This window comes from Pinus tabuliformis, chromosome Q, assembly GCF_031772625.1.
Source record: "Pinus tabuliformis cultivar Carrire ecotype Pingquan chromosome Q, CPIR1, whole genome shotgun sequence".
Lineage (NCBI taxonomy): Eukaryota > Viridiplantae > Streptophyta > Pinopsida > Pinales > Pinaceae > Pinus > Pinus tabuliformis.
In genome coordinates, this window is record NC_142296.1 from 43,682,693 (window position 1) to 43,826,871 (window position 144,179).

The 144,179-nt window shown below is 39.0% G+C and overlaps 2 pseudogenes; both read left to right on the forward strand.

Annotated features, from left to right (window-relative positions):
* The first annotated feature begins 9,803 nt into the window (after positions 1–9,803).
* On the forward strand, positions 9,804–119,071 carry LOC149218200 (pectate lyase 1 pseudogene; annotated as a pseudogene).
* A 3,835-nt stretch (positions 119,072–122,906) lies between these two features.
* LOC149218201 (pectate lyase 1 pseudogene) lies at positions 122,907–124,826 on the forward strand (annotated as a pseudogene).
* The last annotated feature ends 19,353 nt before the right edge of the window (positions 124,827–144,179 follow it).

Genomic DNA, 144,179 nt, shown 5'->3' on the forward strand with positions numbered 1-144,179 from the left:
ATGACCAAAGCCCAGTAGCTAGAACATAACTCCAATGGATTTAGGGTTTTGCAGAGCGATATTCATGGTTTTCAATATGAAAACTGATGCAGGAGCATCCAGCTCCGAGGAGACGAATGACTATTGACGGACTCACGGGAGAACAGAAACAAGTCAGAGGCTACAGGATTGGGTGGACAGATCACCAAGTTGGTTATTGTTTTCTTAATTATTGTTTTATTTCCTTTTATCTCATAGCATTTTAAATTACAAAGTTGTTTAAGCCCAGGAAGGGAAAACTGTTTAGTTAAGTTTTGTTAAAGAATAACTAAATGACAGTTAGGATTCAGGTAGGGTAGTTTGTCAATTAGTTATGTTTCCATGTAGATTAAAAAGCAAAATAGGCAAATGTAGAGGGACTTCTTCCCTTCGTGAACAAGAGAGAAATAGAAACTTGATCAAGAAACCCTCTGTAACAGAACTAGTGTAAATTTGTTTAATCTATTGCTGACATTTTCCCATATTGTGCACACAAGTGTTTACTGTGTATCTACTGTATTTTTAAAAGTGAATTGAAATGGAAAGAGTTTAACTGTAACTAGAATTTCAAGAATGTTACAGGCATCAAATCAAGACCATGAGTCCATATTGCACAGAACCAGTATGCCAAGCACGAGGAGTAACGCGGCCACATAAAATCAATATACAAGCTTACAAGAAAGAGGTATCAAACCAAACCACTCTATTTCCATTAACTTAATTAAAGTATTTCATAGTCATTGCACACAGAAAGGTCGATAAACCTTACAGTATCATGTGATAAACCCCGGCATCGCCGTAAAGCACAAATTACCAAACCCTTGTTACACTAAGATTGTAGTTTGATGCAAAAGAACAAAGCACAGAGACTGCAAACGCCGGCAAAGGGCACGGCCGAACCTTAGACAACCTAACAAGCTGATATCTACATCTTCAACCATATTGAACAATCTACAGACATACTGGAGCAGGAGTAAACCCTACCCATTTGCAAAGGGTACCAGGGTCGAAAGGATTCGAAGATTGCACAACTCGAAACCCTCGTGAGCGAGCCTTCTGTTCAAGCCTGCACATAGAAACAGCGAGAGGTTAGAATCATCATCAGTATAAGAGAATGAAGGAGCAAACAAATGCGAGCATGAAGGAGATGTAAACTCACCCACAGGTCGACGGAGAGCTGTTGAGACAGAACCCCATTCCACAAACTAAAAAAGGCGCAGAACCTGTAAGTGTCGATAAAAGATAACCGTGCAGGGTGAATCATAGCACGCTAGCTTACCTTCGAGGGCGGAAAGAGATTGGAAGAGCGGCAGCTTCAAGGTCGCAGTTACCTGTACAAAAATTATAGCTCAGTAACAGAGAATGCAAAGACTCTTACAGTGAACCCACGAAAATATAAAGCAGCTTACCATAACCTCAGAACAGAACCACTGAGCCTTACAGGTCCACGCACCTCGATAGACAGCATCGAAGACAGAGGAATAGCTCCTCAACAGAAACTGTAACCATTGACCGAGTACAGGGTTCGTCTGTTGGACAGAACAGTGACCAGGGTTCAAAACCGGGAGCATCACCACAGGAACGCAGAGAGAGCAGCGGCGAAGTGATAAGTGAAAATGAGCCAAAGGTAAGTCCTGAGGGTTTAACATAGGCGGGAGGTAACGGAACAAACCGGTGGCTAAACCTTTCAACCGGCAGATGCGTGATTTAATGAGCCTCGGATTGAGGGCCAGGTAAAACCGCGGGAGTTTTGTCAGCACGCAAAGTGACCACCGGGGCCTGAGGTGAGACCACGTGACTGTGTGTCCACGTCACCGAAGGGCTGGGCCATCAAAAGTGGTATCAGAGCTAGTTTCTTGAGTTAGAACCAATGGAACAGGTAGAAGGTGAAGGTGAAGGAAGAGGAAGAGGAAGAGGAAGAGGACGAGTAGTCCGTAGGGTAGTAGATGATGGACTTCGAGAGGAGATTCGAGTTTTGCGTGAAAGATTGGCAGTGGTGGAGGCTGGGGGAAGAAGAAACCCAGCAGATGACAGTGATGAAGAAGAAGTTGAACCGGAGGATGAGTTCGAAGGGGTAACACCGGAACTCAAATTGTTGAAGTCAGTTTTGCTGTCCAGTCATAAGCCAAGGCATGAGTTACCTACTTATGACGGAAGTCTGTCCGCAGACGTGTTGTTGGATTGGCTGAGTGAAGTCAACAACTATTTTGAATTCGAGGAAACCAGTGAGGATAAACAGGTGAAGTTCGCCGCCACCAAACTAAAGGGACATGCGTCCTTGTGGTGGGACAGCATTCAGGCGGAGCGGAGGAGGCTTAACAAACAGCCTATAAAGAAATGGTCTAGGATAGAGGCCAAGCTGAAAGAGAAATTCCTGCCGAAGGATTACCAGATTATGCTGTACAGGCAGGTACAGAACCTGAAGCAAAGGGGAATGACTGTAAGAGAATTTACAGAGGAGTTCTACAAGTTAAATTTACGGGCAGGATATGTAGAAGACACCCCGGAGAAAACAACCAGATTTGTGAATGGCTTAAGGGGGGAAATCTTGGATGAAATTGGTATCCTTTCACCCCGGACATTGGATGAAGCCTATCAGTTTGCGCTGAAGGCAGAGGAGAAAATTAACCGGAAGCAAAATGCCAGAAGAGGAGGTGGAACTGGCAGGGGGAAAGGTAAGATGTTTGGAAGAGGCCGAGGTGCAGGTTCAGGTGAAGAAAGCAGCAGCTCTAAATCTGCTGGAGCAGCAGAAAAAGACAATAGCACTAGAGGAGGACGACCACCTCAGCGGGGGCGAGGATATGGTCGGGGCAGGGGAGCTGTCCAGTGCTATCGCTGTCACAAATGGGGACACAAGTCGTATGAATGTCCTGAAGGTGAACCAGCAGGTGGGAGAGGAGCTTATGTTGCTCAGCCAGAGGATGCTGAGGCAACACCTCAAGAAGCGGAAAATGCACCTGAGACAGGTGAAGCCTTAGTGTTGAATAAAGTGCTGTTGAAACCAGCAAAGGAGGTTGCAGAACCAGATCAACGAAAAGCGTTGTTTCGCACTGTCTGCAAGTCGCGAGGCAAATGCTGTAAACTGATCATAGACAGTGGGAGTACTGACAATTTAGTAGCTGTGGAGATGGTAGAAAAGCTGGGATTGAAGAAATTGAAACATCCCAATCCCTACAAAGTGTCATGGCTGCAAAAAGGGCATCAACTGTTAGTTGACGAACAATGTGAGGTAGAATTTCAGATTGGTAAGTACAAGGATAAGATCCTTTGTGATGTCATGCCAATGGATGTCTGTCACCTACTATTGGGACGACCTTGGCAGTTCGATAGAAGTGCAGTTCATGATGGGAAAACCAAGTGCTATAAGTTTGTGAAAGATGGGATCAAGCATATGCTTGTACCCATCAAGGAGGAAAACACAGCAGAAGCTAGTGAAGTGAAAGCACTGCTGTTAGGCCGAAAAGAGTTTATAAGACAGATTGAGGACAGCGAGATAAATTTTGCTGTCATAAGGAGACCAAAGGCAGTGGTACTTCATACACAGGTTTCGGATTTGCCTGAAGAAGTTCAGAAATTACTGCAGGATTTTGGAGACATTGTGGTAGATGATCTTCCAGATGAATTGCCACCAAGGAGAGGTATTAGTCACTGCATTGACTTTATACCAGGAGCAAGCCTGCCAAACAAAGCAACTTACCTCATGAGTCCTAAAGATCATGAAGAAATTAGGAAACAGGTCCAGGAGTTGTTGGACAAAGGTTTGATTCGGGAGAGCATGAGCCCATGTGCAGTACCAACTGTTTTGGCTCCAAAGAAAGGAGGAGAGTGGAGAATGTGTACAGATTCCAGGGCTATTAACAAAATTACTGTTAGGTACAGGTTTCCCTTACCTAGGATGGACGATATGATGGATTGTTTGAGTGGGGCGGCTTATTTTTCGAAGATTGACTTGAAGAGTGGATATCACCAGATCCGGATTCGGGAAGGAGATGAATGGAAGACCGCTTTCAAGACGAACGAAGGCTTATATGAGTGGCTGGTGATGCCTTTCGGTTTGAGCAACGCTCCTAGCACGTTCATGCGTCTGATGAATGAAGTGCTGAAGGAATTTAATGGTAAGTTTGTAATAGTTTACTTGGATGATATTCTGATTTTTAGTAAGACTAAGGAGGAACATTTCAGACATTTGCAGAGTGTGTTGAGGAAGTTACAGCAAAACAAGCTGCTGATTAACATGAAAAAGTGTACTTTTTTTCAGCGAGAATTAGTATATCTGGGATTTGTCATTGCAGAAAATGAATTAAAAATGGATCCAGAAAAGGTGGCAGCTATAGTTAGCTGGCCTTCTCCAAAAAGTTTATTTGAAGTCCGAAGTTTCCATGGACTAGCCAGCTTTTACAGAAAGTTTATCAGAAATTTCAGCGAGATTTGCGCACCTATGTTGGACACAATTAAGAAGGTAAATCAGCCTTTTCACTGGACTGAAGCAGCAAAAAGTAGTTTTCAAACTCTGAAAAAGAAGATTACGGAGAGACCGATATTGAGGCTACCTGATTTCAACAGACTTTTCCAAGTTCGTTGTGATGCCAGTGGGACAGCCATTGGGGCAGTCCTTAGCCAAGAGGACAGACCGGTCACCTATTTCAGTGAAAAGCTAAATGAGAGCAGACAGAAATACTCAACCTACGACAAGGAGTTTTATGCCATTGTGCAGGCTTTGAAACATTGGAGACATTACCTGTTAGGTAACGAGTTTGTCTTATACTCTGACAATTCTGCGTTACAGTACATTATGCAGCAGCATAAATTGAATCATAAACATGCAGCTTGGGTTGAGTACTTGCAAAGTTTCACGTTTGTACTAAAACACATTAGCGGACAATCAAATAAGGTAGCAGATGCACTTAGTAGGAGAACGTTGCTTCTCCAGGAAAGCACGATGCAGTTTTTGGGATTTGAACACCTAAAAGAGCTGTATCCGACCGACACTGAGTTTATGGAAGCCTATGAGGCTTGCCAAAACCCGCTGTTACGAAATGACAGCAAGTGGCTAGACTATAATCTACAGGAAGGATTGTTGTTTAAAGGAGGGCAGTTGTGTATACCCAACTGTTCTATGCGGGAAAATATTGTACAGGAAAAGCACAGTGGAGGACTGGCTGGACACTTTGGTATAGACAAAACGATTGCTCAGGTACGACATTTCTATTTCTGGCCGAAATTGCAGCGGGATGTGCAGAGGTACGTGAGCAGATGTAAAGTGTGTCAACTAGCAAAGGGTCACAGTCAAAATACTGGTCTTTATTTGCCATTGCCGATTCCAAGCCGACCATGGGATTCAGTGAGTATGGACTTCGTTCTGGGTTTGCCGAAGACACAACAAGGTTTCGATTCAGTAATGGTTGTAGTTGACCGATTTTCAAAAATGGCACATTTTGTACCTTGTAAGAAAACCAGCAATGCTACTTATATAGCACATCTTTTCTTTAATGAAATCGTTCGGTTGCATGGACTCCCGAAATCCATTGTCTCTGACAGGGATGTAAAGTTTACTGGTCACTTTTGGAGAACTCTGTGGAAAAAGTTAGATACTCAATTGCAGTTCAGCTCTGCTTACCACCCGCAGACTGATGGTCAAATGGAGGTAGTAAACAGAAGCCTAGGAAACTTACTTCGAAGTTTAACAGGAGAAAATTCCCGGACGTGGGACCGTGTACTTGCACAAGCAGAGTTCGCATACAACGATTCACCGAACCGCAGCACCGGGTACAGTCCGTTCCAGATTTTGTACGGCATGCATCCGCGAGGAGTGCATGAATTACGAGATTTGGGGAAACTTGAGAAACGGAGCGTTGATGGGGAAGAATTCGCTCAAGCTATGAGCAACTTGCACGAACAAGTCAAGCTGAAATTGCAGGACAGCAGCCAAAAATATAAACAACGAGCTGACACAAAGCGTCGGGAAGTTCAATTTAATGTTGGGGATGAAGTACTTGCGTACTTACGTAAGGAGAGGTTTCCAAAACGGGAGTACAATAAATTGAAATTCAAGAAGATCGGTCCCTGCAAGATTGTCCGAAAATTTTCTGCGAACGCTTACGAGATACAGTTGCCACCTGGGATTGGGATTTCTCCCATTTTTAACGTGGCAGATCTGTTTCCCTATGTCGCTGGTTCGGAGAATGATGCAACAACAACAATGCCACAGAACACCAACCATGGAGAAGATACTTGGACAAGACAGTTGCCAACGGCACCACCCCTTGAGATCGAAAGAGTTCTGGATACACAGGTAGCTAGACGCACACGCAGGAAAGAGTATCTGCGATATTTAGTCAAGTGGAAGAACCGTCCAATAGAGGACAGTTCGTGGCTCAACTCAACGCAGATACAAAAGGCGGGCTATTCTGTTGACGACCTCATGGAACGGAGCCATGACTTTTTGCCACCCCGGGAGCCTGATGCAGGAGCATCCAGCTCCGAGGAGACGAATGACTATTGACGAACTCACGGGAGAACAGAAACAAGTCAGAGGCTACAGGATTGGGTGGACAGACCACCAAGTTGGTTATTGTTTTCTTAATTATTGTTTTATTTCCTTTTATCTCATAGCATTTTAAATTACAAAGTTGTTTAAGCCCAGGAAGGGAAAACTGTTTAGTTAAGTTTTGTTAAAGAATAACTAAATGACAGTTAGGATTCAGGTAGGGTAGTTTGTCAATTAGTTATGTTTCCATGTAGATTAAAAAGCTAAATAGGCAAATGTAGAGGGACTTCTTCCCTTCGTGAACAAGAGAGAAATAGAAACTTGATCAAGAAACCCTCTGTAACAGAACTAGTGTAAATTTGTTTAATCTATTGCTGACATTTTCCCATATTGTGCACACAAGTGTTTACTGTGTATCTACTGTATTTTTAAAAGTGAATTGAAATGGAAAGAGTTTAACTGTAACTAGAATTTCAAGAACGTTACAGGCATCAAATCAAGACCACGAGTCCATATTGCACAGAACCAGTATGCCAAGCATGAGGAGTAACGCGGGCACATAAAATCAATATACAAGCTTACAAGAAAGAGGTATCAAACCAAACCACTCTGTTTCCATTAACTTAATTAAAGTATTTCATAGTCATTGCACACAGAAAGGTCGATAAACCTTACAGTATCATGTGATAAACCCCGGCATCGCCGTAAAGCACAAATTACCAAACCCTTGTTACACTAAGATTGTAGTTTGATGCAAAAGAACAAAGCACAGAGACTGCAAACGTCGGCAAAGGGCACGGCCGAACCCTAGACAACCTAACAAGCTGATATCTACATCTTCAGCCATATTGAACAATCTACAGACATACTGGAGCAGGAGTAAACCCTACCCGTTTGCAAAGGGTACCAGGGTCGAAAGGATTCGAAGATTGCACAACTCGAAACCCTCGTGAGCGAGCCTTCTGTTCAAGCCTGCACATAGAAACAGCGAGAGGTTAGAATCATCATCAGTATAAGAGAACGAAGGAGCAAACAAATGCGAGCATGAAGGAGATGTAAACTCACCCACAGGTCGACGGAGAGCTGTTGAGACAGAACCCCATTCCAAAAACTAAAAAAGGCACAGAACTTGTAAGTGTCGATAAAAGATAACCGTGCAGGGTGAATCATAGCACGCTAGCTTACCTTCGAGGGCGGAAAGAGATTGGAAGAGCGGCAGCTTCAAGGTCGCAGTTACCTGTACAAAAATTATAGCTCAGTAACAGAGAATGCAAAGACTCTTACAGTGAACCCACGAAAATATAAAGCAGCTTACCATAACCTCAGAACAGAACCACTGAGCCTTACAGGTCCACGCACCTCGATAGACAGCATCGAAGACAGAGGAATAGCTCCTCAACAGAAACTGTAACCATTGACCGAGTACAAGGTTCGTCTGTTGGACAGAACAGTGACCAGGGTTCGAAACCGGGAGCATCACCACAGGAACGCAGAGAGAGCAGCGGCGAAGTGATAAGTGAAAATGAGCCAAAGGTAAGTCCTGAGGGTTTAACATAGGCGGGAGGTAATGGAACAAACCGGTGGCTAAACCTTTCAACCGGCAGATGCGTCATTTAATGAGCCTCGGATTGGGGGCCAGGTAAAACCGCGGGAGTTTTGTCAGCACGCAAAGTGACCACCGGGGCCTGAGGTGAGACCACGTGACTGTGTGTCCACGTCATCGAAGGGCTGGGCCATCAAAAACCAAGCTCTATTTTTGGTCATTTGATTTAAGATTGAAGATATTCTAAATTTTCATTGTTCTAAACTTATATAAATGTAGGTAGAGAATATAAAGTTCAAGTTTATAATTTATATATGTGGTAGGTAGAGAATATAAAGTTCAAGTTTATAATTTATATGGTATTGAATATATAATATAAAATTTAAGTTTATGATTTATATTGTATTGATTTTATTTTTAAATGGATATTTTTAATATTATTAAAATGTGAAATTTACATTTTGTTATAAGATAAAAAAAAAAAAAAAAAAAAATCGTAAATGGTATATTTTGAAAGTTGGTTGAGAATTAGAAGAGGATAAAATTTAAAATTTAAAAATTTATATGTGTATTTGAAATATTTAATAATTTAATTTTTTATTTAGTTTATTAAATATTTGTGTTGATGACAATTATTTTACAATAATATAGTTAATATAATAAAAATAACATTAAAGAGATAACACCTCATAGTAAATATAGCTGAAAAACATAAAAATAAAAAAATTATTGTTATTTTAAAATGATAAAATATTTCAATTAGAAGAAGGAAAATCTTCTAAAAATAAAAATAAAGGTAAATAAGGTAAATTAAGAATTTAAACTTACTCATATATATATATATATATATATATATATATATATATATATATATATATCATTTTGAGATAACTATCTATTTTGTAAAAGTAGTTTTTTTTTTGTGCTTGGTACAATAAAATAAAATGTTACCAATAACAATAAATCAAATTTCATCTGTAAAAATAAAGCAAATGCTTCACTTAAGAATGAGGAAGACAACACTAATTTATTTTGTCAACCATTTAAAATAAAAAAATCTAAGTCTAATTTTTTTAAAATTTTACTTAAACTTTATGTAATCAAATATATTTACATTTCAATCCAATAAAATATATTAAAAAAAGAATTAAAATCTAAAATATTATATAAAAATTAAATAATTCGATAGAGTTCCAATATATAAACACCTATTTTGGAAAATTTCTTTATAATTATTACTAATTTATTTTATCATTAAATAGAATTCAAAGCAAATCCCATTCCCACTTTATTACACATGCAAGTGTTTTTCTTTTCTTACGCTATATCCATCGATAGTAATAAATAATTTAATATAAAACACAATAAAGCATATTAATTTGAAAATGGAATATAACGAACTTCATCGGTATATGATATTGTTCTTTTAATATATAATAGATGGTTAATTTTTTAGATTTTTTTTGTTAGTTAGTTTTCACTAAAATTGTATTAATGTTTTATAAATTTATGGACTAATCAATCAATCTTAAATTTCTTTGATAAAAATATCTCAAATGGTTACGATTCCCGGATCTTGACACTTTAATAAGCATGGATGGTTGAATTATTTCGGTATATAAATTGGGTTTAAGGTACAGCCAAAGCCAAAGCCAAAACCAAAGCATGAAGCTTTCATAAATTCAGATCCAATCTGATACTACTACTCCAGTTGCAAATACTTAATACTGGGCAGATCAAAGGGTCAAAGGAATTATGGCCTTCAAACTATCTGCCTCTGCCTCTATCACTGGAGCAGCATGTATTTTATTAGCTTCTGTGTTGTTGCAGGCCTCCGTGTGTTCTTCAGCCAGCAACAACCCCATTGACAACTGCTGGAACAATGGAAACTGGCAACAGAATCGAAAGAAGCTGGCAGATTGCGCCATAGGCTTCGGAAGCGCAGCCAATGGAGGAAAAGCAGGAGAAATATACACAGTCACCAGCCCAGAGGACAATGCCGCAGATCCGCAACCTGGTAGTTTGAGATATGGGGTGACACGTAAGAATCCACTGTGGATTGTTTTTGCTAAGGATATGATCATCAAGCTTCAGATGCCCCTGATTGTGACGAGCCAGAAAACTATCGATGCAAGGGGAGCCAAAGTCCAGATTGGTAATGGGCCCTGCCTGCGCATCGACAATGTGAACAACGTTATTATTCATGGCTTGCAAATCAGTAATTGTGTGCCCAACGCGAGGGGCAATGTTCGGGTGGCGGAGGGTAATGGTGGTGTGCAATTGATGGACCCAAGGGACGGAGATGCTATTTCTGTAACGGGTTCCACTAATATATGGATCGACCACAACACCCTCTCCAAGTGCCAAGATGGTCTGCTTGATGTCACGCTAGGTTCCACAGCAGTTACTATTTCCAACAATCACTTTTTTAACCATGACAAGGCAAGCTACCTAAACTGCACCATGTTTATGGTAGATTTTAAGAATATTTCAGAGTTATGTTGTTTTAAATTTTATTTATTTATTTTAGACTATGATGAATTTTCCGTTTTAGTTAGTTTGATCATAGTTTTCGAGAATATTTTGAAATGTGATGAATAAGAGTGAATTAGCCGCAGCATATAGATTTTTTAAATTTTAGTTTTATAAAAAAAGATTTGCCAGATTTTAGAGAAATTAGATCCAAAAAAGTCAGTGGAAAAGCTTTCCAAATTTCGCACTAAAAACAACTCGTTATGGTATCAACATTTTTGTACATGTTTTAAATTGTAAAATAAAAAAAGAAAATAGTCCAATTAAGTTTTTAAAATTTTGAAGAAAATGATATTACATATTTTTGTATTAGTCTCATGTTTTTTTGATATCCCATGGAGTGAGAATTCAAACTTGTAAATTTCAAAAATATTCTAAAATCTAATGTACCTCAAACTTATGAAACCACACATTCTAAAATCTAATGTACCTCAAACTTATGAAACCACACATGCATGCAGTGTATGCTGTTAGGGCACAGCGATGAATATGACGGTGATAAAAACATGAAGGTAACAGTGGCATACAACCACTTCAGAGGATGCCAAGGCGCTCTGTGATACAATCAACTAAATCTTAAATTAAGTTGAGTTAAGATACTAATAACAATAATTCAGTAAGTATATTTTTCGGATTAATTTGAAGTTTGAAACCAACTGATTTATCTTTTAGTTATTCGGTTTCCCGGATTAGAGTTCATCTGCTAGATTGCATGTAGTGAATAACGATTATGAACCGTGGGGATCGTATATTTGCATACAGAAGCATCGGTTCGTTGAATCTGACATGGCGTTGTTGTTGAATTAGTATGTTTCTGAATAACTTAACTAAAAAATTGAAGTAAATTTGCAGTTGGTGTAGCTTATGACTTATTTTCTTGGAATTTTTTATTTACACGACTTGGTCATACTTGGTCATATGTTTTTTTTTATTAAAATTTATTATTAAAAATATATTTTTTAATTGAACCTATGATCTCTGAATAGTAAAGGTGCTTAAATTGAGATAACCCTTGGGGCTACAAGGTTGATATGTTACAATAGAAAAATAACTTGTTATTTTTTAACCAATGAATATAAGTGAAAAATAACTATAAATTGCAAAAAAATTGTTCCCTCAAAAACATATTTGATAAATACAATAAGACAATTAAAATTAGAGAATGTTTTTTACTACCCTAAATTAAATGTTATAACCACTAAATTATATACAACTTGATTGGTCCCTCCTAAGAGGTCACAACTTCAAAACAAGAGGGGTAGTGTATGTATGCCTTGGTAGAGGTGGGTCCCTTGTCCCACAAATAAGGGGGTCTCATACACCAACATGGTGTTTGGCTCACCTGTGACCTTAAAATTTGATAATAATAATAATAATATACTCAAACTATTTATCTATTAATCCATTTCTCTAATAAGAAAGAGAACATATAAATCATTTCACTTTGCATACCCATTCATCTCATCACTAAATTGTTAAAATATTCAAAACTTAAATTTAGTATAATAGATTTACTATTCATTCAAAGGTCTTTAACACACTATTTAGGATAGAGTATGGATAAATTACCTCCAATTCCATTCTTAATGCCCATCCACTCTATGTTATATAATCAAATAAGTTGATTGGGAGTTTTAGTATACCATTATTTATGTTGTGAAATATTCAAAAACTTAAATTTAGTATAACAGATTTACTATTCATTCAAAGGTCTTTAACACACTATTTAGGATAGAGTATGGATAAATTACCTCCAATTCCATTCTTAATGCCCATCCACTCTATGTTATATAATCAAATAAGTTGATTGGGAGTTTTAGTATACCATTATTTATGTTGTGAGTATTCAAAGTTAGCATTACATCATATTTTTGCATTTTCTTTAATAAGATTAATAGTAATAAACAAAAGGAATAATTTGCATAGGTAAACCTCCTTTGTGAAGTTCTAAGCTAATAGTGTTCATCAAAGTTCCAAATTAATAGTGTTCATCAAATTTAGGAAAATAACTTTTATTACATTCAATGAGATAAGCCATTTTTAACTAAACATGAATTTATATTCTTAACATGATTATCTAACTCTAAAACTTCTATTTAGTAATTGCCTCACCATGCATCCATTTTTTCACAAATTTAAGTAACTTGCATGTGTTTATAAGGCATCTTCCTAAGAATATATTATCATATAAGGCATCTTAGTAATATACTATGCATCCATGTGATTGGGTGTGGCATTTTACTTTTGAGCGCGTTTTTGTTTCTATTGTGCGGGGTTGTTTCGGATCAGATTTAGATTTTTATATAATTAAATATACATAAACAAATTTCTGTTCGTGACTTATTTATATAATTTCATATACGTAAAATTAATTAAAGAAGTAAAACAAATTTAAAAAATCAAGATTTAATTTTTTTATATATTTTATATAAATTTCTAAAAAAATATTGAAAACAAATTATAAAAAATATTGAATTATAGCAAATGTAGTAGAAAGCAAAAAAAATAAAAAAAAATTATAATTTTTTTATTCTAAAAATCTTACACCATATTCTCAAAATATAAATATATTAGTGTATTGTATTGAATAATAAGAAAACTAATAAACCAAAATTGTTATAATAAAAAAATTAAAATATTAATTTATAGGTATATAAACTTGTAATATTCTAAAATTATAAATTAAATTAATATGTTTTATTAATTCATATGTGTTAGTATGTAATTTATAGATTGATATTATTATTATTATTATCTAATTTTAAGTTCACAGCGAAGACATAAAATTGGTGTATGAGACAGCCTTGTTTGTGGGAAAGGAACCCACTTTCACCTAGTTATTTGACTATTAAATCTAAGAAGGCATACATACCTCTCCTTTTGAACGTGTGACTTTCTAGGAGGAAACATATGCTCTTAACCATTAGGCCCACTAAACTAATAAAAAAATATTTAAATAGTATATATATATATATATATATATATATATATATATTCTTGCACAATAAATAAAAAGTGAGAGCAATGTGTAAAAAACCAAAAGCATGGACATTCCCTCATAGTTTTTGTTTAACATGATAAAATATATATATTTTTAAATAAAAATATCAGGAAAATAGAATAATTAATGTGTTTTTTTAGCAATAGTCTAACCAACCAGAGGAATTTCCCGGAAAGTTATGGAAATACCGGTCATATTTAGAGAAAATCCGGCAAGGATTTTTGTAAATCCAAGTTAAAGTTGTTAAACTTCAAAATTTTAGGTGTCTTAGACGTTTTTGATGGTGTTGAATCCATTTCCACCATCAAAAACACGATTCAAAAACTATCTCTACAAGAATTTTTGAAAAAAAATTCCCAAATTCTGGCCACTTTTGGCCGTTCGGGCAATTCCTCCGCCTCGGTGGATGACTCCATTTTTTTATATGAATCTTAAGATTTAATCCTATATTGTCATTAATAAAAAAACAGATGTTATTTGTCAAATTTCTTGATGAGATTGGACAGATTTTGAGCGGAGAAAGTTACCATAACAAGATAGTTATTTTAACTGCTAACTGCCATAGTTATTTTAATTGCTAAAAAGCAAAGGGGATATGGTCTCAATAAATCTATGTTTTTAGGTTAGCCTTGGTAGAAAAGAGCCTTTAGAGGTTGTTCTCTTATGAAGGACTGGGAGGCAAAGTCATAAAGTGGATATACATCAAATATATTCCTAACACTGGAGATGGTGATTATAATCTCTACAGGATTCACAATTTTACAACTGAGAATGAGCCTTTTCTTATGGAATGTTTTTTTTGCCTAAGAAAGAGACGGTCCTCCTATTAACTTGGGTAAAAAAATATTTTACACATGTTACAACAAACACATAGAGGCGCAAACTCCCCCATAGGGAGAGTGAAAATACCCAAAATACCCATAAAACCCTCCATAAATCAAACCGAAACAAGGCCTAGACTACCTTGGAACCAAAAATGGGCAAGTGGATCCAACGTCCACTCCCTAAAACCCACCGGTGATATGTCTTCTAACAATCTGGTGGTCAAAATTCAACCCGTGCGGAGGTGAAGCCCGCAGAAAAGCCCTTAAGTTTCACGATCAATGTTGACCGTTGATCTTCTCCTTTTGATCCAACGAGTGGTGTCCATATCACGCGGCTTACAAGCCCGCTGAATACTGCGCGATGAAGGCAGTTTGCCTTTTCGGTCCTCCACCATGTGTTGCTTCCTGAGTGGAATTGCTGGTTTTTCATTAAAACCGTCTTTGGTTTGGATGGAGCCCAAAGGTGGTAAACCATTAGTGTTTTTATCCTTTCGGGCCCACTAACTTGCACACCAAAAGGTGGCTGTTGATCTTCCCTCTTCGGATTTGACGGCCACAAACCAAATCGGATCGCACATCTGCTCGCGGCTTGCCCAACGATGAAGGTGGTAATCATGGTTCATCCATCTCCACACGTCGCTTGTCCTTCGAGAAAACCTCTCCCGGGTCAGAGGGCACCTGAAGCTGGTGGTATATCTCGAGTAGTTTTTGACCCCAATAATCTCTTCCTTTGACTTCCCACGCATTTCCCAAGGAGGACATAGCTGGAAGGGTGGCCTCTATGGCATTCATCTCCCATGGAATCACTTCTCCTGTGATCAGATATCAACCGTCTCGATTACTGCCTTTGTTTCTAGAAGTGCCCTTAGAAACCGACAGTGCATATCCTCTGACAGGCCATATGAAGTGAACTTATTCATCGTTGTCATGGAGTAAAATTCTTTCTCTTTATTTTTCCTGATACTGTCATCTGTCGCTGAGGGCCCAGGATGAGCATTCATACTTCAACTTGTCATTCGTTACCTCCTCCCACTAGCAACACAAGTTGATATGCTTGTTTCGAACCCCCTCATTGGCAAGCCAGTTTGCAACTTTGTTGGCTTCCCTGCGGACATGCACCAACCTAAGAGTTCTCAACATTCTTAGGTGTGATTGGATTTTTTGGTAGACTTGCAGAAGCCACCAGTGTATTGAGATTTTCTCTGATGCAGCGCCAGCGTTTATCCGCTTCACTGTATTAATTACTAATTCCGAGTCAGCCTCAATGATGACATTGTGAATGTTGTACTTGATCAGTATTTCCAATCATAATTCCATCGCCATGAGATCATCCATATTGTTGGATGCTTTTCCTAGATAATTATCGAAGATGACTTGTATGTTTCCATCCTCATCCCTCATGACCCCTCCATAACCTGCTTCTCCCGGATTCCCTTTTGAGGCCCCATCTATGTTAAATTTAAAAAAATCATGTGAAGGGGGTTACCAGGAAGCCTTTTCTGCTGAGGTATTCTTGTTGATCTGCATATAACACTAAGGGAGATTAACCTTGAGCTCTAACTTCTCCAGGATTCTGGCCTCTCTTAGTCCTATGGGTTTACCAGTAGTGACACCTCCCAGGATATGAACAGTCTCTTTGAGTTGTTTAAGGATTAGCTTTAGGATGCTGCTCACTGGGCTCACCTTATCCTTGAAAATCCTATTGTTGCGCTCCTTCCAAACATTCCAGATTATGAACCTTGGGGTTAGCGCCTAGGCGGAGTTAATGATCTCATTATCCAAAAAAAAAAAAAATCCGCCATTTTTTCAAAGTATCAATGATGTCATTTACATGTCTATTTGTCTGCTCGAAGACTTCTCCAACCCAATTCCAATGTATTGTAGTGAATGAGAATCTATTTAGGAGATGATTAGTAGTTTCTTCCTATTGTCCACATAGGTGACATCTTGAGGGGCCAAAAAAGCCTCTTTTCCTTAGGCTATCCCATGTCAGAATCTTGCCCTGTTGGACCAGCCACTTGAATAGTTTGACTTTCATCCAATGAGGATTATCCCTGAGTTCTTTCCGCGTCTTACCAGTGTTTGGAAAGTTAGGCCCTGAATCTATCCTTTTGGGCTCCTTAAGGGTGAAGACCTGCCTTGTTCTTTCCCAACTTAATTGATCATCCAAGGTTGAGTTTTAGATTTGTCTCTTTTCTAAAAGAACTTTAAGGGCTATAGCTTGAGTATGCATCATGCCCATTCCACTGTAATCTAGAAGTTTCCATCTTCTCCATTTCCAATTTTTCCTTGATTGGTCCCAATAGTCACTTACCCTCCTTAATCCTTTGTTGATGGTATTAGTGTGAATGTCTACTAATTCTTCAATTCAGAGATTGTCCTCTTGCTGCCAATTATCCTCCAATAGTTAGGCCAGATTTCCATTTCTAATCTCCCATAAACTATGATTTTGGACTAAGGCCTTGTTCTCCCAGGCCCTATTCCAAATTGAAGAACCTTTTACTTGTCCTATCATTCTTATGAGGTTCTTCTCCTACCAATATCTTGCATACTTTTGCTTCCATAGTTTTGCCCAGGGGTCTTGTATTTCCTTTAGCCATCTCCACCAGATTTTGGCTCCAAGAACTCTGTTAAGAATTCCTGGGACATGAAGACCCAGGCCACCATGGGACTTTGGTTTGCATATCCTGTCCCATGCCACTAGGGTCCATTTCTTCTTTTCTTCACCTTTCCCCGAGAGAAAGTCTCTCTGAATGTTTCTTATATTAGTAATAACACAAGTTGGTGCTAGAATGGCCAATAGCTTATAGATAGGGATACTTTGCAGGATAGCCTTAGTCAGAATCAGCCTCCTTGCTAGATTTAGGGCTCTATTTGTCCATTTTCTAATCTTATCTTTTAGCTTATTTAGAACAGGCTCCCAGATTTCCTTGTGTAGCGGTTTGTTGGTGAGGAGAACTCCCAGGTATTTCATAGGCAATGACTCTCTTTGAAATCCCAAAATTCTGGAAAGATTTCTTTGTATTGAAATATATGTATTGAAAAAGAAAATCTTTGGTTTAGTAAGACTTACCTCTATGCCTGGTGCCATAGCAAACTCACTCAGAATCTGCTTAAATGCTTTGGCTTCCTTGACAGTGGGTGTGCGTATCATCCACAAATTGTTGATGTATCACTGTGTCCCCACCTTGAGTGAGTCTCAGACCCTGAATTCTCCCTTCCTCCTTAGCATCTCTAATTGCTCTCCCTAACCCTTCCATCATTAGAATAAAAAGGAAAGGAGAAAGAGGATCGCCTTGCCTGAGACTTCTAGTAGGCTTGAAGGTTTTGGAGGGAGAGCCATTGAGAAGAATTGAATAGCTAGTGGTGGTAACTAGCACCATAACCCATTTAAACCAATTGTAATCAAAGCCATAGGCTTTTAATACTGCTCTTATGTACTTCCAGCTAAGTTTTTCATAGGTCTTTGCTATGTCCAACTGAATTATCATCCCTGCCTGTTTATTGGTAATGAGTTAATGAACCACTTCATGTGCTTGAATTATGTTATTAAGAATTTGTGTTCCCTCCACATAGCCCGTTTGCTCCTCTGACACTAGGGTCGGGAGGAGTGGTTTGAGACGGTTGGCAATTACTTTGGATATTATTTTGTATATCACATTGCATAAAGCTATAGGTCTAAATCTGTCTGGAGAGGTGGCCTTTTCTTGTTTTGGGATTAAGGCTATGAAAGATTCATTGAGTGCCTTCAAGACTATCTTAAATCTTCAAGAGTCTTCCACTACCTCCAGAATATCCTGTTTTACTATCCTCCAACATGTTTTGAAGAAGTCCACATTGAAGCCATACAGGCCTGGTGCTTTCCCATTGTGCATCTCTTTAATGACTTCCTCAATCTCTTCCTTTGTTAATGTTCTGTTGAGATTGTGATTATCTTCTCTAGAAACCAATTTAGGAATGTACTGAGTAAATCTTTTCATAAACTGGTATCTGTCTTTCGAGGTTTCCTTAGCAATGTTCTGAAAATGCTGGACTAGAACCTTTTCCATTTCTTCTTTAGTGTTTCTTTCTATTCCATGTTGATATGTAAGTTTCACAATTTTGTTGTTGTTTCTGTGAGGATCTGTGAAAGAATTTGGTGATTCTCTCCCCTTCCTTAATCCATTGTACTCTAGATTTTTGTCTCCAGAATATTTCCTATTGTAGACATCTATTTTCCCATTCATTCTGGAGTGACTCTACTATCTCTTTCCTTTCATTTTTATAGCCTGATGTGATAAGAATATGGTTTATTTCCTTTAGTTTCTTTTCCACATCTCTTTTAGCTTCAAAGATATTGCCAAATTCCTTTTTATTCCACTCTTTGAGTTTTCCTTTAATGTGTTTGAGCCTACAATGTAGAAGGAACATCTTTGTACCTTGAAGATGTAGCTCTTCCTTCCACCATTTTCAATGCTTGTGAGGAAATCTGAATGTGTGAGCCAAGCGTTTTCAAACCTGAAGGGGGAGTTCCTTGCTTTACTAAATAGAGAACCTTTCGATTGGATAGGCTAGTGATATGATCCTCCAAAAGGTAGGATGAGCGCAATCATGCTACTTCCCATTAGAAGAAGATCCTCTGAAATAATAAATCTCTCTAATTTTGAGGCTACTTGGGTAGGGCCCCCTCTTTTGTTATTCCAAGTGAATATTCCATTGTTGGTTTCCATATCAACAAATTTCATATTGGTGATGAAGTTATAGAAGGCAACTGAATCCCTACCAAGTTTCCTAGTTCCTCCTTTCTTCTCCGTGAGTGATTTTGTCATGTTAAAATCACCTCCAAGAATCCAGGGTAGAGCTGGGTATCTCTTCTTCATATCCTCCAGTGTTGTGAGGAGTCGAATTTTGTCCTCCATTGGCTGCGGACCATAGACATTGGTGATCATGTAACATTTCCTATCACCCACCAGTTGGAAAATCAAAGAAAGGTGATGTCTAGATGCCTTCGCATCAATCACACCAAATTTTTGTGGATCCCATAGAGTGAGAATGCCACCAGCAAATTTATTTGCCTTAACTTCAAGGTATTCATATCTATTTAACCATTTGCTATGTTTTTCGTGGATCATCTCCACTGATAATTTTGTTTCCTGTATCAATACTATGTCAGGTTTTTCCTCTCTAATCCTGTTATTTGGATTCCTATGTTTTCTTCTACTCCCTAGTCCTCTAATGTTCCAGGTTGTGATTTTCATTGAGGTGGGGTTTTAAAGGAGTAAATGGAAAGGTATTTACCATCATGAGTTTTAAAGGAGTAAAGGAGTCAATCATGAGTTTGCCACACTCCAACATCAGTTCTTTCTGTCTTTTCCTTCCCCTCCTCTTGCCTAGATTTTTTGTTAATTTTCCTGTTATTAATCCTATTGAGGAAGTCCCTCTATTTTCCTGGTTATCATGTCCTCTTTTGATTCCTACAGATGTTTGATGTGACTTGTTAAGGAATATTTGTTGTACCTTGTCCACATCCTCCTGAGGTATGGAGTTTATTCCCAGGTTTCCTCCTTGTTCTAGAAACTTTTCCAGTTCTAGGTTTTCCCTTTCCAAGATCTCCTGTAAGTCTTGGTCCTCTGTACCACTTTCACTTTGAGTCATTTCTTGGTCTTCTTCTATTTCCATGGTACTCAAAGGGTCCATCATGTTTTCATTCTGTTCCTGAGTGAACTCCATTTTGGTCTCTTTTCCTTTCCCCCTTGCTGACTGATTCTCTGTACTCTTTTGATCACCTCCATCTACTTCTTTTTCTCCTAAGATCTCAAAAATGTTGTAACTTCTTGTTTTGTTATCATTCTCAGTAGGATTATTTTGTGTCTTCCTTCCCCCTCCTTTTCCTTTTCCTCCTACTTTGGTGAAACCTGTCTGATATTTCCCTTTGCTGGTGTTTAGGTATTCCTCCCTTCTATTAAGAGGACAATCTCTAGATAGGTGCCCATGCTCATGACATTTGTGACATCTGAACTGGATATGTTCATATTCAACTGTTTGAACCCATTCCTCATCATAGACTTCTAGAATTACCTCATCTGGAAGGGCTCTTGATAGGTCCATCTCCACACAAATACGTGCATAGGAGGTATATTTTCCTCGTAGAGTTGCCTCTAAAATCTTTAAGAAATGACCTAATTTATTGCCTACAGCTTTTAAATACTCTGTCATCCAGTAATCTAAAGGTAAGGAGTAGAGTCTGATCCATACCGGTACCAAAGTGAAGGTTTCTCGTTCTGGCACAAATTTCATCGTCCATGACCGCATATAGAGACTAGCAACTACAAAGAAGTATGGTCCTCCTTCAAAAATCATGTCTCTCTCCTCCATGTTTGTGAACACCACTGTAAAAAAACCTTTGGATCCAAGATGTATATTTAACTCCCCCTTTTGTTTCCAGTTGTACTTTATCGAGGTGTACAATTCTTTCTCTGATGGAAAGATTCCCATAAATTTGCATATGATGGCATAGTTTGCCATGTGATCCTTGTGTGCTTGTAGGAGCTGGATCATTCAGAATAACCTGAGGTTTAGTTATGCTCTTGGGTTTATAGGGCCCCATCTTGGTTTTGTTCTCTATACCCTGACCTCTGTCTTCCGCTTTCTCCTCCTGTCGGTCTTCTTTGTGGGTCCCTTGTTCTGCATGGGTTTTGCTGCCTTCCACCTTCTGAGTTTTAGTGTTTTTTGTCTTGACCTCCAAGGGTTGTGGAGGTTTGTTCTTGTTCCCTCCTCTTCCTCTATTTGAAACCACATTACTGTAGGAGGCAGTGGAGCTCCCTCCTCCCTGTGCCTCCATGGGTACCTGTTACCCTCTGTCACTCTCTTTGTTGAACCCTAGAACCTTAATCGCCAGTCGCCGAAGTGGGTGAGCATCATCCAAATATAATTTTCTTCTTACAAAATGTTAAAACAAGCTTCTAGAATTTAATTTGGAGAAAGCATGGATGCCTCCAATAATATTTCTAAACTTGGAAGAGTACTTAGAATGCTTGGTGATTATGTTTTGCATAATTCTTAAGGCATGTCCCAACAAAATTACTCCATCCCCTATAAACAAGCCGACTATTGCCACTGGTACTCTGCATTTAAACAACCTGATTGTTGTCATTGGTACTCTACATTTAAAACCAATCAGATAAAACCTGAAAAAGGTGTGTAATGATAACAAATAATGCATAGATTACAATGATGCACATTAATCCTCATTGTTAATAAATATGATGATTTTACTTGATAGATAAAGGAATAACAAGTAGGGAACAAATTTGAAATAAGGGGATCTGAGAATGTACAACCCAAATAAACTCCACAATGAAATAACACAATGAAAGAGAATCATATTAATGATAAAATTACTTATTTATACATGTGAAATATAGGTACGAGACAATTGTGTCTCGATAACTTATTAACCGTAAAAACGGAATGCAAAACTAATTACATATTATACAATATACAATAATAATCCTAAAGGATTATTTAACATTCTCCCCTTAATCCGAAGGGACATCTGACATGCCGAGTAACATTATGAACTTTTAAAACTTTTCACATCCCAGTAGCTTTGCAAATATGTCTGCGATTTTCTCTGAAATAGGACAATGTGTCATATGAATAACTTTGGCCTCTACATAATATTGAATCAAGTAATATTTGGTGTTAATATGCTTGCTTCGATCATGAAACTTGGGACTCTTGTCCAACTTAATTGCAGAAGAGTTTTCGACGAGTAGTGGAGTTGAAGCCTTTTGTTTCTCTAGCAAGTCTTCAAGTATTTTCCGAAACCAAATGACTTCTTTTGTAGCTTGACTTGCTGCAACATATTTCGCTTTGGTGGTAGAATCAACACGAACAAATTGCTTGCATAATCTCCAACTGGTGGTTGCTAATCCAAGACTCATTGAATAACCAGAAGTAGAGACTCCATTCTATCCATCAAAATCAGAATCTGAATAGCCAGCGAGATGGAAATCTACTGAGTACCCTTAAAATAATTGAGCACCCGCTTTGCAGCATTCCAATGACCTTCACATGGCTTATGCATGAACCTAGAAAGTATTCCTACAACAAAATTTATGTCAGTTCGAGCAGTAGTTAGAAAATTCAAACTTGCAACACGTTGTTTGTACTTTGTTGGATCTTCAAACATACTTCCTTCAGTGGAAGTAAGCTTCAAATTCTGCTCCATATGAGTAGCGACAGGATTACAATCCTGCATCCCAAATCTGTCCAACAGCTATCCAATATACTTTTTCTAAGAAATGAAAATATATTTGGGTTTCTGATCAACTTCAATCCCTAAATAATAATGTAATAAACCTAAACCTGTCATGTCAAAAGCTTTCAATAATTCTCTTTTAACGAACACTATATAGTCATCATTGTTTCTTGTGATCATCAAATCATCTACATACACAACCAAATATACAACTAAATTTCCAATTTTCTTAACAAAAAGAGTTGCATCATCCAGTTCAAATAATTTATAATTCAACTTGATAAGGGGTTCAGTTAACTTCTCTTACCATGCACAAGATGTGTGCTTCAGTCCATACAAAGCCTTAACCAATTTGCATGCCTTTGTTTTTTGCCTTTAACAGAAAAACCTAAGGGCTAAAACATATAAACATCCTCCTTCAAATTGCCATTCAAAAAAGTTGTTTTAACATCCATATGGTGTATCTTCCAGCTATTTTGAGTTGAAAGAGAAAACAGAGTTCTAATTGTGCCCCATTTTTCTGTAGGAGAAAATGTCTCTGTGTAGTCAATGCCTTCCTGCTAAGCATAGCATTTTGCTACAAGTCTTGCCTTGTATTTATCAAGAGAACCATATGCTTTGTATTTGATCTTATATACCCATTTTCAACCAATGGGTTTGACACCTACAGGAGGATCCACTGATGCAGGAGAATTCAACCCAAGAGAAAATCATTGTAATTAAGTAGACATAGGGGGTCATGTATTTTAAGAAGTTGGATTCCTAAGTGATAAATTTATTTAATATTAGGGTTTGAGTGATTAAAATAGGAATCAAATTAGATGTGTGAGATATCTTGTAAATGCTCTCAAATAAGGAGGACATGAGTGGCTAGTAATGACAAAGAGTTAGAAGTCAAATCCAACTCTTAAAGTAGTTCATGATTCGAGGAACAAGAGAGATATTTTAGGAATTTAATGAGTTAGAAGTGGACATAGAGGATAAAGTACATCTAGGAGTCGGTTCAATAGATTTAGGAGTCGAACTAGGATGAGTTGAATAGAACTCGCTGGCATAAATGTAAGCCTACGGGCAGAGCTCAAAGGAGGGGCCACTGATATTGAAGAATAGGCTTGTGAGAGATAGAGGTCTCATTATGTAATCATTGTTGATATTACCATCAACTTAATTTCAAGTTGGAATGCATGTTTCGAGTGATGAAATGTATGTGAATTCGTAGGTTCTGTAACAGGGGTTGTAGGTAGAGTTCTGCAGAACACGCAGAGAGAGAAATTGATACAGAGAATCGTAATGGATTATTGAATCCATTTGAAGGATCCAAGAGGACAACGATCAAGGAGCATACGAAGTTAAGCTAGGAGGAAGAGTGCGCAGCAAAATAGTAGAGGACAAGAACCTTTGAAGAAAACTGAACCACAAAGTGAAATTGAAGAATTAGCGTAAAAACGCAAGTGAAAGGAAGATCAGTGAAGTGAAGAAATGATGAACAACAACCGTTAGATCTTATAGGTCAACGGCTAGGATCCAATCACAGAGGAGACAGAGAAAGATCGCATCGGCAAACTTTAAAGAAGGAAGGCAGTTTTGTAATAGTGAAAGTGGATTTCGGGTGGCCTCAAAACCATAAGCAGTATTGTGCGTGGTGCGCCTGATTCCATTGAGTGTGTGCCACGTAGCAGCGAGCAGATTGGAGAAACCGCTTCATCGGGCGATTAAACCCCGTGGGTCTTATCAAATAGAAGCCAAATGTGCACTGTCGGATCTACAAAGTAAAGATCAACGACGAAGATTAAAAGGTAAGTTTTCTGATCAAGGATCTACATATGGAAAGATACTTGTGATAATACGAAGGGCCGATGGATGAGCAGACCTGACGTTAGTTAGAGCTATGGTATATAAACTTTGAAGTCTGCCTTATATGGTTTAGCGGAAGTTTAAGGTATTTCGTTTGTATTTGGTAAAGTGTTGTGGCCAAGTCTTTTAAGGCTTAAGAGATGTTTTAATGATTCTGATAGTCGCATGTCAGAGTCAGAGGGGTGATGAGGCATGTATGTATCAACCGTGGAAGGAACAATGGCCGATTGCGATAAAGGTAGCCTCGGCAATTGTGCAGAAGCTGTATAAAGGCGGAAAAAGGTGTGTTTGCGTATGTTTTCCTTTGTAAATGGTTTTATAAGGAAATAGCACCGAATATAAGCTTTTATGCAATAAATATATATTAACCCAATGATTAAAGGAGAAAGGTTATATATGTAGGCTAATAGCTTTAAGAAAGGTTTATGGGAATGCATGAGTCCCGATAGGAGGTTTAAAGTCCCGATAGGAAGGATTTAATGAATGACTTTAATAGAGTCATAAACGAAGGCTTGAGAGTTGTTTAAATCCCGATACGAGGTTTTAGTAGGGTGATTGAGTTCTGATATAAAGGAACTGTAAAAGAGGGCCTTAACCATGTATGGTTGAAGATTTTACTCCTTTGAGAGTTAAATACCTAGGACAAATGTGTTTATGCATACTGTGGGTATAAGCGGGCGTAACCCTACATCATCCACTAACCTCCAAGTTTCATTCTTAATAAGTGCATCATATTCCTTTTGCATTGCATCCTTTCATTCATCACAATTATCAGCTTCTTCAAAAAAATTAGGTTCACTAATTGTACAATGATTAAATTCACAGTCACAAGAAACATTACCTAAATCACCTTTAGAAGCCATTCCTATTTCAAAATCAACATACTTGCTTGGAACTTTTCAAGCATGTGTAGATCTTCGTAAAGGTTGTGGAAGTGGTTGTGATGGTTGCTCATCTTGAAAAACAGGCTCAAGAATAGGCTCTTCAAGAGAAATTTTTGGTCCTGCAGAAACATTACTATCATCCAAATTTTCTTTCAGCAATAACATTCTCATGAGTCAAAGATGGAAGAACCACAGACTGATCTAGAATGGGAACCCCCCTTTCATTGTGTGGAACAACATTACCACATTCAAAATAGAACTTCTTAGATGCAAATTTCTCCAAATGAGTCAGTTTCTTATCAACAATGGAATTACTTTTATCTAATTCAAAAAAAATAACATCTCTGGAAAGAATGCACTTCTTGTTTTCCTCATCATACAATCTATAAGATTTGGAAGTGGTAGAATATCCCAAGAAAATACATTTGCAACTCCTAGCACCCAACTTGTTGCGCTGGTGTTTAGGAATTAATGCATAGAATAGAGAACCAAAGACTCTAAAATGTTGAACAATAGGAAGAGGATTACGCTGCATTTCATAAGGAGATTTATTATTGATGACAGAAGAAGGACAATGATTGTGAATATAAGTTTCACAAAGCACTACTTCTCCCCAAAACATCAACTTAACATTCTTAAAGAACATCATAGATCTAACCATATTGAGAAACGTTCTATTCTTATTATAAGGTATGGTAGTCTGATGTTTGATTCCATTTTCCTTCAAATATCATTCAAAAACATGAGAAGTGTATTTGCCACCATTATCATTTCTGAGAATGCCCACATTCTGTTGGGTTTCTTTTTTAGTCATCAAAAGAAAATTTTTAAAAACATCAAACACTTGTGACTTATTATTGAACAAATACACCCAATACATTCTCAAGTAATCATCAATAAATGTCGGCACATATTTATTTTCATTTGCAGTTGCAACGAGCACAAGTCCACATAAATTTGAATGTGTGAGACCTAATTTTCGTGAAGATCTGAAATAAGAACTATGAAAGGTTGTTTACAATGCTTTCCTATAATACAAGCATCACAAGGTATAATATTTCTTGGAACTGTCGAAAGACCTTTAATACCTTGCCTTTTCATAATTTTAATGCTGTCATAATTGATGTGACCAAATCGAGCATGCCACAACAAGTTGGGAGACAAGATATCACTTTGTTGCGCCAAAAGAACAAAATTTTCACGAGAATTAGCAAATGAAGTACCATTTAATTTTTAAAGTGTACCTTCTTCCACACCAGTCATAACAACTGCTGCATGATGAGATGGTCTTCTTATCTTGATGCTGCCATCAAATATATGAATAGAATGCCCATGCTACCGAATATGGATAAGAGACATCAAATTTCTCTAAAATTGTGGAATATAAAGTACATATTGTAGAACATAATCTGCAAAATTCAGTATCTTCAAACGAATAGACCCAATTCCAGATGGTTTAATTTGAGACTTATCAGCAAAGTAAATAACACCATCAATATCATCACTGAATGTTTCAAAAAAATATCTCCTAAATGTCATATGACAAGTGGCTCCTAAATCCAAAATCCAACTATCTCGCCATGAAGAAAATGCAGTGTTGAAAACATCATTCATATTAAAATTACAGTGAGCAACAATGTAATGTGTAGACTATGGTGATTTTCCCTTATCTGGTGGTGGTTGATCTTTCTTTTCATTTAATTGTTCTCTCCTTTCACTGACTTTCTCCCAAGGTATTTTACAGTTAGTAGAAGTATGACCAATTTTACAAGATCTAAAACATTTGATAGTTGGTCTATCATTAAAATTCCTTTGTTGTCTATCTCCTTGACTATTTTGCCCCCCCCCCCGCCTCTATAATTTCTCCTACCATGACCTCTACTACTTTTATCACCTATAGAAGTTTCAGCATGAGATTTCTCATCCTTTTGTGCAAGGCTCAAATTTTCTACATTAGAATTAGGTGGAGCCTCTTTCTTCCCAAAGTCATTTTCTCTCTCAGCTAGTTTGCTTACTAGTTTATCAAATGTAATGTATTTTAGCTGCCCACTAGCTTGGAGATATTCCAAATAGTTTGAACAGAAGGGGTGAAGGAATTTTATAAAATTTGTAAGTGGTTAATCTACTTTAATTCCAGTGGCTTCTATATCATGAAAAATGGTTGTTATTTCAGAGGCACTCTTCAAAGAATCATTATCCTTCATCTCCAAATTAAACAACTTTAATAAAAACTGAATAATTTTGAGTTCTGAGTGTGAATCATACAATTCTTTCAACTTGTTTATTGCTTCGAATGCAGTACCACAAGAAACAATATATATGCTTACCTCTTTTGTCACCAATGCAGTTATTAATGCATATGCCTTGTTGTCTTTTGTCTCCCAAATTGCACGCTGCTTCTCATTATCAGGCGGCTCTGGTGTAATTTCTTTTCCATCACTATCCTTCTTGCCTTGACAAACTTCCCACAAATCGTTAAAAACAAGGGCACTTTTAAGCTTTCTAAATCACTCTTGATAATTTTCCTTTCCATTAAGAACAACTCCAACTATGGAAACTATTGAAGTCATAATTGTTATGTAGCCAAATATTCTTCAAATCCTTTCAAATTCAAAATATATGCAATACTTCTGAAAATATATAAATTTGTTTCTCCTCTTGTTTTAACAAAGTTGGCTTTGTGGTTTAGTGGTAAGTTTCAAAAATAGCCTAGAAAAGAGCTAGGTTCAAATCTTATTAGCCTCCAAAAATAAATTTTATTTTACCAATGGCCTCTTAAAAAAATATGTATTTCAAATCACCAGAAAATTGACCACTCTTCAATTAAAAATTTAATTCAAACCACCAAAAATATACATCCTCACCCACTCTTGAATTAATTTTTTATTTAAGCCACCAAAAAATATATCCTCGCCAGAAAATTGACCACTATTCAATTAAAAGTTTTATTCAAGCCACCAAAATATATATACTTCATTTTAAGTGTCCTTTAAAAATTTATTTGTTGCAGTAAATATAAATACTATCCTTCAAAAATTTTACTGTCATTAAATGTTGGGTTGTGTTATATTCTTTCCACGAGTAGCCCACGTAGTTAATCGAGGGGTTAGAAGGGGGGTGGAGCCCCCACTTCGTTGCGCCGATTGCGCAATGAGGGGGTCATAAGGGGTCTGGGGGTGTAGGTAACCCCACTCTATGGGGTCCAGGGCAGCGCCCTCGGAATTTTTGGTTTTGGAACCTATGTTAGGTTGGGCGGACCCACCTATGGTTTTTTGCATGATTTTCGCACATGTTTTTGGATGCGATGATTTTCAGTCCATGGTTTTGGACGTGATGGTTTTCGGTCCATGGTATTGGATGCTTTGGCATGTATAAATATGTATTTTAACATTGAAATGAACATAATGAAAAATTAAGCTGGTAGTCTTGGTTTTGGGATCCAGGGGAAAATCTCTGTGTATATGTGTTTTATGTGTTATGCTCTCGCATTGTTTGTTTTATGTGTTTTAGAATTCGTATGCAGGTAATTTTTGTATGGGGTTAAAACCTACATTTGGTATCAGAGTTGTTTTAGCTTCAAGGGGACGCCTTTTTTGCTGAGGAGTTTCGCTCGGGCCTGTGGTAGACCCTATTCAGTGGGAGATCTGCGGGATCGATTCTGGTGGTGAAAGAAGATGGTGAGCAGTGGAAAGATAGAGATCAGGAAATTTAATGGTTAGAGTTTTGAGTTGTGGAAACTCAAGATGGAGGATCTATTGGTGGATAAAGATCAGTGGATCGTGGTAGATCTAGGTACTAAACTAACGGGAGTGTCCAATGAAGAATGGAAGAAGTTGGATTGGAAGGTAAAGAGCACAATATGATTGTGTGTCTCAGATTTAGTATTGCTGAATGTATCAAGGGAAGCTACAGTGAAGGCTTTGTGGGACAAGTTAGAGACATTGTACCAATCTAACTCTCTAGTGAATAATCTGTTCATGCGGAAAAAGTTGTATAAACTAAGGATGAAAGATGGAGACTCGATGACAGAGCATATGAACGTATTTAATACTGTGGTAAGTTAGTTAGCATTTGTTGATATTAAAATTTTGGATTATGATTAGTCCATCAGTTTGTTGTGTTCTCTACTAGATTCGTGGGATAGTCTGGTTATTGAAATAGGTATCAATGCAACTGCCTTGCAGTTTGATGAAATAGTCTCATCCTTGCTGACGAAGGAGATGAGACGGAAAAATATGGAGAGCCAGAATGGTGATGCCTTATCTGTACGAGGACGATCCCAGAACAGAAACAAAAATAAGTCACCGAGTGGAAGATCTAAATCTAGAGGGATATCTAAATCTCCAGGAAAACATATAAAGGTGGTGTGCTGAAAATGTGAAAAGGAAGGGCACTACAAAAGGGACTGTAAACCTAAAGCTCATGACAAAGGAAAGGGATCTGATGATGCTCCTTCTACAGAGGTGAAAACCACCTTAGATGAAGGTGGGGATGTGTACTTGGCTTCTTCAAGTACACATGTAGATCATGAGGCGTGGTTGATTGACTCAGGTGCATCATTTCACTTCACTCCTCATAGAGAGTGGTTCTACGAGTATGAGAACTAAGATGGTGATGATGTCTTATTAAGGGATGATAGGAAGGCTATAATTGTTGGTCGTGAAAAAGTAAAGTTGAAGTTGCAATGTGGAAGGGTTAGAACACTTCTAGGTGTTCTGCATATTCCTGCATTGACCAGAAATATGATTTCTGTAAGCAAGTTGGATGATGCAGTTGTAAAAACGTTGTTCGATAATGATACCTACAAGATGGTTTAGGGATCATTGGTATTGATGCAGGGAGTTCGGATTGGAACTTTGTACAAGCTGTAAGGTAGCAAAGTTGTTGATGGGTGCAATATTTCTGGTTCTTGAAAGTGGAGCAGAAAATCTAGTAGTCTCTGGAGAGAAGACCACGCTGTGGCATCAAAGGCTTGGACATATTGGAGAGAAAGGCCTTCGTATACTTCATGGTAAAGGTATGAGTAATAACTCTCTGGATTTTGATTTCTGTGAAAATTGTGTATATGGGAAGCAGAATCAGGTGAGTTTCCCCTCTGGTGGTAAGAGGGTGAAACATATATTAGAGCTTGTGCACAGTGATGTGTTTTGACCTGTGAAGGTTCCATCACTGGGTAAGTATGTGTACTATGTATCATTTATAGATAAATTCTCAAAGAATACATGGATATATTTCCTTAAGAAGAAATCTAAAGTATTTGACAGGTTTAAATAATTCAAGGTTCTAGTGGAAAACTAGATAGAGAAGAAGATAAAGGTGTTGAGGACAAATAACGGTGGAGAGTTTTGCAGTAAGGAATTTGAAGAATTCTGTAAGAAGTGTGGTATAGCACGGCAGAAGAATACTCCATATACACCTCAGCAAAATGGAGTTGCATAAAGAATGAACAAGACATTAATGGAAAGGGCAAGAAGCATGCTCAGTGGGCCACGTTAGGATAGGAATTCTGAGCAGAGGCAGTGGAGACAACATGTTACCTGGTCAACAGATCACCTTCATCATCATTGGAGGATAAAACTCCACAAGAGGTATGGACTGGTAATAAACCCTCTCTTTCACATCTGAGGGTATTTGGATGTGATGCATATGTACATGTTCCAAAGGAGAAACAAACCAAGTTGGATAGTAAATCTGAAAAGTGCATCTTTATTGGGTATCACGATGGTTAAAAGGGTTATACACTTTGGAACCCAATAACAAGGAAGGTTGTGACAACTGAGATGTGGTATTCAGAGAGGTGAAAGATGTTATTAAACATGAAGTCCAACCAAAGGAACCTGAGAAGATAGAGTTTGAGCTAAAGGAGGAAGAATCAAGCTCTACATCAGAGGAGTAATCAAAAGATGAAGAGCCACAAACTCCGGGTGTGAGAAGATGTTATGAAACCAGCTCAAGAAAAAGATAGAAAAGATAGATCAACGCCTTAGAATTCAGCCTCTTTGAGGGGGCAACCTCCTTTACATTACATAAATGAACAATTCCTGGATGATACAAATGAAAAGACCTCCTTTCTATATATACGAGTCTAAGGGGTCATAACATAATCAGAGCCGACATAACAATAATAATGTAAGGGCACAATAATAACAATAATGGGCTTCTATGGGGCACAATAGTAACAATATGGGCACTACATGGGTACATCAATATAATAAGTGGGTTATACTAATAACAATAAGGGGTTACACTAGTAGTATAGGGGCCTAACATGCCCCTCTCCTTCAAAAAGCATTGTCCTCAAAGCTTGAGTTGTTCTTGATGCTTCTGTATAAAATTATTGTCCTCCCATGTGGAATATTCAGCGGGTAAATTCTTCCACTTGATGAGATACTCTGAAATTAATCGATTTCGTAGCTGTCGAGTTCTTGTTTCTGTGACTACTCCAGGTTCCAATATGATTTTTCCTTCCTCTTCAATTTCTAGCAATATTGTTTGAATTGGGATCTTTTGCAACTTTTGAATAAGTGGCCATACTTCTTCATCCTTCTTCCATTCATCCCTTGCTTCATTTATCCAATCTGGTTGGATAATATAAATAGCACAAAACAATGCTTCCACATCCTCATCCTTGAAGAGTCTTCCCATTCGGCAAGGTCGCCAATTTTTTAGTGCATGTAGTATTGCAAACATTTCTTTCTCATAAATAGCTTGCTTGAGATGTAGCAGTAAAAATACCCAATCACCTACATCAAAACATTTTTCACTACGATGTTGATCTACCTGTTGTTTCGTTTGATTTTGCACCGAAGTGGCGTTATCCTTTAAAAGTTGGAGAACTTGTTGTTGATGCTCGATGTGATCTTTCACTACTTGAACCTTTTTCTTCTTGATATGTCCTTCTACCTCTAGAGTTTTAGGAGTGGTAATTTCTTCCAATCCTTTACAAGATATGGTCAGATTCATTTCTTGATGCTCGATGTGATCTTTCACTTCTTGAACATTTTTCTTCTTCATACGTCCTTCTATATTGATAGTTTTAGGAGTGGTAATTTCGAACAATGAATTACAAGATATGGTTGGATTCATTTCTTCTTTCTCGATGTGATCTTTCACTTCTTGCACCTTTTTCCTCTTGATATGTCCTTCTATCTTGAGAGTTTGAGGAGTGGTAATTCTTGCCAATGCTTTACAAGATATGGTCTTATTCATTTCTTCTTTCTTTGGGGTGGGGTCCTGGCGTATATCTTCTTCTTTTGATGTTTCTTGATCCTTTTCTTCCTCCTCTTCTTCCTTCCTCCTCTTCAACACACTTATGAACTTTAGTGCATTTGCTATCACAATTGTAACAAAGCCCTTTTTCTCTTTTTTCTTCCAATTGTTGTGGTGTAACCCTTGTAGGTTGTGGAAGGCTAGCGGAAAAAACACTTCCATCTTTATAGTTGTGAGGGGTACGCTTCCTGGTTCCCATAATTTTGCTTTCCACTATGTCACAAAGCCCTTTTACTCTTTCCAATTGTTGTGGTGTTGCTCTAAAGAAGGTGTTGCTCTTTGTATCCTCATAATGTGCTATCATTACCTCCGTGAAAATTGACAATGTAACAAGTTGTTTACGAGAACAAAGCCCTTCGTACCATAAAAATTGATCTGGTTCTAAATATGAAAATGCAATACATACCTTTTGTAATAGTTGTACACCATGTAGATCAAAATATTGCTCCATCTGAAGTATCCAATTTATCGGATCCTTGCCATCAAACTTCCTCATCTTGCTTTTTCTTGATTTTAGGAGCTCGACCTTGAAACGACTGTAACTCTGTACCTTCGGATCTTTAAGCTCTGAAATTGTGATCTACAGTAGCCCTCTGTGTCCTCTTTCCAACGCCACCAGTCTGATCCAAATTGGATTCTCTAAGAAAGAGTTATGCACAATCTCCTAAGATGACCTGATTATAGACCTTTCCAGAAGAGCGAAATTGTATGAAGTGCCACGTGTCACTGTTTCGACCTTTGGATCTGAAAAATGCATACACAAAACTACAGTCTGTCCTCTTTTTGTACCTTCTTATGAAATTTCAATCCGATCCCCAGAGAGAAATTTATGATGATTTTCCATAGGTCACTTGTTTGGAATGTAATTCAAGAGTCTGCACAAAGACCAACTTCCTCAGATCATATCTCCGCAAAAATAGTGCAAAAAGCTCTGAAATTTGGACCCAAGGTTCAGCACGATTTCTTATCAAATGGGTTTTTTTTGCAACTTCTGAAATGTTGCAGAAAAAATGTTATAGTGAAAATTCCACAATGACCTGTTTGGAGCAGCGAAACCCTAGAATCCAAAGCTCTGATACCAAATGTTATGAAACCAGCTCAAGAAAAAGATAGAAAAGATAAATCAACGCCTTATAATTCAACCTCTTTGAGGGGGAAACCTCCTTTACATTACATAAATGAACAATTCTTGGATGATACAAATGAAAAGACCTCCTTTCTATATATAGGAGTCTAAGGGGTCATAACATAATCAGAACCGACATAACAATAATAATGTAAGGGCACAATAATAACAATAGTGGGCTTCTATGGGGCACAATAGTAACAATATGGGCACTACATGGGTACATCAATATAATAAGTGGGTTATACTAATAACAATAATGGGTTACACTCGTAGTATAGGGGCCTAACAGAAGATTAGTTCGAGAAAGAAGGCAGCCAGAAAGGTATAGTCCATCTGCTTTCTGTTCAAATTTTTCTTTATCTATTACTGATGATGATCCCAAAATTGTGAAGGAAGTAGTAGATTCAGAGGATGGAAAACTCTAGAAAGAGGCCATGGTTGATGAAATGGCATCTTTGCACAAAAATGAGGCTTGGGATCTGCTGGAGTTGCCGGCTGGAAGGAAACCCATTTGTTATAGACATTTTTGTGCCTTACAGCTATAAGCATGAAATGTCCATAAACCAAGGGATCCTAAGTCCCTAAAGATGTTGTTCCAGCTCCTAAAGAAACAAGGTCAACAAATGACAGCTTCTCCCAGAAGTTCTCCACCAGAAACTGCCCAAAACTAGTCAAATCAGGATCAATTCAGATGCTCCACTAGCTGCCTGCGTTGCAAAGCACCCAAATACACTGGCTAGGTGTGTTGCAACGCAGGTGAATGCACTACCAGGGTGCGTTGAGCGGGAAATGAGAAATGGCAAATTCATTCAACGAGGTGGAAAGACAATGGAAGCTTCCAGAATCTTCTCCAATGACAATTGCCTCACTGAAATCGACCAGTGATGAGTAAGAGGCTCTCAGCCTCCAAGTGGAAGCAAGAACTGACAGAGAGAAGCCACAAGTCAAAACATAAGCTGACTCATCCTCTCTGCTTACATCTATATATGGATCCCTCATCCCAGAGATCCGGAGGCTGGAATTTTGTACTTTGCAGAGAATTGTTGTTGGTTTGAGATTGAGATTAGTACATTGGGTGATTTATGCTTTGTTGGAGGTGAGGAAGGGATTCCTTTGTTGGGAGGTAGATGCTGGATCGGGACTCACTTGGTTGTATCTCCTCTTGGAATTTCTTATCATATCAATAAAACTATTTGAGTTTCTCCTACTTGCTGTGTATCAATGATGTTTTGTTATATTTGCATGTTTAGCTTAAATCTGATCCTAAGCTAGTTATGAATGTAAATCTATGTCTTTTGTGTAGTTTTCCTCTTCTGTGATCTTGCAGGAACTTGGTGAAGCTGGACCAGTAAGGGAGTAGGCAGCGGGAAGCGAACAAAGAGGAGAGCGAGTGGATCAACAAACTAGCGAAAGACACAGGTTAGTTACATCCTTCCTCTTCGTTTACATTTCATAAAGAAGAATACGAAAATAGTTTTCCTTGTTTGTTGCTAAGGCACTATCACACCTTAGAGTGGGATAGGGGCGTTCTGAATAGATACTTTTCCCAACAACAAATTGGCGACTCCACTGGGGAGCGTATCTAGTTAGTTTATTTGTGTTTCTATTGTTGTTCTTCTCATAAACTTAGGAGTGGCGAATCGAACTGCATTTTCCATTTACAAATGCAAAGTAGAGATCTGCTACTCTAGTCCATTCACTAGGCCTGTTTATGATCTGAACAGCTGATCCACAAATGCTCTAATTGCCCTTTGTGATAGCTCTTAGTCCTCCTTTAAATCATCCCTCTGATTGTACCTTACTGATAGCTTTTATCCGGCCAAAAACCATAGATTAAACTGCAAACCGTGACCCAGAACCCAGAGACAATTCTCGTTTCTGCTTCAGCGCAGGCTCTGTGAAGAGGTTCTGCATTTCAACGCAGGTCCTGAGAGGGCTACCTGCGCTGCAATTCAGTTTCTCTGTGCAACAGGTGCATTGATCAGCCTTTGCCCTGTGCAGCTGTGGTTCTTTGCTTCATTTTGTTCAGTTTTATCTCTGATTTTTGCAGCCTGTTATCAGTGTGTGTACCTATCTGAAAACCCCTTTTCTTTGACTCAATTCAGCCTCAGTTGTATAAAAGAAACTATATTTGTTTTTGTGTATTTGTTACGTCATTTACAGTTTCCCATTGCAAAAGTAAACTAGTCATACTGTCGCCCTTAGATCTAGACCTGTCGTAAGTGTCGTTTTGATCTTAGGAGTAAGTTTGTTTGCTGTTGACAGTTGACTATGCTTTTACTTTTGTCTTTTGGTTTGAATTTGTGAATTTCTAGTGTCGAAACATGTGTTTACTTCAAAATCATAAAGTGTCGTAATCGTCTTTTTTATTTCAAAAAGAAGCTTGTTTGTGTTTTCACTTGAAATTGAATTCAAATTTGTACAACAGCTTTCTTTTTAAGCATCAATATTAAGAAAGTGAAAAACAAATACATGCATATGTGCATTTGCATTTTGATAGTTTGTGTGGCTTGATTTAGGAAAAGTTCATTTACAGTGTGCTCTTTTCTCTTTGAGAAAATATTGTGTCTTTCTTTTCCCCTTGTAGCTAGGATTTTCATTGTTGAAAAGAGATAAAAGCTTGCTTATCATCTTTAGACTGCATTTAGGAATTGTATCTACATCTCGTGGTGATCCAAAAAGGCAAACTTCTAAGAAAGATCAACCTAAAATAAATTGAATGAACTTAACAACGCTTTGTAACTTAACGCACAACATAGAGGTCTAGGCTAGAGACGTGTTCCGGCGTCGTAAAACCTGGTAACTGTTGGCCTCACTCATGGTTGGGTGATTCCTCCTGAGAGACGATAAGTGCCAGTACGGATTGTGCTCCCACGTACCATCGAGTATATATTGGGAGACCCCTATAGGCTCAAAACCTTTATCCATAGGAAGCCATGTCGGCCGCCCTACTGATCGCAATGCACTGAACACAACATTCGGGAAGATTGACCGCCCATACCCTAAAAAGTATTCTGCGGTTTTGCGATTGGTTTGGCACACCCTCTACCTAGATCTCCAGAGCAGTCCCTTTCGTTCCTTTTCAGACTCCTTAACAGAAAAGGTCCATCTGAGCGCTTGTCACTTCAGGCTCATTAAAAATCGAAGGAGACTAGAGTCATCTTTTTCTTTTTCTCGACTCTTTAAAATTGAAAAAGCAAGTTGTGTCCAAGCATCGTTAAAATTTATTTTAAACGGAATATTCATACCCTTTTTCCTACGTTGATCTTTAGGTTGATAAAATGGAGCCTACCAACCAAGGAATTCCCCTTGGTGGAAATCCTAGTCCCTTCTCCTCTTGGGGAGATGTTGGTGCGCCCCATATGGCCACATTGTCGCTTCCAAGGCTGAAAATTGGTTTTCCAGTCTGGCTCTTCTCAACCAATGTTGTTCAGAACACCAGTATTCCTGAACAGTCGAATCAACAGTTAGACGAGTCCAGGATTTCCCACCAACCTTCTACTTCCTCTAATTCTTCCTCTCTTCCTTCCTCTTCGCATGACGGGACTGGTAAAGCTAAAAACCAAGTTCCTAAGGAGAAAAAGGAAAAGAAGAAGAAAGAGAAAAAGAAGAAGGAGCCAAAGGCAAATAAGGGAAAACAAGTGTCGTCTAATGAAAATCCACACATAGCACTGACTAGGCCTAAATCGCCATGTGTCATTTGCAAGGGAGACCACTTTCACAGAGATTGTCCTTGCATCCCTCGGATACTAAGGGACTGGTCTCCCCGTTTGCACAATCCGGTGTCGTCAACCTCTGATGGCCATGTTGAAAGCACACCATCAACTAGCGAAAGTGAAGTCCCAGGACAAAAGGGGAGGGCCAGACCTCCCTGTAGACTGTGCGAAGGCGACCATGCCCTCCACCGTTGTCCCTTCTTAGACGAAGCTAAAAGAGTTCTGGATGATCGTCCGGTTTCACCGTTACGACTCCCTCCTGGATATAAAAAACTCTTGCCGAGTCCTTCGTTAGTTGAGAATCCAGCTGGCCCGCTCAAGTGGTCAGCTGAAACGTCTATCATTGAAGATAAACCAACTGAATCCATACCAGACGAAATTCAAAAGGTCGAGGCGGCAGTTGACCCGGTCTTGCCTTCAGAGGTTTTATCTTCGAATGATACAGTCACTGAAGAGGATAAGGATGACATCATCCAAATTCTCTTCATCAACACAGGCTCCGACGAACACGGGGGCAATCCACCCATTCCTTTATCGCAGGAAGGAATTTCGTCAAAGCGATACTCGGCCGTCTACTCGGTCCCACCTCCAAGCAACCTAGTTGTATCCTTCGACTGGAACCAACTAGGCAAACCCCATTTGCCAGCAAGCATACCATTCCGAATTATCGTTCAAATATATAGAATGGTCATGGCTGGCACCATCATAGATGAGGGGGCATCTGTGAGTATCCTTTCCTCTATTGCTTGGAAAGCGCTTGGTTCGCCATCGCTTTTGCCTGAGATGAGAAATCTGACAGGCTTCGATAAAGGAACCAGTCAACCTTTAGGGATCCTCCCCAATGTGCCCATAACATTGAAAGGGAAGACCGTTCAAATGAACGTGATGGTCGTTCAAGGACCCTTGGATTATAACCTACTCCTTGGACGAGACTATATTTATTGCATGGGAGCCATCGTCTCCTCACTCTTTAGAGTAATGTGTTTTCCGCACGAAGGAAGAGTGGTCAAGCTCGTGGACCAGCTTTCATTTCCCAGATCACGCATCGCAAATAGTCATATACCATCCCTAAATGGTCTCTTCATGCAAGAAATGTCTCAACCCACGGTCCGTCCTCCCGATGAGCACGAGTAATTCGGAGGGATATGACTGGAACCCAAGGGGCATGCGTCCTGGTCTGCTTCGGCAGGAAAACTTCGGATATAGAGTAGGTTTCCGCGGGAGAATATGACTAGTCCGTGCCCCATCCGTGATTGGAAGAGGGGTTGTTCTAGAATAAGATTCTCTTGTCAAAGTTATGTGTTTGGCGCTCGTTGTCACTCACCTTTGTCTATTTCGGTAGACATCGCCGGAGAAGTGTTTTATTTGCTGTGTGAATAGAACGATCTTTGGGTAACCTGTAAGAGGTAGTACCCTTCCTGATAAAACGAATGTTTTTTCAGCTCGAATAAAAGGTGGCCCTTCCTGATAAAATGAGAATTTTGTCAGCTCGAATAGAGGGAGACCTCGAAACTCTGTTTTATACCTGGGGGCATGCAAACCTTTTGGAGTGGAAGCAAAGAGCGGTTATTTATCTGTTTTTTGGGATTAGTCGTTTCCTAACTTGTATAAAGAAAGGATGTGGGGCAAAAATCTAAAAGTTACCGTTTTATATGAGACATTCTTATCATATGAATGGATTAATCGAGCAGTTTTAGCACATAGTTCATGCTCGTTAAAAAATAAACATAAGATCGAGCAAGTGTTTCAATCCGCGTTTAAGCTCGTTAAAAAATGAACTATCCTCCGGTAAATAACCACCGTGAATGTAACATTATCAGCCATTAAAGCCTTGGTCGTGTTTGCACCGTCACCTCCACTTTTCCATTGGTCGATCATTCACCTCCATTTGATTGTTTACCCATTTTGAGGAACAACTGCGAAGAGTGATTTCACTAGCCATCCTTGTGACACTGCCGTGATTGGAAAATTCCAACCCTTACCTGGAATCAGCTGCTACCCGTCTTATCACTCGTTCCTCAAAAGACGAGTCTTCTTTAAGCTCTTTTCATCTGACTCGTAAAATATGAAAAGATTGCCGAGTTTTGGCCTTCCAGCTCGTTAAAGCAACCGGAAGTGCTATCCCTCCTCTAGATTTTAATCCTTTTGGACCTGGGGGATTATTGCACAAAAAGATCGAGCGCTTGTATTGTTCGACTCGTTAAAACTATCGAAAATTCATCCCTTCTGTATTGTTTTATACTTTTTCGGACTTAAGGGATTAGATGACGAAAAAGGAATTCCGGAGTTACCTTTACGTTCCTTTTCAGACTCTCTAAAAATGAAAAGGACCGAGTTATCTTTGTTGTTAAACTCGTTAAAAACATTAATAGCGACAAACTTGTCTTTAGACGAGAACGAGTTTCACTATCGCTAGGCTCGTTAAAACATAACGATGGGTTTTCCCGAAGGGAAAATTATAGAAAAAGCATATGTTATCCTCCTCAATCTTGACAAAAATAAAGAGGTACTGGTCAGCAATGACTGGGGAAAAATTGGGAAGAAACTCAAAGAATCTTTATTGGTAGCAAGTCGCTCTTGAACATGACACTTCCACTCCATGCCTGAGTCAGGTTGGGTTGTTTCATTTACCGGTCACATCACCATGGTCTCGCCATACCATCCACCTTTGGGGTAAATGCTACCAATCCATCATATAAGTGTCGCCGATATGTTGAAGAGAAGTCAGCCAGAGAAGTTAACCGTCTCCCATCCACTACCATACATTATACTTCATCCTTTCATGACCGCCACCCTGAACCATATATCATCAGATCGTTTTCACCTCCATCAAAATCATTTGCTCAGTTCCGTGTCATTGATGTGGGATACATCAAGGCCCTCCTTTGACGGATCGCTTCTTGTCGACATCAGCTCATTATCCAACAAGTTGATCTAGGAACACCCCTTCAGTACTTTGAAGCTTGCATGCCTCAATGGAAAGTTTCTCACTTCCGGCGACAGGTATACATCAATGACCTTCGACCGAAAGATTTTGCGTGGTGTTCGACACCAAGTCCTTTATTCACACCACGTGAATTGTACTGCAGTACCTTGAGGGTCATTATCATTATCGGTGATTCCTCTCGCACTTGTTAACAGTTTACATCATTGACTGGTAATCAAGCGATGTCTTTCCATGTTCGACTTCAAAACATTTCTCACATGGATCGACTTGTACTTAGAGTGAAGATCAGACGAGATTGAAGACCCCGGATCTAGTTTCATCCATCCGGGCTGTGATATATATTCAGGAAAAATAAAGACATTTACATGTACAGCATTACAGCACAGATAATCATCCTACCAAAAGGATGATGATTTCATCAGAATCATCAGTCTACCATCAGACGATTGTCTGTCCTATGTACATAAAAAATGAATTTATAAAGCTGAGCATGGGAATGCCCACCTCAGCTAGATCATGAAAACAGTATGAAAATAATGTATTGTATTGTATCTTATTACAGGTCTCCTCCCAGCATTGAAAGAACTTCGGATCCTCCTAATAAAGCATTTCACCCGATAAACGGCCTCATACTTTAGGGGGCAACTGTTATAGACATTTTTGTGCCTTACAGCTATAAGCATGAAATGTACATAAACCAAGGGACCCTAAGTCCCTAAAGATGTTGTTCCAGCTCCTGAAGAAACAAGGTCAACAAATGACAGCTTCTCCCAGAATTTCTCCACCAGAAACTGCCCAAAACTAGTCAAATCAGGATCAATTCAGATGCTCCACTAGCTGCCTCCGTTGCAAAGCACCCAAATACATTGGCTAGGTGCGTTGCAACGCAGATGAATGCACTACCAGGGTGCGTTGAGCGGGAAATGACAAATGGCAAAGTCATTAAACGAGGTGTAAAGACAATGGAAGCTTCCAGAATCTTCTCCAATGAAACTTGCCTCACTGAATTCGACCAGTGATGAGTAAGAGGCTCTCAGCCTCCAAGTGGAAGCAAGAACTGACAGAGAGAAGCCACAAGTCAAAACATAAGCTGACTCATCCTCTCTGCTTACATCTATATATGGATCCCTCATCCCAGAGATCCGGAGGCTGGAATTTTGTACTTTGCAGATAATTGCTGTTGGTTTGAGATTGAGATTAGTACATTGGGTGATTTATGCTTTGTTGGAGGTGAGGAAGGGATTCCTTTGCTGGGAGGTAGATGCTGGATCAAGACTCACTTGGTTGTATCTCCTCTTGGAATTTCTTATCATATCAATAAAACTATTTGAGTTTCTCCTACTTGCTGTGTATCAATGATGTTTTCTTATATTTGCATGTTTAGCTTAAATCTGATCCTAAGCTAGTTATGAATGTAAATCTGTGTCTTTTGTGTAGTTTTCCTCTTCTGTGATCTTGCAGGAACTTGGTGAAGCTGGAACAGTAAGGGAGCAGGCAGCGGGAAGCGAACAAAGAGGAGAGCGAGTGGATCAACAAACTAGCGAAAGACACAGGTTAGTTACATCCTTCCTCATCGTTTACATTTCATAAAGAAGAATACGAAAATAGTTTTCCTTGTTTGCTACTAAGGCACTATCACACCTTAGAGTGGGATAGGGGCGTTCTGAATAGATACTTTTCCCAACAACACCATTGGTAGCAAATGGTTGTTCAAGAAGATGACAAATGCAGAAGGAAAGGAGGAGAAATGCAAATCTCAGTTGGTAGCAAAAGGTTATTCCCAGGTGCCGAGAATTGCTTTTGGTGATATTTTTTCTCCTGTTTCCAAGGTAATTTCTATTAGTTTACTTTTATCTATTGTTGCTGCTTTTGATTTTGAGGTAGAACAGATGGATGTGAGACAACATTTCTTCATGGGGATCTGGAAGAGGAAATATACATGAAGAAACCTGAATGCTTTGCAGTGAAGGGTAAGAAAGAACTGGTATGAAAGTTAAAGAAGTCTCTATATGGGTTAAAACAGTCACCAAGGATGTGGTATTAGAAATTTGATACATTTATACGAGGACCTGCCTTCACCAGAAGCAAAGTAGATCACCATGTGTATTTTAAATTAACTGGTGACCATGTTATTTATTTGGTCTTGTATGTGGATGATGTGTTACTGGTTTGAAATGACAAAGAAATTATCCAGGATTTGAAGACCCAATTGTCCTCCAAATTCGACATGAAATATCTTGGTGTTGCAAACTATATTTTGGGCATGGAAATTAAAAGAGATTGAGCAAAGATGAAGCTTTGGTTAAACCAGAGGAAGTATGTCGAGACAATATTGCAGAGATTTAATATGTAGGATAGCAAACCGGTGAAGGTTCATATTCTTGTAGGTGTAAAGTTATCTACTTAACAATGTCCCATGACACAAGAAGAGGAACCGGACATGTCTCATGTTCCATATGCAAGTGCAGTCAGTAGCCTAATGTATGCAATGGTCTGTACTAGACCAGACATTGCACATGTAGTGGGAGTATTGAGCAAGTTTATGTCAAAACCAGGAAAGGAGCATTGGGCAGTAGTGAAGTTGGTTTTTAGGTATTTGCGTGGCACTAGTGATTATGGTTTGTGCTACTAAGGAAGACCATGATTGGATAGAGTGTTGGATAGTCATGGCTTTGTTGATGCAGATTGGGCTGGAGATCTGGATCAGAGGAGATATACAAGTTGGTATGTGTTTAACCTATTTGGAGGTGCAGTCAGTTGGATGAATAAGAAACAATCTATAGTGGCACTATCAACTACAGAGGCATAATACATGGCAACCACTCATGCAAGCAAGTAAGCAGTTTGGTTGTAGAGATTGTGTTCAATTATGGGGTTAGTACAGGGAGCTATAAGGATAGACTGTGATAGCAAATATTGAAAAGTTTTTTCATATTGGATTGGAAATGAACGAAAAGAATTCAATCCAATTCTTTTCCAAAAATGAAATCCTTTTGACTTTTTCAACAATAGACTCAAGATCTGCATCTTTATCGAACATATATTCCAGCTCCGATTTGCTTAAAGTACGACGGATATTCTGAATACCTGGGCAGAGAAATTCTCTGGAGTTGATCCATCCTAGCTACAATTGATGTTCAGTATCACTTTGTGAGAGATATGATAGAAGACAAAAAGGTGTTGTTGGTAAAGGTGGACACTTTGAAGAATACTGCAGATGCATTGACAAAATCTGTGAGCTTTGAGAAGTTCTCTTGGTGTAGAGAAACAATGGGCATTGCAGGGCTGGATAAATGACTAAGCTCTCTTATGACCCCTGTGGAAAGAAAGAAACAAGTGGGAGAATGTTAGGTTGTGTTATATTCTTTCCACGACTAGCCCACGTAGTTAACTCCCCCCCCCCCCCCCCCTTCGTTGCGCCGATTGCACAACGAGGGGGTCACAGGGGGTTTGAGGGGTGTAGATAACCCCACTCTATGGATTCTGGGGTAGCACCCTAGAAAATTTTGGTTTTGGAACCTATGTTAGGTTGGGCAGACCCACCTATAGTTTTGTGCATGATTTTCGCACATGTTTTTGGACGCGATGGTTTTTGGTCCATGATTTTGGATGTGATGGTTTTCGGTCCATGGTATTGGATGCTTCAGCATGTATAAATATGTATTTTAACATTGAAAGGAACATAATGAAAAATCAAGCTGGTAGTCCTGGTTTTGGGATCCAGGGGAAAATCTCTGTGTAGATGTGTTTTTGTTTTATGCTCTCGCATGGTTTATTTTATGTGTTTTAGAATTCATATGCAGGTAATTTTTGTACAGGGTTAATACCTACATGAGACTCTTGTTTACTACGGTAAATGAAAATACTATCCTTAAGAAATTTTACTATGATTAAAATCTTGTTTACTACCATAAATGCAAATACTATCTTCCAGAAATTTCACTCTAAGTGAACTCTCATTTGGCGCAGTAAATGCAAATAAATCCTCTCAAAACTAAAATATCATGCGGTCCTTAGATGCATGGAACTTAGACTTTTAGCAAACAATCCAACAATTATTGGTATTGGACTCGGTATTGGAAATTTGTATTCTAACTTCCAAGGATATGTTAAAAAAAATTATGCCACTCAATTTCTCCAATCGTCTTTCATTATGACTGAAAGATATGAAACTTATATAGTTTGGGCATCTTGCTCCACTGGATTAACTTTCTGCTGCACTCTATCTTCACAGTCTTCACACTCTGCGTCTCTTTTACACCATAGACTTCAAATACATCGAGTTTAGGAACAACTAAACCAGGGCTCTGATACCACTGTACAAGCCCAAATAAACTTCACAATGAAAGAATACAATGAAAGAGCGTCATATTAATGATAAAATTACTTATTTATACATGTGAAATCTAGGTGCAAGGTAGTTGTGTCTCGTTAACTTATTAACCATAAAAACAGAAAGTAAAACTAATTACATATTATACAATATACAATAACAATCCCGAAGGATTCGTTAACAGAGAAGTCAAGAGATCTGGTGTTAGATTTGTTTCGACTACTCACTATACACCTTGATAAATGTGATGTTGGTTCTCAGAACAAAACATCCATTTATGAAAAGTACATAGAGAATTAAAAGCACTTATTTGCACTAATTTATCAAATTTACCAATAAATCAAGGTAACCCAGATTGCTATATTTCTCTTGCAGCATCATGAACTCTCTGGGTAATTAATATAAAATATAAATCAATCTAAACTACATTCATGGTAAGTAGGAGCTCATTTATTTACTGAGGACCTCATATTACATGCTCTATTAATGCATTTACAAGAAAATGATCCAAGCAAAGAATGATACTTCCAGAGCTTAAACAGAGTATTTGATATTTGAAATAAATTAGACAATGATTAGAAATTAGTGATAACGCTGACAACATATCTAGGCAACTGCATTTTTTTTCATAGAAACTTCCAAACTATTTCTTTTTATTCGAGCCTAGTTCACATGCCAATTGATAACAGATGTTTCAATGTTAAATGTGGGAAAAGTATGAAGCCCAGGTACTCTTGAGCATTATACGAATCAATGGATCATCCCTGGGAATCCCCATGCTCCTAGTGAAATCATTAATCTTGCAAAGGGCTTCTGTGTAGGGAAAAAAACATATTGAAATGCACAGAGTTGGAGTGGATTGGTAATAACTAAATGAGATTGGCAGGATTGCAATTTCATATTATGGAAGAGACAAGAGGCATCTAAGACTCATGTGGAGGATCCAACCCATAACTCTTTTAAACTTTGATCATAATTGTCAAATTAATAAGTTGGCCTTTCGAATTTGGATTATAACTTAATACATGGCATAGTATAATCATAATTCAGATTGCCACGTTGAATTGATCCTTACTGCTTAATTGGGAGCCTTACTATCATTAAGATTTTTTTTGTTTTTATTTATAATGTTCAAGGTGATAGAAAAAATAGGGAGCATTTTCTTTTCAATTATCAGTTGGCTCATTAGGCAATGGCACTGGACAGATACCCATTTCAAAAATGTCTCTTTCTTAGTCTCATTTGAAAATACTAGCTTTAACATGAAACGTTATATGTATCTCATATTGAAATCAAATGCATAAATGGTCACTAGAGCATATAAACATTTGAAAGGTTGTTCTTGAGGAATTCTTAAGTTTAAATCTAGACAGTATAGGTTTTACATTTTTATTAGACAACCCATTTTCAGATTACCACCACGTCTCATTTTTAATTCATCATCATGTATTGAATACTCTTTTATTCCAAGGATTTATTACAAGGTGTTGTTGCCCCATTATTTATAGCTAGTAAAATATGGGCAGCAAGTGATTTGTTAAGGTTCTACTACTATTTCGAGGCTCAGAGAACATCTAGAACGATTCTCTTTTCTTTAAAGCTGGTCATTAGCCACATTGTAAGGTGAGTAACTAGGTGGCAGAACAACAATATTCTATGATAGAACAATAGGATTTTGGTGTTGGAAAACAAGTATCGGTTGCTTTTCTAAAGCTGAAAACATGCTAGACTTTTCATTCTCCCTAATTTTCTTAATTGTGACATTTCCTAGACTAGATCTTGGAATAGATTTGGGTCTGAATTGATTCTAGGCTGCTCTACATTTGTTCATTGCCACATTTACATCATCACATGGTCCCTCTTCTTTTATGACATCTAACATATGTGTCTCTTTTTTTGCCTTTGGCTCGCTCTTTGGCAACCATAAATGGATCAAAATTCATTGGGTCATGGGCTTCCCATTCCTTGGCAACTAGAAATGGATCAAAATTCATTATGTCATGGGCTTCATCACAGAAATTTCACCATTGACGAGGAGAATGCTATTCGGGCTAAGAAAAATTATGTCTTGTTCAAATCCTGAAGGTAGGAGTAGCAGGATTAGGATCTACTATCAACATATTCTCAAAAGATATCATTTGGTTGTGCATATCCTGCATCATTTAACGGTATGATGATCTCATTCTACGGACTACCACCCACGGTCTTTCTCTTTGCTGCATGCTCTGCGAAAATTCTTCCTAAAAATAGCATCGAGTACCCTCTCTGTTCGGTAAATACCGCGGACAGTTGTTGTGTCATTCCCGAGTTCTTTCCTGAGAGTAAGCTATGGGCGGGAAAACAATCCGAAGTGAACCACACAAGCTGATCGCGTCTGATGCTGCCCGTGAAATTCTGGAAAATGCAGGATGGTTGAATTACTTCAACCGCCTACAAGAATCGAATAAGGCTGTAGCGTTGGAATTCCTGCAAAATCTGCAGGAAAACCACTCTATAGTCGGAGGGAAGCGGATAGAAGTCACAGAGGATATCATTGCAGAAACCTCAGGATTACCAGCTGTTGGACCCAATGGGAGCTGAAGAAGGAAAGACTGCAGAAAGCAATGGAAATTTTCCAAAGCGAAGGCCAAAGTCTGACAGTCAAAGGGAAAGGAGTTCTGCCGACGACACTAGGGGAACCCTGGACCGAGCTGGCGAAAATAGTGCAGAGCTATATCACCTGCGAGGGGAGAAAAGATGTGGTAAGGGCTCGTCACTTAAAACTTCTAGCTGTTTTGAAGGGAAAATGCTCTGTAAATCTCCCTGCCTTTTTAAATTCATTATTACATGATGCGGCCCGAAGTTTGAAGAAAGCTCAGCACACAGAGACGGTTGTTAGCCACCACGGACTGATTCGGCTAATAATAAGCCACAGTCTTGCCCAACAGCAAGACACTTGGGAGGAATTGGTCGAAACAGTTAAAATGGGACTGGCTTTACCTCGAACCTCCAGCACACTGGAACGTTCAGAAGAACACAAGGAGCCAGCAACAGAAAAGCATGCTGTTTCAAAACGAAAGCAGTCCTCTAGCACGCCGGAACAATCAAAGAAACGTAAGAAGTCGGCGGCAGAAAAACATGCTGTGTCGAAACGGAAGCGATCCTCCGATACGCCGGAACGACCAGAGGAACCTAGAGAACCTGTTGGCACTCCCAACCTGCCTGAAAGACCCAGGAATTCAGCTCGATTGGTTCAAATAAGGGGAAGGTTGGAAAAGATTCAGAAAACTGCGACCCAACCAATCGAAATCGAGGACGAACCTTCGGAAGAGGAAGGTGAATTACCCGAAGGAAATGCTGAGCAATTAGAGGCTGGAACTAACCAGCCAGAAGAAGGAATTGAGGAAGAAAATGCACAATCCATGGGTAGCCCGTTGCAAGACCATCCAGGAGAAGAGGAATTGGCAGCAGTTCTGGCCAATATGGGAGAATACGGCCAAGCCTCCAGTCCAGGAGGCATCCTTGACGGTCCCGCAGAAGAAGAGTTACCTGAAGAAGGGCATGCAGAAGAAGCAGGGGAAGAAAACCTGCCCGGTAAAGAAGCAGAAGACATCAATTCGGGACAATCTGTCCCCAGGGCACCGGAAGATGTTCCGGGAGAGGAAGAAGAAGTAAAATTAAAGACCAAACCCTTTGCCGAGGCTAGGGAAATTGCAAAATTGAAGAAGAAGCACCAGAGGATGCTGGGCACGATAGCCAGACTTCGGCAACAAATCAGAATGTTGAAAGCCAGTCTGAGAATACAAAAAACTGCAAGGCAAAAGAAAAGGACCACGGCAACGAGGACCCCGAGGGTTAGGGTTTGTTTTGAAGGACGAAACCCCATCAGGAGACCTACTGTTGAGGAACAGTCCGCTGTTCCGAATGATAATGAGGAACAGGGTGCTGTTCCAATAGAAACTGCTGTTCCATCTAGCCCAGAGGAACGAATGGACATTCCAATGGAACAGCAAGAGGCTCCGGTGGTAGGAAGACCACACCAACCCTTTGTTCGCATCAAAAAGGAGACGGATAGCAAAGAGGTTCAAACGGAAACACCCCCCTCGGGTGTAATTCGGGTCCTAAATTCCAAGAAACGCAATAGGAAGGTCCAGGTTAAACTTCCAGCTTCTACGGCTCTGTGGAAGAAAGACCCGAAGACCAGGACCTTGCATAAAATGATGAAGGAAGCCCAGCAGGAGGCCGAGTAGTTGCGAGAACAGACAGTCCCCAAGGAAAGATACGAGGAGCTCCAACAGCAACTTCGAAACATCAGTCAGTCTGAGAGCCAGGCCTTTGAAGGATGGCAGAAGGAGCAGGAAAAGGTTGCTAAGGTAACTCGTCGACTAGATAGTGTTGTTAAGCAGATGGACACCTTGTGTTCCTTGTATACTGATGTTTTGACTTGTAGAGCCCCTGCTAAAAATTATGCTTTTTTTTTGCTTGAACGTTATTTGAGATTAAAAATAAAAGCTGTTAGGGCAGGAGCACCCATCCATATCAACACTGTTAATGATTTTATAGATTGCTGCAAGCACTATGGAGTTAAAGTTCAAAGATTGTTATGTGAATTCTACTTGCACAATCTTGTCTTAGACCAGGAAACTGATTTGAATCCTGGCCCTTTCGTTGGCGATATACAATTTCAAGCCTTTATCTCATTTGGGGTGAATCAGTTAAAATGGTTTAAAGCTTACAACATCTTCCAGAGGCAAGAAAATAGCTTAGACCTTTGGGTACGAGTTGAACCTAGGGACCCAGCAGCATTATGGAGAGAGCATAGGAGTATGATGAGGATCCCAGGTGTCATGAAGATATTAGGTCCCATGCATGGAGACTTGATCCGAAATGGTCTGAAGTATTTCCTGACTATTAAAGACCAGGCCTTCCATGCTGCAAAGTTTCGCTACCGAACCTCTAACCCAAACATCCAGCTCAGGGAACCCTTTAACTTTGAGAATTTTGAATTGGCTGCCAGTCGATTGAGTCTCTATGGGGAACGGATTCTGCGAGCAGGCCCATTTTGGTTGGGGTATCGGTTTCGCAGCCCAATTGTTTGGCATCCTGCACCTGGATATCAGGCTCTATATGAGATGCCTGCAGATCAGTTAGACCAGTTCTTTGACCATCTAGTTGCTAATCATGGTTGTCGGCCTCTTCGAGAGATCCCTTCTCCAGCCTACTCTCTCACAGCCCTGCATGTCAATTACAACATTTTCATGAGGACATGAAACAGGGTAAGCAGGGGGGTGTGTGGAGCACCTGGAAGGTATGTTTTTTGATAAGTAATCTAGTGGTTTTTCAAATACTATTTCTAATCTTTTCTGCATATTGAGCCTAAAAACATAAGGGTTTTGGTAAATTATGTGAAAATGGACAAACGAAGCTCAATCACTAATAATCGATGTTTTCTATGCAGAAGGACGCAGAAATGGGGGATTATCGAGTAAAAACGAGAAGCGCAAGGAAAGTAACTGCTGCATGCCCCGTCGAGCCGAAAATCCAGGAAAAGAGCGCAGGATACCGTGACGGAGAACGCAAGAGACCTGAACGATTAGCGAATCCCTCCGAATCTTCGATCCTGAGGGATCGCTGCTTTAAAGCTTATCTTTTGTATCTAGACATCTCCGTCATTTATGTTATATAAAGGTACCACGCCATCGAGCGTGGGGGGACGACTGTTATTATAATTATAAACTCAGAACGATTTTGATCACTGAACTTTTGTAAGATCTGATTTTGTACACTTTTGTTATGCAATCAATATAAAGGATTTGGTGTTCACTTCGTTTCTGTATCTGAAGTAACTCTAAGCAGTGTACCATCGTAGCCAAGGGCCCAGCTCCGACGGTCACTTGCGGTTGTATCATACGGTGATTTGTGTGGTTTGCTTATTTCTTTCATTACAGTAATCCGATACATTTCTTATATGATAGACTATGCTTCTTAATTAATATCTGAATCTGAATAAGTTCTGTAATTCACGTCTCTGTATTACATAAATTGAATCTATTCGAATTGCATCCATTTCTACAGCAAGTTATTGGTATGACTGTTATCATTATTGGACTCATATGAAATAAGTACTTGTGAGACTTGAAGATAATATCACTTTGTTCAGAAACATAGTCGCATCATACATTGCTCTCGGATCGCTACAGTAGTATAGACCGTGTACATACTTCGAGGTTGCTGTTCCATTTGGATTTGCTGTTCCATTTGGAGTTGCTGTTCCATTTGGGTTCGCTGTTCCATTTGGGTTTGCTGTTCCATTTGGGTTTGCTGTTCCATTTTATATGATTGACGTTTCCTGTCTATGATAGTTTGCTGTTCCATTTGGGTTTGCTGTTCCATTTTATATGATTGACGTTTCCTGTCTATGATAGTTTGCTGTTCCATTTCTTTACTGCTGTTCCATTTCATTACTGCTGTTCCATTTTAAGAATTGTTGTTCCAGTTTACTTTCGCCAATCTACCTTCATTGCTTTCGCGTGATAGCAGGCCTAAGGCTGTCGTGAGCCCAGCAAGACGCTGCCTAGCTCCCTGACCTATAAGCCCATGCTTTGGTTTTCTTTCTTTATCAGTTTCTAAAGAGAAGGGTTATTGGTTCCGTACCCTTGACTGATCATTTGCCTTGTGTGATTTCATTTCCTGAATTGGTTTAGTTACAGCTTAGTGTTTGTTTCCTTTCAAGTCATTAGAACGCTATACTACCGAGCACTACTTGGACAGAACAGCCTCGGATTGAGTTACTCCTTGAAAGAACAAAACGATCCCGGATTGACTTAATAATGTGGAATAATTGGTGGTGTGAGAGACCCTAGTTATAGCTCTACACTTACCTATAGTTTCACAAAGCTCATATTCTTAGAAAGAGACTGCCATAATTCGTTGACTTAAGATCATGAAGCCAGCTCCTCATGTCCTATTCTCCCCAAATGTTGAATCACCCACCATAAGCAAAGGCCCTTACTTATAGTTTCACAAAGCTCATATTCTTAGAAAGAGACTACCATAATTCCTTGACTTAAGACTCATGCAACCAACTCTTCATGTCCTATGCTCCCCAAATGTTGAATCATCGCATTGTAAGTAGTATATTGTGCATCTTTCTTATTGCATGGAAGTAGTAGAATAGATCTACTAGCTTTACTTTTTGGCTTAGTTCCATGGAAATCCATCTATCACTTCTAAGTAGTACTACTAGCCTTCTTACAAAAAGACACTTTATTTTGTACTTGTTTCTTTATTTGTTGTAGAGTAAGTTCCATGATAAACTAGCGTGGCCAAATATGCTTGGATTCCTGTCCTTTCCCTTTCAAGTCATTACTCAAATTCTAGCAGTGGACAATTTAGGGATTTTCATAAGAAAAGAGCTCATATGGGGCTCATTTGGGACTTGTGATACAGAAATTTGTCTTGAGGAGGATGATGGCTAGACTCTGTTCTTAAATAGAGAATAACACAATCATCAGTTAAGCATGAGGGTATTTAAGAATCTCTATGGGAATGGGCTGAAGTCAGGGCATAAAGTAATTATCCCGTAGAAGTCAATAATGCTCAGAGTTTATGGGTCTGCAAGAATCAAGAAATCATTATTTAAATAATTTCAATGCTTTAATTATAGCCAAAATTAAGAAATCGTTCTTTAAATTAATTTCATAATTATGGGCAAGAAAAAATTGGAGCTTTATTCAATAACCATTATTTTATGAGAAACCATTATTTTTTGAGAAATTTCTTGATGCTTGAATTACTCATTGCCAAAATTATTTATTTCCAGAACTAAGAAATTGTTGCTTGATTTCAGAATTGAACGTCTAGGCCAGCAACTAGCATAACTGGTTCAAGTTGGCACCGGGTCGGCATCCTTCATTTTGAATGTGGTTTGTGACCACCTTTTCACTTATTAAGGTTGAAGAAGAAGCCTCACTATTGCAAAATCAATCGAGTTCCCAAATGCTAGAGTTCTTAAACGTGAAAGGTTGAGAGGAGGTGACAGCCTGGCTACAAAATGTGGAGGCATTGAAGAAAAAGGCACTCAATATGAATATTGAAGGAGCCTTACCAAGTGTTCCCCGTTGTAAAACAAGGAAGATGTCCTAAAATTTACAGGGCGGTGGAAAGCTTGAAACCTTGGAGATTGAAAACATTAAAAATTACGAAATATTAGGAATTTGAACCCATAGGCTACTTAGCCTAAGCGATAGTGCCTCCCAAGGTGTCCTCAACTAATCCCAACATTAGTTCTCTGTTTTTGAAAATGTGGTGAAATGCGAAAATGCAATTGGAAACAAATCAAAATAACATAGACTTTTGGCCTCCCACCCCGGGAAGAGGCAAAATAAGATGGAAAAACCAATTGCATTAGGAAATTACATTGCAGCTCATAAAAAGTTTGGTTATTTGTCACAACACTATGCCGAATGTAATGTTAACTCTAAAATTTCGATTACTATAATCCCAACCATGCCTATGGCAAGGACTAAAAAGCATACCAATTTATTGCAGGTATAGAAAGATAAAATATTTTTTGTTTTGTGTGGTATTAAATTTACAAGTGAAGCATTTTAAATGTTATTTTTATTTATTTGATATTTTTTAATTTTATGATATTTTGTTTATTTTAAGAGTTAAAAGTTATTGTGAATAAGTTTCATTTTTCATTGTTTTAAATTTTAAATAGAAATTTTATTTATAAAAACATTAGAAAATGATGAGTAAATTTAACATATTAATGTTTTTATAATAATAATAAAATTAAATTTATATTTAAAAAATAATAATATTTTAAAGGAATATTTAAAATAGAATATATTTTATAAGAGAATTATTTTTATTGTGTCAAAGGCATTCTCTAGTTCAATATGAAAGAGATGGTGTAATGTAATGTCTTGTCTTGTCTTGTCCTATAGTGTAAACATTTTGACTCAATAATAATAATAATAATAATAATATAATTAATAATTAACAATTAAAATAGCCTAGATCCATCTTAACTTTGGATCTACCAAGTGTTAAGAGGGATCAAACATCTTGAGGCACAAACATCTTTTAGAGTGAAAAGATATTTGATTTCATCCATCTCAGTGCTTAGTAGATCTCGAATTAAGATGAATCTAGGCTGGTATTTTATATAGTGAATGTATATGTTTTGATAATTTAAATATTGTTAGGAAAACAAGACTCAAAATTTATTATGAGCTCAACATGTTATATGTCAAAATCGAACCTATGAGAAGAAGACAACAACATTTATCTCAATAAAATAATTTGGAATATAATTTTTTTATAAAACAAAAAAAAAAATAAAAAAACAAACAAACAAACTGAATATAGATTTTTTGTAAAGAAAGGGAGGGGGATTGTTTGAGGATCCTATTCAAGATGGCGACTGTGATGAGGGTTAGGGTTCTCCTGTGTGAAGCTTCGTAGAGTGTCGTTTTCGGGCAGTCTGAAAGCAGTGATGGAGCATATAGGAGCAAGGCTACACTGATCTGTCTCAACCATGAAGGTGAGCATTGATTATTCACGCTTTTGCAGATAACGAAGGGTATTCATCATAGCCACGAGCATAGGATCGCTGTAGGCAATCGATCAATTTGTCTAGCAAAATATTTCTGCAAAGGCAGTGGATCATTTTTTACAAATGGTTGTGGTTGTACTACAAACATGGAGTGGCAACCATCCCTCATCCACAATAAGATCTAGTACCTATTAAAACCTTCGTCGTGATTGGATTCTGGGATTGCATGCAATATTTATGGTGTATTGGGGAAATCCTTGCGGTGGTGTTGGATCTACTTCATCCAACTATCAGATCATTTTTATGCTGTGAAGATAGTGTGGTGACAGGGGACAAAGTGGATATGAGGGGACTCTTTAGGCTAAAGAATCAAGCTATACAATCTATGTTGTTTCATTGCCTACAAATTTCTTGCATAGATCCATTGAAGACAATTTTTTGTGGATGGATGCTGAGACAGAGCATGGAACCTATCATTTTCCTTTGGAACACTTTGTAGATCTGACATTTGATATTATTCAAATCTCATATTTTCTTTCCATACCTATTTTTTATGGGTCTCCTCGTTGTCTTTCTTCTCCAAATCTTGACAAAAGAAGGAGAGGAAAAGAAAAATATGGGATTTTTATTAGAAATTTAAATGGGAAGACATATATCCGGTGGATATGGGGATCAAATTAAGTGAAGCATTTGAAGCAAAGTATTCGAAGTGACATGATGATACCAAAAAAACTCCAATTTTTTTCATATGAAATAAAAATTCTCTAGGATGCGCTCTAGCTAAAAGATTATGGAGTGGCAAAGAATTATACTATAATATTAAACATGAGGCTATGAGGTGGAACTACAACCTTCGGAAAATCTAATACAAATTTTAGAAACCCAAATGCATCTATCTCTTTCAAGGATGCAATGGAAGGGAAGAATGTCATTCTAGTTGATCCGATCCGAAATATGCCATGACCTTATATTGTTAATTAAATGGGCAAGGTATCAATGGATGTAAAGATCTGTTGTAATGGCTGCAACACACTCCAAAATTTTGGCTTTCACTTAAATTTTGGAGCCTTCCTTGGTCTTTCCCTTTATTGTTGCAAACACTTGATGTCACTTCATGAGCTTTCTTAGAGTCTTTTCACCCCTTTTGCTTGTTAGATCAATTGTCATCTTTTGGCATGTTTGATTGTTTTATCATGCTTGTGGTCCTTTTCTGGTAATTTCGAAGCTTGGTCTTTGTGTGTTCAATTTTTCCTAGCTATGTAAACATATCTCGCACTCATACACAAAGTTTTAAGAATTTTTGCAAAGTGTCATCATGGTCGTCATAAGGTCTATCTCAAGTGTCGCACTTGTCGCTTTTGTTCTAGGACAATCTCACAAAGGGTATTGTTTTGTCTTATTATTCTGGTGGTCTATGTTGTCATGTCGTTGAAGTATGCTAAGTGTGTGATCACAATTTTAAGTTCCTCACAAGTTCACTTTCCTCCCACACTTAGCCATTTTTCAAAAAATCCTCCCGACTCGAAAACTCACTTTCACCGAACCCCAACTAAACTGAGAACTATGCAGTCTTAGCACTCAGTGATGCAAACCTAATGCCTGGAACTGCACAGTGCATAGTCAATGTCCCCCAGGGCAGTTGCACTGCGCAATTCCAAAGCTGAGCTACCTCCCTTCATCCCTAGAATTGCGCAGTAACTTCTCCCAACCTAACTTGAACTGCGCATTTCGTAAGATCAGTCATCAAGCTTCCTCCTTGCCTATTGGAACCCCGCAATGCACAAAGACCCAAGTCTGCCTTGCCTCCCAGAATTGTGCAGAAGTGTCTCCCCAGTGTCCTCTATCAATCAAGACTCGCTGATATTAAGAATTGTGCAGACATGTCCTCCCAAACCCCTCTGTTGCATAGTCCTGCCTTACCTTCGAAAACTGTGTAGACCTGCCTCTCAAGGTCCCATCCCACATCTGCCACTGAATGTCTCAACTTCTCTCTTTTATTGATTCCAAAATATAGATTACAATGCTGGAAGATTTTTGAGAAACTTCAATCATAGATAGACTGCTTGGACATTTACTAGATGCTACACTTTAAAATAAGATGTAATCCAGAGACTACCTAGCCCTTTTCAGTCTCTGCCTTTGAATTCTCTGAAACAATACAAACCTAATGAGTTCAGCCACTTTAGGTTCTTACTAGGGTTGTTAGGCCCTCATACGCAGGATTTTCAAACTTGTACCTAAAAGAGAATTTCTTCGCGACGCAAGCAGATTGAACATAGACATCCGTAGATGCAAAGTAGGAAGACTATCTCAGACTTCAAAACCAAAAGACTCTAATTCTCAGACTCTCAACCCCAAATTCCCCAATGAGCCTTACTTCAATCCTTTTGTAGGATGGGAAGGGGACAAACATCAGACAATTGGACATACAATTTTTCGTATTAAGATTCTAAGATGTGGATCAAATCACACCAAAAGTCAGAGAAGTGCTTCGAGTCTCAAAAATTCTTATTTTTTAAGTAGTAGAGATTATCCAAATCCTACGGAAAGATATTGATAACTTTCAATGTGGAGATTTTGTCGTAAATCCCATGAAAACCGGTCACTATCAAATTCAAGTGACCAGAAATTACTGTACATTTTGGATGTTTTAGAGGAAAAGCCCACGAGAACCCTTGGGGTCTTTCAAGTTATGTTCCCAATGGATTTGTACCAGGGAATCTATCATTATTATGATGATATGCCCCACTAGTCTCCCATACTTTCGTATAAATCCTTCGGACAATCATTGGTTTCCCGAGGATAATCTAATGGTTTATTTTGGTGAAGAATAACCAATGATGATGTCCTCTCATAAAGTAGCCCAATATGCGAACATCAGAGAATTTTTCTAGATCTACAATATTCTTACAAGGTAGGTCAAAACAATCCATGCACTCCTAGAAATCACTTTGAAAGTCTCTTTCAAAATACTTTAGATACATAGAAATCTTATTTATCTCATACCATCTCCACCATTCATGTAACCAAGCTGGTTGTAATAGTAATCGTGTAATGAAGACAGGTCCAAATTTCAATAATGTATAATGTATTTCTAATCTTTCTTCTCTTCATAAGAGATCCCACTAGAGATCTTTATAGCCCTCGAAATTATAGACAGTGTCGGGAAATACGAGGCTCAGATATTTTTGTGGCCACATTATCCTTGCAGGATGTTCAAGAGATCTCGTTCAAGTCCAAAAATGTTATCATTAGAAGAGATGTAAAGTTTGCTGAAAATATATTGGCCTACGAGCCTAGTTTGGCGGATGTGCCACCTCTCTCTATCCCTTCTACTTCTGAAAATATTTCTTCTTCAAATGATGACAATGAGGATGAAAATCCTCCCCCACCTTCTCAAGATCCTCCTCTAGCCCCTCAGCTTCCAAAATTGATCCGTGCTACTCGGGATGCAGCAGGTGCTCTTGTCGGTGATCCTACAGATCAACGATGTACATGTTCTCAATTCGAAAGAGCCTCTTCTTTATTGGCTCAAGATTCAGCTAATTGTGATCCTGACACCTTTGCAGAAGCTTCAAGCCATCTAGATTGGGACACAACTATGAATGAAGAATATCATTCATTATTGGTAAATGATACATGGGATCTTGTTCCCCTTCTAAAGGGACGAAAATTTGTTATATGAAAATGGGTTTACAGAACCAAGTATGGACTAGATGGAAAAGTTGATAAACATAAAGCTTGTCTTGTTGCTAAGGGTTTTTCACAAGTTTAAGGCATTGACTATACTGAAGCCTTCTCCCCTATTGCCAAAATGAACTCTATCTGCCTTGTTCTTTCCCTTGCTGCCTCTTTCAAATGGGAAGTCCAGCAGATGGATGTTAAATTTTTCTTCTTGCATGGGCACTTGCATGAAGAAATCTATATGGAACAACCTACTGGCTTTATACAAATAGACTCAAGCCTTGTATGTCATCTTAAGAAATCCCTTTATGGTTTCAAGCAAGCCTCTTGGGTTTGGTATGCGAAAATGGATAGATTTCTTTTAGAAACTAGATTTTCTAAGTGTCATTCTGACAACACTATCTACACCAAGAAAGTGGGCAAGTCTCTTATCATTATTGCTCTTTATGTTGATGATATTATCCTTACTAGTAGTGATCACAACCTTATAAACCATGTGAAGTCCAGCCTTAAAAAGAAGTTTGAAATGACAGACTTAGGACACTTGCATTATTTTCTTGGTCTTCAAGTCTTGCAATCCAAGGAAGGTATTTCCCTTTCCCAATCCAAGTATGCATGTGATCTTCTACACCATTTTCACATGGAATACTGAAAGCCATCCCCTTCTCCCTTTCAGTCTGGAGCCAAAATTTCAGTCACTTGTACTTCCCCTAAAGTTGATGCTACCTTATACCATCAACTTGTAAGAAAAACTTTTGTATCTAACCCATACTCGTCCTGAACTTTCCTTTGTTGTTGGCTTTATTGCTCGGTTTATGCAAAACCCACATGAAAGTCATTGGAAAGCAGCTAAAAGAACACTTCATTATGTTTGAGGTATAGTTTAGTTTGGGATTCATTACAGTGCAGAAGAATCTCCTCTATTGGTTAGCTTCACTGATTCTGATTGGGCTGGTGACCTTGACGATCAGAAGTCTACTACAAGTTATGTGTTCACTCTTGCTTCAGGACTGTTGTGGGGGAAAGTATCCAACTCGGAATGACCCTAACCCACTCTAAGGGTGACAGTTCCTTAGCAATAGCTGAAAGCAAAGCTATCTAAAGTTTCTTCTTTATGACATGCAAGAGATAAAAGGAAGAGATCCACTTACCGATGTCTTGCGCAAATGGTCGATCCAATCTCCTTTGATTGTCGCTTGCTCCCAGCTCCAAGTCTTTTCACGGGCCCAGCTACACGAGATCCTGCAAACAAGACAAAGAAAGGAAACTACAAGAAGCATGCATTCATAATCGATTCAAGGATTAGCATAAATCAAAGACGCAAGTAAGACAATACACCATTGAAACACATGCGAATAGAAGAACCTCAAAAGCTTTATTAATATATGGAAGTAAGGTTCAGGCGGTGATAAAACCATGAGAGGTCCAATCCAGCATCACCTTCCCGACGGAGAGAAATCTCTTCTTCACCTCCCTCAAGCAATCACCCAATGCTCACAACTGTAAACCAACAGCAATTCTTTGCACTAAATTCCGCCCTCCTAGATCCCATGGGATGAGATCCTTATATAGAGTTTTGGAGTGAAGATAAGTCAGCTTGATGTGTGACTTGTTGTCCTCTTCAACTCCAGTTGTTCTTCAGTTCTTCACTTGGAGTTTCTGTCTTCCACTTGGAGTTTTAGAAGCTCTTAACTCATCATTAGGCGAATCTTATCATCAAGTGTCTTTTTAGAAGCTTCCTGGGCACAGGCACTTTGAGAAAAAGATTCCTCCACATGTCCAAGTACGCCCAACGCAGGTAGCCTTTGTTCTACTTGCTATGCAACGCAGGTAGCCTTTGTTGTACCTGCTATGCAGCGCAGATGCCTAGTGGAGTAGCTGCAATGATCCAAAACTGACCTGTTTTTGAGTGTTTTTCAGTGGAGAACTGACTTGCAGTGCTGTGGTTTGCTGACCTTGTTCCTCTAAGGGTAAGAACAACTTGTTTAGGGACTTTGGATCCCTTAGATTATTGACATTTCATGCTCTATGCTGTAAGGCACAAAAATGTCTATAACAGTTGCCCCCTAAAGTATGAGGTCGTTTATCGGGCGAAATGCTTTATTAGGAGGATCTGAAGTTCATTCAATCGCCGGGAGGTGACTTGTAACAAAATACAATACAATACATTATCTTTTCATACTTTCTTTTCATGATCTAGCTGATGCGGACATTTCCCATGCTCAGCTTTATAAATACATTTGTTGTACATAAACAGACGATCGTCTGATAGTAGACTGATAATTCTCTGCTTTTAATTATCATCCTTTTAGTAGGATGATCATCTGCTGCACATGTCTATGTTTTTATCTCCTGAATATATATCGCAGCCCGGATGGATGAAACTAGATCCGGGGTCTTCAAACTTCCGATCTTCACACTAAGTACAAGTCGATCCATGTGAGAATTTCTTGGAGTCGAACATGGAAAGACATCGCTTGATTACCAATCAATAATGTAAACTGTTAACAAGCGCGAGAGGAATCATCGATAATGATGATGACCCTCAAGGTACTGCAGCACAATTCACGTGGCGTGAATATAGGATCTGACGTCGAACACCACGCAAAGTCTCCCGGTCGAAGGTCATTAATGTATACCTATCGCCGGAAGTGAGAAACTTGCCATTGAGGCATGCAAGCTTCAAAGTACTGAGGGGGTGTTCCTAGATCAACTTCTTGGATAGTGAGCTGATGTCGACAAGAAGCGATCCGTCAAAGGAGGGCCTTAATGAATCCCACATCAGTGACACGGAACGGAACTAGTGATGATGGTGAAAACGATCTGTGAAATATGATCCAGGGTGGCGGTCATGGAAGGATGAAAGATGATGTATGGTAGTGGATGGGACCCGGTTGACACTTTCTGAATGACATCTCTTGAACATATCTCGACACTGATGTGATGGATCGGTAGCATTACCCCATTTGGATGGTATGGCGAGACCATGGTGAAGGGACTGGTGAATGATAATAACCCAACCCGATATTTACGGAGGCAAAAGTGTCATGTTCAAGAGCGACTTGCTACCATTAAGCTTTGAGGTTCTTCCCAATTTTCCCCAGTCATTTCTGACCAGTACCTCTTTATTTTTGTCAAGCTTGAGGAGGATAACATATGCTTGTTCTATAACCTGCCCTTCGGGCAAGCCCATCGCTATGTTTTAACGAGCCTAACGATGGGGAAACTCGTTCTCGTCTAAAGACAAGTTTGTCGCTATCTAATATTTTTAACGAGCCCAGCGACAAAGACAACTCGGTCCTTTTCATTTTTAGAGAGTCTGAAAAGGGTACATAAAGTGGACTCCAGGGGTCCTTTTTCGTCATCTAATCCCTTAAGTCCGAAAAAGTATAAAACAATACAGAAGGGATGAATGTTCGATATCTTTATCGAGCCGAACTAGACAAGCGCTCGATCTTTTTGTGCAATAATCCCTCAGGTCCAAAAAGATTAAAATCTAGAGGAGGGATAGCTCTTCCGGTCCTTTTAACGAGCTGGAAGGCCAAAACTCGGCAAACTTTTCATTTTTTACGAGTCAGTGAAAAGAGCTCAAAGAAGACTCGTATTTTGAGGAACGAGTGATAAACAGGGATAGCAGCAGATTCCAGGTACAGGTTGGAATTTTCCAATCACGGCAGTATTACAAGGATGGCTAAGTGAAATCACTCTTCGCAGCTGTTCCTCAAAATAGGTAAACAATCAAGTGGATGTGAATGATCGCCAAAGGAAAAGTGGAGGTGACGGTACACAAACACGACCAAGGCTTTTACGGCTGATGAATTTACGGTTCTCAAATGGTTATTTACCGGTTCATTTTTCTTAATGAGCTTGAACTCTGGGGGAAGCTTGCTCACATGTGCGTTTATTTTTAAACGAGCATGAACACTTGCGAATACTGCTCGGTTTTGCGTTTATTTTTTAACGAGCATGAACTTTGCCAAAACTGCTCATTTTTACCAGTCATAAAGTAGGAAGGTCTCATGGAAGATTCCTATTTTTTAAGGAGCTTCATCTCCCTACGCTTTGCTCCATATCCTCTCTTTATGCAAGCTGGATATTGGCCTATCCTACGGGTTAGAGGGGTTAGTCCTACCTAAAACTAAAAAGTCGACCACGCTTGCATTCCAAGAGGTTTGCATGCCCCCAGGTGTAAGTCTAATTTCAAGATTGCCCCTACTTTTCTGTTAAAAACCTTTGTTTTCAACAGGTGAGGCTTACCTCTTTCAGGTTACCCAAAGATTGTTCTGTTAATTCTTTTAAACAGAAACTTTCTTCGGCGATGTCTATCATTAGGTTATCCAAAGATGGTTACAATTTGTTGCAGCAATAGAATTTCTTTCTTTGGAGGCTGCCCCTACTTATCCTTTAAAACATTTGTTTTAATGGGTGAGGCTTGCCTTTTATCCAAAGATGGTTACTACTTGCTGCCGCAAACGGATCCCCTTCTTTGGCAGAGCCTACCTATTTAGACAAAGGTGAATGACGACGCTCCGCCACGCACTTAACTTTAACAAGAGAATCTTATTCTAGAACAACCCCACTCCCAATTACCCCTTCTGAGAGCCCATCTCTCTCTTCGTCTTCTTGTCCTTCTTCTCCATGAAGATGGCTCAGAGGAAGATTCACAAAGATGAAGGAGGGGACGGGGTACGGACTAGTCATATTCTCCCGCGGAAATTCTACTTTACACCCAAGGTTTTTTCTGCCTCCAGAGCAGACCAGGATGCATGCCCCCTGGGCTCCTGCGTTCCTTTCCCGAATCACTCGCATTCATCAGGAAGAAGAACCGGGGGAAGAGACCTTTCTTGATCGAAAAGACCATTGAGGATAGGTATGTGACTATTTGCGATGCGTGATCCCGGAAATGAAAGTTGGTCTACGAGCTTGACCATTCTTCCTTCGTGTGGAAAACACATTATTCGAAAGAGTGAGGAGACTATTGCTTCCATGCAATATATGTAGTCTCGTCCAAGGAGTAGGTTATAATCCAAGGGTCCTTGGACGACCATCAAATTCATCTTGACGGCCTTCCCTTTCAAGGTAATAGGCACATTAGGTAGAATCCCTAATGGTTGACTGGTTCCTTTGTCAAAACCCGAGAGATGCCTTGTCTCGGGCAAAAGCGCCGGGCAACCCAGTGCTTTCCAAGCAATAGAGGACAGGATACTCACAGATGCCCCTTCATCAATGATAGTTCCAGCCATCACCATTTTGTATATTTGGACTATAATTCTAAATGGTATGCTGGCTGGTAACCGGGGTCTGCCTAGTTGGTTCCAATCGAAGGACACAACTAGGTTGCTTGGTGGTGGGACCGAATATACGGCCGGATATGATCCTGACGATGCTCCTTCCTGCGATAAAGGAGTGGGCGCTTTGCCCAGATGCTCATCATAATCGGAGTTGACGAAAAGAATATGGACGGTGTCATCCTTATTCTCTTCGGCGGGGGTGTCAACTGAAGATGAATCCTCAGTGACTGTGGTGTTTGAAGATGAAACTTCTGAAGGGAGAACCGGGTCAACTGCCGTTTCGACCTTTGGACTTTCGTCCGGTCCGGATTCAGTAGGTTCACTTTCAGTGACTGACACTTCAGCTGGCCCTCTGAGCAAGACAACTGTATTTTCGACCAACGAAGGACCTGGCGCGAGTTTTTGATATCCAGGAGGAAGTAGTACATGTGCCACCGGTTGATCTTCCAAAACTCTCTTTGCCTTGTCTAAAAAGGGACAACGGTGAAGGGTGTGATCGCCTTCACACAGTTCGCAGGGGAATCTCATCCCTCTTCGTCGTTTGTGACCTTCACTTTCGTTGGTCGACGGTAAGCATTCAATCTGGTTGTCAGAGGTTGACGCTTCCGAATCGTGCAAACGAGGGGTCCAGTCCCTTAGTATCCGGGGAATACTGGGACAATCACTGTGGAAGTGGTCTCCTCTACATATGACACATGGCGATTTGGGCCCGGTCCGTGTTGTGTGTGGGTTTTCGTTAGATGCCTTTTGCTTGCCCCCAGGCGCCTTTGGCTCCTTTTGCTTCTTTTCTTTCTTCTTCTTTTCCTTCTTCTTTTCTATGGGAGCTCCGCTTTTGGCGGCTTGACCTTTCGAAGAAGAAGGATCGGAGGAAGGCTCATAAGAAGTGGAAGGCTGGAGGGTAGCTCTAGACTGGTCTAACTGTTGACTCGACTGTTCAGGAACCGTGGTGGTCTGAACTACAGCGGTTGAGAATAGCCAAACTGGCAGGCCAATTGTCAGTCCTGGAAGCGACAATGTGGCCATGTGGGGCGCACCAACTTCTCCCCAAGAGGAGAAAGGGCTAGGGGTCCCATGCTGTGGAATCCCCTAATTGGTGTGTTCCATGTTCTCAACCTTAAGATCAACGTAGGAATTAGGGGTGATTATGTTCCGTTTAAGATGAATTTTATATGACGACGTTTTAGACACAACTTGCTTTTTCACTTTTTAAGAGTCGAGAAAAAGCTAAAGATGACTCTAGTCTCCTTCGATGTATTAACGAGCTCGAAGTGACAAATGCTCGGATGGACTTTTTCAGTTATAGAGTTTGAAAAAGGCCAAAAGAAACTACTCTGGAGTTCTAGGCAAGGGTGTGCCAAACCTTTCGCGAAACCACAGAATACGTTTTACGGTACGAGTGGTCGATCTTCATGAATGCTGTGTTCACTGCATCGCGATCAGTAGGGCGGCCGACACGGCTTCCTATGGATAAAGGCTTTGTTCCTATAGGGGTCCCCCAATATACGCGACGGTACGCAGGGGCACAAGTCCGTATTAGTGCTATCGTCCCTCAGGAGGAATCACCCACCTTCGTAGAGATCAACAGTCACTATGTTTAACGACGCCGGTTCACGTCTCTACCTAGACCTCTACTGTGTTTCGTTATGTTTCAAAGCGTTGTTAGATAAATTCAGTTCTTTTTAGGTTGATCTTGCTTAGCAGTTTGCCTTTACGGATCACCACGTGATGTATGATACAACTCCTAAATGCAGTCTAAGAATGATAAGCAAGCTTTTTCAATTCTTTCAACTTATGAAAACCTTAACTACTGAAGGAAAAGAAAGACATCATCTTTTCAAACAGATCATAGAGCACACACTGATGCACTTTTCCTAAATCGACATGCAAACTGTCAAAATGCACATGCACAATGCAAGTATTTCTTTTCTTCTTCCTTAATGTTGATGTATTACAAAAAGAAAGCTGTTGTATAATTTCGAATTCAATTTCAAGCGAACGCAACAAGTGTTTGTCCAACAATCAAAAGAACACCTTAAGATTCACTCGTTTCAACACAAGAAATACTGAAATTCGAACCATATAACGAAAGCAAATGCTCAAGCAGCTATGAACAGCAATAAACTAACTCTTAGAATCACAACGACACTTTCTCACAGGTCTAGATTCAAGAGGTCATAGCAAGACTAGTTCACTTTCGATATGGGAAACTGTGAATGACAGCAAGAAATACAATAAGAACAATCACGGTTTCTTCATACAACTGAGGCAGAATGAAGGCAAAGAGAAGTGGTTTCAGCTGGGTATACAGGTTGACAACAGGCTGCAAAAACAATACTGAAAACTGGGCAACAGACAGTGGGGAATCCCAGTTGCACAAGGCAAAACTGGATCAGCGCAGGTGCTGCACTGTCAATCTGAGATGCAGCGCAGGTAGCCCCTTCGGGACCTGCGTTGCAGTGCAGGTAGCCTTTGTGGCAGCTGCACTGATGAGACAAGTCACGTCTCTCTCAGATTCCGGGTCACAGTTTGCTCAAAAATGAGCGGTTTTTGGCCAAATCAGAGGCTGTCAATCAAGTATACACTAGAGGATGATTAAAGGAGGATGAACTCTATCACAAAGAGCTAAAAAGAGTCCTTGTGGATCTGCTCTTCGAATCATAAACAGGCCCAGCACTGGGCTAGAGTAGCTGCCCTCTACTTTACATTCGAAGGACTCGCATGCAGTTCGATTCGGTACTCTTGTTTAAGAAATGAATAGCAAGAAACACAAGCTACCAACAAGACACGCTCCCCAGCGGAGTCGCCAGTCTGTTGTGGGGGAAAGTATCCAACTCGGAATGACCCTAACCCACTCTAAGGGTGACAGTTCCTTAGCAACAGCTGAAAGCAAAGCTATCTAAAGTTTCTTCTTTATGACATGCAAGAGATAAAAGGAAGAGATCCACTTACCGATGTCTTGCGCAAATGGTCGATCCAATCTCCTTTGATTGCCGCTTGCTCCCATCTCCAAGTCTTTTCACGGGCCCAGCTACACGAGATCCTGCAAACAAGACAAAGAAAGGAAACTACAAGAAGCATGCATTCATAATCGATTCAAGGATTAGCATAAATCAAAGACGCAAGTAAGACAATACACCATTGAAACACATGCGAATAGAAGAACCTCAAAAGCTTTATTAATATATGGAAGTAAGGTTCAGGCGGTGATACAACCATGAGAGGTCCAATCCAGCATCACCTTCCCGACGAAGAGAAATCTCTTCTTCACCTCCCTCAAGCAATCACCCAATGCTCACAACTGTAAACCAACAGCAATTCTTTGCACTAAATTCCGCCCTCCTAGATCCCATGGGATGAGATCCTTATATAGAGTTTTGGAGTGAAGATAAGTCAGCTTGATGTGTGACTTGTTGTCCTCTTCAACTCCAGTTGTTCTTCAGTTCTTCACTTGGAGTTTCTGTCTTCCACTTGGAGTTTTAGAAACTCTTAACTCATCATTAGGCGAATCTTATCATCAAGTGTCTTTTTAGAAGCTTCCTGGGCACTAGCACTTTGAGAAAAAGATTCCTCCACATGTCCAAGTACGCCCAACGCAGGTAGCCTTTGTTCTACTTGCTATGCAACGCAGGTAGCCTTTGTTGTACCTGCTATGCAGCGCAGATGCCTAGTGGAGTAGCTGTAATGATCCAAAACTGACCTGTTTTTGAGTGTTTTTCAGTGGAGAACTGACTTGCAGTGTTGTGGTTTGCTGACCTTGTTCCTCTAAGGGTAAGAACAACTTGTTTAGGGACTTTGGATCCCTTAGATTATTGACATTTCATGCTCTATACTGTAAGGCACAAAAATGTCTATAACAAGGACCTATTACATGGGCTTGCAAGAAACAAAGTGCTATTTCTCTTTCTTCAGTAGAAGCAGAGTATCGTGGTGCCCTAGAAGCTAGTAAGGAAGCCCTGTGGCTTCGTCATGTCCTGTCAGAGTTTGGCTTTTAGCAGCAGCATTCAACTACACTTTGGTGTGATAATCAAAGTGCCATTCAACTATGCAAAGGTCCAGTGCAACATCAATGCATCAAACACATTGAAATGCACATGCACTTCATCAGAAAGCTCATTCACGACCATGTTCTTGAAGTGCAATATTGTTCAACAGATGATCAAGTTGCGGACATCTTTACAAAGGCTCTCACAGAGGCAAAGTTTATTAAACTTCAATTTATGGTTCGAGTTCAGGAAGTTGTCACTAAGGGGGGATAGGCTCAAATGCCTCCTTCCTTCTCCTATTGTGTCATATTTGTACATCCTTCAATATTATCCCAAGTTGTTCTTAAGGGGAAATGTTAGGATATTCTGACACATAGGAAATAGTTAAGTATAACTTGGTCTAGTGTAGAGTTAGGTAAAGTGTGTTTCTTTATTATGTACTTTTGTAACTTACAATTTGATGGTCATGATACATAGTGATCCGACAGCTCATTCTCTCCTCGGTATTACCGACACTTGATCCATGGCTTAACACCTGATGGGTCCATGATCCCTATTTAAAAAGCATGGAGGGTCATTTGTAAGTTAATCGTTCATGAGAGAAGCTTATGTAAATTTTCATTCTTTTATTAATAAATTGCCTGAACTGGCCACGTTGGCTCAGGTCGTGGACTATTTTCCTCTTTGAGGGTTTTAACCACATCAACAATACTGATGTATTGATCTGTCATATGTTTGTGAGCGGTGTCATTTGGTGTTATATCTCGGGAACTTACCCTATAAATTCCTATATCATGTATCCAAGTGCTTGACTTAGGGTAAATATTTATTTATGGTACAAGGTATTGTAAGTCCTTATGAGGTTGTAGATTTTCATCCATTACTTTGCTGTTTCTTAATTTCCAAGTGGGTTTCCATTTTCCAACATAGATGAGCCCTGTGGTGTTGTCTGGGATGTTTCTGAGATTTTCTTGTTGTGTTTTGGGGTCCCATTCAGTGACAATTACCATTAGCTAGGTTTATTTTTTCAGGTATTCCCGACTCAAAAGGTCAGGTAGACAATTTTTCTCTCCTTTTATATGCCCGACATCAAAATCAAAATTTGTGAACAAGGCTTGCCATCTGGAAAACTTGGATTCTCTGGGATTTTTGATGTCTTTTGCTAATAATTTCTTTAAAGCAAAAGCCTCAACTCCGAGAAGAAACCTTTTATGTATGACTTTGATGTCAAATTTATCCATACAACTCCATGCAACTTTTACCTCTTTCTCAATTGTATAATTGTTATGTTCTACTTGGTTCTAAGTACCTGAAGAAAACTGTATAACTTGTTCTTCACCTTCTTTGGTTTTCTTGAGAATACCCCTTGATCCAATGCTATTGGTGTCACTTACTATAGTCTTTGGCAAATCTTCATCTGCAAGGTAGAGGATAGGCAAAGCCTTTACCTTGGATTTTATTTTTCAAATGGAAGTGATATGTTATGGAGTCCAAGGCACTAGATCCTTTCTCAATTTTTGACTTAACAATTTTCTTTCATGGGCACATCCTTTGTAGAAGTTACTGAGTAGTTCAAACAACATAGGAATCTCTGCAGTTGTGTCTTATTTGTGATCATATCATAAAATTTATCAGCAAATTCAAGTGCATGCTTTTGTAATGTGACCTAGCCATTCAATAGTATGTCCGAGGAATTTGATCTTTGTTTGAAACATTTACATTTTCTTATTACTTAATACGAGCCCACTTTTTTTGACTACCTGTGTAAAAATTTGTACATGTTTTAAATGTTCTTCTACAGATTTATAGAAGATTAACACATCATCAATATGTACAATGAGCCAATCAAAGTATGGCTTAAAAACCTGGTCCATAACCTTTTGAAATTTGTATGGTGCATGCTTTAGACCAAAGGGAATGACATTCCACTAATAATTGCCAGCAGGAATGTCGAAGGCAGTTTTAAATCTATCTTATTCTTTTATCACAACCTACCAAAACAAAGATTTCATATAAAATTTGGAGAAAACCTTAGCTCCTGCTATTCGGCTTATCAGGCTTCTTTTGTGGGGAATAGGATATTTATGATATTCTAGTACAAAATTTAGAGGTTTGTAATTTATGACTAATCTAGCAACAACTCTAGTCTATTCTGAGTGTTTATTTACATAGAATCTGTAGCAGTTCCAGGGACTGCTAGATTCTATAAATAATCCTCTTTTTAAGAGATCTGATATTTCTTTTTGGCACAGAGTTTTGTATTCACTGTTCATAGGTATGGCTCAACTCTTGCATGATTTTCCATCATATTCTTCTTTGAAAGGAAATGCAACTCTATGTTGTTTTCTATGCCAGAAAGCATTTGGGTTTTCAAAACAACAATCCTTTTCTAATTGTTCGTTGAGCTCTGAAATTTTTTTTTGTACCTTTGGGGACTGTATTTGTTCTTTTGTTATGAGAGAGGACTTAAATTATTTTAATTCTCCCATCTTTCTTTCTGTTAGATTAACTTCTTGCATAGTCTGGACCATGGTGGGAATTCTTGTTGTTGAAATAAAATGCAATATGATGGTTTGTAGGAAACCTTTGTCATCAGGGACAGATATAAAATAACCATCTTTTCCATTTCATAATCTTGCCAATCCGTGTGGTTCAACAACAACAAGAAAAATATTGCCTAAAATACAGCCCATTGGAATATTTCCGACTGCAAAATTCATTTTCATACAATATATTGAAAAACAAAGAATTGCACTGGAGACTTCATATTGAAAATCTTGTGTACCTATCCCAGTGACTTGCCTATATGCAGGTGTCCAATATTTGGTTGGGATCACTTTTTTATTCAAAAAATTGATGTTTGCACCAAAATATATTAATGTTCTGAGAGTGAAGATTTCTCCTTGTATATTAAAATTTAATATTACATGGTGTTGTTGATACTAAATGGTCATGATCTTCATATTTCCAAATCCTATGCCACTGTTTTGCATATCTTCAAAAATCTCTACATTAATATTTTATGTTGGTTCTTGCCATTTTTCTTTTTCCATCTGAGAGACTTTTGCTTTCAGCCCAATTATTTCCTTTTTTAAATGTTGAATCTCTTGACCGACTTCTCATAAAGTCAAAGGCCTTGGTTTTGTATGTTATTGGTTTATTTGGAAACATTTTTTGTTTTTCTCATAGGAAGCATCAACAAACAATGCTTTAGAAATATTACCTTTTGAGGTATTACTAGGATCTTTGTGTCTGATTTGTAAAAAGGTTTCTAAAAGTTTTTCTTTCATTTCTCCTCCTGCTAGCATCTTGATGCCTGCGAAAACTTTAGATTCATCATCTTTAATAGTGTGTGCCATACACACTTTCTCTTTGGCTGGTGCCTTTTTTGTTTCTGTTTCTGAGCTAAAATTTGAGTCTGTCTCATAAGCGCTACAATGACATTCATCAGTATCTGTGCAATTGCACTGTTGGATGTTCACTTGTTATTCAATATGCTTGGATTCAGATAAATCTGAACCAGATGATTGGGATGAACTGTAACAATTTTGCTTCATTAGGTGTACTTCTTCTTTGAAGTGGACTCAAGGTCTTCTAGAGGCATACTCTTGTGTCTTTTTACCTCTATTCATTCTTGACTCTCTTCCTTGAGGACATTTATTTGTAGTATGTCCAATCTGGCCACATAACCAATAAATAATCTTTTTTTTTCTTTAAGACTTCAGATGGATATATTTGGGCTCATAGTAGTGTGTTTTTGACACTATTTTATATGATCATTTCTTGTGCCTATTTGCCTTATGAGGGTAAATTTTAGCAGTCTTTTTATGACCCTCTTTCTGTGTTTTTATGAATTTTCTTCTTTGCACAATTGGATCATCAATAGCCAATCCATATTTACTGCAGATTGACTTGTTTTTGGGTAGCCTGGACATCTTTTATAAGGACTTATTGACTTTCATGTTGGTACAAAGTCCTACCAAAGCTTTTGTTATGTTGCAATATATCTCTCCCCATGTATAGTTTTCAAAAGAAGTTTAGAACACTCCTTATTGTTGGATGTACTCAAAAAATTTGGATGGTAATGCTACTAAATATACTTCTTTCCACATGTCATTCTAAATTTCTTTTACTTCATAAATTCTTTGTGTTCAATCTCTGTGGAAATATTCATATTGAGACATTTTCTTGCACTTGAGATTCATCAAGATCAACTCATGTTTATTTGCAATTTCTATTGTTGCTCCACATCAGTATTCCAAGATGAAGGAGGTTAATGCTCCAATCATGTTATTTTGGGGTTCACCATTTTCATTGTGTATAACATCTCTATCTTCATGTTTAACAACTTTTTCTTCCATTTTTGCAATTAGTTTAGGGAAAGATTCTACTTCACACCATCTCTGTAGGGTGCCTGTAAAACACTGGATGAGATTTTTACAAGATTCAACTTCAGATTTTCCTCTCATACACATAAGCTTATATTCAGTGTACATTTGGTCAATCATTTGCCTAATTTGACTAGCACTTAAACCATCAATATTCCACTCCTTATAAGATCCAAACTGAAAGGAGTTTCTGGCATCTTCCCTTTGCCATTAAGGTCGGGAGCTAGATATCTCATTAATTGGCTAGACAAAGGTTCATATATAGGCAAAATATGTTGACTTGTGGATCCTGGCTCTTCTTCTTTGGTCATGTTCCATGTGAAAAGAGAATAGGATTCACTAAAAGATTCTTTGGTGCCAATGTGTTGCTTTGGTTTTTCTTGAGGAAGTAGAAATGGAAACCTTTCTACAAGTTTTGTGGCATACTGAATGGGTACATGGTGGATAAACAACATAGAAGTTGGGATATTTTTATCTTTGGGAGATATAGCAAGTTGCTCAAATTTTTCAAAAGTTTTCCCATAAGAATTTGAGTAGATTCGAACTCAAAATCTACCTTTTTCTCTATGCTTTCAATTTGTGTTGTTGATTCTCTGACAAAACCTTTTAATACGGAAACTAAAAAGTTGACACCTTTGAAAGCTTTATTCAAACTATGTACAACAACTGATAGTGAGTCAAAACATTCATTTTGTTAACAATTTTTTACCATATTCATTTCTATCCCTTTAATTGTTGTATTTGTCCAGTTTACTTGTTTACTGGCCTTCTGGATCCTTCATCTATTCTTAGGGCTAAATAATCTTTTAATACTAAAGGAATGACCTTGGCTGAGTTTCTAGCTTCTCCTAACATAATTCCCTTGTATGGAGGGAATGTGGTACTTCTTTCTACCTTGCCTACATCACAAGTTGTCCATAAATGTTTTGTGCAGATGAAGTTTCTGCACCTACCATATGTACTTCTGGTTATTCCTTTAATTTCTTCCAGACATAGAAAGAGATCCATGAGTTTGTTTCTTCCATATAATTTTTCCATTCCAAAGAAAGAGCATATTTTTTATCAACAGATGTGCTGAGACTAAATTCTAGGGATTCGGGATGTGTATACAGATCCCAATTTAGCATATTATTCATCCATTCACACATGGACACCCATCCATGAGGGAAAAGAATATATACAGTTCTTGGTTTTCTCACATGTTAATTTATTTGAACTTGCTCAGCTATTACATTTTTCTGGAGTCCAAGGTGTTGGATCCTTTTTCAATCTTTGATTAACAATTTCTGTCATGGGCACATCCTTTGTAGAAGTTGCTGACGTAGTTCAAACAACCTAGTAATCTTTGCAATTGTGTCCTATATGTGATCGTATCAGGAAATTTATCAAAAAATTCAAGTGCATGCTTTTGTAATGTGACTTGGTCATATTCAATAGTATGTCCCAGGAATTTGATCTTTGTTTGAAACAATTCCATTTTATTCTTACATAATATGAGCCCACTTCTTTTGACTACCCATGTAAAAATATGTACATGTTTGAAATGTTCTTCTACAAATTTACAAAAGATTAACACATCATCAATATATACAATGAGCCAATCAAAATATGGCTTTAAAACATGGTCCATAACCTTTTCAAATTTGGATGGTGCATGTTTTAGACCAAAGGGCATGACATTCCACTCATAATGGCCAACAGGAATGCTAAAGGCAGTCTTAAATCTATCTTCTTCTTTTATCGCAACCTACCAAAACCCAGATTTCATATCAAATATGGAGAAAACCTTAGCTCCTTCTATTCAGCTTATCAGGCTTCCTTTGTGGGGAATAGGATATGTAGCATCTACTAGTACAAAATTTAGAGGTTTGTAATTTATGACTAATCTAGGAACACCTATAATATGTTATGAGTGTTTATTTACATAGAATTTGTAGCAGTTCCAGGGACTGCTAGATTCTCTGATCAATCCTCTTTTTAAGAGATCTAAGATTTCTTTTTGGCACAGAGTTCTATATTCATTGTTCATAGGTATGACTCGAATCTTTCATAATTTTCCGTCATATTCTTGTTTGAAAGGCAATGAAACTCTATGTTGTTTTCTATGCCAGAAAGCATTTGGGTTTTCAGAACAACAATCCTTTTCTAATTGTTCTTTAAGCTCTGAGATTTTTCTTCTGCCTTTGGGGACTGTAGTCGTTCTTTTGTTATGAGAGAGGACTTAAAGTCTTTTAATTCTCCTAGCTTTCATATTCCACATAACAAAGCCAAATTACAAGCCACATAAATATTGGTCATGAGATCCAACAATTTCTAAGACAGGAGAATATTTTTTAGAAAATCTCTCAACAGACTCTAACCACTAACAAACAAAATCTACATTATTCCAAGAACTTATAAATATATTAATAACAAAAAAAATATTTTAATGTGGACAGTAAGTTCATAGACCAAATGTCTCAATACACATGTTATGTAAAATATTTTAATATCAACTTAGTATGTGTATATTATATATTGTTAAAAAAAAAATATGTATATATATAATGTAAAGCAATTGAAAAAAATAAGTTTTTATTATTAAAACTTTTTAAGTAGTTTCACTATGTTTCATGTTAGTTTTTTTTGGGTATATTATTTTGTCAAATTTCTGTTAAATCCAACACAGATTTTTTGGATTTACAAGTTTAATTGTGATCTCTATATAGCATTAAAAAATACAATTTCAAAATAAAAAATAACACATTTTATATAGAGAGAGAGATAGAAATACTGCATACTCATTGTGATCTATGAGAAAGATGTAATTTTTTTTCAAATTTTACACTTTAAAAGAGGTTTTCACCTGGAGAAATTTAATCATTCTCCTGGCATGCTAGATCTGTGCTTAAAATAGATTTATATTGATTTCATAATTGAGTAAAGCATTTAGAAGTAAGATTTGAGAGTATAATAAAGAAGGATTAGGATTGTAAAACAACCATAAATGCCAAAAAAACTCTATAGTGAGTAAACCACTTTCTTTATACTTACATTTCACAATTGAAAAAAAAAAATATAATATAAGCCTCACTTTATAACCTAACCTTTTATTCATATTGGGTTTTCAAAATATATATATTTTTTATCAATATAAATAGTGTGTTTATTTTCTTATTCTTTATTTTTCATTAAAATAATAGTAATAAACCTAAAATATAAGAAAATAAATTACATAATTTTAAATTTTAAAAATATCATAATATTTTTTTTATGAACTATTTCATTGGGGGTATTCAGGGTAGTTCACAAATAATTTAAGTGAAATCGTAATCAATATTACATTGTTTAATTAATATATAATTAGAAATCAATTATAACAGATATAATGTTGTATGGTCATGTCACTCTTGAGTCGTAACATTTCTCTTTCCTAATTCAACCTAACTCATTCATATATATTAGTTTTGTAAGTTGTTGAAAGTACTTTTAGTTTCAAAAGAGACATAAGGAACAATTTGTTGGATTATTGATAGTTGTTTTGTTTCATTGATTATTACTCATTCATATATATTAGTTTTGTAAGTTGTTGAAGGTTTTTTAGTTTCAAAAGAGACTTAGGAACAATGTGTTGGATTATTGATAGTTGTTTTGTTTTGTTGAGTATTAGATATTGGTGTTTGTTTTATAATTATTAGTTAATTATTTAATTAGTAAAAATATAGTTTAACAAATAAAGAAAACACTAAATCTAGTTTGTTTGTTTGTTTTTTTAGATTGAAGAATAATATTGCAAAGTAATTTGCATTTGAAATTGTATTAAAAATTTGTAGATATATATATATATATATTGGGTCTTGGATAGATGGTGATCGCATGTTGTATTAAGGCACTTCTTGATGTAAAGCTAGAGCGATATATTGGTGTGATAAGTAAACTGATAACAATTAGTTATTGCGATGTCAATAATAATAAATGGTAATTAAGTTAGTTATGGAAAATTAACATTGTCTCTATGGAAAATCTAAGGAATTACGTATGAACCTCAGTAACTCTCTTTTCACCAGATAGTTATCAATTAGGAGCGGTTATCCCCGCACCTTCTCTTCCTCTTAAAAATGGAAGAGGGGAGGAGAAGGGGGTTCAAGGAAAAATGGGAAGGATTCCTTGAGCTGAACGAGAGTTCAGTGGGAAAACCTCTTGGGATTATCTTCCCTGGTGAAACAAAGTGTTTGCAAGATGAACTTGAGGTCCTAAGGTCGAGACAAATTAATTGTTTCCCTGAGAAACTATCCTGAAGGATATTGAGGAGCTTGGGGGGAGAATATTTGACGTAATCACAAAATTCTCATTGGAAGGGTGGAGAGGATTCATCTGACAATGCTTGATCTTCCCATAGCAAATAAGAAATAAATGCATAGCATGTTAATATTATGTGACAGTGGTATGAAGTATGTGGTTTAAATACTACCATTTAATCTAATTACATTTATTCTACTTGCATTTAATCTAGATATTTACCTTCAAATGGTATAATAACTTAAATGCAGTTCAGTCAATAGTAGAGGATAAGCGAATTCTATCTGGAAAAATAAATTTAAACGGTCTAGTTATTATTGAAATTATTTTCTAACAGTATATATATATATATATATATATATATATATAGAGAGAGAGAGAGAGAGAGAGAGAGAGAGAGAGAGATTGAAATTACTTTTTGATAGGAAGAAAAACTATTTTGATTATGTACAACCACTGTGTACCAAAAATACTTTCTAGGTAAATCAAGATTGTGGTGAAGAATGCATAAAGATTGTGTAGATTTGTTACCTTACTGAAAATGACTTCTAAAAAAATAAAGATTTGATAGAAATGTATGCATGATCGAATTCTATTGCAAGAATTTATAAATGATTAAATGTGGAAGTTTTCAATTAAAATAAGGAAATAAGTGAGTATTTGAACATCCAACTCGATAACCTTCTCCAGTTCTTGAAAGAGGAACCATTCCACTATTTGGTCAGTGTTAGAAAATCCGAAATTGGAGAGAAATCCAAGAGTGGGTAGGGAATTGTAGATATGTTTATGGGTTAGCGAGGAAAGAAACACTAAATTGAAATAAGAAAACAAACTCAAGCAAATTGCAAGAAAATTCAATTTTGTTTCCGGAGCTTCAAGTAAACCCTGAATAGGGTTTAGTATTGCTCAACATCAGGAGTAAACTACGACTATTATAACCTATATTTATTCTTCAGTTAGTCATGTTGGGACACTAAATAAGTTGTTTTGGGTGAATGATTGTCTAGTACCTAATAGAAAAGTTCAAAACAAGCAACTGTATATTTAACCATGCAGAATTCGAATAGTCCAGCTAAAGATGAAAGATATTGTTAAGTAATCTATAGGAAATCGATAGTTAAAGTAAATGACTAGAATCACTTGCCAAATGTTGATAAGTAAATGCAGAGTAAATCAAAATTACAATTTGTTTGTATGTTTTGAATCATTCACATTAAAAGACAACCGAATCACTATCAGTTTAAGACAACTGGGTGGACAAACCAGCCCTCAATTAACAATACATCCAACAAGAAATTAATAGTAAGATAGTTTCAAAATGGGCATATCGCTTAATACAACAAAGGGTTTCGCACCCATATCTAATTACAAGAGAAATTCCTTAATAGGTCATTTGGGAAAATAGAATAGAGTAGAGTGATACATTTCAATAAGCACATGCAGAAGGCCAACCAACTTTAAAAAGAGGCATCCAGACCATTCCGCTATTCCATTAGGAAGTGCAGTTTCCTCTCGTCGCTAGGTGTGCTGGATCTGGGCCAATGCGTCCAAAAAGCCGATAGTTAAAGGCTATCCCTGCACCAAATGTCATGGTAGCTCAACACAAAGATAAGATTGTAGAACAAATTCAAAGAAGCCAAAACGTAGATCTCAAACACATTACCTATCGAGAGATTGAATGTGTCTTCCTTGACGCCAAAGGTATTTGATGTCGCAGTAATCACAATACCTGCAGATAGAGGTAAGAAGCCAAACATTAGTTAAATAAACAAATTATAATTATGAGGCACATGGAAATTTTAACTTGAGCAATATCAATCAAGTCATTATAACCAATAATTCTCACCTGTGTTGGTAAGACAGTAATCTGGTAACAGTGGGTAGTATATGATTGCAACAATCGTTGCTGTACAAATCCGAAGAGATGGATTTACTAGCGAGTAGAGCCAGATGACCAAAGCCCAGTTGCTGGAACATAACCCCAATGGAGTTAGGGTTTTTGATCCAAATTGGATCCATAAAGAACTCTCAAAGAACCATGATTGTATCAAGTCGGGACAAATCTCTAAAAATTTCAAAAACGTCGATCAAAAACACCCTGAACCAGTGGAAATGGCAACTATCATGGAATGATGAGGACCTCGGTCAAAGCGTGCTGACCGAGGCCCATGGAGACTCTGTGGGAGGTAAAAATAGCCCCTGGAAGCCCCGGATCGGGAAAACGAGGTGATTTTTGATGCGCAATTAGTGCTAATCGCGCATCGTTGGGTGAACAGGGCCAAGATCGAGGAAGCCCAAGCACCCGGACGCATGGGGAGCTGGGGAACTGCGGGCGAAAGGCAAAAGCACTAAAAGGACGAAGGTGGGACCTGCGCTCTAGAAACCGGCAGTATTGATTGAGGCGCCCTGAAACGATAAGTGGTTTTGGACAAAAGTAGAGTGATTCCATTCACCGATCGACGCATGGCAAGCAGAGGTGAGAGAAAACCTCCATTGATCATGCGCTAATGGTCAAGCAAGTCAACAGCACGAAAACATGCATATAGCATCGGATCTGGAGGCCCCAGATCGGACGGATGAGATTGTGCTCGATGGAGGAAGTGGAATCAACAAGGGAATATGCCGCGATTTGTGAATATTTGAGGTCCATTTGATCGCAACAGTGGAGGAAAGACTTCATCAATGACGTAACTGAAGAAACAAAGCAACGAAGCAAGATGGTGTCGTTTAGAGGAGGACATGTGGCCACTCCCTGAGCACTGATGATGATGCCGAATAAGGAACTCCAAGCACACCTGCAAAAGGTGAATCGACAGAGGTGGAAGAGAAACTGAATAGTCTAGGAACATATGGCTAAAATACATGAACAGAGACAGAATACACAGTCAGTCGAAGTCAGTCAAACCAAGCCAAAGAGGGACAGAGAACCCCGAGAGGAGGACTGAACACAGAGAAAGAAGATAGTAAAGCAAAGTAGTAAGAGGATAGAGGGTCGAGCTGACCAGAGGCAACATCGAGCATTAAAGATCTTGAGAGATCCAAGCCATCCCAGACGGAATCTATCCAGATTGAGCACCACATTGGGCTCTTTCCATTGTAGACCAGAAGGTCATAGAGCTGGAAGAAGAAGAAGAGCCTGTGCACTCCAGTGGCTTGGGGAATCCAAGAACCACTCTGCCAAGCAAATCTGCTTCAGGAGAACTCACATTGAGTCCCTACATTGTAATTCTCTACTTAAAGATGCAATAAAAGAAGGCCACCACTGATAGCTGGACTGGAGATGTAGCCCTGGAGAATAGAGTGAACTCCTTATTAATTTCTTGTGTCTTTGTGTTTTCTTACTGTATTTCTTTGTTGTTTTTCCATTTAATTGTCTATGTATTGGCAATCTGATCGATCTATTGCTTCAATAACACAGAACACACACCAGCACATGAGTCTGTAATACCATTATTCAATAAATCTTTAAATGATGTCACTCATAGGGTGATTATCAAATCAAGTGGTATCAGAACTCTAGGTTGTAAGGTTAGACAAGCTTGTGTTGGTTTAGCTGTGAATGCTCACTAGATGAAAGCTCAAATTAGGAGAAGAGAGTTGGTGGAAACTAATCCTAAAATTGGGAGAGTCTATCCTCGAAAGACAACGTCAGAGGAAGGTTCTGTGGGGACAGACCTTCAATTCATACAAAGTTTCCTAGCTATAAAGTCTATGGTAGAAGAAATGTATAGGTACTTTAGAAAGCATAAGGTGGAAGATTCATCAAACTCTAAACAAGATAAAGAATAAGATGAGTCTCACTACCATGACCACTCCAAAGGAAAGGGGAAAGAGGAAAGCTTTCTCACACCTCCTAATAGCCCTGTGCATAATAAGAAATCATCTTTGATTAAGCTAGATGTTAAATTTGATTTGCCTATATATGATGGAGAGCTAAATGCTGAAAAGTTGGACAATTGGATTAGACAAATTGATGTGTATTGAAGGGTACAAAACATAGACTCGGACAAGAGTAAGATTCAGCTAGCAAGCCTACACCTAGGAGGCACTACCTTGGCTTGGTGGGAAGGCAGAACCCAAGCTGATATGAAAAGACATGGTAAGACCATCTCTGTCTGGAGAGAATTTTTTGCTGCAATCAAAAAGAAGTTCTATCCATTGGCCTACATGCAACAAGCCATGATGAGTTGGTAAACTCTTCGATACTTGAAAGGGAAAAGTGTGCAAGGGTATACTCAAGAGATTAGAAAAAGAGCAGTGATGTTGGGTATCTCATTAGACTCACTAGAAACTCTTTTGAAGTACATTGGTGGTTTACACAGCTACATGAGGCATACCATCCTCATGCTTAATCCCACTAGTATAGATGAGGTTTTGTACAAACTACTCATGTAGAAGCTAGAGGAAAGAATGGAAATCCAGATGTTGGGGGACCATCCCAACCCATTGTAAGAAAGAGGAAGGAGAAAAGAAAGTAGAAGTGGAAAGCAAGGAAGGATAACACTGCACAGAAAAGCAAAGCTTCATGCATTCATTGTAAAAGGATAGGCATGATGATGAGCATTGTTGGATTCTGAATCCAGAGCTGAGACATAAGAAGTCTGAGGGCAAGAAGAAGAAGACTGCTGCAGCTATTCAAAAGATTTGGGATCAAATTCGGGATATGAAACAAATATAGTAGCCATAGGTATAAAAGGTAATAATTCTGAAGCATCTACTAGTAATTCTGCTCAATCTGTTATTGATGAAGAAAATGAGAGAAAAAGACATGAGCTTTTCCATATTCAAGTTATTTCCAAAAATTAAAAGATTGATACTTTGTTTGATAGTGGCTCACAAGTAAATCTAATTTCTGAATAAATTGTAAAGAAATTGGGATTAGCAACTACACCTCACAAGAAACCATACCCATTAGGATGGTTGAATGATAAAGCACAACTACAAGTGACTAGATAGTGCAAACTCAAGTTTTCTTTTGGGTTAACGTTTGTAGATGAGGTTGAGTTAGACATAATTCCTTTGGATATATGTGGAATTATTTTAGGAAGTCCTTACTTGTATGATAGAAAGGATATTTTCTATAGAGCTAAGAACAAGTATCTACTTGTTAAAGATGGAATCAAATACTTTGTAAGAGAACATAAGCTCAAGAATAATTATACTCTCATAAACTCAAGGCAGATGAAAAGAATGATAAATTCATGCAAACAATTCTTACTGATGGTTGTAAAGGAAAAGAAACCTGATAAAACCAATGTATTTGAGGGCTATAATGTTGAACAACAAGCTGATATAGAAAAGGTTGTTTCAGAGTATGATGTCTTGTTTCAAGAACCTAAAGGTATGCCACCCAAAAAGGGAGTAGTACATGATATTATTTTGCAGCAAGATGTTCCATTGCCTAACATTGGGATGTACAGGTTGTCTGCTTTAGAGAATGCCGAAATCAAGAAGCAGGTGTAGGAGTTGCTCGAGAAAGGGTTCATCAGGCCTAGCACATCACCATGTGGGTCACCAATCATTTTTGTGAGAAAGAAAGATGGCTCATGGAGAATGTGCATTGATTACCGAGCACTGAATAAGATAACAATCAAGAATCATTATCCCCTTCCTTGCATAGATGATATTTTAGATCAATTGAAGGAAGTTGTTTAGTTCACCAAGCTAGATTTTCACAGTGGATACCATCAGGTCAGAGTTGCAGAACAAGATGCATGAAAGACTGCTTTCAAAAGAAAGCAAGAATTGTATGAATGGTTGGTTATGCCTTTTGGCTTAAATAATGCTCCTGCTACTTTCATGAGATTAATGAATGATGTAATCAGACCTTTTCTTGATGTGTTTGTTATTGTGTATTTGGATGACATTCTGATTTTTAGTAAAATGTGGGAAGAACATTTAAAGCATGTTAAGCAGACATTAGATGTTTTGAAAAGAGAAAAATTTTATGTCAAACTCTCAAAATGTGAATTTGGCAAAACATCTCTAAACTACTTGGGTCATATAGTAGGGGGAGGTGAATTGAAAATAGATCCCTCTAAAGTGGCAGTCATTGTGAACTGGCCTAAACCCAGGTCTGCTACATAAGTGAGAAGCTTCTTAAGAGCAACCCAGTATTGGAGGAAGTTCATTTCTAACTTTTCCTCAGTTGCAGCTCCCTTACATGCTTTACCAGGATAGAATAAGGTGTTTCAGTGGGGAGGCAAACATCAGAAAGCCTTCGACACCTTGAAAGAAAAGATTAGTATAGCACCTGTACTAGTACTACCAGATCTACAAATACTATTTGAGATCCAAACTGATGCCAGTGACTATGCCATGGGAGCAATGTTGACACAGCATGGTAAGCCCATATGTTATCATTCTGAGAATTTTAATCCTGCAGTAGTTAACTATCCTACATATGATAAATAACTGTATGCATTAGTTCAGAGCGTGAAAAAGTGGAAACATTACTTAATGGGAAAAGAGACAGTAATACATATTGATCATCAACCACTTCAATATCTACACTCCCAAACTAAGTTGCAGCAATCAAGAAATTACAGATGGATGGGTTTTCTACAACAGTTTCATTTAGTCATCAGATATAAAAAGGGCATACATAACAAGGTTGCAAACATGTTATCTAGACCCATTATAAATGCATCTACCATACTTAAGCATAATTCTGTGCTACATGAAAGCTACATATAACAATATGCTCATGATATGGACTTTAAAGATGTATATGCAACTTTGAGTCAGGGAAAAAGGGTAGAAGAATTGGACTATCATGTGAAGGAACAACTCTTATACCATTGTGGGAAACTCTGCATTCCACAAACTGAGAGAGTAAAGATAAATAGGGAAGCACACACTTCTCTAATATCAAGTCACTTTGGGGTAAGTAAAATAGTTTCACAGATGCAAATATTCTGCTATTGGCTGAAAATGAATGAGACGGTTTCTAGATATGTAAGAGTGTGCGCCATGTGTGCTAAAAGCAAGCCCAGCAATAGAAAACTATGCTTGTACACTCCATTGCCAGTTCCTTCTCACCCTTGGGAAAGTGTTTCCATGGATTTTGTTGGAGGACTGCCTAAATCTAGGAAAGGTCATGATTATATATATGTTGTTGTGGATAGGTTCAGAAAAATGTGTATTTTGATACCTCGTAATGAAGAAACTACAACTGAACAAACTGCAAAATTATTCTTTGAACATGTATGGGCTCATTTTGGATTACCCACTTCCATTGTATCTGATCAAGACACCTGATTTGTGGGGAAGTTTTGGTTGAGTCAGTGGGAACTGATGGACACCAAACTGAAGAAAAGCACAAATTTTCATCCACAAACAGATGGCTAGACAAAAGTAGTAAACATGACAGTGATCCAGTTACGGAGAGGTTATTGTAGCAAACATCCTAAGCTTTGGGATGAACACTTGTGTTATGTGCAGCATGATTACAACAGAGCAAAACACTCTTCTACACAGAGATCTCCTTTTGAGACCTGTTTTGGTTTCATAATAGGGTCTCTTTTGGATTTTGTCTTTGGTAAAGATACCATGGCTGATGGACATAGTGATGTGGACAAGGCAACTAGGTTCATTGAAAAGATATAGGAGATCCACTAGGCAGTACAAGAACAGCTGGAAAAGAGCCAAGCCAAGTACAAGGCTAGGCATGACAAGCATCGAATGGAGCATAGTTTTCAAGTTGGAGACCAAGTCTTGCTGTATATCAGCAATGATAGTATGCAAGGTGAAGGTAAAAAGCTAAAGCCTATAAGGTATGGACCTTTTAGGATACTTGAGAAGATTGGTGAAAATGCTTTTCGCCTTGATCTACCATCTTACATGCACATCTACTCAATCGTAAATGCAGATTGCTTGAGATTGTTTGAACCTTCAATGATTGAGGACCTTGAAGAGAAAAGTCAATTGCCTTCTATAGATTACCTACTACCTGAATATCTTAATGAATTGCAGGAAGACACAGTGCTAGATAGGAAGGTAAGGGCGACGCGCAAGGGAAATGTGGAGTACCTCAGAATTGGACTCAAAGGTTCAAAGCCAAGTAGTGCAAAGTGGATTGAGATTGGACAAGTGAGAAAGAAATTCCCTCACTTAGTCGATGCTTGAAAACCAACTTTTGGTCGTCCAAAAGCATTTTCAGTGGGAAGGCTGTGATCCGAATTGGATCCATAAATAACTGTCAAAGAACCATGATTGTATCAGGTCAAGACAAATCTCTAAAACTTTCAAAAAAAATGATCAAAAGCACCCTGAACCAGTGGCAATGGCAGCTAGCGTGGAATGACGAGCACCTCAGTCAAAGCGCGCTGACCGAGGCCCATGGAGACTGTGCGGGAGGTCAAAGTAGCCCCTGGGAGCCTCGGATCGAGAAAAGGAGGTGATTTTTGATGCACGATTAGTGCTTAGCACTAATCACGCATAGTGGGTGAACAAGGCCAAGATGGAGGAAGCCCAAGCACTCGAACGCATGGGGAGCCGAAGAACTGTGGGCGAAAGGCAAAAGCGCTAAAAGGACGAAGGGAGGACCCGCGCTCTGGAAACCAGCCGTATTGATCGGGGTGCCCTCAAATGGTAAGTGGTTTTGGATGAAAGTAGAGCGGTTCCATTCATCGATCGACGCATGGCAAGCGAAGCTGAGAGAAAACTGTCGTTGATTGCACGCTAACGGTTGAACAAGTCAACCGAGTGAAACAGGCATATGGAATCGGATCTGGAGGCCCCAAATCAGATGGATGAGATCGCACCCGATGGAGGAATTGGAATCGACGAAGGAATACACCACGATTTGTAAAGATTTGAGGTCCGTTTGACTGCCACATGTTGGAAATAATATTGAGAGGGGGGGTGAATCAGTATTATCAGATCAATAAAACTTTTTAAATGCTCAAAAACATATACGCTACTTCAGTTAAGTGAACCCGCGTGTACACGCTGCTGTGTCTAAAGCAACTAGCGTATATCCAGAAATCTTATGATTCAGTTAGCTTATCTTCAGTAAATGCATCAGAACATTATTAACCATATTAATAGTAAACAGGTGCAGTATAACAGAACAGATCATCACACAAAAGCCACACACATGAACACAAAGATATAAGGTGGAAACCCAATGTGGGTGAAAACCACCTGCTGCAAGTCATCTCAATCTTCTTCTTAATAAGAAAATACTTTTACAATATTTGTACTGGTGCAGTCTTATACCAGTACGGGAGCTACAACCCCCTTTGCTTTTGTACTAGCCGATCCATTTACTAGTACACAGGCTGCTACCTGCTACAATGCTCCAAAGATCTCCCTTAGCTTTTGTACTAGCTTAGATACTAGTACGTAGGTGCTTGCCTACAATCTTCTCTCCTCCAGGTACCACGTTTCATCAATTTTCAGACTGGATACACTGAAGCACAACACATAATCTGAAAGGCCACATTTCATCCAATTTTCATACTGGACCCATAACTATCATTGAAGCTCAAAACAATCATCAAACTTTGAATCACTGAAACCCTGTTAACAACACCGTCACCAGAACACAGAGCAGACACAGAACTCTGTAATAACCATCAGACCCATCTGCAACTTCAAGTATCAAGCTTTACAATGTATACGCTACTTCGATGAATCAAACCCGCGTGTATACGCGCTTTCGCCAAAGACAACCCGCGTACAGATCTAAAAATAATTTCTCATAACTTGCAGCTGTACCAGACATCAATCATACTCATAATACTTATAGAACAATACATGCGTCAGTATGTAGATCTAGAATAAGCATCATAAAGATAGTTCATTTCAAACCATTTGATCCCGATCTCTCCTTAGATCTTGCTCTCCATCAACCGATGAGATCTCTCCTTAGCTCAGATCAAGCAATGCATCATCAACCCATAACCCTGCATACTGGATCTAATGCTTCATCAGATATTCAAGACATTTCAGATACACTTGCCTAATGATTTCCTTCTCCTTATATAGCCTTAGGCCTTGTTCAATACCAAGAGCCAAAACCATAGAAATCCAATACCATCAACTTCAAAACTAGGGATCAACACGCCCGTCGAGACACAATGGTCCGAAACCATAGGCACAACTTCCAAGGACTAACCGCCATGGACCAAGGGTACTTTTCCACATACACGCGATTTTGCTGAAGCCAACCAGCGTGTACACGCGACTTGGGCTTAACGAACCTGCGTATATGAACTTTCTCTTCTTCTTATAGTCTGATCATCAATTCCTTGCTGCTGACCTTCTGTACTATGATTTGTCATCAGTGAGGTTTGCCATCAAGGACAACACTTATCTCATAATGCCAACAATCTCCCCCTTTGGACTTGATGGCAAAGCTAACTTGTCACACTTAGAACTATCATCTGATTCCTTTGAGCTGTCCTCCATCAGTCACATCTGATATCTCTTCTGAAGATTCATCATCTGATTCCTTTGAGCTGTCCTCCATCAGTCACATCTGATATCTCTTCTGAAGATTCACCCAGTTATACATAAGTGAGATATTCTTCTATGAGAGGGTTGCCATCAAGTACAACACATGCATCATAATGCCAACAATCTCCCCCTTTGGACTTGATGGCAACAACACCAAATCACTCTCCCCCTTTGACATCAAGGGCAAAGGGTGGACCAAGATATTCTCTTCCTTTGCTGAGTCATTCCACTGTCCATACTCCCCCTGAGTACCTGCTGAAATCTCTGAATAGTCTCCCCCTTTGTATATGCCAAGGTGTACCAATCTGTCCATGCTCCCCCTGAGTACATGCTGAATCTCTGTACCACTGAAGTGTGTTGTACATGCTCTTCCTGACTGTAGGCAAGATCTGCAAAAGATGTTCTTCAAGAAGAACATGACTCTATACATCATAAAAGACCTTCCTATCACCAAAGACTCATACATACATCCATCTCTCAACTAAGTGAGGATATACAAAAATTGACTCATCCACCCAACCAAGTGGGGATACATCAAAAGTTTACATATGACAACCAATCATATTGCATCAATCATCCCAGGCATAGTGGGGAAACCAAAATAGGCCGTTACATGACCTTGACACCATGAAAGAGATACCATAAAAGAGATATATGACATAGAGACGAAATATCTAAAGTAAGACTTATGAATGTCACCAATAGCATCTGATAATCACCATTCAGATCAGCAACCAAGAGATCCTTCTGTTCTCCTTTCGCCTTTGTTCCACCTGAATCAACAACAAATGTGAACTAGAACCAAAGGCTTTAAGATAATGCCAACAATGCATCATTGGAAGATTATCTGCTCCCCCTGAACCTGTGCCAGATGATCTCTGTCAGACCCATATCAGACTTTCTGCAACCAACATCTGTCCCTGCTAATTTCCTTCAAAACTCCATATACGCGTATTCATCCACATAAACAAGCGTATATACGCGGATAGGCCTTATGAAACTCGCGTACAACCATTTTCATATCAGCAACCTGTAGATGTCCTGCAGCAAGGTATGTCTGAACATAGATGTCAACTCCTCCTTTTAAACATCATCATGAAATCATTCACATTACATGTGAAACCACCATAGCCATTACATCAACTTCAAGATCTACATGATCCAAGTATCATTTCTTGGGAACATCTGCATCAATCAACATATGTAAGTATCAACCTATCATCATATAGATAAGAACTCATCACCATGTCTCCAATAAAGCAACTTTGAGTAGTCATCCATGTATCAGCATTATGTATCTTGAGCTCAAGCTCATTTGACAAAACTTCTTGATATCATCAACAGCAACAATCCTTATCCACATGAGTGCCTGCATCATAACTGTATGATTTTTATGCATATGACAACAAGTGAGGAAGATGTGTATTCAAGCTTTGTACTTCTCCTTGTCCTTATGAAGATCACCATGTAAGCACCATATATGCATCATCAAGGAATCAACCATAAATCTGATCTGATCATCAACTATGTAACCCCAAGAATCATATGTGATTTTATCATAGACAACTCACAACCACATCATAGCAAGATATATCATTTAGCCATATAAGAATCATCACCAAGGACTATTAGCCATAATGCCAACAATGAATTATTAAAGGCATATGCTCCCCCTCAACCTATGCCATCTGTTAGATCTGACCATGCATATATCAGCAATAAGCATCAAGACATCATCATCATCATCAAGTTAGGATCAAAACACTTCTAGACATCTTACAAGTATCAAAACATTTTTACACATCCTCAGCAGACTGTAACTATTAACCAATAGAGCAAATAATGGACTGAATCATATCAGATCCCTTTTCTGAGCCTGTCCCCACTGCTTTTCCTTAGACTGACATATACGCGACTTTGCAGTGTCTAACTCGCGTATATACGCGACTTCCCTTTAAGGAACTTGCGTATGAGATTCAGGACACTGAAGGTTTACACTTTCAGCTCCCCCTGAGTCTGATATGTCTGTGCTGTGCTGTGTCTCAGTACATTGTGCTGACTGTACTTCCTTCTTCCTCCATATCTTCAAGTGTGATGAGGTTTTCTCCTTTCGGTGTGATGTCCATCCTTTGTTCCTGCATTCCTTTGCTATATGTCCAAGCTTGTTACATGCATAACATCTAATATGTTTCATGTTCCTTCTGTAGCAATCAGCAGCTTTGTGACCATACATATTGCAAGCAAAGCAATATCCATTAAAGTACCTTGATTGAGATGACCTGTCCGCATAATAGTCTTGAACTCTTCTTCTTCTACATCTAGCTGCAACATGTCCAAGATTATGACATACATAACATTCAATATTATTCATAGGAGGAGTAAAAGATTTTCTTTGAAGACTTTCTTTCCTTGGTTGATGATGAGATTGACCTTTCATCTCCTTGTTGATCATTTTGGATTTCTCTTTAGAGTTCCTTGCCTCACCTTGTGAACTAGATTCACCTTCAACAGATTCATGGAAACCAAGACCAATCTTTATAGCAGGGGACCTTTGACTACTAAGAATATCATCCAAGACATTAGAACTATCTTGAAATCGTAAAAGCTTATCCTTTTCTTCTATTTTACCTTTCAAGATATTTACCTCAACTTGAAGTTGTTCCTCCTTTTCTAGACATTGCTTCTTCATGTCTTCTCCATCTTTCCTTCCTTCTTCCAACTGATGCCTTAGTTTGAGAATCTCCTTTTCTTGTTCTTCATTCAGATCCTGCTGCATTTGACGAACTCGGAAGGCACACTCTAGTTGAGATTTTAAGCTGGTGACTTCGTTTTCTTGTTTTGCAATAGCTTGGAGTAGATCTGTATTTTGCTTCTTTGATTCTTCAAGATCTCCTTTTAGTGAGGGGATTGTAGCTTCAAGATTTTCATAGTAGCTGGATCTATCTTTGAGTTTCTTGATGGTTGTGCTTCTTTCGTTGACTTCTTTTCTTAATGATGTCACTTCATGCTGCAATTTTTGACATTGGTCTTCCTTGTCCTTGAGAAGCTTTCTCACCTTGTTTCCTTCTTCTAGTTGGGCCTTTAGTTTGGTAACTTCTTCTTTGAAAGCACATTCCCTTTTGTTCAATAGATCTTGTTGATCTTTAACTTTGTCTGTAAGCCTTCTAAACATTGCCTCTATTTGGCACTTTTCTTGCTCACCCATAAAAGCATGTTCAGTAGTTTCACTATCACTTCCATCACTTTCACAAGGAAATATAGCAGGAACATCAGAGGATAACACATTCATACCTGATAATGATTCTGAATCTGAAGAGCTTCTTATACCTAATCCCCAATCGACTCTCCCACTGTCATAGTCCTTCTGAGATGTCTTCTTCTTCTTATGAGCTTTCTTCTTAAGCTTCTTTCCCATTGTTCCACGGATCTCCTTCAAGCGATCAAGCTTCTATCAAAGGACCTGCTCTGATACCAATTGTTGGAAATAATACTGAGAGGGGGGGGTGAATCAGTATTATCAGATCAATAAAACTTTTTAAATGCTCAAAAACATATACGCTACTTCAGTTAAGTGAACCCGCGTGTACACACTGCTGTGTCTAAAGCAACTAGCGTATATCCAGAAATCTTATGATTCAGTTAGCTTATCTTCAGTAAATGCATCAGAACATTATTAACCATATTAACAGTAAACAGGTGCAGTATAACAGAACAGATCATCACACAAAAGCCACACACATGAACACAAAGATATAAGGTGGAAACCCAATGTGGGTGAAAACCACCTGCTGCAAGTCATCTCAATCTTCTTCTTAATAAGAAAATACTTTTACAATATTTGTACTGGTGCAGTCTTATACCAGTACGGGAGCTACAACCCCCTTTGCTTTTGTACTAGCCGATCCATTTACTAGTACACAGGCTGCTACCTGCTACAATGCTCCAAAGATCTCCCTTAGCTTTTGTACTAGCTTAGATACTAGTACGTAGGTGCTTGCCTACAATCTTCTCTCCTCCAGGTACCACGTTTCATCAATTTTCAGACTGGATACACTGAAGCACAACACATAATCTGAAAGGCCACATTTCATCCAATTTTCATACTGGACCCATAACTATCATTGAAGCTCAAAACAATCATCAAACTTTGAATCACTGAAACCCTGTTAACAACACCGTCACCAGAACACAGAGCAGACACAGAACTCTGTAATAACCATCAGACCCATCTGCAACTTCAAGTATCAAGCTTTACAATGTATACGCTACTTCGATGAATCAAACCCGCGTGTATACGCGCTTTCGCCAAAGACAACCCGCGTACAGATCTAAAAATAATTTCTCATAACTTGCAGCTGTACCAGACATCAATCATACTCATAATACTTATAGAACAATACATGCGTCAGTATGTAGATCTAGAATAAGCATCATAAAGATAGTTCATTTCAAACCATTTGATCCCGATCTCTCCTTAGATCTTGCTCTCCATCAACCGATGAGATCTCTCCTTAGCTCAGATCAAGCAATGCATCATCAACCCATAACCCTGCATACTGGATCTAATGCTTCATCAGATATTCAAGACATTTCAGATACACTTGCCTAATGATTTCCTTCTCCTTATATAGCCTTAGGCCTTGTTCAATACCAAGAGCCAAAACCATAGAAATCCAATACCATCAACTTCAAAACTAGGGATCAACACGCCCGTCGAGACACAATGGTCCGAAACCATAGGCACAACTTCCAAGGACTAACCGCCATGGACCAAGGGTACTTTTCCACATACACGCGATTTTGCTGAAGCCAACCAGCGTGTACACGCGACTTGGGCTTAACGAACCTGCGTATATGAACTTTCTCTTCTTCTTATAGTCTGATCATCAATTCCTTGCTGCTGACCTTCTGTACTATGATTTGTCATCAGTGAGGTTTGCCATCAAGGACAACACTTATCTCATAATGCCAACACCACAGTGGAGTAAAGACTTCATCCATGACGTAACTGAAGAAACGAACCAACGAAGCAGTTTGGCACCGTTCAGAGGAGGACATGTGGCCACTCCCTGAGTTTTACACTAAAAAATGTCACCATGGCTATTTACAGTTAGTATGGCTCTATCAACAGTCATGCTATCCTCCTGGGCAAGTCTTATGCCTCTGCTCTCCATGTCAAACTCCAAAAAGAGAGAAAGTCTTTATAAATGTATTTATCTCTGGGTACGCAGGTTCTCTCAACCTTACCTGCGGGTACGCACCCAATGTTCACAAAAGATGCGTACTTGTACGCTCTGTATGTAAAGGTGCGCTGTATGTAAAGGGGCCAGGTGCGTACCCCTGTAAAGGTCAAAATGTGCAAGTTTCATCTTTAAAAAGTTACTTGTGGTCATTTCTAGAGCATTCTAGAAGGTTGTTCGACGTGTATTGAGCGCCTCCAGATGGTTCATGTACCCCTATCAAAGAGGAACTTATCCCATCAATAAGGGAGCTATCCCATCCAAAGAGGGGATTATCCCATTGATGGTGGACCTGAATAACTTCCTCTAGACCACTATAAATACAGGCATTGGGCCAGAAGGAGGAGAGGTTGAAAGCTAAACATTTCTAAGGGTAGATGCTGCTGGAATTAGGACTCCCATTTAGAAGCTTGTGAGGAGAGATTGCCATCTTTGCTTGTTCTATTTGGAAGTGGGTGAGCTTTGTCAAAGTAAAGGAGAACTCTTGATGGACCCTGGGAGGGACTTGCACAACACCAAGGCTCAGGTTGTAATTGTTCCTTTTGTTTCCTATTAATGCAAATGAGTCCATTCTTCTCAATAACTTGTTATTTATGAGTTGTTTCATGTACTCCTTGGTCTATGTGTTAAATATGTTTTATTCTATGAGATTATCAAGTGCTATTTAATCGTTTGATTGTTAGTGGATGCAGGTTTCAAAGTGAAGGAGGAGCTCATCTGGATCAGTGAGGCTGGACTGCTACAACAGCGTTGGATTACAGGTAGGATCTAAACACTTGATTTCTTATATAGTAAATGCATGTTTAGAGAAGGATTGCTCTTGTTTGTCTTGTTTGTCACTAGAGAGTCTTAGGCTCCTAGGGAGGTTGGTTGTCTCCGCACTATCGACTCTTTCCGCCTGACAAAATGGCGACTCCGCTGGGGACTCCATTGATGTGAAAGTCTTTTCCTTTGTATGCAACTTTGATCTGAGAAAAGTCATCTATTTTCTGGTTTTTGGCTCTGTGACTTTGCATTTGGGTGGGTTAGCTTAGGGTTAGATTGAATTTAGCTTTTCTTGGTTTTTTCAGTAGTACGCACCCTCTGAGTATTGCACAGTGCGTACTTGTACGCACTGTTGCTGTGTGCACAGAGCGGGCCCGCACCTGGCTTAACAGTTGCCTGCGTCCCCTGCTAAAAATTAAGAATTTTCCATTTTTTGCATTTTTTCTCTTGGATTTTGCTTTTTATTAGTTTTTACTACCCAGATCCATTAGTCTCTTGTCAAAGATTTTCATCTGAACTTGTTTCGATAGCATTGAGTGTTTTAGTGGATTTCATAGAAGTTTAAACCCTAGGGTATGATTTTTGAGTAGGTCTTGTAGTGACTTTGGCGGTAGAAGTTGTCAAGCCTTAGATCTCTCTGGTTTTGTCAGCCTTCTTAGAAGTCGGACCTGTCATAAAGTCTACCTATGAGAGTAACTTACCTTTGAGTTATCTCTTTGGCAAATTTCGAAGTGCTTGTTGATTGAGTATTGAATTCCATTTTACAAAAAGAACAAAAAGATTTGAGTTTTGTTTTGACTGGTCTTTTGATTCTGCATTAGCTGGTCCTTGACTTGATTGTGGTCAAGTAAAACAACCTAGAATCATCCTTGTAGGCTTTTGCCTCGTTAGGTTTGCTTAGAGTAAATTTCTTTTGATTTGCTTGTGAGTCAAGTTTTCATAGATTTTATAACTTTTGAGATTGATTTTCGTTAAAATAGATTTATACGCTTTATTAAATAAGAGAAAATACAAAAACATCTCCTTTGAAAAGTTTTGTTTCAAGTAGCTTTGAAGAGTTTTGAAAGAAAAAGACTTTTCGTGCACGTAGGGAGTGGTCATGTTTGTATGCTTGGAAAGATAAAGAGAATTGTTTCTTTGATTGTCTTTACTAAGAAAGTTGTTTTCTATAAAATTTGCATTTCTCAACTCTCTTAGTTAGGAATTTCATTGAAAGAGAAAAGTAGCGTAAATCATCCTAGGTGCATCTTTGTAGTGGTTTGAGTCGAGTCTACACACCATTGGTTTCACTTCCGCTACCCTTTGTCTTTAAGAAAAACCATAAAATTAACGCTTAAAGTAAAATCAACGTAGTAACTTTTATTTACTAGGGCTCTGAAACACCAATTTAGATCAGGCTAGTGTCTTGGAGTAGGAGAGTAATTAAATCTCCAAGACAACAAAACCAAACAAGTAGCTTATCTTGTGATAGAATAAATCCAATTGTCTCATTTGTACTCTGGGAAAGCTCCTCTTAAAGGAGAAGCACGAGCTCGTGTCCGAACCAGTGAGGGGATCAATCCCCCCTCGTTGGGAACGACGCCAGACACGCACGTATTACAAATGGTAAACCTCGGATTAACCATTGTCGAGGAGCCAGGGGTCACTTGTCGGTAAACCTTGGATTATTGTCAAGGAACCGGCAAGGGGATTGAGCTTGATACTCTGCCCTTGTGTGCTGTCGGAGTGTAGACTGTTCCCCCAGGTGCATTTGTTGCGGTTGGTAACCTTAGTGACCATTATCTTTAGGATTCTACCGAGGTGACGGTGGAGGGAAGATCCCATTGTACCTGGAGCAGACGTCGGCTAGACTCACTTGGATTTTCCGGGGGGTTCACTTCACTCGAGACGGTTAAAGTGGAGGAACTTGTGCCGGTCTATTCATTAAGTAGGTTGCCGGGGTAACTGTTCCACCCGCCACTTCTGTACTGAATCCGGCGATGTTGGGTTTCATCTCCAACTAGTGTTTTCGGTCTGGAAGGCTACTGTTTGTGCTTGGTTTGACGCCCTAGATTCTTTAGGCGTGTGATTCAAATTTGTTTGGTTCTTTAGAGACTTTAGGTGGTTTGATTTGAGATTTTACTTTGTTTTCGTGTGTAGTAGTTAAAAGTTTTTAGCTGTGGCAGAATTTCCGAGACAGTCCCGTAGACTTCGGGGCCAGTCTCCTGAAGTTGTTTCTGTGGCCGAATTGTTGAGAAGATCCCGTAGACTTAGGGGTGAACCTCCTCGAGACGACCCCAGTAATCTAGAAGGTTTGAAGGTCCTTGTAACTCCTCCTAGTGGCAGTAGAGTAGGTTCACCTGAAGAAGGAGAATCTTCCTTGGTAGTCCATTCAGATTACCAAGGTCTAGAGACAGGTTATAATCCCGAAGCTGTTACAGTTTCTGAGCTTGTTGGTAGTTTTTCGTCTACTAGTGATACAGGCGAAGAACCTGAAATATCTGAACCTGTTACTCCGACTTCTAGTGTTCCGGATTCACCAAGAGTAGAACGAGTTATCACCGAAAATCTTCCTACTGGTCTGATTGCTATCGAAGAACTTGCTCCAGAGGAAGAAATAGGCGTCTCTAACCTTGAAGATCAACTTACTATTGAGCTCAGGGAGCGTGAATCTATCTTTTACAGTCCTCCTAGAAGTACTACTTGGTACCTTTCGTTAACCAATTATTTAGACAACTCAGGGGTAGGTTTTTCTACACCTCGTACTCCCTTTCAACCTAGAGGTATTTATACTTCTGTAAATATGTCTGGTCAGTCGTCCGTGTTTACTCAAACTCCTGAATCTTTCTTACACGGCGGTCCTTCTGTTCCCACCGGGTATCAATCACTTTCTGGTATCTTTGCGGGGGCATCTCCTCAACCCATTGATCATGGGTTATTAGCTGGAAACAATGGTAATATACCATTGGGTGTAGGAGACATTTACATGATGTCAGGTTCAGTTCCCGTTTCCCAACCTCAAGGTGGCCAATTACCGCCTGGGGGGCAGCCTCAGTTAACACCTGGGGGGCAACCTCAAGGTACACAAATCGTGTCTGGGGGGCAACCTCAAGGTCAGTATGTACCTATGGTGCAATACATGCCTCAAGGTCAACCCCAGCCTCAATATGTACCCCATGGTCAACCTCAGTATCAATATTTACCTCAAGGGTATCAACCTCAAGGGTATCAACCCCAAGGGTATCAACCTCAAGGTCAAGGTCAACCCCAGTATCCGTATTTACCTCAAGGTTATAAACCTCAAGGTCAATACTCGAGTCAAGGTTATCAACCACCTCAAGGTCAGTCATATGTTCAAGGTATGGGAACTGCACCTTTCAATTATCAATCCTATCCTCAATCCGGTTATGGATCTCAGTATCCTCAACCTGTTACGGGTCAATACCCCGGAATGTTAGTATGGGATCCATCACAGGGTCAACAGGTGTTGCAGCCAAGTATACAGTTGGTACCTCACGCTGGACAACCCGTAGTTTCTGGTCCACCCCAGCAATCGCAACCTGTCCAGTCAAATGTTCAAACTTCTGTAACTTCGGTAGTTACTCAGCTGCCAATTGCACCTAGTACTCCATCTCAAACGGCTACTGCAACTACCGCTACATCTGCCACACTTACTTCTGGAGTATCGACAGCTCCGGTTTCTACTGTCTCTGCAACCACTCCTCAGACATCTTTACCGTTGTCTGGATCTACGATTCAAACCACGGTCCAGATGCCTACAGGTCAGCCTGGTATAAGTACGGTTGTCACTACTCAACCTCAATTTGTTCATCAACCGTACCAGGTACAGTACCAACATTGGCAAGCTGTCCAACAGCCGGTTTACCAGTATCAACCGTATCCTCGGTACACTTATCAACAACCTCAACAACCCCAGTACGGTCCGGTTAATCCTGGTTTTCCAGGAGGATATAATATCCCTAATGCGACTCCTGTTCCTAGTTATCCTGGATATCCTCCTCCTTGGACTGGTCTTGTGACCCAGAGTTTTAGAGATCCTAACCGGCAGTTACCGTTTATCACAACTTTGGATTTACCAGACTTGACGTGCCTAACAAACGATCCAATTCAATATCTTTCGTTCTGGCCGCCAATGCCAAATAAGTTGCCCAGTGATATACCCAAGTTCGAAGGTAAGTCTGGAGAGGATCCGTCCAATCATGTGATGACTTACCATCTCTGGTGTGCTTCAAATTCTATCTCGGATGATTCGATCCGCTTACGTCTTTTCCAGCGTACACTCATTGGTCTCGCGGCCAAGTGGTACATTGAGTTACCACGGGCCTATTTTTACAATTTCAGCCAGTTAGCTACCTCGTTCTTAACTCACTTTCAGTTGCCGGTCAGATACGATAACGGCACGGAGTTATTAACTTCACTAAAACAATCGACGTCCACGTATATTTCTGATCACATTCATGAGTGGAGACGTCGAAGAAGGCTAGTGAAAGTTTTTATTCCGGACCAAATTTTAGCTGAATGGTTTGTTAAATCATTATTACCGAAGATTACTGAAGATGTAGCTAAGGCTGGAGTAGTTACTGAGGAGCAAGTCATTGCTCAGGCACAGTACCTTGACTTAGTTTACACTCAGTCGGGTACGTTACACAAGAAGATTCCAGATCTTCCAAAATCGAATCAAATCGCTGCTGCTCCTTTGGGATCTCATGCCGCTGATGGTATGATTGGCATCGTGAATACAAAGAGCAAGAAGAAATCCTCCAAGACTTCTACTACTCCTATAATCACTTTGCCTGATTCCCCGACAGGAGAGTCTTCTCCTGAACTTTCCGCCGATATTCACGTTGTAGAGTCATCTACGGTCAAATCAAAAAACGGTGGGAAGAAGAAAGGAAAGAAGAAGGCTAAAGCAGACAAGGCTCCGAAGGAGAAAACAGAAAAGTCGGAAACCAATGACGAAAAGCGCAAACCTCGATATCCTTGTCTTATTTGTGAAGAGGATCATTTTACAAGAGATTGCCCTCATCGGGCCGAGGTTGTGAAAATAGTCAAAGGTTCTCCCACTCCTACTGTGTTAAAAAATCCATTTCCAGAGCAGGAGAATAATATGATAGGTTCTTCCTCGACTGCCAGTGAAGAACCCATTTTGATGATGTCTCATGTGAGGATTGCGACTCGATCGCAAGATTATGGTAGTAAGAATCCTGTTGATGGTAAAGAAGCAAAATCTTCTCATTCTAATCCATCAACCTCAGCTCCTGGTTCCGATCCACTACAGATCAAAAAACCTAACCCGGACTTAGTAATTAAACCGCCCGTCAAGGGTGTACTTCGAAGGTCTGCTTTCAATCCACATGCGAGAGCGGCCCAGAATTACAACATTTGTGAGGACTTAGCTGTTTCACCCTCAGCATTGTCGGCGTTAGAAGTGCTGCAATCATGCCCAGCACAACGAAAATTACTTTTGTCGGCTATCAGAGCTGTTGATGTTCAGGACCCGAACCTGATAATCTTCGATCTAGAAAATAGTACACCGCGTCTACCCCATCAAATGGCTTTCCAAATTCCAGTGATAGTCAAAAACAGGCCTATTCATCGGACTGTGATTGATGAGGGAGCTTCTACGTGTATTATGTCGATTCAATGTTGGAGATCGCTTGGTTCTCCTTCGTTGAACCAATCCCCGACCATCGTTAAGGCCTTTGATGGCCGTGGGTTCCGTCCGTTTGGTATTCTACAGGAATTGCCTATAGGGGTAGAAGGTAAAACCGTTAGTCTGGATGTGGAGGTGGTTGATGCCCCTCTAGACTACAACCTTCTTTTGGGTCGAAGTTGGTCATATGCTATGACAGCGGTCGTTTCATCGGTCTTCAGAGTAATTAAGTTTCCACATAACGGTAAGATCGTGACGATTGATCAGCTGACATACTTTTCATCCGACCCAGCCTCTTCAGAGAGTATCCAGCATGTCGGTAAGACGACAATCCCTTATAGGGACGTTGGTGTAGGTTTAGTTAAAGATTCCGGTTTACTGGGAACTTTTCCTTTCCCTCCAATCAACGCAGACCCTTCATTTGCATCAATTCATATGATTACATCAGAAAACATTATTTATGATGATCCTTGGATCGTCCCATCTGAATCTGAGATAGACTCATTCGGTGATGCTATGCCTTTGAGTCCATATGAAATTGCTTATGAAGCCGTCATGTCTTTTACGGACTCGCGTTCAATCGAGATCGACCAAATGAATGTGGTCAGTGAAGAATCACTTTTCACATCAACCTTAGAATGGATAGCATTTCCCGAAGTCGTGTCATCTGACGAACAACTTCGCGAAATCCTAAGTGTAGACGATCTACCATGGGAAGATCTCCATCACAGATCTTCGTTTTTACCTGAGGATGATGCTTTTGAAAATGATTTTTCGTCTATCTTTACCGCTGAATATGTCAAAGATGCTCCGACTCCAATGAAACATTCTGATTCAGAGTTGAATTTAGGGAATATTTCTCGCACTATTCCCACTGATATTTCAGTGAAGCCCGGAATTGAGGAAAACATTCATATAGGTGCCTCATGTACAGAAGATGAAATCCAAACTTACAAGGCCCTATTCCAAGAATTCCGCGATGTGTTTACCTGGTCTTACGAGGAAATGCCGGGAATCGACCCTGCCATTGTTGTTCATGAAATAAAGACCTATCCGGATGCTAAACCCGTCCGGCAACGGTTGCGTTAGATTCACCCTCGGAAAGCAGCTGCGATTAAAGCAGAAGTCGAGAAGCTGTTGAAAGCAGGTTTCATTTATCCAATCCCGTTAACGGATTGGGTATCGAATATTGTTCTGGTCAACAAGAAACAAGGAACAATAAGAATCTGTATCGACTATAGGGATATAAATCGAGCTTGTCCAAAAGACAACTATCCTACGCCTTATATCGATCAAATTATTTATGATTGTGCCGGAAGTGAAATGTTTTCCTTCATGGATGGTTTTTCGGGCTATAATCAAATCAATATTCTACCTGCCGACCAACCAAATATGGCATTCATTTGTCCATGGGGGACATTTGCTTATTGCAAATTACCTTTTGGGCTTAAGAATGTTGGGGCCACTTTTCAACGGGCGATGTCTTACGCATTTCATGACATCAAGCACATTGTGCAACCGTACCTCGATGATTTGCCTGCTCATTCTTTACATCGAGCTGATCACCTTGTCCACTTACGAGCAATCTTTATGAGGTGTCGGCATTATCGAATTCAGTTGAATCCCCACAAGTGTGTTTTCTGTATAGAGACGGGTCGATTGCTAGGATTTGTTGTTTCAAAAGCCGGCATTCGCGTCGATCCCTCGAAGGTCGAAGCTATCATCAAATTGCCTCCTCCTTCGAGTTTGCGCCAACTCCAAAGTTTGCAAGGGAAAGCGAACTTTTTACGCCGATTCATTCCAAACTACGCCGAGGTCACTAAAGGTTTTACACGGTTGTTGAAACAGAACGCTCAATTCTTTTGGGACGAGATTGCCCAACAATCTTTTGATGCACTTAAACACGCGTTGACCCATGCACCGTTGTTGCATCCTCCCAACTACAACCAGGGCTACTTCTTATACCTCGCAGCTTCACATTCCACCATTGGAATGGTGTTAGTTCAAGAAGATGAATTCGGAGCGGAACATGTGATATATTATCTTAGTAGGACATTAAACCCCACTGAGCTAAAATATTCGCATGTGGAGAAATTGGCCCTGGCAGCCGTTCAAGCTGTCCAGCGTTTTCGTCACTACATTCTTCTCCGTAAAACTACAGTTATTTCGGATTGCAACCCTATGATTTATATTTTGACTAAACAACTGATAGGGGGCAAGTACTCTAAATGGATCGTTATCCTGCAAGAGTTCGACTTGGAGTTCGAGAAGTCCAAGTCTAAGAAATCCTTAGTTTTTGCGGAATTGATGTGTGATTTCCCGCATGCTGACACAGAAACTGTGGCAGAGGAGTCCATTGCGGATGAATCTTTGTTTCTTATCAGTACTTTAGATCCATGGTACGGGGATATAATCATCTATCTCTAAACCCAAACCTTTCGGCCTGAAGCTTCAAAGTCGGAACGTCGAAAAATTCGGTTTCAATCCCAGCAATACAAGATTATTGGAGATACACTTATCGCCGGGGGGCAGACTTAGTTTTTCGACGAAGAGGCTGAGAGGGTTTTGAATGATTGTCACTCTGGAGCATGTGGCGGTCATATGTCTGGGTATGCCACAGCTCAGAAGGTGTTGCGCGCTGGCTATTTCTGGCCGTCTATGTTTAAAGACTGTATCATTGCAGTCCGGAAGTGCCACAACTGTCAAGTGTTTGATCGCAAGATGAGCGCACCACCTACTCCCCTCCATCCTATAATTGCCGTTGGTCCATTCGCCAAATGGGGTATCGATTTTATTACTTGTAACCCTCACTCGGCCGGGGGGCATGCGTATATCATCCTCGCAGTTGATTATTTTACTAAATGGGCCGAGGCGATGCCTACATTCGACGCAAGCGGCAAAACAGCTGCAGTTTTCGTATTCAATCATATTATAACTAGGTTTGGTGTCCCACAAGCAATCATCACTGACCATGGGAGCCATTTTCGAAACATCATGATGACTGAGGTTACAAGCCAGCTTGGTTTGCGCCACGATAGCTCTACTCCTTATTATCCGCAAGCCAACGGTTTGGTTGAGTCTATCAACAAAGTTCTGGTTATCATGATCCGACGAACCATTGGTATTCATCGGTCGAATTGGCACAACATGTTATTTTCAGCGCTATGGGCATACCGAACCTCAGTGAAAACTTCAACAGGGTTCACTCCTTTCCAGCTAGTTTATGGCTTGGAAGCTGTGTTACCCATTGAATGCGAAATCCCATCACTTCAAATGGCTGTCGAATTACTTCCAGCTACTTCCGAAGAGGAGAAGCGTTTATTATACTTCGCTAAATTAGATGAGACTCGACGTGATGCTGCATTGGCAATCGAGACTCACGCGAAGCGAATGAAAGCTCAGTATGATAGAAATGTGACCCCTCGAAGTTTTTCGGAGGGAGACCTAGTGCTATTATATGATCAAGCTAACGATAAGCTAGGTGCTGGAAAATTCGTTCCTATGTGGCATGGACCCTACATTGTAAAGCGAAAGCTAGCAAAAAGGGCTTATGAGCTGGTAGATTTTGATGGGGACTCTTTGGGTAAACCCAGAAATGGACTTTACCTAAAGAGGTATTATGCTTAAACGCTGGGTATGGAGAATTTTTTAGGATAGGTTTTCTTTCTAGCTAGTATGTTTGTTAGTTTAGATAGTGTGCTTAGTTTAGAGAGTGTGTTTTTCGTCGTTATTCTGGCTTATCTTGGTTTTACTCTTGATATTGCAGATGTCGACGCCTCTCCAAACATACATTGGATTTGCTGATGGTGCTTGTCGTAGTACACAGAATATCTCTTCCGCAGCTTGGGTTATCTATTCTCCCTCTGACGAGTTAGTTTCTATGCATGGGGTAAGCCTCGGTCAAACGACGAACAACATTGCAGAATACAGTGCAGTGGTTGAATTATTATCTGAATCTATTTCATTTGGAATTCGACGTTTGATAGTGAGGTTAGATTCTGAACTTGTTGTATCACAGCTTAATAGAGTATATGCCATTAGAAATCCTATGTTATTAAGGTTGTTTTTGAGAGTGCGTCTCTTGGAACGTGAATTTGATTACATTGAATATCAGCATATTCCAAGGTCTTTAAATACATTAGCAGATGCAATTGCTTCTCGAATGTTGGACAGACATTTACGATAATCATGCAAGTAAATTTAAAAACATTTCATCACATATGTTAAACAAAATGAGCCGGTAATAATGATATATATATATAGATAGGAGTGTGTCAAAAAATATACATCGTCTTCGATCATAGGTTGAAAAACACCTTATGATCGGCAAAAATGATAAGTACAAAAACCAAAAATGTCATATGTGTCTACAAAAATGACTAGCCAATCATTGGTGGTGCTCTCTATACGAGACCACTGCTCGTGCTACCCTACACAAGAACCTCCTAAAAGGTCCTGGGACTGCGACCACATAGCGCTGAAGTCGAATGGGAATGTCATCTATGGTGGTCTCAGGTATATCCGCCGTCAGACGCTCTAGATCCTGTTCCAGCTCGGCCAAGGTCTCTGCGGCCGCATCCTGTGGGGCTGGTACAGCTGGTGCTCTCCTCTCAAAAGCCCGGAGGTTGGCTGGACGCCGTGGACCTACATCTGCATTTTGAAAATTTGTACTGTCATTTTGAGGCGATATATATAAAAACAAAAAAAATATATAATTTTAAAACTCGTAAAAAATGAAATACCTCTGTCGTCCCACTGTTCTCCCTGTGGAAGAACCATGTCCGGATCATTCCGAAAATCCATTCCGGCATAAGGAAAGTCCTGAATAGCAAAGACCTGGTCCTCTAACCAGTGAAAATAACTAGCAGGGAATCGAACAACTGCCGCGCCCTCGTCAGGATGCCGGGCCATCACCGTAACCCATCGTATCAGCTTAGGCTCCCGAGGCGCCCCAACTGGAACTGTGAGATGCTGAGGGATCAGCATCGGAACTCTCTCTAAGGCAAAGCTCACAACTAGAGGCCCATATCCAAAGGTCTTCAGTTGTCTGTTCTTTGCCCTAGTCAGTTGGACCTTCATGTTGGCCGACACAGCATCGCACCAGTTGAAGATGGTGCCTCGAAAACAGTCTATAGCCATCCGCATTTGGGACCCGGTGGCAATATGTAAAGCGGCTGCCCTGCAAATTCTGGTAACCGTGAAAGCTATAACCATGAGTTCACGCCGAGAGATGTATTTGATTTCTATGCCTTTCACATGGTTTTGATTGGGTATGCACCAGTCTGCCCGGAGACTAACAAGGGATTGGCCACCCGGCCTAGTCCTGGCTAGATTGAGTTGCTTGCCCCTATTTGGCAAGCCAGTGAGAAAGTATATGTCAGAGGGCTCTATCTCGAGCTGGTGCCCTCCGATGTAAAAGCATTGCTCATGAATGTTCCATCTCTCAACCAGCCACTCCAAGAATCTCACCTGAGCCCTCATGCCAGGTATGGCCCAGTATTTATATAGTCCGCATGCTTTTAGGGCATCAATGGAAGGTTGGTGACCAATTGCGGCTAAATCAACGTCCTCGTGCTCTCTTTCTCTCCAATCCAACATGGTGAGTGCCCTACACACCAAGAAATAAAGATTAGAATTAATTTGGGAAAATTTAAATGGTTATTTTTGGGGTTTGGGGTTTCAAATTCCGCCCTTCGCGGGGTACGCACCCCGCGTTTAGGACACAGAGCGCCAGTACGCAGCTGGCCTGAAGGAGGGCTACGTACCCCGACCTTTTTCCTGTGTAGGAAAAGGTCGGGGTACGCAGGTCACCCTTAGGGCACCTGCGTACCCCGCAGAGCGGTTTTTAAAACCTAAAACCCTCCAAAAACCAAAACTAAAACCTAAAACAAAATTTTAATCGGATGAAATTGAAAAGGAGGATGTTGTGAAATACCTGGAAGAGACGGCGTTCGATTCTGACGGTCGGATTCTCCGCAATGACCACGGGAAGTTTCTTGCCAAAAGCCCTTTTTTCAACCTCAACAGTAAAATGGTAAAAATGACATGGTAAAAAGTCTTTTTATAGGTTTTTTGGATGAATGAATGCTAGGTTTGTTTATTTTTCACCATGGAAGGATATTTTTCAATGTATTTTTGCCTATCTTAAACAGGTATGAGTAATGTGTCGTTTTTGTGCAGGACAAAGGGATTTAGAGGGAAAATTGTCATTTTTCACGAACCAAAATATCAGAGTCATCTTTTAAGCCCTTTTCTGACTCCTAAAATATGAAAAGATTGCCGAGCGTTTCTTTTACACTCGTTAAAATGGAATTAAAAGACGGTCCCCTTATAGCCCTTTTCTGACCGTAAAAACAGGAAAAGGTTGCCGGGTTTTTGTCGTTTCAAACTCGATACTGGAAATAAAACGACGTGTCCTTGATCGCTTTTTACTTTTCAGGTCAGTGGCACTAATTATGAAAGTACTCCTTGGTCGCAAGATCAAGCGGTTCCCCCAGGTATTATTTTATACTTTTTCGGGCTTGAGGGACACAAATCTACGAAAAAGTTCAACTTGGAGTCTTCTTAAGTTTTTCAGACTCTCTAAAATTGAAAAACGCCGAGTTTCTCCTATACTGGACTCGTTAAAATTTCACAGTAAAGGACCTGTTCAATTACAAACAGGAACGAACCACTCTTTCCTAGGGTTCGAATCAAAACTAGGTTGGACTCATTCGAAGGATGAGCTTATAATCAAGCATATGTTATCCTCCTCAAGCTTGTTAAAAATAAAGAGGTACTTGCCAGAAATGGTGGGGGAAAAGAGAGAAGAATGAGCCTATTTGTTATCTTTTGTCTCAGAAGAAACTTTATTACCACTCTTGGACACGACACTTTTCATTCACCTGGGTTGGGAAATCCTTTACCTCACAGTTGATCAAACCACTTTGAAAGTCTTCAGCCGGGTTCCAGGGATTAACTTTGAATCGTTTATCGCCAAGCCATCTGTTGTGTCGTTATGTGTTCAAGAGGTCTGCAAGCAAAACTTTCATCTGCAAAATACTTGTCATCCGTTTGACCATCCCTGAGTCAGTCCTTACAGCAACATTTCTTCAACTTGAACAATGATTTCGTGTTGTGGGCTTGCCTGCAACGGGTCGCTTTCTATCGACATCAACACATTATCTAGAGAGATGACTTAGAAATCGTCAGTACCTTGAAGTCTGCATGCATCAATGGCAGGTTTCTCGCCTTTGACGTCAGTTTACATCATTGACTTTCGATCGAAGGACTCCGTGAAATGTTCGACATCAACTCATCTATTCACGTCTCATGGATTGTACTGGGTACTTTGAGAACCATTGACATTACTGGTGGTCTCTCTCACACTTGTTAACAGTTTACATCATCGACTGGTAATCAAGTGGTTTCTACCATGTTCGACATCAACTCATTTATTCACATGGCTAGAATCGTACCAATTCAGGAAGCAGAAATGAAGACCCTGGATCTAGTTTCCACCATCCATGCTGCGAGGAGTTTTGTATTCATTATCTAAGTAGACTAATCATAAACAGATGGCTGCGCCCATACTGTGTCTACAAAAGTCTATGATTATGATGTACTGCAAGATCATTCCTGTATCAGAGTAGTTAGTCTGTTAGTTAAAGTTTTGATCTGAGTATGGGAATGCCTACCTCAGTGATGATATAATCTTATACATGTATTTTGTGTTGAAAATTGCAGGTTCTGACCAGGCTCTCCACGAGATAATCCTTGAAATGATAAAGCGCTTCACCCTTCCTAGATAATACAAGACCCTAATCTATTACAGGCTTCGCACTTTAGGGGGCAATCTGTTACACTAAAAAATGTCACCATGGCTATTTACAGTTAGTATGGCTCTATCAACAGTCATGCTATCCTCCTGGGCAAGTCTTATGCCTCTGCTCTCCATGTCAAACTCCAAAAAGAGAGAAAGTCTTTATAAATGTATTTATCTCTGGGTACGCAGGTTCTCTCAACCTTACCTGCGGGTACGCACCCAATGTTCACAAAAGCTGCATACTTGTACGCTCTGTATGTAAAGGGGCAGGTGCGTACCCCTGTAAAGGTCAAAATGCGCAAGTTTCATCTTTAAAAAGTTACTTGTGGTCATTTCTAGAGCATTCTAGAAGGTTGTTCGACGTGTATTGAGCGCCTCCAAATGGTTCATGTACCCCTATCAAAGAGGAACTTATCCCATCAATAAGGGAGCTATCCCATCCAAAGAGAGGATTATCCCATTGATGGTGGACCTGAATAACTTCCTCTAGACCACTATAAATACAGGCATTGGGCCAGAAGGAGGAGAGGTTGAAAGCTAAACATTTCTAAGGGTAGATGCTGCTGGAATTAGGACTCCCATTTAGAAGCTTGTGAGGAGAGATTGCCATCTTTGCTTGTTCTATTTGGAAGTGGGTGAGCTTTGTCAAAGTAAAGGAGAACTCTTGATGGACCCTGGGAGGTACTTGCACAACACCAAGGCTCAGGTTGTAATTGTTCCTTTTGTTTCCTATTAATGCAAATGAGTCCATTCTTCTCAATAACTTGTTATTTATGAGTTATTTCATGTACTCCTTGGTCTATGTGTTAAATATATTTTATTCTATGAGATTATCAAGTGCTATTTAATCGTTTGATTGTTAGTGGATGCAGGTTTCAAAGTGAAGGAGGAGCTCATCCGGATCAGTGAGGCTGGACTGCTACAACAACGTTGGATTACAGGTAGGATCTAAACACTTGATTTCTTATATAGTAAATGCATGTTTAGAGAAGGATTGCTCTTGTTTGTCTTGTTTGTCACTAGAGAGTCTTAGGCTCCTAGGGAGGTTGGTTGTGTCCGCACTATCGACTCTTTCCGCCTGACACTGAGCGCTGATGAAGACGCCGAACAGGGAACTCCAAGCGTAGCTGCAGAAGGTGAATCGATAGAGGCAGAAGAGGAACTGAACAGTTTGGGAACGTATGGCTAAAAGCCATGAACAGAGACAGAATACACAGTTATTCGAAGTCAGTCAGACCGAGCCAGAGAGGGATAGAGAACCCCGAGAGGAGGACTAAACATAGAGAGACAGAACACAGAGAAAGAAGACAGTAAAGCAAAGCAGTAAGAGGACAGAGGGCTGAGCTGACCAGAGGCAACATTGAGTACCAGAGAGCTTGAGAGATCCAAGCCATCCCAGAGGGGATCTGTCTGGACTGAGCATCACATTGGGTTCTTTCCATTGTAGACAAGAAGGTCACAGAGGTGGTAGAAGAAGAAGAGTATGTGCACTCCAGTGGCTTGGGGAATCTAAGAACCACCCTGCCAAGCAAATCTGCTTCAGGAGAACTCACATTGAGTCCCTGCATTGTAATTCTCTGCTTAAATACATAATAAAACAAGGCCACCACTAAAAGTTGGACCGAAGATGTAGCCCTGGAGAATAGGGTGAACTCCTTATTAATATCTTGTGTCTTTGTGTTTGCTTACTGTATTTCTCTGCTGTCTTTCCATTTAATTGTCTGTGTATTAGCAATATGATCGATCCCTTGCTTCAATAACACAGAACACACACCAGCACATGAGTCTGTAATACCTTTATTCAATAAATCTTTAACTGATGTCACTCGTAGGGTAATTATCAGATCAATTTTGCCGAGCGATATTTTGGGGGCATCTCCGAGAAAAATGATCAAACGACAAGGGCAGGTCATCAGGTGGTCAATTATAATTCCTTGGATCATGGTGGACTGCAGGATCATGCCTCGAAAATCAACGGTGATGGGAGAGACCACAGGGCAACCAAAAGGGTGAATGCCTGGCAGCTAGCAGCATTAGAGAGCGGCCCAACATGGTAATTGAATGGTAATTTAAATGTATTTCAAGCACGTACACACCATGAATTGGAGAGAGGTCACCATCTCGAGAAAATTAATTAAATGTATACATAAAATATGTTAAAGTTTAATGAAATATGCCTGTAGGAATTAATGTATGGGTATTGTTATATCAACGCGAATCATCGAAACTTAACTCATAGTGTATCAACCGTAATATGTATCCATTAATAATATCCTAACTTAAATGGGGTTTTGATTAATATGAGAATGAAGTTATCATAGGTCAGTTTTAATTTATTTTTTATTACACGTGATGTGTGATTGTATGTGTTACAATTGGTATGAGAGCCCTCGGGTTACTACACTAAGGCCTGAGTGGATGAGCATAGAATAACAAAATAATTATGGTACACAGAGAAGAAGCGGATGCAACATGAGACGAGTAGGATCCACCCCCTCAAGAGGTACTGTCAGGCATAACCCAGAGATGTGGGTATAATTGGGTGAGGCAAATCAGAGTACAAATGTTGTGTTATTAGAAACATTCCAGCAACTACGAGTAGAGATGTGAAGTTTGCGAGCTGATAATGAAAGATTACATTTGGAGCAAGAAAATATTATGAAAAGTATTTAAGATAGGTAGAATTAGAGGAATCCAAACCCTAGCCAGGACAAAGAAAGCCGGATTGAGTCACATAGATAGCAGGAGGAACATCTGAAGTCTGAAGGAGGACAAACCGATAATGAAGAAGAATCTGATAACATCAATGGTAAGAAGGGATCAAAAAGGCAGAAGAATGAACTCCAATGGGAGTGCAAAAAGATCAAGCCACTGATATATATTGGTGATGTCGAAGAAGCAACAAATTCCTAGTTAATTAATATGATTAAATACTTCCAGATATATGAATATGATGACAATTTGAGGGCAAGGTTAGAAATTTATCAGTTGCAGGGCAAGGCCACCCTATGGTGGGAGGAAATCAAAAATTTCAAAGAAATTAATGAGAAGGAGGTCACATGGGAGCAATTTCATAAGCATTTTAAGGACATATATCCGACTGAGCGGTTCCATGACGATAAAGAAAAAGAGTTTCATGACATAAAACTAGGTCAATAGTCTATAAATGAGTTTATAGCCAAGTTCACTTCGCTATTAAGATATTTCCCCTACATCTGTGAAGAGAAGGCTAAAGTCCAATACTTTATTAGCAGTTTACCTGTCTACATGAAAGAGAAATTGGAGTTTGACAACCCTAAAATGATGAATGAAGTAGTCTGAAAGGCTCAGATATGTTATCATCAAATGAAGCAAAAGGGCGAAGGTAATAAAAATTGGACAAGTAAGAAAGGGCAGAAAAAATTTACAACCAATAAAAACATGAAAAATGTTGGTACCAAGTATCCACGACGTAAGGGACCAAATGGATCTACTAACAGAAATCAGTAGAGGTATAGAACTCAGAATGAAATGAAGCAAAGTGAAGCATCAAGCAAGTTGGAATCTGGTCATGTTCCTAAACTTCCTCTGCAGTGTTGGGGTTGTGGGGAACCCCATTACTACAAAAATTGCCTCCATAGAGAAAGAGCAAAACCAGTTGCAAATGTTCAAGAAGCTTCTATTGTCGGTGATATGGCGCAAAGCATACCTCGGATTAACACAACATTGGAAGATCACCAGGCAAAATATCAACCCTCGATGGTGGAACTCGAAGGTAAAATATCCATTTAACCTGTTTCCATTTTAATAGATCCGGATGCAAGTTTGAGCTATGTCAGCCCAAGAATAGTTGATTTGTGCCATTTGAAAATTATAAGTTTAAAAACCTATGGCTGGTCCAACTAGCCACAACAGCTAAAAGAAGAGTAAATGCAAAAATAGAAGACTGTGTAATTGATTTGGCAGGACAGCGGGTTAAGACAAATTTAAATGTATTGTCATTGGGTTCCTGTGACGTGTTGATAAGAATGGACTGGATAGAATAATAATGGACCTTAGTAAATTGTAAATATAAGGCAATTAACTTCCTATCCAACGATGGCACCAGAATAGAAATTTAGGGTGTAAGAAGAGAAGTTAAGTTACCTCCCAGTACAACCCACCAACTAGCTAGATGCATGCGTAAAGGTTGTCAAATCTATGTGGTTCAAGTAGGGCACACAAACTCTAAAGATAAATAGTCCTCCTTGGAGAAAATACCTGTGGTTCAAGAATTTAAAGAAGCTTTTCAGGAGGATATTCCAGGGTTTCCACCCGAAAGAAAACTTGATTTTTCCATAGATTTGGTCCCTACAGCTGCCCTAGTTTCCAAAGCTCCCTACAGAATGAGTGTCCCTGAGTTAACAAAATTAAAAATGTAGCTCCAAAAGCTATTGGATAAGGGTTATATTCGACCCAGCATATCCCCTTGGGGAGTGCCAGTTTTATTTGTGAGGAATAATGATCCAGGTGGAGATTGGTGGCCACCTGCCAAGTCCACCTGGACCCCCACCATTGTCTTTCTCAGCATTTTCAGTTTCCTTAATTGTAGCACAACTTACTATTTTTAGCAGTTTTTCGGGTCCTGAACTTCCGGAGCCGTTTTGAGGCCCTAAACGACGTTTTTTGGGGAATCCTGGGGCAACACGAGTCCATTGAATGGACTGGTGTTGCCCGTTCCAACAATGATAGTGCTCGGATAGATCTTTCTAATGAGCTATTGTATGTGTCAAACGGAGATCATATGCCAAAGTTACGACCCCGGGAAGTTGATGTACCAACTTACCCCCAAACGGGGCCCACAGTTTGGCGTTTCATCTCCTAGGGTTAGGTTTTGGAATGTTAAGGGTTTTTCCATTGTTTCTCAACAATAAATAGGCCTTCGAGCCTCATTGTAACACAATTCAGAGGCATGTAGCCATCACATCTCTTCTCAGAGATAAGCTACCATCGCCCTAGCTAGTTTATTGCCATTTCTGTTTGTAAGCATATTTCAGTATTTTCCATTAATGAAATGAAGTATTATTTCTGCTGCATCTTTGTGTATATGGTTATCTCTGTAATTTGTTACGTTCCTGTTTAAATCCGGATCAGTGGTATCAGAGCGGTCTGCTTTTTCTCTGTTTTTCTTTGCATGTCCCCAACAAGGTCGGTATATAAGGAGTTAGGGCTTGAACTGGTTGAACCTTTGCAAGACCAGCCTCGCAAATCCCGACGGCCTCCCATGGCGGACGAGAAGAAAGACGAGGGGGCAGGAGATCCCATCAAAATCTTGCTCGAAGAAGCGCTCGAGCGACAACGGAACGCGATGATGGACAACTTTGCGCAGATCCTTCAGCGGCTACCCAGAAGCGGCGCATCGGCTTCCAGCAGCTCCTCTGGAAACGCCACACCCTTTAAGGTACAAGTTAATTTTGAAATCCCCATATTCGAGGGTCAGATAGACGCCGATGCCGTAGATAAATGGTTAAATCTGCTAGAGGATTATTTTTCTGTTCATGAATTTTCGAGTCGGGAAAAGATTGTTTTTGCTCTTCTCAAAGCAGCCCCCCACGTCAAGGACTGGTGGGAAACCTACTGCGAGCAGAAGGATGAAAGTACTGGCTCACTATTTTCAGCCGCACCCGCCTGGGATTCGTTTCGGGATGCCATCAAGGAGCAGTACTACCCTGTCGGAAGCTATGAGGATGAATACATAAAGTGGACCACGCTGCGGCAGGGAAGGGACCAAGACGTGCCGGAGTTCACCAATATTTTCCATACCCTTCGCACAAAGTTGGGTATCAAGGATTCGGAGCAACATTTGATACTCAAATACCATGGCTACCTGCACAAGTACATCCAGGAAGAAATACAGTTCCTAAACATCCCCTCGCTCGGCGCAGCATACCGGTATGCCGTCAAGGTCGAGCAGAAGTTTAAACAAAAGAAGCGAGACTTTGGATCTGTGAATCCAAAGCAGGGGAAAGGTGCCCCTAAACCACAGAACAAAGGACAAAGCCAAGGCGGGACAGCCCAAGACAACCAGCCGAAGCTGCAAGCAAAGAGCAACGCCCCGAAGCCGAGAAAGGACACTGGAAAATGGTGCGAGTTCCATAAGAGCTCCACTCACAACACAAGTGAGTGTCGGGCCAAGCAGTCACTGGTGGCTGAGCTAAAGGTTTCAGAATCAGATGCATGTTCCGACTCTGAGTCAGAACCCGATAAGGGGTATGAAAAAGGGAAGCAGATCATTGATGCGGATCCCAACGCCACTGTTGCTACCGCAAAGATCCAGAAAAATGAACCCGAAGATCCAGAGGAGGAGGAGCGTCTCTTCCACTCCCAGATGTGGGTAAAGGGCTCCCCGATACAGTTCATTGTTGATAGCGGGAGTCAAAAGAACCTCATTTCGGCAGAGGTCGTGAAGCGGTTGGGCTTACCGACCACAGCACATCCACAACCATACACCATTGGGTGGCTTCACCAAGGGCGAGATCTTCGCGTGAGCCAGCAGTGTCGCCTTCCATACAACATCAAGCCCTTCACGGATGAGGTATTGTGTGACATTGCTCCCCTTGAAGTTTGTGATGTATTACTAGGACAACCATACTTGTGGAAGCGACATGCTGTGTATGAATCAAGGCCCCGTGCTGTTATTATTACATTGGGAAATAAGTTGTTCAGGATACCAGAGGTAGCACCACCTGCCGCCATCTCTTTGATTACTGCAAAACAATGCAGTAAGATCATTTCCAAAACCAGGAAATTTGTTTTCCTGATGATACGCCCTCAAGGGAAGAAGAAGACAGTGGCCGCGGCCTCCAAACGGGGTCCCTCTGCACGGCAGCTACAGATGGACAAGATTGTGGAGGAGTACGAAGACATCTTCACCTCCCCGGCAGGGGTTCCTCTGCACTGTCAAGTCAAGCACTCCATCGATCTGACCCCAGGTGCGCCGCTACCCAATGGACCAATTTATCGGCGCTCCGTTCTGGAGAACAATGAAATCAAGAGGCAGATTCAGGAGCTCCTACAGAAAGGTCACATCCGTCCGAGTTCTTCGCCCTGTGGGAGCCCGATAGTGTTGGTACAGAAGAAGGATGGGACGTGGAGACTCTGTAATGACTATCGGGTGCTGAACAAGATCACTGTCCGTAATAGGTACCCGATCCCGCGGATTGATGACCTCCTAGACCAACTAAAGGGGGCGAAATATTTCAGCAAGATCAATCTGAAGTCAGGATATCACCAGGTACCAATTGAACCCTCAGATGTGTGGAAGACTGCCTTCAAATCCAAGGAGGGCCTCTTCGAATGGTTGGTCATGCCTTTCGGATTGACGAATGCTCCTGCAACCTTTATGAGGCTAATGGATGACATCTTGCGGCCATTCACCAACTCCTTTGTAGTAGTATACTTGGATGACATTCTGATCTTCAGCCAGAGTTGGGAAGAGCACCTCCACCACATCCGACAGGTTCTCCAAACACTGCGGCAACACAAGCTATGTGCCAATTTGGAGAAATGCACTTTTGGCATGACCGAGGTTCAGTATCTGGGATACATCATTGATGAACAGGGGGTGCATGTCGATCCAGCCAAGGTCCAAGTCATTCGGGATTGGCCCTCTCCAACCACTCTAACAGAGCTCCGCAGCTTTCTAGGTCTTGCCAACTTCTACCGCAGGTTTGTGTTGGGATTTTCTCATATTTCTTGGCCCTTGAGTCAAGTCACCAAGGGCGGGGCGAAAGCAAAATTCTTTTGGTCTGAATCTCAACAGAAGGCATTCAGGGAGTTGAAGGATCGCCTCTGCACGGCACCAGTGCTCGCGTTACCAGATTTACAACAACCATTTGAGGTTGAGACAGATGCCTCTGACTATGCTATTGGGGCAGTCCTTACTCAACATGGACATCCAGTGGCATATCACAGTGAAACACTTTCAGACACAGTCCGGAAGTACCCCACTTATGATAAAGAGATGTATTCCATTGTACAGGCCTGCCGACAATGGAAACATTACATTTTGGGGAAGGAAACGGTCATCCACACAGACCACCGACCTCTGCAGTTCATACAGACCCAAGGGAAATTGTAGAATGATCGCCATCAGAAGTGGTCTACATACCTGCAACAGTTTCACTTGAATATCAAGTATAAAAAGGGCAGCACCAATAATGTTGCAGATTGCCTCAGTCGACCACCGATCATGGCGCTAACCACCGTGCTCAACTCTTGCGGGCACGAGACTTCTGATTGGCCACTTCTCTACAAAAGCGACCCAGAATTCGGCCACACATACCAGAAACTCTTGGAGGGTCGGCAGGTTGCAGATTTTCACCTCCAGGATGCCCTATTATGCCACCTCGGTCACCTCTGTGTTCCTTCAAGCGAGCGTGCCAAGATGATTTGGGAAGCACACTACAGTCGGGTTGCTGGGCATTTCGGGGTCGAGAAAACAGTGGCAGTACTGCAAAACTATTTCTATTGGCCGAATCTTCGACAGGATGTTGGGAAGTACATCCGATCATGTACTGCCTATGCCATTGCCAAACCGACCATTAAGAAGCAAGGCCTCTATACCCCGTTGCCTACCCCTAGTCGACCTTGGGAATCCATCTCCATGGATTACATGTCAGGCCTTCCTTCCACTAAGCATGGAAATGACTGTGTTTTTGTGGTCGTCGACAGGTTCTCAAAGATGGCCATTATGATGGCCTGCAAGAAGAATATCACAGCAGAAGCCACTGCTAAACTCTTCTTTGAACGAGTGTGGGTGCACTTTGGGATCCCACAGTCTATCATCTCAGATCGGGACAGTCGGTTTCTCAGCACCTTTTGGTCCAGTCTCTGGTCAATGCTGGACACCAAACTCACGAAGTCCACAGCCTTCCATCCTCAAACTGATGGCCAGACAGAGGTTGTCAATAGGATGATTGTGCACATTCTGCGCATGTATAACTCAAAGCATCCACGCACATGGGACGAGAGCCTCCCCTACGTTCAGCACAGCTACAACCGAGCTCTTCACAGCTCCACTGGCCATAGCCCTTTTCAGGTGGGTTTGGGATTCCAGCCACTATGCCCCATTGATGTGGCCATGCCACTTGCAGCTACTCACATGAATTCAGCTCATGTCCAGTCCGAAACAGATAAGGCCACCAGCTTCATTGAGCGCATCCAACATATTCGCCAGCAGGTCCATGACATTCTTGAGAAATCAAATGCCAAGTACAAGCTGCGACATGATCAACATCGGGTGCCACACAAGTTTCAGGTGGGCGACAAAGTCTGGTTACATTTGCAAAAGGAACGCCTTACTGGAGCCTATCGGAAATTGAGACCACTCCGATATGGTCCTTACACCATTACTAAGGCTATGGGAGACAATGCATTTGAGCTCAGCATTCCCCCATTCCTTGGCCTGCACCCAGTATTTAATGTGGACCGCCTTCGGCCATACTTTCCACCATTGCTAGACACATCCGACATTGCAGAACAACTCAAACCCACAGAATTAAATCCAGATTGCATGGAACAAGCTGCAACTGATCGGATCATGGACACACAGATCAAGAACACTCGCCAACAGAATATCCAACTGTATCGAGTTGTCAAAGTGGGCCAACTCCTTCAGCAGGGCAAGTGGCTCACCAGGGAACAAGTTCAGCAGAAGTTTCCTCATCTCATGGAGGAGCTCAACGCAATGGGGACCATTGCTTCCTAAGGGGGGAGGAATGATCCAGGTGGAGATTGGTGGCCACCTGCCAAGTCCACCTGGACCCCCACCATTGTCTTTCTCAACATTTTCAGTTTCCTTAATTGTAGCACAACTTACTATTTTTAGCAGTTTTTCGGGTCCTGAACTTCCGGAGCCATTTTGAGGCCCTAAACGACGTTTTTTGGGGAATCCGGGGGCAACAGGAGTCCATGGAATGGACTGGTGTTGCCCGTTCCAACAATGATAGTGCTCGGATAGATCTTTCTAATGAGCTATTGTATGTGTCAAACGGAGATCATATGCCAAAGTTACGACCCCGGGAAGTTGATGTACCAACTTACCCCCAAACGGGGCCCACAGTTTGGCGTTTCATCTCCTAGGGTTAGGTTTTGGAATGTTAAGGGTTTTTCCATTGTTTCTCAACAATAAATAGGCCTTCGAGCCTCATTGTAACACAGTTCAGAGGCATGTAGCCATCACATCTCTTCTCAGAGATAAGCTACCATCGCCCTAGCTAGTTTATTGCCATTTCTGTTTGTAAGCATATTTCAGTATTTTCCATTAATGAAATGAAGTATTATTTCCGCTGCATCTTTGTGTATATGGTTATCTCTGTAATTTGTTGCGTTCCTGTTTAAATCCGGATCAAATAAAAATGGTACTTTGCGGTTATGCATAGATTTCAGACAACTAAACAAGTTAACAATTAAGAATAAATACTCCTTACCTCAAATTGATGACCTCTTTGATCAAGTTAAAGGTGTTGTGGTATTTTTAAAAATTGATTTAGATCAGGATATCATCAGATTCAAATTAAATGTGGATACATATATAAAACTGCATTCATAACACACTACGGCCATTATGAGTTTGTAGTTTTACCATTTGGACTCACTAACGCTCCAGCAACGTTCATGAGTATGATGAATGGAGTTTTCCATCCTTTTCTTGATAAATTCGTTCTTATATGTATTGATGACATCCTGGTGTGTTCTAGGAGTATGGAGGAACATAAAGAACACCTTCGAACGACATTACAAACTTTAAGAGAAAACCAGTGTTACGCCAAATTTAGCAAATGTGATTTCTTCAAGGATCACATCCAGTATCTAGGACATATTATTTCCTCTGAATGCATAGCGGTGGATCCAGAGAAAATCAAGACCATCATAGACTTTCCTGTTCCAACAAATGTGGTAGATATATAGTCCTTTATGGGCCTTACTGGTTATTATAGGCAATTTATAAGGGGGTTTTCTGAGGTCGCTTATCCAATTACTTCCTTGCAAAAAAAGGGGAACAAGTTTCAAGTGGTCTAGGGGTTGTCAAGAGAGTTTTGAAAAATTGAAGCATTTACTCACCACCGTGCCTGTGTTGAAGATTGCAGATCATGAGGAAGATTTTATAATCTATACAGATGCATGTAAAGAGGGTGTAGGTAGAGTTTTAAGTCAAAATGATAAATTAATTGCTTATGAATCTCGTAAGTTAAAAGAACATGAGCAGAAATATTTTTCTTATGATTTTGTGTTAATTGCTGTAGTTCACGCCTTAAAAGTGTGGTGACACTACCTGCTGGGGAAAATATTTTTTCTCAAAACAGACCACAGCATCTTAACTAGTTTTTTCAATCAACCTACCTTGAATGTGCTCCAAGCTCGGTGGACTGCATTCTTAAGTGAATTTGATTTTGAAATCAAACTTTTAAAGGGAAAAGAGAAACGAGTGGTGGATGCGTTAAGTAGGAAGTTTCATTATGTCTACGAAATTTCATTTAGTCGAGTAGAATTCAAATTTGTTGAGCAAATAAAGGAAGTATCTCAAAAGGACCCAAAATATGGTTATCTTTGGTAACATGCTAAATCTACATAGAATTTTGCGGAGCAAAAAGGATACAATATTAACCCTAAAAGTTTGTTGATGTTTAGAAATCGTATATATGTTCCTAATCAGTTGTCAATAAATAAAATTACGTTAGATGAATTTTACAGAAGTCTTTCTTCTGCCCACCCAGGCTATCAAAAGATTTTTTTTCCAATCAAGAAAAATTATTACTAGCTCGGCATGAGGAAAGATATTGCAGAATATTTGGCCAGATGCGTAGAATGCCAGCAAGTTAAAGATGAGCATCAACATCCTGTTGGGTTACTACATCCCTTACCCATTCCTGAATGGAAGTGGGATACCATAACCTTAGATTTCATAACAAGTTTACCCTGATCAAAAAGACAAAATCACTCAATTATGGTTGTGGTAGACAAACTGAGCAAGACCACCCATTTTATACCTGTCAAGTCCACATACCAAACGACCCAAATAGCAGATATATTTATGATAGAGATTTTTAGGCTGCATGGAATGCCTCGAGTCATAATCTCTGATCACGATGTTAATTTTACCTCTACTTTTTGGGAAGCATTATTTACGGGGTTAGGCACACAAATTCACTTCAACACTGCTTATCACCCGAGACCAATGGAAAAACTGAAAGATTCAATCAGGTGGTAGAGGACATGTTGCGTATGTATGCGATTCAACAACCCAAAAAATGGGAAGAATACCTACACTTGGCAGAGTTTTCTTACAACAATGGCTATAACAAGTCGCTAAAAATGAGTCCTTTTGAAGAACTCTATGGGAGGAAGTGTACCATCCCTACAAACTGGAATAGTCCCAACAACAAAATGATATTAGGACCGGATATGCTGGAGGAAATGGAAAGAGCCATGAAAAAGGTCTGGAAAAATTTGAAGGTTGTACAGGATAGACGAAAAGATTATGCCGATAATTAAAGAACCTACCAGGAGTTTCGGGTAGGGGATCATGTGTACGTGCAGATTTAACCAAAGAGAAGCACTCTCAGATGGGGAAAATCTACCAAGTTGCCCCCCACTCGGGTTCTATGGCCCTTTTCAAATTCTAGATAGCGTAGGACCAGTTGCATATCAAATCGCATTACCCAGTCACATTCGGGTACAACACATATTTCAGGTTTCCCTTTTAAAGCAGTATGTATATGAACCCAGGCACATCATAAATTGGCAATAGCTTCAGGTATAGAAAAAGGAAAATAAAATATAGGTTAAATCTCTTGTTATCTATATATGTGTTTCAAATATATGACAATTGTGCTTGTGGCAGGTCGAGCCGAACGGAGAATTTCTAGTCGAGCCCCTGCACATACTCGATCAAAGAGAAGTAACGTTGTGGAGGTGAGCTATCATCCAAGTTAAAGTGTAACGGAAGCACTTCAGCGCAGAGGAAGCCACTTGGAAAGATAAAGACTTTATGCAGGAGTCGTATCTCGGACTATTCCAGGAGCAGATGGAAGAATGAAAAACAAGGACGATGTTCCACTAAGGGGGGAGAGATGTGACATCCCCAGACTTTTAATTTACTTTTTGGACATTTTTACTGTTACAGATAAGTAAACTAATAACAATTAGTTATTGTGATGTCAATAATAATAAATGGTAATTAAGTTAGTTATGTAAAATTAATATTGTCTATATGGAAGATTTGAGGAATTATGGATGAACCTCAGTAACTCTCTTTTCACCTGACAATTATTAGTTAGGATCAGTTATCCCCTTACCTTCTCTTCCTCTTAAAAATGGAAGAGAGGAGAGGAGAAGGGGGTTTGGGGGAAAAGGGGAAGGATTCCTTGAGTTGAATGAGAGTTCAATGGGAAAACCTCTTGGTATTATCTTCCCTGGTGGAAAAAAGTGTTTGTAGGTTGGACTTGGGGTCCTGAGGCCAAGACAAATTAATTGTTTCCTTGAGAAATTGTTCTGAAGGATATTTAGGAGCTTGGGGGGACAATATTAGACGTAATCGCCAAATTCTCATTGGAAGGGTGGAGAGGATTCATCTTACAATGATTGATCTTCCAATAGCATATAAGTAATAAATGCATAGCCTGTTAATATTATGTGACAGTGGTATGAAGTATGTGGTTGAAATACTAGCATTTAATCTAATTGCATTTAATCTAGATATTTACCTTCAAATGGTATATTACTTAAATGTAGTTTAGGAAATAGTAGAGGATAAGCGAATTCTATGTGGAAGAATAAATTTAAACTATCTAGTTACTGAAATTATTTTATGACAGAAAGAACTATGCAAAACTTGTTTAATTATTGAAATTACTTTCTCATAGGAAGAAAGGTTATTTTGATTATGTACAACCGCTATGTACCAAAACTACTTTATGGGTAAATCAAGATTGTGGTGAAGAATGCATAAAGATTGTGTAAATTTGTTACCTACTGAAAATGACTTTTGAATAAATAAATATTTGATGCATGATCGAATTCTATAGCAAGAATGTATAAATGATTAACAGTGGAAGTTTTCAATTAAAAGAAGAAAATAAGCGAGTATTTGAACATCTAGCTCGATAACCTTCTCCAGTTCTTGAAAGAGGAACCGTTCCACTGTTTGGTAAGGGTTAGAAAATAAAAAATTGGAGTGAAATCCAGGAGCAGGTAGGGAATTGCAGATATGTTTACGGGTTAGCGAGGAAAGAAAAGCTAAATTGAAATAAGAAAAAAAATCAAGCAAATTACAAGAAAATTTAATTCTATTTTCGGAGCTTCAAGAAAACCCTGAATAGAGTTTAGTATTGCTCGGCATCAGGAGTAAACTACGACTGTTCTAACCCAGATTTATTCTTCGGCCAGTCTTGTTGGTACACCAAAGAAGTTGTTCTGGGTGAATGATTGTATAGTACCTAATAGAAAAGCTAAAAACAAGTAATTGTATATTTTAACCATGCAGAATTCAAATAGTCCAGCTAAAGATGAAAGATACTGTTAAGTAATCTACAGGAAATTGACAGTTAAAATAAATGACTAGAATCGCTTGCCAAATGTTGATAAGTAAATGCAGAGTAAATCAAAATCAAAATTTGTCTGTATGTTTTGAATCATTCACATTAAAAGACACCCGAATCACTATCAGTTTGAGACAATCAGGCGGACAAACTCGCCCTCGATTAACAATACTTCCAACAAGAAATTAACAGGAAGATAGTTTCGAAATGGGCATGTCGCTTAATACAACAAAGGGTTTCACACCCATATCTATTACAAGAGAAATTCGTTAATAGGTCGCCTGGGAAAATATAACATATTAGAGCGATACATTTCAATATGCACATGCAGAAGGCCAACCAACTTTAAAGTGAGGCATCAATACCATTCTTCTATCCCATGAGGAAGCGCATGTTCCTATCGTCATTGGGTGTGCTAGATCTGGGCGAATGCGTCCAAAAACCCGATAGCTAAAGGCTAGTCCTGCACCAAATGTCGTGGTAGCTCAACACCAAGATAAGATTGTAGAACAAATTCAAAGAAATCAAAACTTAGATCTCAAACAGATTACCTATCGAGAGATTGAATGTGTCTTCCTCGGCACCAGAGGTATTTGATGTCACAACAGTCACAATACCTGCAGACAGGGGTAAGAAGCCAAACATTAGTTAAATAAACAAATTAGAAGTGTGAGGCGCATGGAAATTTTAACTTGAGCAATATCAAGTAAGTCTAACATAACTTCCTTGTACGTATGGAGGGGATACATGGAATAAGATCCGTTTTCTCCAAATTTCAAGGATAAAGATTGAAAGAAGAAAACAGTTTAGAGACAATAAGATCATTCCTCCATTTGCTCAGGGAAAACATAGACTTTTTAATCGATATGACATAATGAACATAGTACTGTGGATAATCCGGATCATACATTTTGTTATAAGATAGAAAAGAATCATAAATGGTATATTTTGAAAGTTGGTTGAGAACTAAATGGGTATAAAACTAAAAATTAAAAAATGTATAAGTGTATTTGAAATATTTAATAATTTAATTTTTTATTTAGTTTATTAAATATTTGTTGATTACAATTATTTTACAATAATATAACTAATAAGATAAAAATAAAAATAAATAGAAAATTACTATTATTTTAAAATGATAAAATATTTCAATTCTAAAAAGGAAAGACTTCTAAAAATAAATGTAAATAAGGTAAATTAAGAATTTAAACACAATTGTTTTTTTCAGCAATTTACTCAAAAGAAATTATATATCCCATTTTGAGATAACTATTTTGTGAAAGTAGTTTTTATTTATTTTTTTTAATTTGTGCTTCCTACAATAAAATGTTAAGTTAATTTTTTGGATTTTAATTTCTTTAATTTAATATAAAACATAATAGAGCATAATAATTTGAAAATTGAAAATTGAATATAACGACTTCAGCGGTGTGTGATATTGTTTCGATATTGTTAAGTTAATTTTTTAGATTTTTTTTGTTAGTTAGTTTTCTCTAAAATTGTATTAATGTTTTATAAATTTGAAAATGTTATGGACTAATCAATCAATCGTTTACAAATTTAAATTTTTTTTGTTAAAAATATCTCAAATGGTTACGATTTTAAAACTGAGATTGGTTCTCCTGGATCTCAGTTACCAATAAAAATTTAAAATTTTTTTGTGCTTGGTACAATAAAATAAAATGTTACCAATAACAATAAATCAAATTTCATCTGTAAAAATAAAGCAAATGCTTCACTTAAGAATGAGGAAGACAACACTAATTTATTTTGTCAACCATTTAAAATAAAAAAATCTAAGTCTAATTTTTTTTAAATTTTACTTAAACTTTATGTAATCAAATATATTTACCTTTCAATCCAATAAAATATATTAAAAAAAAAATTAAAATCTAAAATATTATATAAAAATTAAATAATTCGATAGAGTTCCAATATATAAACACCTATTTTGGAAAATTTCTTTATAATTATTACTAATTTATTTTATCATTAAATAGAATTCAAAGCAAATCCCATTCCCACTTTATTACACATGCAAGTGTTTTTCTTTTCTTACGCTATATCCATCGATAGTAATAAATAATTTAATATAAAACACAATAAAGCATATTAATTTGAAAATGGAATATAACGAACTTCATCGGTATATGATATTGTTCTTTTAATATATAATAGATGGTTAATTTTTTAGATTTTTTTTGTTAGTTAGTTTTCACTAAAATTGTATTAATGTTTTATAAATTTATGGACTAATCAATCAATCTTAAATTTCTTTGATAAAAATATCTCAAATGGTTACGATTCCCGGATCTTGACACTTTAATAAGCATGGATGGTTGAATTATTTCGGTATATAAATTGGGCCAAAGCCAAAACCAAAGCATGAAGCTTTCATAAATTCAGATCCAATCTGATACTACTACTCCAGTTGCAAATACTTAATACTGGGCAGATCAAAGGGTCAAAGGAATTATGGCCTTCAAACTATCTGCCTCTGCCTCTATCACTGGAGCAGCATGTATTTTATTAGCTTCTGTGTTGTTGCAGGCCTCCGTGTGTTCTTCAGCCAGCAACAACCCCATTGACAACTGCTGGAACAATGGAAACTGGCAACAGAATCGAAAGAAGCTGGCAGATTGCGCCATAGGCTTCGGAAGCGCAGCCAATGGAGGAAAAGCAGGAGAAATATACACAGTCACCAGCCCAGAGGACAATGCCGCAGATCCGCAACCTGGTAGTTTGAGATATGGGGTGACACGTAAGAATCCACTGTGGATTGTTTTTGCTAAGGATATGATCATCAAGCTTCAGATGCCCCTGATTGTGACGAGCCAGAAAACTATCGATGCAAGGGGAGCCAAAGTCCAGATTGGTAATGGGCCCTGCCTGCGCATCGACAATGTGAACAACGTTATTATTCATGGCTTGCAAATCAGTAATTGTGTGCCCAACGCGAGGGGCAATGTTCGGGTGGCGGAGGGTAATGGTGGTGTGCAATTGATGGACCCAAGGGACGGAGATGCTATTTCTGTAACGGGTTCCACTAATATATGGATCGACCACAACACCCTCTCCAAGTGCCAAGATGGTCTGCTTGATGTCACGCTAGGTTCCACAGCAGTTACTATTTCCAACAATCACTTTTTTAACCATGACAAGGCAAGCTACCTAAACTGCACCATGTTTATGGTAGATTTTAAGAATATTTCAGAGTTATGTTGTTTTAAATTTTATTTATTTATTTTAGACTATGATGAATTTTCCGTTTTAGTTAGTTTGATCATAGTTTTCGAGAATATTTTGAAATGTGATGAATAAGAGTGAATTAGCCGCAGCATATAGATTTTTTAAATTTTAGTTTTATAAAAAAAGATTTGCCAGATTTTAGAGAAATTAGATCCAAAAAAGTCAGTGGAAAAGCTTTCCAAATTTCGCACTAAAAACAACTCGTTATGGTATCAACATTTTTGTACATGTTTTAAATTGTAAAATAAAAAAAGAAAATAGTCCAATTAAGTTTTTAAAATTTTGAAGAATTACATATTTTTGTATTAGTCTCATGTTTTTTTGATATCCCATGGAGTGAGAATTCAAACTTGTAAATTTCAAAAATATTCTAAAATCTAATGTACCTCAAACTTATGAAACCACACATTCTAAAATCTAATGTACCTCAAACTTATGAAACCACACATGCATGCAGTGTATGCTGTTAGGGCACAGCGATGAATATGACGGTGATAAAAACATGAAGGTAACAGTGGCATACAACCACTTCGGACCAGGCCTCACACAGAGGATGCCAAGGTAAATTTATCTCGCTTTTAGTTTTTCTGTGATACAATCAATCCCTAAATCTTAAATTAAGTTGAGTTAAGGTACTAATAACAATAATTCAGTAAGTATATTTTTCGGATTAATTTGAAGTTTCAAACCAACTAATATGATTTATTTTTTAGATTAATCACATCAGAAAATTCCGTGGTTTCGACTAATATTCAATTAACATACATGAACCCAATGTTTTATGATGATGTCAGAGCTAGATTCGGTTACGTGCACGTAGTGAATAACGATTATGAACCGTGGGGATCGTATGCCATTGGAGGAAGCATGCATCCAACCATCAGAAGCGAAGGAAATCGGTTCGTGGCCCCGAGTAGCACGAATACGAAGCAAGTGACATGGCGTGAAAACTGTGGCGGCGGTGATCCTACTTGTCCCAATGGGTGGCTCTGGGTTTCAGTCGGCGATCAGTTTCTGAATGGAGCATACTTCAATGCTTCTGGTAAAGGAACGGCTATTCCACCGTATAGTGCAGGGCAACAATTTGCAGTTGGTCGTGGGAGCTCAGTACAAGCGATGACTACGCAGGCGGGAGCTCTGAACTGAGTTACCGGTGACTCTGAATTATGAATATTCTATCTATTTACAAAGCAGTTGTCTATTTTTGTTAATTATATGTTTCCATAACTAAAATGAATAAAATTGTATTATATTATTTTCTTGGTTTTTTATTACACGACTTGGTCATATGTTTTTTTTTATTAAAATTTATTATTAAAAATATATTTTTTAATTGAACCTATGATCTCTGAATAGTAAAGGTGCTTAAATTGAGATAACCCTTGCTACAAGGTTGATATGTTACAATAGAAAAATAACTTGTTATTTTTTAACCAATGAATATAAGTGAAAAATAACTATAAATTGCAAAAAAATTGTTCCCTCAAAAACATATTTGATAAATACAATAAGACAATTAAAATTAGAGAATGTTTTTTACTACCCTAAATTAAATGTTATAACCACTAAATTATATACAACTTGATTCGTCCCTCCTAAGAGGTCACAACTTCAAAACAGGAGGGGTAGTGTATGTATGCCTTGGTAGAGGTGGGTCCCTTGTCCCACAAATAAGGGGGTCTCATACACCAACATGGTGTTTGGCTCACCTGTGACCTTAAAATTTGATAATAATAATAATAATATACTCAAACTATTTATCTATTAATCCATTTCTCTAATAAGAAAGAGAACATATAAATCATTTCACTTTGCATACCCATTCATCTCATCACTAAATTGTTAAAATATTCAAAACTTAAATTTAGTATAACAGATTTACTATTCATTCAAAGGTCTTTAACACACTATTTAGGATAGAGTATGGATAAATTACCTCCAATTCCATTCTTAATGCCCATCCACTCTATGTTATATAATCAAATAAGTTGATTGGGAGTTTTAGTATACCATTATTTATGTTGTGAAATATTCAAAAACTTAAATTTAGTATAACAGATTTACTATTCATTCAAAGGTCTTTAACACACTATTTAGGATAGAGTATGGATAAATTACCTCCAATTCCATTCTTAATGCCCATCCACTCTATGTTATATAATCAAATAAGTTGATTGGGAGTTTTAGTATACCATTATTTATGTTGTGAGTATTCAAAGTTAGCATTACATCATATTTTTGCATTTTCTTTAATAAGATTAATAGTAATAAACAAAAGGAATAATTTGCATAGGTAAACCCCCTTTGTGAAGTTCTAAGCTAATAGTGTTCATCAAAGTTCCAAATTAATAGTGTTCATCAAATTTAGGAAAATAACTTTTATTACATTCAATGAGATAAGCCATTTTTAACTAAACATGAATTTATATTCTTAACATGATTATCTAACTCTAAAACTTCTATTTAGTAATTGCCTCACCATGCATCCATTTTTTCACAAATTTAAGTAACTTGCATGTGTTTATAAGGCATCTTCCTAAGAATATGTTATCATATAAGGCATCTTAGTAATATACTATGCATCCATGTGATTGGGTGTGGCATTTTACTTTTGAGCGCGTTTTTGTTTCTATTGTGCGGGGTTGTTTCGGATCAGATTTAGATTTTTATATAATTAAATATACATAGACAAATTTCTTTTGTTCGTGACTTATTTATATAATTTCATATACGTAAAATTAATTAAAGAAGTAAAACAAATTTAAAAAATCAAGATTTAATTTTTTTATATATTCTATATAAATTTCTAAAAAAATATTGAAAACAAATTATAAAAAATATTGAATTATAGCAAATGTAGTAGAAAGCAAAAAAAATAAAAAAAATTATAATTTTTTTATTCTAAAAATCTTACACCATATTCTCAAAATATAAATATATTAGTGTATTGTATTGAATAATAAGAAAACTAATAAACCAAAATTGTTATAATAAAAAAATTAAAATATTAATTTATAGGTATATAAACTTGTAATATTCTAAAATTAAAAATTAAATTAATATGTTTTATTAATTCATATTTGTTAGTATGTAATTTATAGATTGATATTATTATTATTATTATCTAATTTTAAGTTCACAACGAAGACATAAAATTGGTGTATGAGACAGCCTTGTTTGTGGGAAAGGAACCCACTTTCACCTAGTTATTTGACTATTAAATCTAAGAAGGCATACATACCTCTCCTTTTGAACGTGTGACTTTCTAGGAGGAAACATATGCTCTTAACCATTAGGCCCACTAAACTAATAAAAAAATATTTAAATAGTATATATATATATATATATATATATATATATATATATATATATATATATATTCATTCTTGCACAATAAATAAAAAGTGAGAGCAATGTGTAAAAAACCAAAAGCATGGACATTCCCTCATAGTTTTTGTTTAACATGATAAAATATATATATTTTTAAATAAAAATATCAGGAAAATAGAATAATTAATGTGTTTTTTAGCAATAGTCTAACCAGCCATAGGAATTGCCCAGAAAGTTATGGAAATACCGGTCATATTTAGAGAAAATCCGGCAAGGATTTTTGTAAATCCAAGTTAAAGTTGTTAAACTTCAAAATTTTAGGTGTCTTGGACGTTTTTGATGGTGTTGAATCCATTTCCACCATCAAAAGCACGATTCAAAAACTATCTCTACAAGAAGTTTTGAAAAAAAATTCCCAAATTCTGGCCACTTTTGGCTGTTCGGGCAATTCCTCCGCCTCGGTGGACGACTCCATTTTTTTATATGAATCTTAAGATTTAATCCTATATTGTCATTAATAAAAAAACAGATGTTATTTGTCAAATTTCTCGATGAGATTGGACAGATTTTGAGGGGAGAAAGTTACCATAACAAGATAGTTATTTTAACTGCTAACTGCCATAGTTATTTTAATTGCTAAAAAGCAAAGGGGATATGGTCTCAATAAATCTATGTTTTTAGGTTAGCCTTGGTAGAAAAGAGCTTTTAGAGGTTGTTCTCTTATGAAGGACTGGGAGGCAAAGTCATAAAGTGGATATACATCAAATATATTCCTAACACTGGAGATGGTGATTATAATCTCTACAGGATTCACAATTTTACAACTGAGAATGAGCCTTTTCTTATGGAATGTTTTTTTTGCCTAAGCAAGAGACGGTCCTCCTATTAACTTGGGTAAAAAAATATTTTACACATGTTACAACAAACACATAGAGGCGCAAACTCCCCCATAGGGAGAGTGAAAATACCCAAAATACCCATAAAACCCTCCATAAATCAAACCGAAACAAGGCCTAGACTACCTTGGAACCAAAAATGGGCAAGTGGATCCAACGTCCACTCCCTAAAACCCACCGGTGATATGTCTTCTAACAATCTGGTGGTCAAAATTCAACTCGTGCGGAGGTGAAGCCCACAGAAAAACCCTTAAGTTGCACGATCAATGTTGACCGTTGATCTTCTCCTTTTGATCCAACGACTGGTGTCCATATCACGCGGCTTACAAGCCCGCTGAATACTGCGCGATGAAGGCAGTTTGCCTTTTCGGTCCTCCACCATGTGTTGCTTCCTGAGTGGAATTGCTGGTTTTTCATTAAAACTGTCTTTGGTTTGGATGGAGCCCAAAGGTGGTAAACCATTAGTGTTTTTATCCTTTCGGGCCCACCAACTTGCACACCAAAAGGTGGCTGTTGATGTTCCCTCTTCGGATTTGACGGTCACAAACCAAATCGGATCGCACATCTACTCGCGGCTTGCCCAACGATGAAGGTGGTAATCATGGTTCATCCATCTCCACACGTCGCTTGTCCTTTGAGAAAACCTCTCCCGGGTCAGAGGGTACCTGAAGCTGGTGGTATATCTCGAGTAGTTTTTGACCCCAATAATCTCTTCCTTTGACTTCCCACACATTGCCCAAGGAGGACATAGCTGAAAGGGTGGCCTCTATGGCATTCATCTCCCATGGAATCACTTCTCCTGTGATCAGATATCAACCGTCTCGATTACTGCCTTTGTTTCTAGAAGTGCCCTTAGAAACCGACAGTGCATATCCTCTGATAGGCCATATGAAGTGAACTTATTCATCGTTGTCATGGAGTAAAATTCTTTCTCTTTATTTTTCCTGATACTGTCATCTGTCGCTGAGGGCCCAGGATCAGCATTCATACTTCAACTTGTCATCCGTTACCTCCTCCCACTAGCAGCACAAGTTGATATGCTTGTTTTGAACCCCCTCATTGGCAAGCCATTTTGCAACTTTGTTGGCTTCCCTGCGGACATGCACCAACCTAAGAGTTCTCAACATTCTTAGGTGTGATTGGATTTTTTGGTAGACTTGCAGAAGCCACCAGTGTATTGAGATTTTCTCTGGTGCAGTGCCAGTGTTTATCCGCTTGCTGGCATAAATGTAAGCCTTGAAGAATAGGCTTGTGAGAGATAGAGGTCTCATTATGTAATCATTGTTGATATTACCATCAACTTAATTTCAAGTTGGAATGCATGTTTCGAGTGATGAAATGTATGTGAATTCGTAGGTTCTGTAATAGGGGTTGTAGGTAGAGTTCTGCAGAACACGCAGAGAGAGAAATTGATACAGAGAATCGTAATGGATTATTGAATCCATTTGAAGGATCCAAGAGGACAACGATCAAGGAGCATACGAAGTTAAGCTAGGAGGAAGAGTGCGCAACGAAATAGTAGAGGACAAGAACCTTTGAAGAAAACTGAACCACAAAGTGAAATTGAAGAATTAGCGTAAAAACGCAAGTGAAAGGAAGATCAGTGAAGTGAAGAAATGATGAACAACAACCGTTAGATCTTATAGGTCAACGGCTAGGATCCAATCACAGAGGAGACAGAGAAAGATCGCATCAGCAAACTTTAAAGAAGGAAGGCAGTTTTGTAATAGTGAAAGTGGATTTTGGGTGGCCTCAAAACCATAAGCGGTATTGTGCGTGGTGCGCCTGATTCCATTGAGTGTGTGCCACGTAGCAGCGAGCAGATTGGAGAAACCGCTTCATCGGGCGATTAAACCCCATGGGTCTTATCAAACAGAAGCCAAATGTGAACTGTCGGATCTACAAAGTAAAGATCAACGACGAAGATTAAAAGGTAAGTTTTCTGATCAAGGATCTACGTATGGAAAGATACTTGTGATAATACGAAGGGCCGATGGATGAGCAGACCTGACGTTAGTTAGAGCTATGGTATATAAACTTTGAAGTCTGCCTTATATGGTTCAGCGGAAGTTTAATGTATTTCGTTTGTATTTGGTAAAGTGTTGTGGCCAAGTCTTTTAAGGCTTAAGAGATGTTTTAATGATTCTGATAGTCGCATGTCAGAGTCAGAGGGGTGATGAGGCATGTATGTATCAACCGTGGAAGGAACAATGGCCGATTGCGATAAAGGTAGCCTCGGCAATTGTGCAGAAGCTGTATAAAGGCAGAAAAAGGTGTGTTTGCGTATGTTTTCCTTTGTAAATGGTTTTATAAGGAAATAGCACCGAATATAAGCTTTTATACGATAAATATATATTAACCCAATGATTAAAGGAGAAAGGTTATATATGCAGGCTAATAGCTTTAAGAAAGGTTTATGGGAATGCATGAGTCCCGATAGGAGGTTTAAAGTCCCGATAGGAAGGATTTAATGAATGACTTTAATAGAGTCATAAACGAAGGCTTGAGAGTTGTTTAAAGCCCGATACGAGGTTTTAGTAGGGTGATTGAGTTCTGATATAAAGGAACTATAAAAGAGGGCCTTAACCATGTATGGTTGAAGATTTTACTCCTTTGAGAGTTAAATACCTAGGACAAATGTGTTTATGCATGTTTATGCATACTGTGGGTATAAGCGGGCGTAACCCTACATCATCCACTAACCTCCAAGTTTCATTCTTAATAAGTGCATCATATTCCTTTTGCATTGCATCCTTTCATTCATCACAATTATCAGCTTCTTCAAAACAATTAGGTTCACTAATTGTACAATGATTAAATTCACATTCACAAGAAACATTACCTAAATCACCTTTAGAAGCCATTCCTATTTCAAAATCAACATACTTGCTTGGAACTTTTCAAGCATGTGTAGATCTTCGTAAAGGTTGTGGAAGTGGTTGTGATGGTTGCTCATCTTGAAAAACAGGCTCAAGAATAGGCTCTTCAAGAGAAATTTTTGGTCCTGCAGAAACATTACTATCATCCAAATTTTCTTTCAGCAATAACATTCTCATGAGTCAAAGATGGAAGAACCACAGACTGATCTAGAATGGGAACCCCCCTTTCATTGTGTGGAACAACATTACCACATTCAAAATAGAACTTCTTAGATGCAAATTTCTCCAAATGAGTTAGTTTCTTATCAACAATGGAATTACTTTTATCTAATTCAAAAAAATAACATCTCTGGAAAGAATGCACTTCTTGTTTTCCTCATCATACAATCTATAAGATTTGGAAGTGGTAGAATATCCCAAGAAAATACATTTGCAACTCCTAGCACCCAACTTGTTGCGCTGGTGTTTAGGAATTAATGCATAGAATAGAGAACCAAAGACTCTAAAATGTTGAACAGTAGGAAGAGGATTACGCCGCATTTCATAAGGAGATTTATTATTCATGACAAAAGAAGGACAATGATTGTGAATATAAGTTTCACAAAGCACTACTTCTCCCCAAAACATCAACTTAACATTCTTAAAGAACATCATAGATCTAACCATATTGAGAAACGTTCTATTCTTATTATAAGGTATGGTAGTCTGATGTTTGATTCCATTTTCCTTCAAATATCATTCAAAAACAAGAGAAGTGTATTCGCCACCATTATCATTTCTGAGAATGCCCACATTCTGTTGGGTTTCTTTTTTAGTCATCAAAAGAAAATTTTTAAAAACATCAAACACTTGTGACTTATTATTGAACAAATACACCCAATACATTCTCAAGTAATCATCAATAAATGTCGGCACATATTTATTTTCATTTGCAGTTGCAACGAGCACAAGTCCACATAAATTTGAATGTTTGAGACCTAATTTTCGTGAAGATCTGAAATAAGAACTATGAAAGGTTGTTTACAATGCTTTCCTATAATACAAGCATCACAAGGTATAATATTTCTTGGAACTGTCGAAAGACCTTTAATACCTTGCCTTTTCATAATTTTAATGCTGTCATAATTGATGTGACCAAATCGAGCATGCCACAACAAGCTGGGAGACAAGATATCACTTTGTTGCGCCAAAAGAAAAAAAATTTCACGAGAATTAGCAAATGAAGTACCATTTAATTTTTAAAGTGTACCTTCTTCCACACCAGTCATAACAACTGCTGCATGATGAGATGGTCTTCTTATCTTGATGCTGCCAGCAAATATATGAATAGAATGCCCATGCTACCGAATATGGATAAGAGACATCAAATTTCTCTAAAATTGTGGAATATAAAGTACATATTGTAGAACATAATCTGCAAAATTCAGTATCTTCAAACGAATAGACCCAATTCCCGATGGTTTAATTTGAGACTTATCAGCAAAGCAAATAACACCATCAATATCATCACTGAATGTTTCAAAAAAATATCTCCTAAATGTCATATGACAAGTGGCTCCTAAATCCAAAATCCAACTATCTCGCCATGAAGAAAATGCAGTGTTGAAAACATCATTCATATTAAAATTACAGTGAGCAACAATGTAATGTGTAGACTATGGTGATTTTCCCTTATCTGGTGGTGGTTGATCTTTCTTTTCATTTAATTGTTCTCCCCTTTCACTGACTTTCTCCCAAGGTATTTTACAGTTAGTAGAAGTATGACCAATTTTACAAGATCTAAAACATTTGATAGTTGGTCTATCATTAAAATTCCTTTGTTGTCTATCTCCTTGACTATTTTGCGCACCCCCCCCCCCCCTCTATAATTTCTCCTACCATGACCTCTACTACTTTTATCACCTATAGAAGTTTCAGCATGAGATTTATCATCCTTTTGTGCAAGGCTCAAATTTTCTACATTAGAATTAGGTGGAGCCTCTTTCTTCCCAAAGTCATTTTCTCTCTCAGCTAGTTTGCTTACTAGTTTATCAAATGTAATGTATTTTAGCTGCCCACTAGCTTGGAGATATTCCAAATAGTTTGAACAGAAGGGGTGAAGGAATTTTATAAAATTTGTAAGTGGTTAATCTACTTTAATTCCAGTGGCTTCTATATCATGAAAAATGGTTGTTATTTCAGAGGCACTCTTCAAAGAATCATTATCCTTCATCTCCAAATTAAACAACTTTAATAAAAACTGAATAATTTTGAGTTCTGAGTGTGAATCATACAATTCTTTCAACTTGTTTATTGCTTCCAATGCAGTACCACAAGAAAAAATATATATGCTTACCTCTTTTGTCACCAATGCAGTTATTAATGCATATGCCTTGTTGTCTTTTGTCTCCCAAATTGCACTCTGCTTCTCATTATCAGGCGGCTCTGGTGTAATTTCTTTTCCATCACTATCCTTCTTGCCTTGACAAACTTCCCACAAATCGTTAAAAGCAAGGGCACTTTTAAGCTTTCTAAATCACCCTTGATAATTTTCCTTTCCATTAAGAACAACTCCAACTATGGAAACTATTGAAGTCATAATTGTTATGTAGCCAAATATTCTTCAAATCCTTTCAAATTCAAAATATATGAAATACTTCTGAAAATATATAAATTTGTTTCTCCTCTTGTTTTAACAAAGTTGGCTTTGTGGTTTAGTGGCAAGTTTCAAAAATAGCCTAGAAAAGAGCTAGGTTCAAATCTTATTAGCCTCCAAAAATAAATTTTATTTTACCAAAGGCCTCTTAAAAAATATGTATTTCAAATCACCAGAAAATTGACCACTCTTCAATTAAAAATTTAATTCAAACCACCAAAAATATACATCCTCACCCACTCTTGAATTAATTTTTTTATTTAAGCCACCAAAAAATATATCCTCGCCAGAAAATTGACCACTATTCAATTAAAAGTTTTATTCAAGCCACCAAAATATATATACTTCATTTTAAGTGTCCTTTAAAAATTTATTTGCTGCAGTAAATATAAATACTATCCTTCAAAAATTTTACTGTCATTAAATGTTGGGTTGTGTTATATTCTTTCCACGAGTAGCCCACGTAGTTAATCGAGGGGTTAGAAGGGGGGTGGAGCCCCCACTTCGTTGCGCCGATTGCGCAATGAGCGGGTCATAGGGGGTCTAGGGGTGTAGGTAACCCCACTCTATGGGGTCCAGGGCAGCGCCCTCGGAATTTTTGGTTTTGGAACCTATGTTAGGTTGGGCGGACCCACCTATGGTTTTTTGCATGATTTTCGCACATGTTTTTGGATGCGATGATTTTCAGTCCATGGTTTTGGACGTGATGGTTTTCGGTCCATGGTATTGGATGCTTTGGCATGTATAAATATGTATTTTAACATTGAAATGAACATAATGAAAAATTAAGCTGGTAGTCTTGGTTTTGGGATCCAGGGGAAAATCTCTGTGTATATGTGTTTTATGTGTTATGCTCTCGCATTGTTTGTTTTATGTGTTTTAGAATTCGTATGCAGGTAACTTTTGTATGGGGTTAAAACCTACATTTGGTATCAGAGTTGTTTTAGCTTCAAGGGGACGCCTTTGTTGCTGAGGAGTTTCGCTCGGGCCTGTGGTAGACCCTATTCAGTGGGAGATCTGCGGGATCGATTCTGGTGGTGAAAGAAGATGGTGAGCAGTGGAAAGATAGAGATCAGGAAATTTAATGGTTAGAGTTTTGAGTTGTGGAAACTCAAGATGGAGGATCTATTGGTGGATAAAGATCAGTGGATCGTGGTAGATCCAGGTACTAAACTAACGGGAGTGTCCAATGAAGAATGGAAGAAGTTGGATTGGAAGGTAAAGAGCACAATATGATTGTGTGTCTCAGATTTAGTATTGCTGAATGTATCAAGGGAAGCTACAGCGAAGGCTTTGTGGGACAAGTTAGAGACATTGTACCAATCTAACTCTCTAGTGAATAATCTGTTCATGCGGAAAAAGCTGTATAAACTAAGGATGAAAGATGGAGACTTGATGACAGAGCATATGAACGTATTTAATACTGTGGTAAGTTAGTTAGCATTTTTTGATATTAAAATTTTGGATTATGATAAGTCCATCAGTTTGTTGTGTTCTCTACTAGATTCGTGGGATAGTCTGGTTATTGAAATAGGTATCAATGCAACTGCCTTGCAGTTTGATGAAATAGTCTCATCCTTGCTGACGAAGGAGATGAGACGGAAAAATATGGAGAGCCAGAATGGTGATGCCTTATCTGTACGAGGACGATCCCAGAACAGAAACAAAAATAAGTCACCGAGTGGAAGATCTAAATCTAGAGGGATATCTAAATCTACAGGAAAACATATAAAGGTGGTGTGCTGGAAATGTGAAAAGGAAGGGCACTACAAAAGGGACTGTAAACCTAAAGCTCCTGACAAAGGAAAGGGATCTGATGATGCTCCTTCTACAGAGGTGAAAACCACCTTAGATGAAGGTGGGGATGTGTACTTGGCTTCTTCAAGTACACATGTAGATCATGAGGCGTGGTTGATTGACTCAGGTGCATCATTTCACTTCACTCCTCATAGAGAGTGGTTCTACGAGTATGAGAACTAAGATGGTGATGATGTCTTATTAAGGGATGATAGGAAGGCTATAATTGTTGGTCGTGGAAAAGTAAAGTTGAAGTTGCAATGTGGAAGGGTTAGAACACTTCTAGGTGTTCTGCATATTCCTGCATTGACCAGAAATATGATTTTTGTAAGCAAGTTGGATGATGCAGGTGTAAAAACGTTGTTCGATAATGATACCTACAAGATGGTTTAGGGATCACTGGTATTGATGCGGGGAGTTCGGATTGGAACTTTGTACAAGCTGTAAGGTAGCAAAGTTGTTGATGGGTGCAATAGTTCTGGTTCTTGAAAGTGGAGCAGAAAATCTAGTAGTCTCTGGAGAGAAGACCATGCTGTGGCATCAAAGGCTTGGACATATTGGAGAGAAAGGCCTTCGTATACTTCATGGTAAAGGTATGAGTAATAACTCTCTGGATTTTGATTTCTGTGAAAATTTTGTATATGGGAAGCAGAATCAGGTGAGTTTCCCCTCTGGTGGTAAGAGGGTGAAACATATATTAGAGCTTGTGCACAGTGATGTGTTTTGACCTGTGAAGGTTCCATCACTGGGTAAGTCTATGTACTATGTATCATTTATAGATAAATTCTCAAAGAATACATGGATATATTTCCTTAAGAAGAAATCTAAAGTATTTGACAGGTTTAAATAATTCAAGGCTCTAGTGGAAAACCAGATAGAGAAGAAGATAAAGGTGTTGAGGACAAATAACGGTGGAGAATTTTGCAGTAAGGAATTTGAAGAATTCTGTAAGAAGTGTGGTATAGCACGGCAGAAGAATACTCCATATACACCTCAGCAAAATGGAGTTGCATAAAGAATGAACAAGACATTAATGGAAAGGGCAAGAAGCATGCTCAGTGGGCCACGTTAGGATATGAATTCTAAGCAGAGGCAGTGGAGACAACATGTTACCTGGTCAACAGATCACCTTCATCATCATTGGAGGATAAAACTCCACAAGAGGTATGGACTGGTAAGAAACCCTCTCTTTCACATCTGAGGGTATTTGGATGTGATGCATATGTACATGTTCCAAAGGAGAAACAAAACAAGTTGGATAGTAAATCTGAAAAGTGCATCTTTATTGGGTATAACGATGGTTAAAAGGGTTATACACTTTGGAACCCAATAACAAGGAAGGTTGTGACAACCGAGATGTGGTATTCAGAGAGGTGAAAGATGTTATTAAACATGAAGTCCAACCAAAGGAACCTGAGAAGATAGAGTTTGAGCTAAAGGAGGAAGAATCAAGCTCTACATCAGAGGAGTAATCAAAAGATGAAGAGCCACAAACTTCGGGTGTGAGAAGATGTTATGAAACCAGCTCAAGAAAAAGATAGAAAAGATAGATCAACGCCTTGGAATTCAGCCTCTTTGAGGGGGCAACCTCCTTTACATTACATAAATGAACAATTCATGGATGATACAAATGAAAAGACCTCCTTTCTATATATACGAGTCTAAGGGGTCATAACATAATCAGAGCCGACATAACAATAATAATGTAAGGGCACAATAATAACAATAATGGGCTTCTATGGGGCACAATAGTAACAATATGGGCACTACATGGGTACATCAATATAATAAGTGGGTTATACTAATAACAATAAGGGGTTACACTAGTAGTATAGGGGCCTAACATGCCCCTCTCCTTCAAAAAGCGTTGTCCTCAAAGCTTGAGTAGTTCTTGATGCTTCTGTATAAAATTATTGTCCTCCCATGTGGAATATTCAGCGGGTAAATTCTTCCACTTGATGAGATACTCTGAAATTAATCGATTTCGTAGCTGTCGAGTTCTTGTTTCTATGACTACTCCAGGTTCCAATATGATTTTTCCTTCCTCTTCAATTTCTAGCAATATTGTTTGAATTGGGATCTTTTGCAACTTTTGAATAAGTGGCCATACTTCTTCATCCTTCTTCAATTCATCCCTTGCTTCATTTATCCAATCTGGTTGGATAATATAAATAGCACAAAACAATACTTCCACATCCTCTCCTTGAAGAGTCTTCCCATTCGGCAAGGTCGCCAATTTTTTAGTGCATGTAGTATTGCAAACATTTCTTTCTCATAAATAGCTTGCTTGAGATGTAGCAGTAAAAATACCCAATCACGTACATCAAAACATTTTTCACTACGATGTTGATCTACCTGTTGTTTCATTTGATTTTGCACCGAAGTGGCGTTATCCTTTAAAAGTTGGAGAACTTGTTGTTGATGCTCGATGTGATCTTTCACTACTTGAACCTTTTTCTTCTTGATATGTCCTTCTACCTCTAGAGTTTTAGGAGTGGTAATTTCTTCCAATCCTTTACAAGATATGGTCAGATTCATTTCTTGATGCTCGATGTGATCTTTCACTTCTTGAACATTTTTCTTCTTCATACGTCCTTCTATCTTGATAGTTTTAGGAGTGGTAATTTCGAACAATGAATTACAAGATATGGTTGGATTCATTTCTTCTTTCTCGATGTGATCTTTCACTTCTTGCACCTTTTTCCTCTTGATATGTCCTTCTATCTTGAGAGTTTGAGGAGTGGTAATTCTTGCCAATGCTTTACAAGATATGGTCTTATTCATTTCTTCTTTCTTTGGGGTGGGGTCCTGGCGTATATCTTCTTCTTTTGACAAAGCCCTTTTTCTCTTTTTTCTTCCAATTGTTGTGGTGTAACCCTTGTAGGTTGTGGAAGGCTAGCGGAAAAAACACTTCCATCTTTATAGTTGTGAGGGGTACGCTTCCTGGTTCCCATAATTTTTCTTTCCACTATGTCACAAAGCCCTTTTACTCTTTCCAATTGTTGTGGTGTTGCTCTAAAGAAGGTGTTGCTCTTTGTATCCTCATAATGTGCTATCATTACCTCCGTGAAAATTGACAATGTAACAAGTTGTTTACGAGAACAAAGCCCTTCGTACCATAAAAATTGATCTGGTTCTAAATATGAAAATGCAATACATACCTTTTGTAATAGTTGTACACCATGTAGATCAAAATATTGCTCCATCTGAAGTATCCAATTTATCGGATCCTTGCCATCAAACTTCCTCATCTTGCTTTTTCTTGATTTTAGGAGCTCGACCTTGAAACGACTGTAACTCTATACTTTCGGATCTTTAAGCTCTGAAATTGTGATCTACAGTAGCCCTCTGTGTCCTCTTTCCAATGCCACCAGTCTGATCCAAATTGGATTCTCTAAGAAAGAGTTATGCACAATCTCCTAAGATGACCTGATTATAGACCTTTCCAGAAGAGCGAAATTGTATGAAGTGCCACGTGTCACTGTTTCGACCTTTGGATCTGAAAAATGCATACACAAAACTACAGTCTGTCCTCTTTTTGTACCTTCTTACGAAATTTCAATCCGATCCCCAGAGAGAAATTTATGATGATTTTCCATAGGTCACTTGTTTGGAATGTAATTCAAGAGTCTGCACAAAGACCAACTTCCTCAGATCATATCTCCGCAAAAATAGTGCAAAAAGCTCTGAAATTTGGACCCAAGGTTCAGCACGATTTCTTATCAAATGGGTTTTTTTTGCAACTTCTGAAATGTTGCAGAAAAAACGTTATAGTGAAAATTTCACAATGACCTGTTTGGAGCAACGAAACCCTAGAATCCAAAGCTCTGATACCAAATGTTATGAAACCAGCTCAAGAAAAAGATAGAAAAGATAAATCAACGCCTTATAATTCAACCTCTTTGAGGGGGAAACCTCCTTTACATTACATAAATGAATAATTCTTGGATGATACAAATGAAAAGACCTCCTTTCTATATATAGGAGTCTAAGGGGTCATAACATAATCAGAACCAACATAACAATAATAATGTAAGGGCACAATAATAACAATAGTGGGCTTCTATGGGGCACAATAGTAACAATATGGGCACTACATGGGTACATCAATATAATAAGTGGGTTATACTAATAACAATAATGGGTTACACTCGTAGTATAGGGGCCTAACAGAAGATTAGTTCGAGAAAGAAGGCAGCCAGAAAGGTATAGTCCATCTGCTTTCTGTTCAAATTTTTCTTTATCTATTACTGATGATGATCCCAAAATTGTGAAGGAAGTAGTAGATTCAGAGGATGGAAAACTCTAGAAAGAGGCCATGGTTGATGAAATGGCATCTTTTCACAAAAATGAGGCTTGGGATCTGCTGGAGTTGCCGGCTGGAAGGAAACCCATTTGTTATAGACATTTTTGTGCCTTACAGCTATAAGCATGAAATGTTCATAAACCAAGGGATCCTAAGTCCCTAAATATGTTGTTCCAGCTCCTAAAGAAACAAGGTCAACAAATGACAGCTTCTCCTAGAAGTTCTCCACCAGAAACTGCCCAAAACTAGTCAAATCAGGATCAATTCAGATGCTCCACTAGCTGCCTGCGTTGCAAAGCACCCAAATACACTGGCTAGGTGCGTTGCAACGCAGGTGAATGCACTACCAGGGTGCGTTGAGCGGGAAATGAGAAATGGCAAATTCATTCAACGAGGTGGAAAGACAATGGAAGCTTCCAGAATCTTCTCCAATGACACTTGCCTCACTGAATTCGACCAGTGATGAGTAAGAGGCTCTCAGCCTCCAAGTGGAAGCAAGAACTGACAGAGAGAAGCCACAAGTCAAAACATAAGCTGAATCATCCTCTCTGCTTACATCTATATATGGATCCCTCATCCCAGAGATCCGGAGGCTGGAATTTTGTACATTGCAGAGAATTGTTGTTGGTTTGAGATTGAGATTAGTACATTGGGTGATTTATGCTTTGTTGGAGGTGAGGAAGGGATTCCTTTGTTGGGAGGTAGATGTTGGATCGGGACTCACTTGGTTGTATCTCCTCTTGGACTTTCTTATCATATCAATAAAACTATTTGAGTTTCTCCTACTTGCTGTGTATCAATGATGTTTTGTTATATTTGCATGTTTAGCTTAAATCTGATCCTAAGCTAGTTATGAATGTAAATCTATGTCTTTTGTGTAGTTTTCCTCTTCTGTGATCTTGCAGGAACTTGGTGAAGCTGGACCAGTAAGGGAGTATACAGCGGGAAGCGAACAAAGAGGAGAGCGAGTGGATCAACAAACTAGCGAAAGACACAGGTTAGTTACATCCTTCCTCTTCGTTTACATTTCATAAAGAAGAATACGAAAATAGTTTTCCTTGTTTGTTGCTAAGGCACTATCACACCTTAGAGTGGGATAGGGGCGTTATGAATAGATACTTTTCCCAACAACAAATTGGCGACTCCACTGGGGAGCGTATCTAGTTAGTTTATTTGTGTTTCTATTGTTGTTCTTCTCATAAACTTAGGAGTGGCGAATCGAACTGCATTTTCCATTTACAAATGCAAAGTAGATATCTGCTACTCTAGTCCATTCACTGGGCCTGTTTATGATCTGAACAGCTGATCCACAAATGCTCTAATTGCCCTTTGTGATAGCTCTTAGTCCTCCTTTAAATCATCCCTCTGATTTTACCTTACTGATAGCTTTTATCTGGCCAAAAACCATAGATTAAACTGCAAACCGTGACCCATAACCCAGAGACAATTCTCGTTTCTGCTTCAGCGCAGGCTCTGTGAAGAGGTTCTGCATTTCAACGCAGGTCCCGAGAGGGCTACCTGCGCTGCAATTCAGTTTCTCTGTGCAATAGGTGCATTGATCAGCCTTTGCCCTGTGCAGCTGTGGTTCTTTGCTTCATTTTGTTCAGTTTTATCTCTGATTTTTGCAGCCTGTTATCAGTGTGTGTACCTATCTGAAAACCCCTTTTCTTTGCCTCAATTCAGCCTCAGTTGTATAAAAGAAACTGTATTTTTTTTTGTGTATTTGTTACGTCATTTACAGTTTCCCATTGCAAAAGTAAACTAGTCATACTGTCGCCCTTAGATCTAGACCTGTCGTAAGTGTCGTTTTGATCTTAGGAGTAAGTTTGTTTGCTGTTGACAGTTGACTACGCTTTTACTTTTGTCTTTTGGTTTGAATTTGTGAATTTCTAGTGTCGAAACAAGTGTTTACTTCAAAATCATAAAGTGTCGTAATCGTCTTTTTTATTTCGAAAAGAAGCTTGTTTGTGTTTTCACTTGAAATTGAATTCAAATTTGTACAACAGCTTTCTTTTTAAGCATCAATATTAAGAAAGTGAAAAACAAATACATGCATATGTGCATTTGCATTTTGAAAATTTGTGTGGCTTGATTTAGGAAAAGTTCATTTACAGTGTGCTCTTTGCTCTTTGAGAAAAGATTGTGTCTTTCTTTTCCCCTTGTAGCTAGGATTTTCATTGTTGAAAAGAGATAAAAGCTTGCTTATCATCTTTAGACTGCATTTAGGAATTGTATCTACATCTCGTGGTGATCCAAAAAGGCAAACTTCTAAGAAAGATCAACCTAAAATAAATTGAATGAACTTAACAACGCTTTGTAACTTAACGCACAACATAGAGGTCTAGGCTAGAGACGTGTTCCGGCGTCGTAAAACCTGGTAACTGTTGGCCTCACTCATGGTTGGGTGATTCCTCCTGAGAGACGATAAGTGCCAGTACGGATTGTGCTCCCACGTACCGTCGAGTATATATTGGGAGACCCCTATAGGCTCAAAACCTTTATGCATAGGAAGCCATGTCGGCCGCCCTACTGATCGCAATGCACTGAACACAGCATTCGGGAAGATTGATCGCCCATACCCTAAAAAGTATTCTGCGGTTTTGCGATTGGTTTGGCACACCCTCTACCTAGATCTCCAGAGCAGTCCCTTTCGTTCCTTTTCAGACTCCTTAACAGAAAAGGTCCATCTGAGCGCTTGTCACTTTAGGCTCATTAAAAATCGAAGGAGACTAGAGTCATCTTTTGCTTTTTCTCGACTCTTTAAAATTGAAAAAGCAAGTTGTGTCCAAGCATCGTTAAAATTTATTTTAAACGGAATATTCATACCCTTTTTCCTACGTTAATCTTTAGGTTGAGAAAATGGAGCCTACCAACCAAGGAATTCCCCTTGGTGGAAATCCTAGTCCCTTCTCCTCTTGGGGAGATGTTGGTGCGCCCCATATGGCCACATTGTCGCTTCCAAGGCTGACAATTGGTTTTCCAGTCTGGCTCTTCTCAACCAATGTCGTTCAGAACACCAGTATTCCTGAACAGTCGAATCAGCAGTTAGACGAGTCCAGAATTTCCCACCAACCTTCTACTTCCTCTAATTCTTCCTCTCTTCCTTCCTCTTCGCGTGACGGGACTGGTAAAGCTAAAAACCAAGTTCCTAAGGAGAAAAAGGAAAAGAAGAAGAAAGAGAAAAAGAAGAAGGAGCCAAAGGCAAATAAGGGAAAACAAGTGTCGTCTAATGAAAATCCACACATAGCACTGACCAGGCCTAAATCGCCATGTGTCATTTGCAAGGGAGACCACTTTCACAGAGATTGTCCTTGCATCCCTCGGATACTAAGGGACTGGTCTCCCCGTTTGCACAATCCGGTGTCGTCAACCTCTGATGGCCATGTTGAAAGCACACCGTCAACTAGCGAAAGTGAAGTCCCAGGACAAAAGGGGAGGGCCAGACCTCCCTGTAGACTGTGCAAAGGCGACCATGCCCTCCACCGTTGTCCCTTCTTAGACGAAGCTAAAAGAGTTCTGGATGATCGTCCGGTTTCACCGTTACGACTCCCTCCTGGATATAAAAAACTCTTGCCGAGTCCTTCGTTAGTTGAGAATCCAGCTGGCCCGCTCAAGTGGTCAGCTGAAACGTCTATCATTGAAGATAAACCAACTGAATCCATACCAGACGAAAGTCAAAAGGTCGAGGCGGCAGTTGACCCGGTCTTGCCTTCAGAGGTTTTATCTTTGAATGATACAGTCACTGAAGAGGATAAGGATGACATCATCCAAATTCTCTTCATCAACACAGGCTCCGACGAACACGGGGGCAATCCACCCATTCCTTTATCGTAGGAAGGAAGTTCGTCAAAGCGATACTCGGCCGTCTACTCGGTCCCACCTCCAAGCAACCTAGTTGTATCCTTCGACTGGAACCAACTAGGCAAACCCCATTTGCCAGCAAGCATACCATTCCGAATTATCGTTCAAATATACAGAATGGTCATGGCTGGCACCATCATAAATGAGGGGGCATCTGTGAGTATCCTTTCCTCTATTGCTTGGAAAGCGCTTGGTTCGCCATCGCTTTTGCCTGAGATGAGAAATCTGACAGGCTTCGATAAAGGAACCAGTCGACCTTTAGGGATCCTCCCCAATGTGCCCATAACATTGAAAGGGAAGACCGTTCAAATGAACGTGATGGTCGTTCAAGGACCCTTGGATTATAACCTACTCCTTGGACGAGACTATATTTATTGCATGGGAGCCATCGTCTCCTCACTCTTTAGAGTAATGTGTTTCCCGCACGAAGGAAGAGTGGTCAAGCTCGTGGACCAGCTTTCATTTCCTAGATCACGCATCGCAAATAGTCATATACCATCCCTAAATGGTCTCTTCACGCAAGAAATGTCTCAACCCACGGTCCGTCCTCCCGATGAGCACGAGTAATTCGGAGGGATATGACTGGAACCCAAGGGGCATGCGTCCTGGTCTGCTTCGGCAGGAAAACTTCGGGTATAGAGTAGGTTTCCGCGGGAGAATATGACTAGTCCGTACCCCGTCCGTGATTGGAAGAGGGGTTGTTCTAGAATAAGATTCTCTTGTCAAAGTTATGTGTTTGGCACTCGTTGTCACTCACCTTTGTCTATTTCGGTAGACATCGCCGGAGAAGTGTTT